This window comes from Rhineura floridana, chromosome 3 (genome assembly GCF_030035675.1).
Source record: "Rhineura floridana isolate rRhiFlo1 chromosome 3, rRhiFlo1.hap2, whole genome shotgun sequence".
NCBI lineage: Eukaryota > Metazoa > Chordata > Lepidosauria > Squamata > Rhineuridae > Rhineura > Rhineura floridana.
The window spans coordinates 111,837,516-111,981,694 of NC_084482.1; the positions used below are offsets into that span (position 1 = coordinate 111,837,516).

Here is a 144,179-nt window from a genome sequence, read left to right on the forward strand (position 1 = left end):
GATGGGGTGCAGCTGGGCCACCAACTGAAGTTGGTAGAAGGCACTCGGTGCCACCGAGGCTACCTGAGCCTCAAGTGACAGAGATGGTTCTAGGAGAACCCCCAAGCTACGAACCTGCTCCTTCAGGGGGAGTGCAACCCCATCCAGGACAGGTTGGACATCCACCATCTGGTCAGAAGAACCACCCACTAGCAGCATCTCAGTCTTGTCTGGATTGAGCCTCAGTTTATTAGCCCTCATCCAGTCCATTGTCGCAGTCAGGCACCGGTTCAGCACATTGACAGCCTCACCTGAAGAAGATGAAAAGGAGAAATAGAGCTGCGTGTTATCAGCATGCTGATGGCAATGCACTCCAAAGCTATTATTATATTATATTATATTCAGGTTTTATCCTGCCCTTCCAAAGGAGCCCAGGGCGGCAAACAACAAGAGACATTATAGCTGTGTCCCACTCCAAGGATGATAGCACTCCTGCTATCATGGAGTATGAGGGCCTCGGGGAAGGAAAGAGCCCATCTGAGGAAGAGGGAAACAATCCCTTAGAAGGAACCCATTTCTTGAGGGATGAGCAGATATCCTCTCATGCCAAGGATATTTCTCTGGGGGGTGGAGGGATCCTTGTAGTGGGTGATTTGATCATTAGGAACAAAGATAGTGGGGTATATGATGCGTTTGCAGACCACAGAGTGATTTGCCTGCTTCGTGCGAAGGTTGCGGTTGTCGCCCGTCATTTCAATAGCTTGGTACATAGTGCTGGGGAGGAGTCTGGCCGTGGTGCACATTGGCACCAATGACATGGGGAAATGCAGCCGCAAGGTCCTGGAAGCAAAATTTAGGTTGCTAGGTAGGATGCTGGAAGCCAGGACCTCCAAGGTAGCTTTCTCTGAAATGCTACCAGTTCCAAGGGCAGGGCCAGCCAGCCAGGAACAGCTTTGTAGTCTCAAAGTATGGATGACATCCTGGTGTTGGGAGGAGAGGTTTGGATTTATTAGGCACTGGAGAACATTTTGGGACAAGCCCAGCCTGTACAATCAGGAAAGGTACCACCAGAGCCATGAGGATACCAGAGTGGTTAATGAGCAGAGTCAAAGAAGCTATTAGAGGCAAGAAGTCTTTCTTCAAAAAATTGAAGTCTTTTCCAAATTAGGACAATTAAAAGGAACACAAACTCTGACAAAAGAAATGAAGGAAAACAAGAAGGGATGCTACCCACAGAAAACATACAGTGCAGGTAGCTCAGAATACTTCCAAGGCAGTCTTTTGCTTTTTCTATACAAAGGGGCCCAATATATTCCTGCGGCCATTCAGGTATTTAAGGCTAAAATTCTGCCCCAGTTATTGTACGGTGTTCTCATTTGGATCCAGGGATTTAATCCAGCTGTGGAAAGTGTTCTCTCAAAATTCCTGAGATCTTTATTCGGAATGCCAAGGTGTGTTGTAGTTGCAGGTTTACGACTTGAGGCAAGCCTTGTTTCCACTGAATGTGCCGCATGGTCCCTTGTTTTTAGATATTTTAAAGTTTTTAGATGTTTTAAAGCTTGTTTTTATGATGTTTTAATGTTTTTTGTGTTTTTGTTTGCCGCCCTGGGCTCCTACTGGGAGGAGGGGTGGGACATAAATATAATAATAATAATAATAATAATAATAATAATAATAATAATAATAATGGCTCAATGTTGTTTTTAGAGATCCTTCTTTAGGATATTTAAATCTTCTTTTGAAATATATTTATACCAGTTCTTGGTTTAAATTCTTTATTGTTAAATTGCATTTATTAGGTTTTTCTTTTGATTTCATTCACGCACACAAGACTTTAGGACTGTTAAATTCATTTTTGATCAAAGAATTAAGGATATTGATTTTCAATTTTCTGTATCAAATACATGTAAAAGATGTTCTCCTATTCATCTTGGTTTGAGTTTCCAGTTTCCCAAACACACTAATTATTTGAACAATTTAACTAACCCTAAGTATCACCATGTATTTTCCAGAGCCAGATTTAATGGTCCCTCTTCTGCTCTCCTGGAAGGGCAGTACCAAGGTGCTCCTTATGCAGATCGGCTGTGTCCCTGTGGAGATGAAGTTGAATCATTGGATCCCGTGTTTTTTGTATGTAACTTTTATAGGGAGGATTATAATAGATTACTTGGCCCTGTTATGAAGAACTTTCTTGGTAGGTCACTGGACTGGTTTCTGAAATATTTCTTGGATGATCCTAATGATTCTACAACAGAGACAGTGGCCAAGTTCCTCCTTTCTGCCCAAAGGAGTCGTAAGAGGATTCTTTTTTCCTAACTGTTAACTGATAGTTCTTTTATGCTGTACTTTTATATTTCTGTATTTTAACTATTTTGATGCTATATTGAACATTTTACTTGAACGGGTCTGTGACCGTATACTAATAAACAAACAATTAAAACAAAAACAAACAAAAAAGAATTTGAGTACATTACTAAGAATATAAAAAGCAACAACATAAAATAATTTAAATACATCCAAAGCAGGAGACCGTCTAGGGGGGCGATTGGATCCTTGGATGATAAGGGAGTCAAAGGTGTACTAAAGAACGATAAGGAGATTGGAGAGAAGCTAAATGAATTGTTTGCATCTGTCTTCACATTGGAGGATATAGGACAGATCCCTGAACTTGAACTAACATTTTCAGGAAGGGAGTCTGAGGAACTGAAGTAAATAGAGGTGACAAGAGATGAAGTTCTAGGCTTGTTAGACAAAATAAAAACTGACAAATCACTGGGTCTGGATTGTATTCACCTGAGAGTTCTCAAAGAACTCAAATGTGAAATTGCTGATCTTCTAACAAAAATATGAAACTTGTCCCTCAGATCTGCCTCAATTTGTGAGGGCTGGAAAGTGGCCAATGTAATATCAACCTTTAAAAAGGGACCCAGGGGGGATACTGGAAATTACAAGCAAGTTAGCCTTAACATCCTTATGGGGAAAACTGGTAGAAAATATTATTAAAGATAAATTAACCAAGCAAGAAGAACAAGCCTTGGTGAAGCAGAGCCAGCATGGCTTCTGCAAGGGAAGTCCTGTCTCACTAACCTATTAGAATTATTTGAAAGTGACAACAAGCATATAGATAGAGATGATTCAGTGGACATAGTGTACATAGACTTTCAAAAAGCTTTTGACGAGGTATAACCAAAGACTCCTGAGTAAGCTTAGCAGTCATGGAATAAGAGGAGAGGTCCTTGTGTGGTTAAGTAGCAGGAAGCAGACAGTAGGAATAAATTGACAGCTCTCCCAAGGGAAGGGTGTAGAAAGTAGAGTCCCCCAAAGATCAGTACAGTATTGAAACCTCTGCTTTTTAACTTGTTCATAAACAACCTGGAATTAAGGGTGAGCAGTGAGATGGCCAAGTTTGCAGATGATACTAAATTGTTCAGTGTTGTGAACACAAAAAGGGATTGCTAAGAGCTCCAAAAGGACCTTTCCAAACTGAGTGAATGGGTGGTAAAATGGCAAATGCAATTCAATGTAAACAAGTGTAAAGTTATGCATACTGGAGCAAAAAATCTTAATTTCACAAATATGTTCATGGGGTCTGAACTGGTGGTGGATGACCAGGAACAAGACCTTGGAATCGTAGCGGATAGCTCAATGAAGATGTTGGCCCAGTGTGCAGCAGCTGTGGAAAAGACAAATTCCATACTAGGGATCATTAGGAAAGTTTTATTTTCAATAACTTTCCATAACTGCTCATATAATGCCATTGTATAAATCTATGGTGTGGCCGCATTTGGAATACTGTGGCATTCTTCTGGTCTCCTCGCCTCAAAAAAGATATTGTAGAGTTGGAAAAGGTTCAGAAAAGGGCAACCAGAATGATTAAGGGGATGGAGAGAGTCCTCTGTTGTTGTTGTTATGTGCCTCCAAGTCAACTACAACTTATGGCAACCCTATCAATCAGCGACCTCCAAGAGCATCTGTCATGAACCACCCTGTTCAGATCTTGTAAGTTCAGGTCTGTGGCTTCCTTTATGGAATCAATCCATCTCAAAATATTGCAGCATTTGGAGCTTTTTAGTTTAGAGAAAAAGTGAGTCAGAGGGAACATGGGGGTTACACTCCCCTTGAAGGAACAGGTTCGTAGCTTGGGGGTTCTTTTCGATCCATTCCTGTCTCTTGAGGCTCAGGTAGCCTCGGTGGCACAGAATGCGTTCTACCACCTTTGGTTGGTAACCCAGCTACGTCCCTATCTGGACAGCGACGACCTCGCCTCAGTTGTGCATGCTCTGGTAACCTCTAGATTGGACTACTGCAATGCGCTCTACGTGGGGCTGCCTTTGAAAACAGTCCGGAAACTACAGCTAGTGCAAAACGCAGCAGCCAGACTGTTGACGAGGACCAGACGGTCCGCACATATAACACCTGTTCTGGCGCGTTTGCACTGGCTACCTATTTGTTTCTGGGCTAAATTCAAAGTGCTAGTTTTGACTTATAAAGCCTTACACGGTGCGGGACCACAATACCTGGCGGAACACCTCTCTCGATATGAACCTACCCGATCACTACGTTCAACATCAAAGGCCCTCCTCTGAGCTCCGACTCACCAAGAGGCTCGGAGGGTTGTAATGAGATCTAGGGCCTTTTCAGTGGTGGCCCCCGAACTATGGAATAGTTTCCCCGACGAGGTGCGCCTGGCGCCTACACTTCTATCCTTTTGGCGCCAGGTTAAAACCTTTTTATTTTCCCAGGCATTTTAACATATTTTATTGTTGTTAATATATACCAGGCTGTTAAATACTTAAATGTATGTTTTTAGTGTTTTATTGTCATTTTATTGTATTTGTTGCCTTGTATTCACTTTATGCTGTACACCGCCCTGAGAGCCTCAGGCTTTGGGCGGTATAAAAATCGAATAAAATAAATAAATAAATAAATAAAAGAAGTGTATAAAATTATGCATGGCATGGGCAAAGTGGATAGAGAAAAGCTTTTATCTCTCTCACATAACACTAGAATTCTTGGACATTCAATGAAGCTGAATACTGGAAGATTCAGGACAGACAAAATAAAGTACTGCTTCACGCAGCACATAGTTAACCTATGGAATTCACTCCCATGAGGCAGTGATGGCCAACAACATGTATGGCTTTAAAAGATTAGACAAATTCATGGAGAAAAAGGCTATCAATGACTACTAGTCATGATGGCTGTGCTCTACCAACTGTATGATGAAGAACCAGAAATTGTAGAATGTGAGGTGAAAGCTGCTCTTAAAATACTTGGAAGATACAAATCACCAGGACAGATGGCATACCAGAAGAGTTGCTACAAGTTACTGAGACTGAATCTGTCAAAATTGTGACAAAAATTTGTCAGCAAATATGGAAAACTAAACAATGGCCCACAGACTGGAAGCATTCAATATACATCCCAATTCCAAAGAAATGGGATCCCAGGGAATGCAGTAATTACAGAACTATCGCCTTAATATCCCATGCAAGTAAACTAATGCTCAAGATTCTACAACAAAGGCTTGTACCATATATGGAGCGAGAAATGCCAGACGTCCAAGCTGGATTTAGAAAGGGAAGAGACACCAGAAATCATATTGCAAACATACGTTGGATAATGGAATGGAGCAAGGAATTTCAGAAGAAAATCACCCTGTGCTTTATAGTCTACAGCAAAGCCTTTGACTGTGTAGATCATGAAAAACTATGGAATGCTTTAAAAAAAATGGGGGTGCCACAGCATCTGATTGTCCTGATGCGCAACCTATACTCTGGACAAGAGGCTACTGTAAGGACAGAATATGGAGAAACCAATTGGTTCCCAATCAGAAAGGATGTGAGACAGGGGTGTATGTTATCACCCTATTTGTTTAATCTATATGTTGAACATATCATACGGAAAGCAGGGTTGGACCAAGATGAAGGAGATGTGAAAACTGGGAGAAACATCAATAATTAAAGATATGCAGACAAATACCATACTACTAGCAGAAACCAGTAATGATTTTGAAATGAATGCTGTTGAAAGTTAAAGAGGAAAGCACAAAAGCAGAACTACAGCTCAACATAAAGTAATGACAACAGAAGATTTATGTAACTTTGAAGTTGACAATGAGGGCATTGAACTTGTTAAGGATTATCAATACCTTGGCACAGTCATTAACCAAAATAGAGACAATAGTCAAGAAATCAGAAGAAGACTAGGACTGGGGAGGGCAGCTATGAGAGAAAAGGTTCTTAAATGCAAAGATGTATCACTGAACACTAAAGTCAGAATCATTCAGACCATGGTATTCCCGATCTCTATTTACAGAGTGAAAGTTGGACAATGAAAAAAGAAGGTAAGAGAAAAATCAACTCATTTGAAATATGGTGCTGGAGCTTTGCGCATACCATGGACTGCAAAAAATACAAATAATTGGGTGTTAGAACAAATTAAACCAGAACTATCACTAGAAGCTAAAAGGATGAAACGGAGGTTATCATACTTTGGACACATAATGGGAAGATATGATTCACTAGAAAAGGCAATAAAGCTGGGAAAAACAGAAGGGAGTAGAAAAAAAGGAAGACCAAGACCAAACAAGAGATGGATTGATTCCATAAAGGAAGCCACAGACCTGAACTTACAAGATCTGAACAGGGTGGTTCATAACAGATGCTATTGGAGGTCGCTGATTCATAGGGTCGCCATAAGTTGTAATCAATGATATAACAGCAACTACAATGCTTCTGAAAACCAGTTGCTGGAAGCCTCAGGAGGGGAGAGTGCTCTTGCACTCAGGTCCTGGTTGTGGGCTTCCCATGGGCATTGGCTTAGCTACTGTGAGAACAGGATGCTGGACTGGATGGGCCACTGGCCTGGCAGGCTCTAATTATGTTCTTATAAAACATATTTAAAAATATTCCAATATTGGTCTAGGCAGACTGATCAAGGCAAGGAAACAAAAAACATTGCTGTTGCAATCTCCTAAACTTGTATCCTGTCCTCTTGGCCGTGCCTTTAAAAATACTGTGTTGTACTGTATACAGAAATTCGATCATTTAGGCTGCAATCCAAAACACAGTTACCTGTGAGTAAGTCCCATTGAACCCAATGGAGCTTACTTCCGAGTAGACATGTACTGGATTGCAGCCTTAAGGCTTAAATGTTCGATTTCTTTCTAAATTTTAACACAGCACCGCCATCATGGAAAACACAAGCCTTGCCCTGAGGCTCCGAACACGATACTCAACGGAAGCGCAACAATCACAAGAAAGGGCACTTGCAAAGTTTTGCGATAAGACTACACTTCCCAGAAGCACTTGGAGTTGCGTCGAAGGAACAGGAAGTGAAGCGTACGTACAAATGCATGGTCAAAGGGTAAAGCAGCTGCACGAGGTTAGCTGCATGTGGCTTATCAGCCACACTCTCTAAACCCGAGGCCTGCGTTGATTGCAATGTACACGGGGTAAAGGCTGCGACGAACTATTTGAATCAGTACCATGGCGGCGGCAGCAGGAGGAAGCGAGCTGAAAGAGCTGCTGGCTCTGATACACCAGTGCTTGGTCCAGATTGGTTATGAGAGAGCAGCAAAGGAGCTGTTGGTACAGAGTGGCCAGGTAACTGCACTGCATCCCACGTGGGTGGAAATGTGGGATCCTGGGGAGCTTTGCTTCCCTTCACTTGTAATCCTTCTCGAGGCTCAAGTCATTGCCTCGATAGTAGTGACCATGTGGGAGATTAAAACTCCTACCCTATGAAGTCTTCCTCTTTGGTTTAACGAGGCAATCAATTGACTTCAAACCCCACATCCAATAATTCTGCAGAATGGAAGAACCTGTCTTGGGAAAGCATCTCTTTCTCTCTCCAGTTTTCATAATAGTAGTGTTTGTTTGCCTTGCAAGGCTATTGCAAGGACTTATTCCATTCTCTATGCAGCTCGTCTTACCTTTTGAGCCCTCCCACGGTTCCTATCAAAACAACTACTGCAATACATATCTCGGGATTATTTATTTCAACAATTTATAGCCCATGGAACACAATAATCTCTAAGTGGTTTTCAGTAAGGTTTAAAAGATAAAATAAAGACAAGATCAGTTAACGCTAACCAAAAATCAGAAAGCTTACTTAAAATTCATATAGAAATAAAAAGGTTTTCACCAGGTGCTGGAAGTTCAGCAGGGAAGGGAGGCTGTCTGATCTCAGCTAAGAGGGAGTTCTACAGAACTGGCTCACAAGACTGAAGGCACAGCTCCTGGTGGATATGACTTCTGCATCCAAGCCTTGGAGGAACATAACAATGACTCCCTTAAAGACTTCTGTGGCCAGGCAAGGATATAAGGAACTGGGCAGTCCTTGTATATAATGAGGCAGACTTTAATTTTCCCTCTTTGGGCGCATGTCTAGTAGATTTCCTGGGCAGGTGGTTTTACAAATGCACTGATTCAGTATGTTGACAACCACAAACCAAGTGGGGGCTTGTTAAATGAATAGAGGAAACTTGAGATTAGTAGGGTGGGTGTGGAATGGTGTTGCAGTCCAGAAGAGCAACTGTGGTACAGATATTTCTGTCCAGGTTGTAACACTGCTTGAGGAATCTCTTCCTCCCCCTTTTTTCAGTTTGGTTCTATAGTGAATTAAACCAGTTGTTGGATAATGTGCTGTCTCGATCTGCAGAATTAGCAAACATGAGTTTCATTGTAGACTGGGAAATATAGCCTATGAATTCAGATTAAATACCTTTCACAATGGGGGTATCTTTGAATGATAATCAATTGATTTTTCTATCCTTTCTATGCACTCCTATGGTTAGATTTGGACTGTGAATTCTAATCTGCATTTTGACAATTGAGAGTCAGAGTTATTACAGATTAACTAATCAAGAGTAAAGTGTTCTTGTGTTTTTTGTTTTATATTGATATCCTTGAACCTAACCTAACTGGGTTGTTTAGTATTGTAAGGAGGGTGGTGCTTTTAGGAGAACGTTGATTAGATAGCCCACTTGAGCTGCCATCGTCCTGATTCCAGTGTGGACTGATTCACACATGCATGCATAATATTTAGTGACTTGCAGCTGAATCTGTGAACTGCTAGGTGCAGGAAAAAATGTTTGAGGAGCCTGAAGCAATAAGAAACTGAAACCTCTGGGTGATATCTCATGTTAATCACACTGTTAGTCTATGCACTGAAAGCAATGGACTTGAGTAGAACTGATGTCTGATCTCAGGCTGTTTCACAGATGCAGGTTTATCCAGTGATACGCTTTCATGTGTGCCCTAACCCTGGTAAATGTAAGAGTTCCATTTAAAGTACAATTGTGGTTCGCTGTTTGCTTATAGACCTGAAGCCACCTCATGATAAAATATGTGAGTTTTACATTAACTGATCTACTTGATGGGTGTATACCACTGGTTAAATATTGAATGTATTAAAAATATAAGCAGTAGAGGAAATGGGGGTTAGTGTGATGTTTGAGTATAGCTCAAGAAATGAGGATTTTTAAAAAAACAAAACCTTGATGTTTACACTCACTTGAGCAAGCTACTTGTGACCTATCCTAAAATTTATTTACAATTGAGGTATTTGAGGCCACAACCCAGAAACCACTGACTTTGTAAAAACTAATAAATTCAAGTTGGTCTTGGAGATGTGCTTGCAGCTGCTAATGGTATCTTCCATCTGATTTTAAAATAATTTATATAGGTTAAAATACCTTGCAATACAGCAGCACACTTGACAGAGCTTGGAAAAGTTACTTTTTTGAACTACAACTCCCATCAGCCCCAGCCAGCATGGCCACTGGATTGGGCTGATGGGAGTTGTAGTTCAAAAAAGTAACTTTTCCAAGCTCTGCCTTGAACAGTCTGTATATTTTCACCATGGTCATCCCTGTGGGTTCTGTGCCCAGGGATGGGGAACCTGTGGCCCTCTTGATGTTGATGGTCTACACCTCACACCACCCCTGACTATTGGCAGATTGGAGCTGGAGAGCCACAGGGTCTTCCAACCCTGTGTAACCTCCTAAGCTGATGATCTCCGATATGTTGTTGTTGATGATGATGATGATATTTATTTATACCCCGCCCTTTTTCCGAACTGGAACTCAAGGCGGCTTCCAGATAAAAATAAGTACATACCATTAAGAACATATAAACATATAAAACATATAAACATATAAAAATCAGCATTAAAACAGAATTAAACTATTAAGATGTTAAAACCAATTAGCCATACGCTTAAAATACTGCAACCCAGTTTAAGAACATACAAGTAAAACAATAACGTACAGCACCCTCTTAATAATAATAATAATAATAATAATAATAATAATAATAATTTATTTATTGGTCCCCTATCTGTCCAGGTTAGTGGACACTCTAGGCGACTTACAATAACAAAAAGCTATACATAATATACATATACAAAAACAAACCACAGTCCTAAACAATTTAAAACCAATTTCCAATTAAAACATCATAAAATGAATCCTCCTTAATCCCACAAAAAAAAAAGCAAACACACACCCAGGCCACCCCAGCCAGCCGGCTTATGTATCCCTCCAAAGAGGGACAGGTGGTAGCAATCAGTCCCAGCTGGCTGGGTACCTGGGGCCTGGTCCTGCAGGATGAAGGTCTGCCAGGCAGAAGTCCCACAGGGAAGGGTGGTGGAGGTGGTGATCCCACAGCAGCAGCAGCAGCAGCAGCAGACTCTCCTTCCCTGGGCGGCGATGTTCTCTTCCTGCAGGCCCTGGGTCTTCAATCACTAACTACCCTTAAAGCCTTCAGTTCCAAAGACCTGCCGGAAGAAAAAAGTCTTTACCTGTCGGCGGAAGGGCTGCACAGAGGAGTCCATTTGTTCGGGAGCCTAGGGGCAGCTACCGAAAAGACCCTGTCTCGTGACCCCACCAGTCGCACTTGTGAAGGTGTTGGGATTGCGAGAAGGGTCTCTCCTGAAGATCTCAGGGTCCGGGCAGGTTTATATAGGGAGATACGGTCTGACAGATAGCCTGGACCTAAGCTGTATAGGGCTTTATAGGTCATAACCAGCACTTTGAATTTTGTCCAGAAACAGATTGGCAGCCAGTGGAGCTGTTGCAGCAGGGGAGTTGTATGATCCCTGTAACCAGCCCCAATTAACATTCTGGCTGCAGCTCATTGCACCAACTGAAGTTCCAAACAGTCTTCAAAGGCAGCCCCATGTAGAGTGTGTTACAGTAGTCTAAGCGGGATGTAACTAAGGCATGTGTCACCATGGCCAGATCAGACGACTCCAGGAATGGGCGCAGTTGGCGCACTAGTCATAACTCTGCAAAAGCATTCCTGGCCACCGCAGAAACCTGGGCCTCCAGGTTTAAGGCTGAGTCCAGGAGCACACCCAAACTGCGAACCTGTGTCTTCAGGGGGAGTGTAACCCCGTCCAGCACAGGCTGAATCCCTATTCCCTGATCCACCTTTCGACTAACTAGGAGCACCTCTGTCTTGTCTGGATTAAGCTTCAGCTTGTTCACCCTCATCCAGTCCTCCACTGCTGTCAGACACTGGTTTAGAACTGAGACAGGTTCCTTGGTTTTAGGCGGAAAGGAGAAATAGAATTGGGTGTCATCAGCATACTGATGGCACCGAACCCCAAACCTCCGGACAACCTCTCCCAGCAGTTTCATGTAGATATTAAATAGCACAGGGGACAAAACTGAACCCTAAGGGACCCCACAGGCCAATGGCCAGGGGGTCGAACAGGAATCCCCCAACACCACCTTCTTGGTTCGCCCCTCCAGGAAGGAACGGAGCCATCGTAAAACAGTGCCCCCAAGTCCCATCCTGGCAAGCTGACCCAGAAGGATACCATGGTCGATGGTATCAAAAGCCTCTGAGAGGTCCAACAGAACCAACAGGGACATACTCCCCCTGTCCAGTTCTCTGCGTAGGTCATCCACCAAGGCGATCAAAGCCGTCTCCGTCCCATAACCAGGTCTGAAACCAGACTGAAATGGTTCTAGATAATCCGTTTCATCCAGGAATTCTTGGAGCTGGGAGGCCACCACACGCTCTAGTATCTTGCCCAGAAATGGGATAGTAGACACTGGCCGATAATTATCCATAATAGAGGGGTCTAGGGAGGGCTTTTTCAGCAAAGGCCTTACAACTGCCTCCTTTAGGCACATTGGAACTCTGCCTTGTTGTAGGGAGGCAGTGACCACTTCCTTCACCCACTCAGTCCGGCTCCCTCTAGCACTTTTAATAAGCCAGGAAGGGCAAGGGTCTAGCAGACATGTGGTGGCCCTCACTTCTCCAAGGATCCTGTCCACATCCTCGGGTTGTACAAGTTGAAAAGAATCCATTATTATTGGACAGACAGGAGCCAAAGTTATATTCACTGAGCCTGTATCAGCTATAGCATCCAAGTCGGAACGAATCTGAACGATTTTATCTGTGAAGTGCCGTGCAAATTCTTGACAGCGGACTGTTGAGTGGTCTGTATTGCCCTCTCAGGGGCCAGAATGTAAAAGACCCCTGACCACGCGAAACAGCTCCGCTGGTCGGCTCCCCACAGACGCAATGGTGGCTGAAAAGAATAATTTCTTTGCTGCCTGCACTGGCAGTGCAGGCAGCCAGGAAATTATTGCCACGGTGTAGGCCTTCAAATAGGCTCTAGCCCGTATTTGGTCAGACTCACTCCGAGTGTCCCGCCAACATCGCACTAGCCTCCGTCTCATTTGTTTCACCACCATCAGCTTCCTGGTAAACCAGGGGGCTGGTTTGGCTCCATTCCGTGAGAGGGGACGCTCAGGAGCGATCATGTCCACCGCCTTGGCCATTTCCCCATTCCAGAGGTCAGCCAGAGCGTCAACAGAATCGCCTGCCGAGGTGACAGGAAAAACCCCAAGAGCTCTCAGGAAACCATCTCTGCCTTGGTAAATACCCTGCCCACCCTTCTGGTCTGTGCAAGCCCCAGCCAAGGATCAGGCTTTTGGTAAACCAAGAAAATATTTATTTTTAAACACCAGGAAATAACAAGATTACTTATAGTATATTTAACAAGCGTATGGTTTCATGTGTAACTCTTTATGTTTCTAGTCATATATAATCTGCCTCAATACCAGCCTAATATAATCCAGCCCACAACCAACAGAACTCCAATCAACCCAAACTCCACAACCAACCGAACAACCCTCAACTGTCATCCTCTCATTTATACCTTCAGCCACTCAAACATTCAGCCAATCATCATACAGCATTCTCCAGCATTCTAGCCCATGTACTCCCCCCTCTAACTCAATCTACTTAATAAACCTGCACTTACCATATATACAGTAATATCTATATACAAGGACATCACAAGCACCACTCAGATATTAGACTGAGACAAAACGAGAATTTAATCAGTCAGGGTTGCAATTGGGAAGTATTTTCTAGTATGGAGGAGAATCATGCTACTTGTATATAGAATGGGGGAAGTCAGACGTAGTTGGTGTTGATGGAGATATTATGAGGACTGTTAACATAACACTGGATTAAAAACAAGTCTGGAGGGAATATTTATGGTTTTAAGGGCTAGCCGTTTGTTGAGCATTCACATTGAAGTCATGGGGCTGCAGGCTTTTACCACCTAGAAATAACATTGTAGAGTAAGTAATGTTAATATTAGGGGTGTTCAGATAAGCCCCTCTCATGCATTGTGAAGGATTGTGCCTAGTGCTGGCTGTGCCTCCCTCCGCCATGACTTGTATGAGAAAGGTATTAATGTGCATTTAAATGTACGTGCATATAGCATTCCTCCATGGGCCATTCAGAATCCCGCTGCTAGCATAGAGAACCTATATGTGTGTGTACTGGTTTACATACAGCACTTCTTCTCAAATGTGATGAAAGCTTCCCAGCAAGGGTTGCTGGTGTGGGCACTCCTCTTAGTGTACAGTATGTGGTTCTCCCCCCTGCTGAAAACATTTAGATTGTAGTCATGACAGGCAAATTAGGTTTAGAGCCAATAATGGCTATATTGACAGTTTATTAAGTAGCATGCAAGAGAATAAGACTTCAGCAGGATATAACAGCATATCCGTGGTGTCCTTTTAGTTAATGTTTGTTGGCGTAAAGGTAAAGGTGTCCCTGCACTTGTAGTGTGAGTCGTTTCCAACTCTTAGGGTGACGTCTTGTGACGTTTACTAGGCAGACTGTATATATGGGGTGGGATTGCCAGTTCCTTCCCCGGCCTTTCTTTACCCCCCAGCAGAGCTTGGAAAAGTTACTTTTTTGAACTACAACTCCCATCAGCCCCAGCCAGCATGGCCACTGGATTGGGCTGATGGGAGCTGTAGTTCAAAAAAGTAACTTTTCCAAGCTCTGCCCCCCAGCATATGCCAGGTACTCATTTTACTGACCACGGATGGATGGAAGGCTGAGTGGACCTCAACCCCTTTTACCGGAGATTCGACTTCCTCCTTCCGTTGGAATTGAACTCCGGCCGTGAGCAGAGCTTCGGCTGCGTTACCGCCGCTTACCACTCTGGCCACGGAGGATCTTGTTTGTTGGCAGCCACTGGTAATTTTGTATGTGCTTGTTTCCTCAACATGCTAGTCCACAGTCATCAGCTATTTGGATATATTTTTCAGTGCTGATAATAATGTTTCCTGTCATAGTTGGTGCTTATTAGTCACTTGGTTGTTGCAACTGCCCATGCTCCTCTTAAAAAAATTGAGAGTACTTGATATGTACGTATACCAGGTATATTTTAATCTGGTGCCAGGGACTCTATTTACTATTTTGTATTTATCTTTTTGCTGTATATAAATATAAAATTAGTGGGGTTTGTGTATATATTCTACAATGAGAAGACATTAGTTGTGTGCTGGGAGCATTATGTGACCAATACCATTGCAACTGTTTCCCTTTATTATGCAGTTCTTGATTCTGAACAGTTGCTTTTTCATTAAAAAAAGGGGGGGGTATGTTAGCTGAAGATCGGGTTTTTTGTTCTTCATATAAGTAAAACAAAGAATTAACTTTTCTTTTTCTTGTACAGAAGACCTTCCCTTCATCCCCAGTCCCTCTCAGGGACATCTTCATTCAGTGGAAAAAGTAAGTTAACAATAATAAAACCAAACATCCTATTTATTGCATTAAGTTGTGGTGCATTTTGTCCAATATTGCCTAACAGCCACATTTAATTAGCCACTGGGCCAGCATAATCCATCCTAACTAAAATGTTGCTGTCTAAAAATAGCCCAGTTTCAGTCTTTAATGTAAGGGGAAAGTATATCTACCTGGCTCATTTAATATTTTCTACTTGGCTTTTCTGCTTTTTAATTGTAAAAAAAAAATCCCTTTTGATTGCAATTAGATCACCGAGATAAGTACACGAATCAGTTTGAAAATGAGTGTCATTGTTTCCCCCCCCCTCAAAGTAACCTGGTATTTTGTACCACAATTCAACCTCCAGAGGTTTTTTGTACTACAATTCCCATAATACCTGACCATGGGGCCATAATGAGTGGGGATTATGGGAGTTATAGCCCAAAACATCTGGAGGGCACCAGGTTTGGGAAGGCTTTTCCTGTGACTTTCATGTAAAAAGAAAAGCCTTCCCAAACCTGGTGCCCTCCAGATGTTTTGGGCTATAACTCCCATCATCCCCACTCATTATGGCCCAATGGTCAGGTATTATGGGAATTGTAGTTCAAAACATCTGGAGGGCAAAAGGTTTGAGAAAAGCTACATTCAAGGAAAGCAGTGACTTTCAGATTCCTGCTGCTCACAGCAAGGGAATTATGTAAGTCTCCTGCTACTAGATGGGAAGTGTCAGTCTCTGCTTCCTTCAGACTAGAATTTCAGTCTTGTCAAATTCATACATACCTGTATCTCCATATATACAGCAGGAATAACAAAAAGTTGTTTGGTAGTTCTGTTCTAAAGAGATCAGAATTCTTTTATGGTAGGTTGGCCAGTCTCTCTGAACAACTTAGTACACAAAACATACTGATTGGACACTGAACAAGGCCTCTGAAACCTGTCATGAGCAGGGCACCAAACTAGAAGCGAGCCCTTCCTAGGTTGAGAGGCTATGAACCCCCACGTTATTCAAAAAATCTTGTAGGTATTGTTTCTGTTTAAGTAATCCCTTTTCCTTAAAGTTTGGTATCATAGAATTGTAGAGGTGTAGGGGGCCTATAAGGCCACTGAGTCCAACTCCCTGCTCAATGCAGGAATCCAAATTAGAGCATACCTGACAGGTGGATGTCCAGCTGCCTCTTGAAGGCCTCCAGTGTTGGAGAGCCCACCACCTCCCTAGGAAATTGGTTCCATTGTCATACTGCTCTAACAGTTAGGAAGTTTTTCCTGATGTTCAGTTGAAATCTGGCTTCCTCTAACTTCAGCCCATTGTTCAGTGACCTGCACTCTGGGACGATTGAGAAGAGATCCTGGTCCTCCTCTGTGTGACAACCTTTCAAGTACTTGAATTGCGCTATCATATCTCCCCCAGTCTTCTCTTCTCGAGGCTAAACATGCCCAGTTCTTTCAATCTCTCCTCATAGGGCTTTGTTTCTAGTCCCCTGATCATGCTTATTGCCCTCCTCTGAACTCGTTCCAGTTTATGTGCATCCTTCTTAAAGTGCTGGATGCAGTACTTTAGATGAGGCCTAACCAGTGTTGAATAGAGGGGAACCAATAATTCATGCAATTTGGAAACTATACTTCTGTTAATGCGGCCTAAAATAGCATTTGCCTTTTTTGCAGCGACATCATGCTGTTTGCTTATATTCAGCTTGTGATCAACAACAATCCCAAGTATCCCCCATCTTATAACTGTGCATTTGGTTTCTTTTTTCTAGGTGTAGAACTTTGCACTTATCCCTGTTAAATTTCATTCTGTTGTTTTCAGCCCAATGCCCCAGCCTATCATGAGCCCTTTGAATTTTGTTTCTGTCTTCCAAAGTATTAGCTATCCCTCCCAATTTTGTATCATCTGCAAATTTGATAAGCGTTCCCCGAACCTCCTTATCCAACACATTAATAAAAATGTTGAGGAGCACTGGACCCAGGACCGAGCCCTGCGGAACCATTGATAAGCACTCTTTGAATACAATTCTGTAGCCAACTATGGATCCACTTGATAGTTGTTCCATCCAGCCCACATTTAGCTAGCTTGCTAATCAGAATATCATGGGGCACTTTGTCAAAAGGTTTGCTGAAGCTGAGATATATTATGTCCACAGCATTCCCACAGTCTACCAGGGAGGTTACCCTATCAAAAAATGAGATTAGTCTGGCAGGATTTGTTAATGACAAATCCATGTTGGCTTCTAGTAAACACAACATTATTTTCAAGGTGCTTACAGATTGACCACTTTATAATCTGCAGAATTTTCCCAGGGATCAATGTCAGGGTGACTGGTCTGTAGTTCCCCATTTCCTCCTTTTTGCCCTTTTTGAAGATTGGGACAACATTAACCCGCCTCCAGTCATCTGACACTTCACCCATCTTCCACGATTTCGCAAAGATAATAGACAGTGGTTCCGAGAGTTCTTCAGCCAATTCCTTCAGTACCCTAGGATGCAGTTCATCAGGCCTTGCAAAGTGACCTCATTCAAAGTGATTAGGTATTCCTTGACCCTTTGTTTATCATTTTCAAGTGGCAATCCTGCCCCTTCCGCTTCACGTTTCTCAAGAGGGTCATAGACCCTCTTTTTGGAGAAGACTGAGCCAAAGTAGGAATTGAGCACTTCTGCCTTTTCTTTGTCATCTGTTATCATTTGGCCATCCTCATTGAGTAGCTGTATCACCATTTCTTTTCTCTATCTTTTACTATGGATATAGCTGAAGAAAGTTTTTTGTTGCTTTTGGCATCTCTTGCTAACCTCAGCTCATTCTAAGCTTTAGCCTTCATAGTGCCATCCCTGGAATTCCGTGCTACCTGTCTGTACTCTTCCTTTGTGGTCTGGCCGTCCTTCCACTTCCTATATGTGTCCTTTTTTGTTTTCAGGTCCTCTCTAAATAATTAGTGCTGCTTGTACAAGTAGGAGAGCCAGTGTGGTGTAGTGGTTAAGGTGTTGGACTATGATCTGAGAGACCAGGGTTCGAATCCCCCACACAGCCATGAAGCGCACTGGGTGACCTTGGGCCAGTCACTGCCTCTCAGCCTCATGAAAACCCTATTCATAGGATTGGCATAAGTTGGAATCAACTTGAAGGCAGTACAAGCCCAAGCTTTTACAAGTAAGCATAATTGTTCAAGCATAATTAGTGCTGCTTGTAACAGCAAGTTTACTTGTGTGGCTATTTGAAATATTTGGATGTGCATTTCTTCTTAAAATGGATAAAAATGCATTCTGACCATTTTATATTAAGCACAAATGACATTTCATTTTTAATGGAATTTGGCAGGTCTAATTGGAGGCATTTGTTTGTTTGGACATATTGTATAATTCACAGAAAGGTCACCAGAGTGGGTTGAGAAAACAGAGCAGTGAACTTGATACAGTGGAAAGCTCTGTTCATTTAGACTGCAGTTTATCCTGTGTCTCTGTGCCCCTTTTTCAGTTTGTAAGAGAAGAAATGGGGCAGCAGGCCCTTTCTCCAATCTCTCTGAAATTTAGCAGGCCTAATGCTGTGGGTGGGAAACTGAATGCCTGCAAGTTTCATGCCATTTGGATGGATATGCTGAAGTTGTAGACAGCAAAAGATTGGCTGGATCATCCATTAAAATCGGTGGAAAACAAAAGCAACACAGTTCCCTCCTCTGCTTGCATGCCCCTGTTAGGCACATCCCACTGGGTTTCAGATGAACCCCACCTCACATTCTTTGAACATGTCAGGTTGCACAAGCCACACATTTGGTTTGTTTAATAAAGGGCTATATGCATATACCATTGTACACAGAGATCTCTTTCACCACCCAAGGAGTGATCCTGGACTCGTTCTAGACTCTCGAGGCAAGGAAGGATCCTTCTTGGTCCAGGATTCTTCCTTGGGTGGAGAAGATTTGCATACATATGTCACCACATGCATAGAGCCACTTCTCAAATGTGAGATGGCATAGCCTGTGTGAGCCTGTGGCCTCTTTGTACATTCCAAGAACCCATGGGGGGGAAGCTGAACCTCAGCCCCCCCCCTTGTACTCCTGAAGGCTTCCAGCTTCCTGAGTCAGCATCTCTGGAGCAAGCAAAAAACAAAACCCCTTTTGCCCGGCACATGAAAAGTGGTCTATTATGCCCATATTCTTTTTGCTCAAATTAAAACTTTGAAGGAAGCAGCTAGATAAACACATGACTTTCTGAAGCTCCTTTTCTTGCACGCCATCAACCTGTGACTTCTTATTGACCTTTGTTATGTCTGATAGTATGAATTGTCTGGGGTGGGGTGGGGTGAAAGGATCAAGTGTTTTGTCAATAAATTGCTGTGCTCATATAAGAAACTATGCATAACCTGCTTAATTTTAACTAACGTGATGGTCGCTGTGATGCCCCTGTATTTTTATGACTGTAAATATGGTAAGTGCAGGTTTATTAAGGTATATATGGTAAGTGGATTGAGTTAGAGGGGGGAGTACATGGGTTAGAATGCTGGAGAATGCTGTATGATGATTGGCTGAGCGTTTGAGTGGGTGAAGGTATAAATGAGAGGATGACAGTTGGTTCAGGGTTCTGTTTTGTGGGGGAGTTGGTGGTTGGTTGTGGAGTGTGGATTGGAGTTGGTTGTGGGTTGGATTGTATTTGGCTGGTATTTAGGCAGAATATGTATGACTGGAAACATAAAGAGTGACACTACATGAAACCATACGCTTGTTGAGCATTCCTAAAGTAATCTTGTTATTTTCTGGTGTTATCAAATAAATACTTTTATTGGTTTACCAAAAGCCTGATCCTTGGCTGGGGATATACAGACCAGAAGGGAGGGCAGGGTAATTACCAAGGCTGGAGGAAAACAGTATCAAATAAATGGTGGTAGCGGTGAAGGGAGATATTGTAACATTGTCAAGTATCCAGAGCAACCCAGGATTGTATGCTTTATAGACAAAGATACAGGGGGGTTGTGAACAGCAAGGGCACCCAGACACAAAGTAACAATAAGCCATAGGGAGACTAAGGCAAAGTCTCTAGCAGTATTGTTTACAGGGAGTGACTGGTGGTGCTGCCTAGCAGTGGGATCTTGTGAGATCTGTGCTAGGGTGAGCTAAAGAAAAATAAAAACTACGTTTCTCCCTGCTGGTAGCCACGGGTCGGAGTATCACAGGTGGTGCCGGTGGGAGGAACATTATAGTCACAACTTTGAATGGTTCAGTCTTCTATTTGTTTTTCATTTCTAATGTTTATTTCCAGCTGTTCCTTCCAAAAAGAAGCCCAAAGCAGCTCTGTCTCTCTCTCCCTTGCTGTCTGTCCCATCAAGCTAAAGGGATAGACAAAGGGCTCTCGTGTGCTGTATAGTGTAGTGTACATCTTCCTGCAAGGAAATGTTAGGAAAGGCCAACTTTCCTGTTGAAACTGACCATTGAATTAAGTTTTGTCTTCGTGTGTGTGTGTGCCACTCCCGCTGGAGGCTGGCCCTCAAACTATCAATATGATAGTTACCCTTGTATGTAGGGCTAATTCTCCTCCCTCACTCCTTGTTTTTTTTATTTAAACTATAATCTGTCCATTTTTGTGTGAGGGTGAGTGGTCCATTTGCCAAGCCCTTTTATTTTGTTGTTCTCTTACAATATGTTGAGACTCAATTTTTTTTGACATGGCTGGTAGAGGATCAGTGTGACAGACTTGGAAAATTCCAGCTTCAAATTAGCCATGCAAATAGGATGAAACTATTACTAGGTTTTAATTAAGTTGCTCACTCTAATTTCACGCTCTTGGGTATGATCAGTGTATAGCTTTATTCTTGCCTCTAATACATTAATTTTAAAAGTTAGCTTTGAATGAGAGTTTGTCTAAAGTACAACTTTAATCCCAGTTGTTTTGTAAGTCAAAAAGTACCAAATCTTGTTTTTATTTCTATTGTGCAAAAAAAAAAAATCCCCTCTGAAGGTCCGTGATGGCTCTTGTTTTACAGACAAGCTGTTGAGTATCCCTTTTTAAGCTAACTACTCTTGTTTAACACCTGTTCAATATACTTGTAAAATCTGTCCAACAGAATTTCCTCGCAAACCCAGAAAGAAAAGGCAGATGAAATCAAGAGAGGCAGCCCAGCAAAGATCAGAGTTGCTGATCCCGAGAGCAGCTCTGAGAGCTCAGAGGAGGAAGCAGCAAAACCCATAAAAAGTAAGAGGCCAGGCTGCCTGAGCATTTGGAATGGGGCATTTAAGACATTTTGGGATTTAAGCTTTGAAACTTGGGGCTGTATCCAGCTAAGAGTAGACCATTGGAATTAATGGACTTAAGTTGATCATGTCCATTTGCTTCAGTGGGTTTCCTTGGAGCAGAATTTAGTTGGGTATGCCCATAAATCCCCTAGATTGAGGTGGGTGAACTTTTTTCTGCATTGTCTCAGGGGTGATCTGGGGGTTGCTAGTTGGCTGTGGGTGGGAACCAAGCCATTGGTGAGTCAAAAATTGGTGGGACTGCCTCTTCCCTCTTTTCCTCCTTTCTCTGTTCCCCCCCCGCCACCCTGCCAGGTGAGGGACAAATGCTCTTTCCAGAGGTCTGAACTGATTGCTTGCAAAGTGCTGCAAGTTGCCCATCCCTGCTCTAGATCTTTCACGCCACTGTTCTTCAACCTTGAGCCCCGTGAACCCCAGCCAGCTTATCCTTGAGGGAAGAGAAAGTTTCATACAGCTTTAGTTTCCCTCTCTCTGAAGACACTGGAATCCTGCAGACTTGTATACACTGACATGTCTTTTCACATGGGTTATAGGTAATCTGCCTGTGAATAACAGTTCTGTGGCTACAGCGGAGAGTAGTAGTGAGGATGAGGATTCATCTTCTGAAGAGGAAGCAGTTGCTGGCAAAGTGGTGAGAAAGTATTTCTTATTGCTGCTACTTGTCCAGTATCTTAGACCCTTTCCATATTCCACACAGTCTAAGTTCAGTGAGAAAAATAAAACATACGTTGCTTGCATTACTTAGTCTGCAGCCAGAAGGCCCAAGCTGACCTATTGTAAACATGTTCTTGTTTCTTCTTTTTTGGTCTATTTGTTTAGCGTCTAATTCATAAAGGTCTCAGCCATGGCCCGATATATCACTGTTCCATCCCTTACCATATACATTGTTGGGCCAGGGAGGAAAAGGAACTGTCCTCCCCCCACCCACCCCCAGACTGTGCTCTGGGGTTGCAGTATGGCAGGACAAGAACTGTTTATGGGTTCTCTCCCCTTTTTTTTTTCCCTGCAAAGAGACCTGTAGATTTGTGGAGAAAATCAGGGTGGTAGGTGGCTTCAGATTGCAAAATGGGAGGCATAGGTCCATCTCTTCTAGTTTCATTGGTCTTACAGTAGGGATTCTTGAGAGATATTACAATATAAACCATTTTCCACTTTAAATGCAACCAAATCTACCTTGCTTGAGTGACCATAATAAGTTGCATTCTTTACGTGGTAAATTCTTCCCAAAGCCTGGACTTTCTTTTGTAGGGTTTGTTTTGACGATTTCTGCTTTTGTTTAAGTGAGTTTTGATCTGTGTTTAGATCAAACTCAGTCTTGGGGACATTATACAGAGGGGAGCCTATAATAACAAATGCATAGCTTATAGGGTGAACAACTCCACAATTCAGTCCAGTGCAGGGTTTTTAGAATGGCTATGAGAGAAACGAGAGAACGAAGGTGTCTAATTATTTTCAGGTATGTCTGGAGGTACCAAAATACAGGTTTATTGGAGCTGTTTGTGAACACAGTCTCTGGAGAAGAGCTTGAGACAGGATGGTGGCCTATGCACAGGCCATGTGTAAGATTCAGGCAGTGGTGGTATCTTACAAATGCCCTGGCAAGCATAATGAAATTTCTTCTCTTAGGTGAAAATTCCTGTGACAGGAAATAAAGCTGGTGATTTTCTGCAACTCGCTGCACAAAAGACTAACTCCTTCCCAGGTAAAGGGGTGGCGGTCGCTGCTGTCCAGGCAAAAGGGAGACAGAATAAAGTAACTTCAGATAAGCTGCCAACTCCAGCAGCGGCAAAAGCAGGACAGAGCAAAGTCCTTTCCAGTAAACCAGGACCTGCTTTGCAGTCTCCTGTTGTAACAGGACAAAATGCGGCACAGGTGGCTCCTGCAAAGAAGGCAGCAAACGCTGAAAGCAGCAGCAGCAGCTCATCTGAGAGTGAGGAAGAAAAGGCGCCGGCAATAGTAAAACCCCCAGCACCCAAGCCAGGTAAGGAGCTACTTGGCTTGAAATGTGTGTTACGAGGCATTCCACAAGTGTTGCTCTAGCTCACATTTTTCCTTTGGACTTGCACTGAGGTTGGCTTGTAATGTCTTCGGAATAATGTTGCAGGCTTGATTGTTTCAACTCTGTGTTTTGGTGAAATATCCAAACTGTTCTTGGCTGTAGGAAAAAAATAAACTCCACACACCTGACCATTGCAGATAGATGAAACACCTTAAAGGATCTGAAGGACAGAAATTTATTTAAGTGTGTGTGTGTGTACGTGTGCACGCACGTGTGAATGCATGCATGTGTGTAGCACAGTAACTTTTTGGGTTAAAGTATAATTGAGCTGTCTGAAATCATTTCAGGCTATCAATTTCCATTCTGACGCAGTTCTCATATTTTTCTCGGTTTTGTTTATTCATTTATAAAGACAGTAGCTGATATCCAACTTACTCTGAGTAGACTGCTGAAATTAATGGACAAGTAACTTAAGCCCATTTCAAAGGGTCTACTATGAATACAACTAATGCTGGATATTGGCCAATGCTTTAAAGAAAATACGTCTTTTATCACTTCCATCAACTTGAGGGACATAAATCGACCAGGTTATGACCTAATTTTGCCATAAATTCTTAACATTCCTCCATACTTGGATCTTAAAACATAACTGGCTTTTACTGCAAAGAATATCCTGCTGCTGTGTCATTATTTGTCATAATCTCAAGCATGCGAATGGTGTGTTCAAAACATGCTAACTGGGGTCTAAAGAGGCTTTCTGATAGCATAACACATGTAAATGAAAACACAGCTCTTGTGTCTTGAGAGCTTCTCTTTCATTTCTAGAGAAGAGTAGCAAGCAGCTAGGGCATACCTTTCAAAATGGGAAGATTTTTAGATAATTTAAATGATCTCTTATTATTGGAGGGGCCCTTTAAAACTGGTCTGTGCAAGTATAGAAAAATCTGACAATTGGAATCATAGTAGCCCTAATAAAAATGATGTAGAAGCTTCCTTCTTTTCATTCTTGGACCTTTATAAAATTGCATGTAATGTTCTCTTATGTTAAATGGATTCATCATAAATGCCTTTATCTTTTCCATGTTTTAGCTCTAAAAAAGGCAGAGAGCAGCAGTGAAGATTCAAGTGATAATTCTGACTCCGAAGAAGAAGAAACAAATGCAGTAACACTCCAGGTAACTCCATCCACAGCAGGAGTGGGGGCACAGGCTAGATGCAGCCCATGGTGCTTTTGAATCCATCCTACTCTCCTCATCCCACTCCCCTGTGCCACAGTTGCGGAAAAGAAGGGGAGTAACGGTAGGTGGCATTAAGAAAACAGATGGTCCCACCCACTACCAGCTGACCCTACTACCACTGTCTCCAGCCCTGCCCACCCTGGTGTGTGGTCCACAATGGGATGCGGCACTTGACGAAAAAAATTCCTCACTTCTGATTTAAAAATTCCTATAAGGACACTGAGAATTGCACACATCTTTCTCTGTGAGGTCTGTACTTGGAAGACTCTGCATGCTCTCAAACTCAGGCTGAGGGAGATGGAATTCTCCATTGAGGAAGATGAATTTTTTTTCTCTGTGGACATCAGTGTTTCCTATCGTTGCCTCCCAAAGACAAGTGAATAGCGGAGAGCTGACTGAAATATTAATACACATGACCCACTTCTACATTGAACTGTTCCTCCCACTGCTTTGTTTGAACTTGTCCCTGTGTCACAGTCTCGCTGCATGAGAAAAGCTTAAACATTGGGGAGAAGTCTTCTAGCCTAATTACTCTAAAGAAGCCTTCTGCCACCCAAAGACTTCCAAGGGGAACACAAGCAGTGGATGCATATGGCTTCCATTTCTGTGTCTCCTCTTCTCCCCCCACACACTCCCAGCTCCAGGAGCACTAGAGGGTAGCACTATGTAATGAGACTGAGGTCAAGGAATTTTTGGATCAAGGAAACTATAGGCCTGTCTATTCCTAGGACCCACTCAAAGATTTGGAGCTGTTTTGAAACATCCCTTTCCTGCCTCTTCTCCTTCCACTGAACAAAAGAGGAAAAAATGGAATTTCTTCTGTTCATTTGGTAGGAGAGCAGGTAGAGAGGTGTGTGTGGGGGGGTGTGGGTGTGGGGGCGGTGGCTGTGAGGTCACATTCACTATGACTATCTAAGTTCTCCTTGGGATATTGCTGTCTTATTTTCCTTCTGTTATTTGAGTTCTGTGGGTGTCCTTTGGGTCCTTCATTTGCTGTCTGCATTCTTTAACTGAAACTATTATATCTTTTCTGGAATGGGATTGGTTGGCCCTGCTTTCTAGCTCAGAAGAGGGCTCAGCCCTCTTTTTCCTGTCACCCTAAGAGAAATCCAGTGTCAAACTCCAAACCTGCTCAGGAGTTGGGGCTATCTTGCAGTTAAGTCCTTGGAGGAACTTGCCCTGCCTTGCATCTGCCATGAGAATGTTCCAGTTCTCTCAGCTACCGTGTGCTGATGGCCACCTATTTTTTACCCTTTGTTGTAGGTAAAACCAGCTTTGGAAGGTGGACAGGTCAATACAACACTGGCAAAAAGTTTGCCAGCTACTGCTGTGCCTTCTAAAGGAAATGCGGCAATGGCATCTCCAGCAATGAAAATAGCAAACCAAACCAGAGTAGGGTCTGGAAACGTGGCCAGAAGCTCAAAGCCAACAGACAGTTCAGAGTCTAGTGACTCATCTGACACTGAGGACGAGGAACCCTCCTTGATAGCACAGGTAAGACACATTCAGGACGGTTGCCCTATGTATCTCTCCCTAAGGCAGCGAAGGGGAACCTGTGGCCCTCCAGATGTTGTTGGATTGCAACTCCAGTCATCATGATGGTTGCCTATACCAGCTGGGATTGATGTGAGTTATAGTCCAGCAACATCTGGAGGACCACAGGTTCCCCATCCCTGTTCTAAAGTCTGGAGCACAAGATGCAAGTAGGGATCCTAGCTTAAAAATGAACTGCGGTTTAGACATCACATTATTGAGTCTCCAAACCATGGATTTGGAGGCTCAGCAGTGTGATGTCTGAATGTAGCAAAAATGTAAATTTCTCCCAAAACATCAATATTTAACATGAACGTTTCATAGTACAAGGCCAGAGTGTGTTGTACACCGCCCAGAGAGCTTTCGGGCTTAGGGCGGTATATAAATTAAATTAAATAAATAAATAAATAAATATTACTGTTCTTAAAGCAGCCAGTTCAAAATTAAACACTTGAATTCTGTAGTTCTGTTTGATGGTAGTTCTAGCTGTGTCTATATGATTCTGTTCTTAATGTCATGAACTGTTTTGAAGTATTTGGGAAAGTGGTATAAAAATGTTTCAAAGGAATTAATTTTATTTAAAAGCACCTGACACTAAAAATGCTGAAACTGCCATAATCAGGGAATAGATAAATCAGTATGTGTATCCTATGGCCCCCAAAACAAGTTACCCAGTCTTGAAAGTTGCTTCCCAAAAGTACATGTTGATCTGTTTTCTCTTTAGATTTATTTTTTATTTTATCTGTTCTATACCATTCTTCTAATATTCTTAACAATAGACAAAATCATCTGGAAAAACCCCTCAGACCTTCTCATCACCAGTGAAAAATGCATCAAGTCTTCCATCAAGCAAGGCAGTCTTTACTCCAAACCCTTTGAAGCAAATGCCAAAGACATCTGTGACCGGCCTGGTGAAACAGCCGCCTCCTGCCAAGGCTGCTGGGTGTGCGAAGAAAGCAGAGAGCTCAGAGGGCAGCGAGTCATCATCTGAGAGTGAGGATGAGGCTCTCCCAGTTCCAGTAAGCCAGAAGGTTAGAAATGTGTTGTATTTGAAAAACTGGGATTGACTGTTTTGCTTCCCATATGGGCTAATGCTTTCAAGATGATGCATATTTCTTGTGCATAAAATCTCAGCTGTGCAGAATGTGGTTGCTTTGTTCCATCCCTTGTCCTTGACCAATCTTGTTGAGTACCTTTCAGGCTGTCTCCAGTTCAGTTTGTTCTTCAGCATGTTGCTAATCTACCTTGATATAAAATTGCTTTTCTAATGCTTGCATTTTAACAAGAAAGAGAAGCTGTGGTTGATGAAGCAAAAATGTTTTACTTAAACACACACACCCCAGACATTCACTATTGGAACTGATTTCCAGATGTCGGACATGTGGTAGCTCCCCTGCCCTTAATTTAAGTTTCTAACCCTTGTTAACTCAAGGCTCAGAAATGCAGTTGGTACATCTGTGCCCTTCACAGTGTCCTGTCTTTTTTTGTTATTATCCCATATTCCTGTATGGCCTCTTGCCTTAGTTCCCTGGCCTGTCTTGGGATACATCTGTCACCCTGTGTTGCTCTTTGAGGGAGCTGTTTTGGCAGAGTTGAGTTTACTGAAGACAGCTGATCCGTGAGGCACTTTGCAGTCCTTGCAAAGCTGCAATCTTGAGAACCTACCTGAATTTCAAAGGGAGTGCATCTCTCAAACTACCATCTTGAATTATTGTACCCTACCTGTTTTGTGTGTTGGTTGGTTGGTTGTGTGTTATTTTTTGCCTTGCAATAATCTGTGAGACCAGCATGGTGAAAGCAAGCTGAAAGGAGAGCAATCCATCATTTGCTATCATTTTTGCTGCTGGTTGATAGGTAGCCCCAATTGTTGTTTTACACATCTTTCCTGTTGTGTGTCTTTGATCTGAACTGTCACTTTATCCTCCTGAATACCTTTCCAAATACGTTGTCTTCTCCTAAAGATAGTGTCTGCTAATGGAATTCCAGAAGGTAGCATGTGGAGATGAAAGGAAAGGGGCTTCTAGTAGAAATCTGAAAACAAGTGAGGACCTGCAAAAAGATAAGGAGGGGATAGTTTATTCACCTTCTGGTATGGCTAAATTGATAAGTGGAGCTGGACTAATGCTTCTCTTTAGGAGATCATAGAACTTAAGAAAAGTGGAGATGTCTATCAAGGCCTTATTCCAAGACATCGTGGGCATTGGAGGGAGGAGGGCTTTAAGTTTCTTTTTGCAGAGCAGCTGCCCCTTTCTCCCAGATTTTGAGGTATAAAGGGTTGCAACTAGAAGTTCAAAATTGGTCATAATCTCCAAGATCTCTAGTTAAATGCTAAGAAGCATAAGTGCTAGGAAACTGCCTTATACAAGACAGACCATTGGGCCATCTAGCTCAGTATTGTCAACACTGACTGATAGCGACGTGACAAGAGTATTTTCTCAATCCTGCCTGGAGGTGCTGGGGATTAAATATGGGCCCTTTTGCATGTAGAACATGCACTCAGCCACAGAGCTATGGCCTTGGGTGGAAATCCAGAGGATTTCTGGAATAGCCTTTAAACAGTTGTTGGGATAGAAAATCATTTAAGACTGAATTGGACACACTCTGTTTAAAGACAGCCCCACTAGCTGACAGAAGTAACAGTTTCTGTTCTGGGCAATCAGTTTGCCAAATCATCCTGTCATATGTGGAAGGGCTGGTTAATTTTTTATTATAACTAATCTGCTCAGTATCTCAGTAATGTGCTTTTTGGAGTCAGAAATATTGGTCACACTGGAATATATGGCAGGGTGGAGTTGTGCCACTAATTCTACCAGAGGCTGATAAAAAAATTTCAACGCTATAAATAAAAATCAAGACCTTGAAGAATACATGTATTAATCAATATACTACATCAGATTAAAAGCAAAACAAAAATCTAACAAATTATTCATTGGCCATAAAACCAGTGCAGGTATATACTTGGACAAAATTAATGAAAAACCTGATGGAGGTCTTCAAATGAGTTATTAAATGATGTCTCACTATTAAAAAAGGTCTTCATATTAGACTGTCTAGGCAACTTAATTTTAAATGTCATTTTCTAAGAACATTCTGTACTGCTACCATTTACTAAAAAGAAGTCTCAGCTTCCTTGTGGACTCCTTAGGAATTTTTCTGTAGCTGAGCTATGGTGATAGTGGCAACAACAAACTAAGTCAGGAGTGCTTTGATTTGGATTCCTGCATTGAGTAGGGGGTTGGACTCGATGGCCTTATAGGCCCCTTCCAACTCTACTATTCTATGATTCTGTACGTAGCCAGAAGCTTTCTATCCTTTATAGATCCAAGTTACATTACTTGGAAAATCAAACAATGAGAGAGCAGGATTGAGATCAATGTGACTGATGCAAAACAAATATTTTCCGATGCAAATTACTCTAAATCAATTCAAAATATTCAAAAACCCACAGACTACACATTCTAACAACTTTTCTCTGAAACACTGAATTATATTGTGCATCCACTCTTAAGTGGTAGCAAGTCTCAGTTTCCCCACAACACTTCAAACACACTGGGCAGAGAGAACATTTTTAATGCATTTGGTTAAGACTGGTTAGCATAATATGCAACCAACTTGGCACCTGCTATAGCATGTTTTTGCTTGAAAGCCAAACCATCACTCTGTTCTTGGTCTTTAAACTGCTCAAATACCTTTTCTGTGCGTCAACTAACGGCTCAGACAGTAACCTTTAAGAATCAAATGAGTTTGTTATATTGGCCTGTTCCTAGAAACTGGAAATGAAGGCTATTGCTTATGTTTGTTTTCATTTTTTTTTAATGGCATACATAGTCCATCAACAGAAATACAAAAGAAATAATGCCTCCACATTATTGCCTCCTCTACATCATGATGTCTATGTAAATCCATAGTCCACTGTTCCCCCTTGGAATTCGGACTAGGGATAGCAAACATGAGGAAGAACTTCTGGGTTGTATGGCTAGCTCTCCGTCACATATAAGCAAGACCCAAGCAAACACAGAAGATTAGAAATTGCTTCATTCCTTGCTGGGATGGGCTGCAAGGGGAATGGATTGGCTCAATTTTTTAAATGAGCATCATGTCTAAATTGAACTTTAAGATTTCAGATATTTATTCAGCTGACAAGGTGTCTGTACATTTCCTCCTGAGACAGGGAAGCGAACAAACTTGACTCTGAAGAAGCTGTAGGCTTGTGCTACCGTGGACTGCATCTTTGCATGCAGCTGCTCTTAGAAGTGCAGAGAAAAGGGAAACTCAGCAAGCACTAAATATGAGAAGTAGCAGACGCTTGTGCTTTATGCAAGAAGAATTGCAACGCCCACGGCCTGCAAAAACAGCTTAAAATAATTGTCTTGCATAACTGTGAAACTCGTTAATCCCGTGGTCTTGGATGGGAATAGTTGTGGTGGGGGCAAGGTATGAGAGCTGCATCACACTCTGACTTTGGGGAAATGGAGGTCTTCTCATTCATACTGCTCAAACGAAAGAGTGTTGTAGCACTATAATGCTAATGTTGACTGAAAACGTGCCTTTTTAAACAACAACTTTAGCAGGTTCCTCCTCCCCCCCCCATCCCAGTTAAACACTTCCAGTCTACAGTTCCAATTAAACATTAAGCACTCGGGTTAGTAATGGACAATGATGTTTAAATGAATAAGCATTTCGTGCTATAGAAATAATTATTTCCCCCCTTAATTTAGAGGATGAGCTTGGAACTCTTTCCCCCTCAAATGGCCCTCAGGTGAATTGAGCCTTTGCCTTCCCCATGCCCGCAGATGTGGATGGAACCTAGTACGATGAACACAGAGAGAAAGTGCAATATCCCCGATTAATGAAGAAAGTCAGTTCCAATTCTGCTTGTAGCTTATAGCAGAAAAGCAGTGATTTATTAGCGCTGGGAGCCAGCCGTCTGGAAGCAGGCTGATATCTTGCTCCTAGGCCTGGGAGGGGAGAAAAAAAATGCTGGGCTTGGAAGCTTTTAGGCATCTTGGGCCTTGACTGTTAATTAAATGCCTTACTTATGTAGGATTGGGACAGCCCCTTCAACTCCCAGCCTCTGAGGGATTACCTGTCCTGAATAATCAGACATCCTCAGCTGGACATGGGGGAAACTGGACAAAGTAAGCTTGTGTTAGCAGGCTATATAACCTGTTTCTAAGATGGCTTGGCTTGTTCATCTGAGATTTCTGCAAAGTGCTCTTTTTAAGAATGGAAAAACAGACTTTGCAGTAGGACTGATTTTGAATGATGACACAAAGTTCTTCCCCCCCCCCCCAAAAAAAATGTGGCTTGTGCTTGAGCAAACCATCTGGATTAGTTTTCCAAGCAAAGCAGATCTGGAAATATGGCATGCTTTATGAGCTGGTGCCACAGACAAAGAGCAGACTCTAATCTTACTGATGGGGTCTATCCCAAAATGTTTCCACGAAGGATAGGATGCTGCATCCACAGCACAAAGGAGTGGACTCGATGTCCTTTTCTACGGGTTTCTTGAAGGGCTTTCTGCACTCTTAGAACATAAGAAGCTGCCTTATAGTGTGCGCTGTTGTGCTCAGGTCTTTCTTTTGGTTTTCCCATAGGCATCTGGTTAGCCACCGTGAGAACAGGATGCTGGACTACGTGGCCATTGGCCTGATCCAGCAGGACTCTTCTTGCATTCCTATGAATCAGACCATTGGTCCATCTAGCTCAGTATTGTCTACACTGACAGGCAGTGGCTCTGCAGGATATCAGGCAGGGTCTTTCCCAACCCTATCTGGAGATACAGGAAATTAAACCTAGGGCCTTCTGCATGCAAAGTGGATTCATTGATCTTAGGAGAATGCCTTCATATTTTCAACCTTTTCCCAAAGCTTAAATGAGAGGAGCATCTGGATAGCACTTCATGGGGTCATGGCAGAATAACTGACATGTTTTGGCATGGCACACTGCTGTGTTTTTGTAGACTCCAGTTCCAATATGGTTACCTCCAGTGTCCCGTATTTCTCCTTCTGGCTCTACCAAAGGTGTGGTCCCCCCCTTTTTTTTATTTGAATAATTCTAGTCACAGAACATGTCCTTTCTGGCAGCCAGCTATTAGAGGTGTGTTGTACAGATTTCTATGCCAGTTTATTGCATTCAGTCCTGCAACATGATGAGGTCTTCAGCAAGAATTGCAGTTGTTTCAGGCCCACCAACCCTGGCATCAGCCTCTTTTAATAGATAAAAGCTGCTCAGGAAACCTCTCTCTCTCTCTCTCTCTCTCTCTCTCTCTCTCTCTCTCTCTCTCTCTCTCTCTCTCTCTCTCTCTCACTCTCTCACTCACACACACACACACACACACACACACACACACACACGTTTTGCCCAAAGCCGCCACCTACTCCCCAGAGCCTTTAAAAATGCAGCAGACCAGATGCTCTTTAAAAAAAAAAAGGCTGCTTTGATTTTGCTTCCTTTGGGGGGCTTTGAACTTTGGTGTAATTCAGCCAGCTATAGTGCATATTGCTTGCTGCGTGGCTTCCTTCTAGGGCAATTGAATGGCAAAACTGAATTTTGCAAAAAAAAAAAAATTCTGCTGCTTGCTCTCTCTTCTCTCCCCCCTTTTTCCCCTGCAAAATGAATTATGTTCTGTGTACCTCTACATATGCTTGGATTTTGTATGCTATGTGTGCGGGCTGTCCTTTACAGCACTTAATAAGTCAGTACGGTTTTGACTTGGCAGACACTTTTTTTCTCATGTCATTGGAGAAGCAGTTGAGCTAATTGGAGATATTAAATGTAAACACTATGAAAGAGCTGCATTTGAATTGTAAGGCAAGGAGCCTAGTCCTTTCTCAGTTCATATTAAGCCTTTGCATCTGCTTCAAATCATACTTCAATTTGCCAAAGGACTGTTGTTCTCTTGTGAATCTTTTTAAAAACAAATTAAAAGCCAATTCAGTTTGTTCTTGCTTTTCCATGAGGGTTTATCAGAGGTCTGGCTAGAGCTCTGGTCAAAATTAAATAACTTCATTTTGCCAGTATGGTTGTGTGGTTAGTTTCAGGCTATGACCTGGGAGTCCAGGGTTCAAATCCCCTCAGCCATGAAGCTTGCTGGGTGACTAAGACGCCAGCCACAGCTTCTCTCAGTCTAACTTCACAGGGTTGTAAAGATAAAATGGGGAAGGGAGATAACCACGTAGGCCACCTTGAGCTCCTTTCACTGCTCTGAAAAGTTCTCTCTCCCCCCCCCCCCCGGTCATCACAACTATTGGCTCTGCTGGGTGGGACTGATGCAGTGATGTTGGTTTCCCAGAAAAATGTTCCTGTGCAAATTGGGCTAACTTGTATCAGAAAACCTTCTGATGCCCCAGGGCCTAGAGTGATCTAATTCAGCATGTTTTGTTTTACTTACATGTAGTAAACAAAGCTGAAAACTCTGAAACTGCCAAGCTTGCCTAATATTATATTTTCAGTTGGCATCTGTTCATTGTTACCAATGAATTTATGAAACGGAAAATGTGCAGCCCCACATCACTTGGCTAGTGGGAGTTGTAGTCCAGAATATCTGGATGGCACCAGGTTGAGGAAGGCTGCTTTAAAATAAGAAATGCCATAGGTTTAGGGTGAGGTGGGGATTTAAGAACAGTAGAATTGTCCCAGGAGGTTCTACAGAGCATATACACAATGGATTGGGAAGTTTGGTAAAAAAGAATATACCTTTACTTCCAAGTCCTAAACTCACAGGTTCAGGTCATGCAGAATAGCCACCTCCATGTCAATCTCAATCTCTCAAACTCTAATTATCAGTCTTGAAACCCTTTCTTGTCTGGGAATATCCCTTTTTTATCCTGTTAGAAAAGAGAGAGGGGGGAAAATGTGTAAGACACCAGTGAGGTTCAAATGGACTCTTCAGCCATGAAAATAAATCATTTACTGATGTGCTTTTTTTGTGGGTTTTGTTTTTTTCCCCTGTGGTGCAGAGACCGCAAATTCCTCAGCCTTCCACTGGAGCCAGACAAGATCAGGTTGATAAACTAGGCACCCCGGTGAAAGCAGCATCGAGTGCTTTGAAAGGAAAGGCAATGGAGAGCGAAAGCAGCAGCTCATCTGACAGCGAGGATGAAATGGCTCCAGCAGCAGGTAACCTGCCACCGCCTCCATCTGGTAAGAAGCCTGAAGTTTTCATTGGTACTTGGGGCCTTTTGTTTTCAGCTTCTCTGTACACTTCTGTGCTTGAGCAGCAGGCATTGAGGGCACAAATGTAACAAAACAGCCTCCCTAAGGGCGTGTGCACACACACACGATACGCTGAAGTGCCAAAACATGGGAGTGGATGCTAGTTATTCTGAAGCTGAAGTGAGAAACTTGCCAATGTTGCAATTCTGTATTTGCTTTGTTTCAGAACACACTTCCAAATTGGCTAAATAACTGTTCTTTTGAGGGGGAGGAAGGGGTGATCACTGATTCTGGTTCCTTATAGTATTGCCAAGCCAGATCCATTTCTGTGGGATGAGCTCCCCTCGGAGAAAATAACTAGTAAAAATGGCTTTATACTTTTTGGGCTATCCATAAAGGAACATTGTTAGCAGCTGTAAAAATCTCTCCAGAATATTCTCTGCTTTGCTGCTTCTGTGAAGTTGAAACTTGAGATGAAACCCTGTTAATTCATGGAAGGAAACCAGTGTGACAGGACTCTGCAGAACCTTGTGTTCAGATCTTGTGACTCTGGGCCTTTGTCTGGGTCAAGGCTGTCAGTTTATTACTCCAGACAATTGGGGGGGGGCAGGCAGGTAGGCAGAGAGCTTGTTAGCTGAGCAACACAACAAATGCAGATTTGCTGAAGACCTATGAAAGCAATGAAGTATTTTCTCCAAAATAAAATCAACTGATTGAAAAATTTGAGTTCCTTATTGGGAATATTTGTAAATGGTGGCTGTTCCATGTGTGGCAGCTTCATTGCCAATCTGAAAAGAGGAATGGCTAACCTCAATTGCTGAAGAACAATGCACTATAATTGGGAATTATTAAGTGTAAGAAATTTCTGATGTTTCACCATCTGTTGACATGGGTGAGGTGGGTAAAGGGAGGGCTCTTAGAGAATCTTATGGGAATTAAGAACATAAGAAGAGCCCTGCTGGACCAGGCCAAAGGCCCATCAATTTGGCATCCTGTTCTCGCAGTGGCTCACCTGATGCCTTTGGGAAGTCTGCAATGTTTATTTCCCCCCCCCACTCCCATGATGATGGACTTATAACTTTATTTATTTATTTATAGAATTTATTTATTTATAGAATTTATTAGTCGCCCATCTGGCTGGCTGTCCAGCCACTCTGGGCGACGTACAACTTGGTGACTGAGCACATGCTTTGCATGACTAGTTACTATTTTACTGCAAACCACTGTATCATCTTCAAGGACTTCTATTTTTGCTGCTTTCTAGGTTAGGGTCAATTTCTAATTGGAATATGCCGTGTTTCTGTGGCAATTTTGCCATGATTACCCTGACTGAGGTGTGTAAAGTCTTCCCAAGCTCCAGAATCTGGTACAGATTGAACACTAGTTAGGCTGACTTGATTTGCACCTGTCATGGCTTCCCCTCTGCTCGTTTCCTCCAGGGCAGCTGCCCTAAATTTTGGGTTAAGGCTGAATGACCTTAGTTTTCTCCTCTTCCCATTTAATCCCAGGTATCTGGTTAAGCCAGAACCTTTGGGCATCCAGATGTTACTGACCTACAGTACCCCTCAGACCCAGGAAGGATGGCCAGTGGCCAGGGATGATGGGAGATGCAATTCAGTAACATCTGGAGGGCCAAGGGTTCGCCACACCTGCATTATGGAGCTTGACTTCTGCTAATTTAGTAAATGTAGAGTTATTGCACCAGCTATTCTATTGAATAATTTTGTTCTGCTGTTTTTTTGTTACATGTAGTAATGCTGCTATCAGCATTTTTATAATTATGTTGTTCCAAACATACATTCTTGCATAAGTTCTTTTTGTACAAGTAATTTTACATCTTTTTTGTATTGAGGTTTACAATGAAAAGCTTTATTGGCATAGTCTTTGTAATGTCACTGTTGCCTGGTATTTAAGCTTAATGGGTTGCCTCCAGTTGCATCCTACTGCTCATGGAAGGCTCTTCACTTCAGCAGAAGCTTCCATGAATGGAGTGAGGGAGTGAGATGATTTTTGCAAATTGCCCCTTACTCCTGCAGCCCCTTGCACTACCTTCCATGCTGTTCCAGAGAGTTCTCCAGTCCTTGGAAGCAGTTTGGGGGCAGGGGCTAAGGAGGCAACGGGGGATGGGGAAATCAGATAATTACTTTCTCCCATTCATGGAAGTCTCCACTGGATCAAAGAAACTTCCGTGAGCGGAGGAACACAATTGGATACCACCCAATAAACTAACTAGGTTTATAGCTCAATGGCATGCAGAAGGTCCCAGGTTCAGTCCTGGCATCTACAGGACAATACTGTGTAGACAATACTGACCTAGATGATCTGAGCTTCCTGTGTTGTGCTAGATGCTGAGCCGTGATAGGTGGCCTTAATTAGAGCTGGCTTACCAACAGACTGATCCTAAAAATTGATTCATTTTACTTGAAATAAGTTCCATTTAAAAGATAATAATGCTGGGGAAAACAGAAGGGAGTAGAAAAAGAGGAAGGCCAAACAAGAGATGGATTGATTCCATAAAGGAAGCCACAGGCCTGAACTTACAAGATCTGAACAGGGTGGTTCATGACAGATGCTCTTGGAGGTCACTGATTCATAGGGTCACCATAAGTCGTAGTCGACTTGGAGGCACATAACAACAAGTTCCATTGATTTCACTAGGTCCAGTTCAGTAAATAATTACCCTTTCTCTGAGTTGTCTTTCTCTGCAATATGTCTGTCCTCTCTCCCCGTCTCTGGTGATACTGGTCCCTCACAAAAAACTGAACAATTCCACTGGCAGTATTTGGTTCATATTATACAGGCTTCCTTGTGAGGAAGTGTTTGGTAGCCAGTGTTCCCTTTTCAAAGAAAGTTGGCTGCTTTGTGCCACTGTCTGGGCTGTTCTGACATCCATGTGGTCTTGCATGGCAGGAGGGTGGAGTAGAAACCAAAAGCAGGTGGAATCTTATGCAGTTGCTAATTGGATATTAGTTCCAGAGGATTTTAATTGGCTTAAGCCAGAGGTCACCAACCCAGTGCTCACTGACACCCATAAAGGCAGGGGGCAGACTTTGAGCTTTGATTTTTTTAAAAAAGGTAAGCCTCTAGCCCTCTTGGAAAGAAAGTTATGGAGCAAAATGTGCAGGTACCCTTCTAAGTGATTTCTGTGAGTTGAGTCAGCCTGGGTGCTCCTACCTGTCAGTGTTGTTAGCCAATGAGTGAAGTCAGAGCTGTTATTGATAAGTTAGTTGTTTGGACACCAGGCTATAGAAACCCCTGGGATCCTAAAGAGCTGCTGCTTTCCTCTCCCCTCTAGTGTACCTTTCTTGCTTCTGTCTTATTTTCTAGCAGTCCTTGGAATCTCCATAGTTTGCAACTAGAATGCCCCTTACCTGTGGTGGGCTTGTCTGAGATCAGGTACTTCCTAGAAGTTATTTTCTGCAATACTACTACACAATAAGAGCAGATGGATGCTGCAGAATCCCCTCCCTAAACGGCAAATGCAAAATGTGAAAACTTTGCAAAAGAGGCTTCAGCCTGTCTGCTACTTTACTGGAGCTGATGTTTCACTGTATAGTTAATTTACAGTACAACAGTATGCATGTCTACTTGAGAAGTAAGACTCTTTGTGTTTAATAGAGTGTCATCCCAGGTAACTGGGTACAGGATGGCAGCCTAAACTTTGGTTTAGGATTGGCATTGGGCGAACAGGGTTCTTGTGCCTTTGACAGTTGTAACTGATGTCCTCAGCACTGTCTCAAAACTCAAAATGTGCACGCTGATCCAAAAAGGTTGGTGATCCCTGGCTTAAGCACATCTACCCTGTATAGATCTGGGTTGCAAGTACAACAGTGGCTTTAGCTCTTATGTGAAGGGATGGGAAACCTGTGACATCCCCCTCCCCCATGTTATTGAACTCTAGCTCCCATCAGTGCCAGCCATCATAGCCAATGGTCAGGGATGATGGGAGTTGAAGTCCAACAACATCTGGAGGGCCACTGTTTCCCCATCCATGTTGTACAGCATGAGCCTGCGCTGTATATCTTGGTGCTCTTCAGCAAATTGTGTGTCCCAAGTCACCTAGCAAGTTTCATAACATAAGCAGTCAGAAAATACTCCTGGAATCTGAGTCATAATGATGAAGGGACTAGCTGTTCCTAAGAATTTCTGCTCCTCTGGGAAATTCCTAGAGAAGCTGTCTCTTCCTGTGGAATACTAGAGCCAAATAAGACACTTTGTTAAGGTGCTTTAAGAAAATGCATAGCAACAAAGGTTACGTGCGTGTGTGAACCTGCCTCTCTTTGGGGCATACCATAGTCTTGTTTGCAGGCTTTTGGCAAAACTTTAAAAGTAAGCGCCTACATGATACACTCTCTGGGCAGGGTGGGAGATCTGGCATAGGGCAGCTTGAGTTCAAACCTTCTCTCAGCCATTAAAACTGCCTATGTTGCAGTTTCTTGACCTAAGTTTCCCTCCCAGTGTCTCTTAAAGATAAAATGGCTTAACTTCAATAGCTACCACCCTGAGCTCCATGGGGGAAGGTTGGGGACACAAATGTAATGATGTAGTAACATTCTAGGATGCTGACATACATAAAACACAGTGCATGTTATTTCTGCGTGTGCTGCATGCTAAGCAGGTGCTTGTGGCCCTTTCCCCTGAGTTATATGCGTTTGCGATTTCTTTCTTTCTCTCTGCCACTGTGGTCATGGAAAAGACAAACGCTGCAATCTGAACCATGGAAGAAAAAGTGTGAGATTTTAATGGAAATCTAGGAAAACCATCTCTTTCCTGTCCTCTCCACGTCGTCTTTATCTTTTTACGTCTATCTAAATTAATAGGGTTAACGCCACAAAGATGAGGCATTACTGAACTCTGAGGCTTGGGTATTTTGTTTTTCTGGGGAAGTTAGACTTGTTAAGGGTTAGAAGCTAAGCCAAGAGGAAGCATCTGCATAGGTTTTCTTTAACAGTAGTGCAATGGATTTGCTCATTAAAAGGCTTGCAACTAACAAGCTTTCTCACCTGCTTGTAGGTTTGGCAGACTTTGTAGTGGGGAAAATACCAGGCAGCAGATTGTCTGTCACCAGCAGGTAGCTGCTAATAAGACCTAGAATTCACTGCTGCAAGCTGGTTCCCAACTGACTTCCTCACTTATTTGTTCAGAAGTTGGAAGGGAAGATGTTTCTCCGTTTAGGGTCCAGTTTTTCTAATATAATTGTAGGACCACAAGCTGTGGCAATTTTCCGTTCCTTGCTGTTTTTCTTTAGCCAGTACTAGGAAATCCCTGATCAACATGACTTTGAAGAGAGCAGTGGCTGTTTCTAAGGTCTGTGTCCCCCACCCCATTCCTTTTTACAAATGATAAAGAAATGGCTTGAGCCACAGGTGTTGAATGTATGAACTCTTATCTATGTGGGAAGCTGCCTTATCATGGGAAGCTGCCTTAATACCAAATCAGCCCACTTGTCCAACTAGCTCAATATTGTCGACACCAGGAATGGGGAACCTGAAGCTCTCCCAGATGTTGTTGCACTCTGACTCCCATAAGCCCCAACAAGCATGGCCAATAGTCGAGGATGATGTGAGTTGTAGCCCAACGGTATCTCGACACCCTGACTATGGCTGTCCGGGGTTTCAGGCAAAAGTCTTTCCTGGTCCTATCTGGAGTCACCAGGGATTGAACCAAGGGCCTTCTGCATGCAAAACATTTGCTCTACCACTGAGCTGTGCCCCCCCTTAAGTTTTAGCCTGTTGAGCAGTTGTCTTATCTCCTGATTACTTTTCAGCAACCAAAGCGAATGCTGCAGCTCAGTCAGTGTGTGTTACGAAATTCCAGACTCTACCAGGACCACTTCAGAAGGCCCAAGAGAGTGAAGACAGTAGTCAAGATTCTAGCGATGAGTCTGACTCTGAAGAAGACACGGTGTTCACTCAGGTACCTCATAAGAGATCAGTGAGGAGGGAGACTCCTTCTGTACAACTTCAGCTGTGCTTAGCAGACTGGTCCTAAGTCTATAGTTGCTTCCTTTACAAAGCTTGACATATGGGCTTGGGTCTGTTTGTGCTGAACCTTAAAAAAAAAAAGGCAAAAAGTTGCCAACCTTACTCTTAATAAAATGGAATGGGAGAGTGAGGGGACTGGAATTGGCTGCCTGGTCCTGAAAATCTGATGAGTAGGGTGTTAGCTTGAAAAGGGCTCTGATTTTGTAGACCCAGCTTCTAGATTGTGAAGGGGAGCTGTGTGCGCAGGATCAGCTAATGAACCGTATGCCATGATAGCCCCTAACTAGATTTATGTATTTGTGTTTACTTGATGGCTGTACTGATCAGCCCAGGCTGTAGGATGCAGATATGTTTTTTTGTGGGGGGGAATACTAGTTTGGGCACAAGGAGCTCTACATTGTGGTTGCAGATAGCTGGACTGCTTCTTTGGGAGCCAGGGAGAGAAGAAATGATGCTACTCAAAGTCTCTGGTCTGCATTTTGAACTCCAGATCTGCTTCTGAACATAGTTCTTGGGCAGTATCTATGCTCGAAAGCTGTTCTCCATTGGAAGTCTAAAAAAGAGAGACAGCAGCACAGTAAAACCAATGCAGGAGTTGCTGAGACAGTTCCTAGAGGTGGATAAATAAGTAATTGTTATTTTGTACAGCTGACAGAGATGGTGTTCTTTTAAAGATTGTTTTTGTTAATACAAGCATAGCTTCCAAAGCACAGCTGATTTTTAATATATTTGTATGTATATGCTGGATGCATAAAAATATTTTTTTTATTAATGTTCCAAATGTATATGAAAAACTCATGAGAATCCAGGAAAAAAAACGGCAGCTGGTGGTGTAGGCTGAGAGAAGCACTTTGAATTGCATTTTCTCTGAAAATTGAAAAATGAAAGGCTTGCCTTACATGCAGGGTTTCCAAAAAACTCTTTCCCTTCCAAAGTGTGTCTTCAAGATACTAAGCTCTACTTTGGATACATCTCAATGGGTCTACTCCAAGTTAGTCATGTCTGTTAATGTTCAGTAGGTCTACTCTGAGTTGGACTAATGTTGAATGCAGTTCATTATATTTTGAGTACATTTGCCTTGCTATTGGGGGGAAGCAATTGGTCTTGTCAGTGGAGGCTATCATTGAATGTTTTTGATTTGGAACTCCCTTAAAAATGTGAGGTGAGTGATGGTGGAAGGGCAAGCAGAAAGGTTGAGCACACATTTATTAAATAAAATAAGCATACATGCCTATTTTTTATTATTATATTTGTTGATTTCCCAATAACGTAGGTTCAGGCTTACTCAGAAGTAAGTCTTCATGAGTAAGTCCTGGATAATTGCAGCCTAACAGACTCTTCTCTCTTTGTCTCAGCACAATGGGAGGGCCAAACATGGGAAATTCTGTGTCTGGAATGTATTCCAAACTTGTGTTGCTTTCTCTGCATAATTTTGCTTCCATTACTGAGGAGAATTTGAATATTTGCAAAGTTGGGATGTCTCAGCAAGGAAGGGGGGAGATGTGGGCACCTGGAAGCATTTGTGCAGGACTAAATGTACTATCCACACCAAGGAAAAGCTGGATCTGGTATGTATATAGATTCAGGGACATCTGTACACACATGCTCAATATTCAAAGTTTGTTCTGCGCTTTAGTAATGGTGAAGAGAGACAAAAGAGCTTTGCAAAACACTTGGGTCCTACCTTCTGGCTGCTAGAAATTTGGAACAAGCCAGGATCTTAAACCAACTTCAAACCACAGTTTAAGATAACTGGCTTATTCTGAACCTGATAACTGTCGTTTCCTGGTTTGGATGTAATGGGAAATCATAATTATTTAAGACTTATGGTGGTGTGCTGAGGTGGAGAAGGGGCAGCACAAGAAGGAGAGCCCGTGGGCGAAAGCTTGTGTGTCTCTTGTATGAGGTATGATGGTCCAAATGCAGCAGTTGCCTCCAAACTTCAGTGTCTGTCATGTTCTGTATTCCATTACGCAGGTGTGGCAGCCCTTTGTGTAGAATGCTACCATAATCCTATTTCCCTGAAACCAAGGTTCTTTCTAGGGCCTAGAAAACTATTGGAATAACTGGTGGTGGTGGGCAATTGTTGTAAAGCTTCCTTTGATTTGCAGAACTGATTTCATTCCCCTGAAGACTGAGTGCTTGGTGCTTTTTTGGCATTCCCATGCATTTAGAGCTTTGTTCTTGTCACAATCTAATTGTAATAATACTCCCTTTCCTAGAAACCGGCTCAGGTGACACAGAAACTTGCCCCCAGTCCCGCAAAAGCCCCAGCTGCAAAGGCAGCAGGTGCCAAGTCAAGCAAGACGGGCGTTGCTCAGCCAGCAGGAAAAGGGACAACAAGCCCAGCAAAGTCAGCAGCTGCCTCTGTCCAGAAAGCCTCTGAGAGCTCAGAGACCGACAGCTCTGATTCTTCAACGGGCGAGGAGGCAGCTGGAGAGCCTGTGCAGCAGGTAAAAAGAGAAGTGGTTCTGTCACACAGAAGGAAAAGGTGCAGTTGCAAGAGTGGCTCAAGTGTCAGATGTGAATCTGCCTGGCCCAGTTCTGTAATGAAACATGTCTCCTCTTATTAGCTTCTTGGGGCAGAGATGACATTATTACCAAAAGTGTCCACAGTGTGCTCAGCAGTTTGTTTGTCTTTGCCAGTACGGTTGTTGTCCAACTACACTTCAGCAGGCCTGTGTTTCTTTTCCCTGGCATTGATTTCCCTTGCCTTCTGCCCACAACCTCCTACCTTCCTTATTACCCTAGGGCCAATGATGTAAAGATCTTTCTTTCTTTGTTTCATTCATTCATTTATTTATGTATTTGTTTGAATATTTGTATCCTGTCCTTCTAGTGCAAGCAGAAGACTTTTATTAGATTTGTGGATATGCTGTTCTGAATCTGTCTTCCTAAGCAGTAAGAGTGTTTGTTACTTCTAAGAATGGATGGCTGTGAGGTTTCCACCCCCTTCTTTTAATGTATGACTTTGGTTTTTTATTTCTCCACCCAGACCCGTATTCACCCTTTTTTTCAGCAGAAGACAAATAAAGCAGCCATTTCTTCAGGGAAGGGTGTACAGGCCAAGTCTAGTACCCCTGATAATATTTCCAACAAGTCCCAAGGCCTTGCTGCAATAACAGGGAAGGTGGAGCAAAGCCCCTCCAAAAAGGCTCTGCCTGCTAAACCTGGGGGGATCCTAAAACGCCAGGAGAGCTCAGGAAGCAGCAGTTCCTCAGACAGTGAGGAGGAGGCAGTGCTGTCAACAGCCCAGCAGGTCCTACAGCCTGGTAAGAGACAAGAGGGGGAATTTCTAGTCATATTTGAACCTGGCAAGCACAGTGAGAAGTGTGTGTGTGGGGGGGATTTTTTGACCCTCAGCTTGATATGCCACAAGAGGGTGGTGCCCACTAGAGACAGAGAAAAGCTAGAAGACTCGTACCTCATGTTTGCATGATGATTGCAGCTTTGTGTAGAAGGTATTTACCCAAGCTGAAGTCTTCAGAAAGCCACATCCTCTTACCTGGAAATGCTTCTGCATCCCACCCTCTTCACTCTGTCTCAGATGTTTATGTGTAAGCATAAGCATTTGTACGTACTTAGGTGTACACCTCATGTATCCCAAGGCTGAGCCCTGGCGTTGGAAGCAGGTGACAGGACTGAGCCTTGACTCAAATTAATCCTCCCCACCTCCTGGTAACTAACTGGCTGGCTGTTAGAAATTCATTCTTGATGTATACAGCTATAGGCAAAGTCTCAGTTATATCTGCATTTTGCCTTGTTAAAAAGGCACCAGAAAATAATTTTGCTTGCTGGCCCTTTTCCCCCTTTCAACTCGCAAGGAGATTTTCTAACTTTAAAACAAAATGTAAAAGTTGCCCTCAAAGAAACCTATCATGTGCTAAACCTTATTTGGGAGGCAAGATCTAGACATGAGATTTGGAACACTGTAGAATTTGGCACAATTCATTCAGGAAATGTGGGAACTAAGGATCTAGCAATAACTACCTGTGGGACAGTTCTATGACAAAGTTGGTTACCTGTGGTTATTCAGGCAGTCATTCTTTAAAATTTTTTATTCTGTTTCGTTGTAGACATAGACATTTATATCCAGACAGGGTAAATAAATAAATAAATATGTAGATAAAAAGAAGAAATGGAGAAACATACTACCATAGCTAATTCAGGCAGTCTTGATGATGGTCTGCCTCTTTACAGGACCATATAGCTGTTGTCCCAATGACTCCCTCACTGCCTACCTTGTAAGAAAAGGAGGGGGTGGGGAATTCTATAGCACAGCAAAAGCAACTGTCTCAGTTGCCCTTGCGTAGACTTCTATGAGTCCTTCTTGACTATTGACAGTGTTTGAATGGGAGGTGGAGATGAGCAAACTCTTTATGAACTTTCCACACACAGCTGTGGGTTGACACGATCTTCCCAGTTAAGAGACTCTTCATGCCATAACAGCTTTGCAGGCGTAAGAGGATCTGAGGGAAGTTCTTCCCTTCTTTTTCTTATTTATTTTTTTAGCAGGCATGCTACAGAAACAAGAAGTGGTAAAAAAGCCAGAGAGCTTCTCTGAAGAGTCCAGTGATGAAGACCAGGAGGCTTCACAGGTACTGCTTCTTTATTGATGGGCTGCAAGATGAGCTCTAAACATTGGCACAAATTCCCTTAGGCTGTGTTGGACGTTTTGCCTTTCCTTAACGGTGTATGTTTGCACCAAGGATTTTTAAGACTGATGGTAGTACTATAAGGCTTGGCCTTCCAGATACAATGCTAGTTGCTTAAGGCAGTCTTAGCCATCTAGCTGCAACCTATCTGCTGTTAGCACCATAGAACCTGGATTTTCACTTACTATGGTAAACTGGGGATCTTATCATGAATCCCATCTTGAGACACAATAACTCTGTCTTAGTTTCCTAAGGGAAGACTGCAATGATTATGAATGGAATTTTCAGTTGTAAACTACTGGGCTTGTAAACCAACAGAGGGTAAGTATGATTGTTGTTAGTAGTGTTTACAGTTTCCCACTGAGGCTTGGTGAAGGAAGATCTCATCCAATCCATCAGCAAGCTGTTGGACTAATGCAGAGGGGATTGCTTTGGAAAGTGAACACTTCAGCTCATTTACCTAGCTCAGCGTTTGCCAACTTGGTGCCCTCCAAGTTTACATGTTTTGGACTGCAGGTTCCTGCTGATGGGAGTTATAATTGAAAACATCTGCAGGGCACCAGTTTGATGAAGGCTGACCTAGCACAATTCAAGAAAAGCATGCTTGTGTCCAGACTAAATTTTAAAAAGGTGGTGATGTTGGAGTGCTAGGTTTGGAGATAGGATGCCCAGGTTCACATCCTTGTCCAGTTGCAAAGTTCCCTGTGTCACCTTAGGTGAGTCATACATGCTTCATTAAAAACACTTCGTGACTACAGAATCGGATCAATTAAGGGACAATTTTTTAAAAATGTATTTGACAGTTATTCTAATTTAATGTAAAAAAAGAAATGGCATTAAGGATTAGTTGTTGTTCAAGGGCATAGTTATGCAGTAATTGCATTTGGGGTCTGTAGTGATTCCCAGTCTTAACTTCTATGGGATATCAAAAACCCCTGATAATCATACACTGCTTTCTTGAACTTAAATTCAGACCTCCCCCTTTTTTTTAAAGAACAACCATGCTTAAGCCTCCTTATGACTGTAGTATAAAGTTAATTTTAATGAGAATTATCTCTATCAACAACCTTTTGGAGTTACAGTGTTGTGTTTCTTTTCCCATTCTATCTGACCCATTTAAAAAAAAAAAAATGACAGAACTGGCTGCTTCATTGTAGGAGAATGCATAGTGTATGAAAGGGAAACGGTTAATTGAGGTGGCGGGATGAAGTTTTACATGGAAGGTTAAATGAGTTGAATAGGTCAGACATTTGTTATCTACAGTTTATTAGGGTTTCCTCATTATTACAATAAAACAGTACAATGCCTTATTCCCTCCCCAACCCTCCAGCTCCCTCTGCCCTTGTGCCCCCCTTTTGGTTACAGCATTTTCATTTCTGATGCTCAGTTGTTAGGTATGTTATGCAGTGTTCAGATTCACATGCTCAGATAAGGGTTAAGGTAAATGAGTGCCAGTGTTCTGCTGGGGTCGCAGACTACTAACTATTGAGTTGGAGAAGTTTCCATCCATGCATTGCATTGTGCCTCCTACTTTTTATTTATTATTTGATTTATATGCCACCCTTCCTCCCAGTAGGAGCCCAGGTTTACTCAGTGAAGAGTTCCAAAAATGCCCTCCAAATCTCTTGGAACTTTGATTCTTTTTTTATGTAGTTTATAGAGCAGGATTTTCTCATGGGCTGCTGGAAGGTCTTGTATCCAGCTTTCTGTATTTGGTTTGGTCCACGCTTTCCAGTGTTGAAGGACTATTCATTTTGCTGCCAGCGTGGCTTGATGGAACTATCCTTCCTGCTCTTTTGATTTTGCACATTTTATTTTTTAAATGGGCATTGATATTACTCAAAATAAAACAGAATACAGATTTGTTTATCAGGGATACAGTCAGTTTAAATGCACCTGCTGGATGCAAGAGTCATGGAATGAGAGGAGCTTTTTGTAGCTAGAATGCTGATTGCCTGACTTTATGTTAACCTTTTCTGCCCTAATAAAGGACAGGTTCAGAGTGCCATGTCAGGGCAATGAAATGGTTAAACACGGGAAAACTATGTTATGCATGCATCAGCAATTTATTTGTAATTTAAGCTAAGTAAGCTATAAAACTTCCTTTTATGAGCAATATGTAGTATGTGCTGTACATCTGTGGCACATTTGACTTGCATGCAAGCCTGGGAGTGTGCTAATGGTCAGGAGCCTCCCCTATGTGTGCTTAACAGGACGAGAACAGAGAAACAAATTTACTGTATATGTCATAAACCCATAAAATACTAGCATAAATGTGTTCTCTCTCGTGCACTCTCTCTCTCCCCCTCTTCCAAATAGGGAGAATGAAAGTATTTCACAGGGTATTTTTTCTCTCATCATCCCTCTCTCTAGCTATGCTTCCTCCAGCCTGTGGGCTGCTTCCATGCTGCTACCCACACAATGGGGAACTGTGGGGTTTGCCATCACAAACTCATAAGAGACAGAAAACTAAGCCATGGAGGAGTTTACAGAGGCTTATTTGTGGAGTTTGCAGCTTAGTCATAAAACTCTGTCAGCTTTTCAGGACCTCCAAATCTACAACATGCTTTTCTCAAGTCTGCAACCAGAGTTCAGCCAGTAAGATCATGGATCTGTGAAGCTTGAGAGAGGAAAAAATACTGGACCTTTTAGGAGGCACATTTAGCAATGATAGTTAAGAAGAACCTGAGTCACAGTGGACTCTGAAGGCTGGTTGCAACTCTACCTAAAAGCTTTTTTCACTATTATCTCCTTGTACGTAGCACCCACACACACACACACACACAACTGTTCCCTCATCCTTCAGAAATTAGCAACCTCACTGTGGGAAGGGACAAAGCACAGGGGTAGAGCCATGTGCCTTGCATGCACAAGTTCCCACATACAGTCTCTGGCATCTCCAGGCAGAGCTGGCAGAATCTCCTGCCTGAAACCCTGGACAGCACCTGCCAGTCAGTGTAGACAATACTCAGTTAGATGGACCAGTGGTCTGACTCAGCATAAGACAGATGAGTATTGCTGTAGGACTATGAAAAAGCATCTAGTTAACTAGCCACTTGATAATTCTTAGAGACCATTTTTAGCTCCTTCTGCTTGAAGACAAATGACGGTGTCACTCAGTAACTACCCATTCCTGACTCTTGTGTACATGTACAAACTCTCTCCCCCCTCCCCCTCTCTAGTCCCTCTTAACAGGTTTTTCAGGCCCTTCAAAGACCTCTGCATCCACTTTATGGAAGTGTGCTGCTCCTGTGCTATCCAAACAGAGTTCTGGAAAAGCCTCCTCTATTATAAGTAGTCCTGCCATCAGTGCCTTTGCAAAGTCTCCTGGGAAAGCCGCTCCTGCTGATAGTTCATCCAGTGACAGCAGCAACTCTGACACAGATGAAGGAACTGTTGGACTGAAGGCAGGTTAGTATTGGAGGATGAATCCTTATATAAGGCTGGAGGAGAAAGGAACCACTCAAGTTATTCAGTAATGATTTTATATGGGCACAAGAAGTCTCCACAAATTTGCTCGCCAGAGACAAATGCCCCAGGTCTTTGAGGGCTTATATTCAACAGAACGTGAGGAAAGTCCTCTGCTCAATTTGGGGGTAGGTGAGGACAGTGTCAGACACCAAGTAGCACTTGCTGCTTTTGTCATCTCTAGAGCTCAGCGTGGCATGAATCTTACAAAATCTTCCCCATGCAGGGGACTTGAGCAGGGTAGGGGGTATGGCAGCCTTGGATTTGTGTATGCGCATGTCCTGTAATGGGCTCAGTGACTCAAATGATCATATGAGTGGGGGCAGTATTTTCCACCAAAGGGTTGACTCTGTGGAGGGTGCTGCCTTCTTGCCTTGCATGCCACAGAATCACGTTTAAGGTGGCAGCTGTGTTCTGAAGTGTAGCATAGCAGTCATTTTTTTTCTTTAGGGACAGATTGTTATATTCCCCACCCCTTGTGGGCCATGTTTGGCAAGTGGGTGGGACCACGTGTCAGGTGGCAGAGTAATATTGGGCGACCTTTTTTGCCTACATGTGTTTTGCAGAGCACGTTGCAAGGGGCTAAGCAATATCCAACAAGTGCTATCTTGCCTTTTTGGCTGATCCGGAGTCTTACCTGCCCTGCGCTTGACGTCAGGTGTAGATGAATGTGGCTTTGCCAAAATGGCGATGCAGGCCATAAAGTGAGGTGTGACAGGCCTTACTAAGCCCTGCAGGATGGAAGTTCCCCAGCCCTGCTCTAGGGAAGCAGTTAGTACACTTTCCGCTCAGTGTCTGGGATTATGAAATGTGTGTTAAAACGGATCTGTGCTACATGAACCATGTAGCACTTTCATTTTTGACATTCCTAAGCTTAGATGATTTAGTGGGATCTTCTGTTTTTGCCCAACAAGGTAGCTTTCAAAAGCAAATAGCTTCATTGTACTGCATTTCTGTGCTTTGGGTTGACAGAACAAATCCTTAAAAAAAAACATGTTTAGCACTTTGGAGCCATAGTGTCTGAAGTGCAAAACTTCTATTCCTGCCCTAGAAGACCGTAAGGTTCTGTGATAAAGAAGAATGCTTAAAATTAGGGCCAACAGGCATTGATAAGTCTTCTGCTGCCACCTGTTGGACCTCCCCAGAAACACATCAAGCTTGGCTTTTTTACCTTGTGTACTCTTAAGAATCCCTTCGGCAGGATGCCTGAAGGAAATAACTGATTGGTGTTGGATTTGCAGATCATTCCCTGTCTAGCAGAGTGAGTAATTGGCAATAGTTTTGTGTCAGATTCCCCTCCCCTTTCTGGCTGCCTGCTTAAATTGTTCTAAAGCTAGCTAGATAAATAAACTATGAAGCCTTAGTCGATAAAATAACAAAAAGGCACTTCATTTCCTGCTGAAGGTTGGTAGAAAATGGGCTGTAGAGAACTGTTGTTGACTGGGTTTGGATGTTACAATAAACCACGGTATTATTCAGATGGTAAACAGCCTTGGACTCATGTGCTCCCGCCTCCCCTCCTGGCACCACCCACAAGGAGGAGCTGCAAAGGTTTCACTTCTGTTTTGATTAGCTGCAGCTTGTCATGCCATCCAGACCTATCAAGCTGAGGCTTATCTTCATTGGGGTTTGTTTGAAATAGCAAACTTCATAACCTATGGCTTGAAGCCATAGAGTTTTGGTGGTGATGATATTATTATTATTATTATTATTATTATTATTATTATTGCAGACTGTATTTTTTTCTTAATACAACATTCCCTCAAACCATAGCTGAGATTAACATCAGTTTTTGGGATTCAGATGAAATGGAAAGCTATGGTTAATTAAAATTGAAATGAAATCTTCTCATGGTCATGCCAGAAATGAAGAAAAGTGGGGGAGGAGAGGAGTGTGCCAAGCCTGAGACTCAGCTGGGCTTGTTCCTGAGGTGGGGAACATTTTTTGGCCCAGAGGACCAGACCTTTATAACCTTCCACCTCAGGGGGCCAACTTTTCAGGGAATACATTGGTGAAACAGTACCCAGTATGATTGAACTCCGCCCATCAGCTGATGTTGCCTAGTGAGGTCAATTAATTGATAGGTGGGTGTGGTTTGGGGGGAAATGGCCTCACAGGCCAACTTGGGGGGCCCTGGCGGATCTCAATTGGCCAATGGGCTGGAGGTACTCCACCCCTGCAATAAACACTGGGCTGCATTGGGAGGGTGTTAAGATTTCAAGGATTCATCTTAATTCTGATATAATCCATTTTATTATCAAACTTGATAATGAAAAGAAAATGAATCCTATAGCTTTGAAAGTGTAATATTTACTATACTCCTATATGCCGTAGATCATGTGGGGGAAATTGGTTGTGTTAGGATGAGAAATTCAGTATTTCCATGTTCAATTATTAAGGGGGGGGGAATCCAGACCTATAAATACATATCACAATAATTGAATAACTTAGGAAAGCTTTGGGATCCCTTAATTTAAAGCAGCCTTAACCTGGTGCCCTCCAGATGCTGTTGGACTGCAACTCCCGTCATCCCTGATGATTGCCCATTCTGATGAGTGCTGATGGGAGCTGTAGTCTAATGCCATCTGGAGGGCACCAGGTTGGGGAAGGCTGCTTTCAAGGAAAGGCTGTTAATGTACTTATTAAAGATGGTTCTTGCATTTATTACATTCATATTAAAAGGTTTGGATGGACAACCTGGGCCCCTCCAGATGCTGGGACTTGAGTTCCCATCAGAGTCTTAGCCAAAATGGCCAATGGGAGCTGTAATCCAACAATATCTGGAGAGCCACAGGCTGCCGAAATATTATGTCATCAATAAGCAGCCCTATAGGCGATGACTTCCTCACAAGTGATCATGCACTTGTACAAGTGCTGGAGAGCAGCATCCCTTTCAAAAGCTGTGGCCGTTGATATGCCACATGTGCACCCAGAGCTGCCCTCTTCAGTGCAGAGAAGAAGCTTGTGTTGCAGGTTGCAGACACACAAGTCTGGCCTTTTTCCTTTTAACATATGATTAAAAACTTGATTACTGATTTAGTTCATGACATGGTTTACCTCCTGTAAGCCGCAGTGTTTAGGAGTAGGAGGCATTAGAGAGGCATAAGCTTTTCAGTAGCTTGTAAGGCTGTAAAGAATGCTTGAATCACTCTTTATTTCAATTTGTTTCTGCAGAGATGGGCTCATTGTCCTCTTCTGGAAGGGAAGCAGTTGAGGCCAAGGTGGGTAAGGGGGCCGTGGCAGGAAAAAGGGGACCAGGAAGCATTGGCTCCAAAGCTGCCTCAGCAAAGAAAGCTGCAGCCAAGGCTCAGAGCAATGGCAAAGCCAAAGGAACTCCTGCAGGACAGTTACCACTCGCTCTGCTGTCCAAGGTTCATCCCATGGGAGTCAGCTCCGAGGAGGCTGTTGCCAGAGATCCTGTTGCAGCTGCCCAGGAAGACACCCAAGCCACCCCTGTTGTGGCAGTCAAGACTCCAAAGCCATCAAAGTCATCCAAGGCTGGGGTGAAAGAGAAGCCATCCAAGAAACGGAAGCTGGCTGCTGTGGAAGCTGGCCTCGGGGAACCCAAAGGGAAGAAACGTAAAGCACAGAGTGGCCTAGAGGTGCCGAAAAAGAAAAAGAAGAAAGCCAAGTCTTCGAGCAGCATCAAAACACCAAAGAAGAAAGATGGCAAAGAAAAGAAATCTGATAAGAGTAAGAGCATTGCCACCCTGCCGTGCAAAGCGAAAATCCATGCTGTTAGATGTTCCCTGCCCTGTCTTTGTTCGGCACCCTCTGCTGCCCCCAGATGAGCTTACACAGTATTACTAGCCAGCAAAAAAGCTTAACATGAATTTCTGTTAGTAACCAAAGTGAAAAAGATGCAAGATTTGTAGACCAGGATGTTAACCCTTATGGAGGGGGGTCTGTTCAGCAGGTCCAGCCCTAGTACAGTCACCCAAGCCCTAATATGGATTTGGTCACGCTTTCTTAACCTGGTGCTCTTCACATGTTTTAGACTAAAACTCTCATTAACCTTGACCATTGGCCATGCTGGCAAGAGCTGATGGGAGTTGAGAGTCCAACAACATCTGGGGGAAACCAGGCTGCTTTGCATTTGCCAGGAATTAAGTGTTGCTGTTGGGGGTAGTGTTTGGGCGCTTGCCACTTAGAAATGGGTGGTAGCAAGAGGAGAGTGGAGCAATGAATGAACCAACTCTGGTGGGCAAATACCCTGCTGCTTCTGCTTTTGAGGACTTGACACCCCATGGGACAGAGCTCCCTCCCATGGTACCCCTTGATTTCAACCCTGCTTCCAGCTTAAAACACCAAAAAGATTGCTGGAGGGAGAAGGGCCAGGAGGGGGTTTCACTCGTGCTTAGGAAGAATCTGCTCCCCTCTGTTTTGCAGTCAGTTTCCCAGGTGGCTCCATTCTCAACCATCCATGGACCTCCTGTTTTTTTCAGTCCCCTCTTTTCTTGTTCCAACTCACTTCTCTGTCTTATTTTGCCTGCCCTTCTCTACCTGCCTGCCCTTCTCTACCCTTCTTGACTACATGGAAAGGCTGAACTTGAATCCTATATTCAGAGGGCCTCCAATGACGTCATTCAAATCTAGGCCTCGGGTTCTCCCCTTCTCTTTCCCACAATCCCAAGTACATCCACTGTTTTGGATGCACCCAGTTAATATGTAACTCATGGTGCAAGCTCTATCCAGGCATTCTGCTTCTGGGATAAACCACCACGCAGGGGCTGGGATGGAATAGGGCTGCACCAAGTAGCCCTTCCCCATGTTACAGGTTCCCTCTGGTGTCCACACAGGCATCTGTAGGAAAGGGGCCTTCACATGTACAGCTGTACACACATTGGCTAAGCAACATAGAATTCTGAGCACGCATGATTCAAGTGGAGCTTTTTGCTCATAGAGCTGTATATTCCCTCCTCACAGATGTTTGCATTGCATGCGTGAATGCCAGGACGCAGACCTATCACATGTTTTGATTTCATGCAGAAGTCGAATGCCTGAATAGGGCTACTGTCCAAGTTGTACTGTTACTGTTTTATTATATTTGTACTATAAGCTGCTTTGGTGGTTGTTTTTTAACATAAAAAGCAGGCTATAAAGAATAAATGCTCTCAAACTTAATATAAAACAAGCTTAGTGTACTCTAGTGCCTTATCCCCATACCAAGTGTCTCATCAGTGCCCTTTCTTACATGTTGCCCTCCCAAACAAGCAATCACATGGCTTTGGTTTTGATTTGCTCCTAGTGAATACGCTGGCTGCTTCACTCAGCAAGCTCTTCCTTCTTAAAGCTGTGGCAGCGCTTGTAAAAGAATTCTGCGGTGCAGTTCTGAGCAGCAGGCCTTTTTCCTGCAAGTGCATGCAGGGACAAATACAGTGTACAGGAATGTCCCATAAAAAGCGTAGCCCTCACAGCTATGGTGTGTTTGCACATCCAGGTTTTGTCCATACACTCTCGCCACAGACTTCCTTTTCTGGGCATGGCAAGGCAGAGAGAAGAGGAGAAGTCGTCTCGGCTAATAAGTAGCAGTGCATTTGTGTAGCCTCAAGGAGCTAGGGAATAGTCTTCTTCCCTGTACGGGAAAAGGTCTGTCTTAAAAACTGAATTTTTAAGAGTACTTTGCCAGCTACAGGCGTATGCTCGCAGGCAAAGCAAAATGCCTGCTTCAGCTACAGGGGCTGCTCGGTTTTGTTAACATTAAGCAGTAATTGGGCAAATCAAGCATATCTCTGCAGATGACGCCACAGTATTAACACTGTATTTAAATGCTGAGAGCTGCTGTTAACACAAAGAAAGAGTGTTTGCTGGGTGGCTGTTAACCAGTATCTCTTAAAAGAGCAGCTCCAGTTGGTGTGGATCTCCTGCTAAGGTTTTGTACATTCCTGTTCCTAGTATACTTCCAGGGTGATTTCTCTCTCACTGTGCTGCTGCCTCAGACAGGGAGAGACAGCCACCGCCCCCTCTAGCAAAGGATGAGAAAGGGATTTCTCTGCATTTGCAGCACTCCATCCCCAAGTTGGCAAGGGAAAGAACTGCCTGAGATCCAGTGGCCTCTTTTGAGAAGTTCTCACAAATTCTCATGTAAATACCATTTTAGTGGTTTTGTAGCAAGAAGCTACCTGTGTCCATGATCCTTCCCTTCACCATTTTTCTTAGGGCCTCTTCGCATCGGTATAGGAAGCAACCTGTATCTCATGACCATCTCATTTCTGTTGGTGTATACTGTTTTATATACCCCCCCCCAGTGCTGGCTCACTGTGGCCTAAACTTCATCTGTCATATCACCAGTGACTGGGGGCACCCTGAGCCACACGTTCTGAGGACCCTACATTTCTACTGTAGTTCCACCATCCCAGGTAACTGGGGCTTGTGTGCTATATGCCATGCCTGTGTGATCCCAAGCACTTGAAGCACTTGCTGAATTACTGCCCATTACTGTGAATGAGAGCAGCCCCTGTATATTGACTCTTCATACCAAAAGATGATCCATCTGTAACTGAGTGGTCTTTCTGTGTTGAAACCATGGAAATGTCTTTGTTCCCCTAGACCAGCCTTCCCCAACCTTGGGTCTTCAGAGGTTGTTGGACTACAGCTTCCATCAGCCCCAACCAGCATGGCCAACGGTCAGGGATGGTGAGAGTTGTAATCCAGCAACACGTGGAGGGCCGCACATACCCCTCCAAGTGTACCTCTAGGAACCTGTCCCTTTTTGCCATTTTGATTTTAAGGTTTGCCTTCATCACTAAGATATTCGGTAAAATCTCTCTATATTGGGTGTGTATATCAGGGCATCTTTTCAGCTGCCCAGCCAAGGTATACCTGATCTCACAGCTGCCTGAAAGGGGGTGAACAGATTATGGTTGTTATTGTACCTTCTGCTCTAGAAAGCAAAACTCCAGCATGTATCTGTCACTGCTTGGGGACACCTGACAAAAAATTTTTAATATCAAATATAAAACAAGCATAAATGAGAATATATAGTAATCATGTATAAATGAAAATAAACACAAGATCAGATGTTACAGGCTGCAAATACTGTTCTGAATACTCAGCGGAGCATCCATCTTGCCTTTATTACATTGTGTTATCTATTATTTAATTTATTATTTATTTAAAATATTTATACCCCGCCCTTTTTCCGAGGAACTCAGGGCGGCTTACATTAAAACATTAAAACAGCAATAATTAATAAACATGATATTCAGTTTAAGCAATTTAAAATGGAATTAAATAAACATAGGTTAAAACTAACTACATTGGTTAAAAGCCCATCTAAATAGAACAGTCTTCACCTGTGCACGAAAATTTGATAATGAGGAAGCCAACCGGACCTCAATAGGGAGAGAGTTCCACAGTCTAGGGGCGGCCACCGAAAAAGCCCTATTCTGTGTCTCTGCAAGATGAACTTGCAGGAAGGAAGGGGTAATAAGTAGAATCTCGCTGGAGGATCTTAAAGTCCGAGCAGGTTCATAGAGGGAGAGGCGCTCTGACAGATAGCCTGGACCTAAGCCGTATAAGGCTTTATAGGTCAAAACCAGCACCTTGAATTGTGCCCGGAAACAAATGGGCAACCAGTGGAGCTGATACAACAGCGAGGTTGTATGTTCTCTATATCCCGCCCCAGTTAACATCCTGGCTGCAGCTCTTTGTACCAATTTCAGTTTCCGAGCAGTCTTCAGGGGCAGCCCCACGTAGAGCGCGTTACAGTAGTCTAATCGGGATGTAATTAAGGCATGTGTCACCGTGATCAAGTCTGACTGGTCAAGGAACGGGCGCAGTTGGCGCACCAATCTTAATTGAGCGAAAGCACTCCTAGCCACAGCCGAGACCTGTGCCTCCAGAGTCAGAGCCGAGTCCAGGAGCACTCCCAAACTGCGAACCTGTGATTTCAGGGGGAGTGTAACCCCATCCAGCACAAGTTGAATCCCTAGTCACTGCTTCACCTTCCGACTGATGAGGAGCACCTCTGTCTTGTCAGGATTTAATTTCAGCTTGTTCGCTCCCATCCAGTCCATCACTGATATCAGGCATCGGTTGAGAACCTGGACGGCTTCCGTGGTTTCATCAGGTGGAAAGGAGAGATAGAGTTGGGTGTCATCTGCATATTGGTGGCACCGAACCCCAAAACTCCGGATAACCTCTCCCAGCGGTTTCATGTAGATATTAAATAAGATGGGGGACAAAACTGAACCCTGTGGGACCCCATAGGTCAATGGCCAGGTGGTCGAACAGGAGTCCCCCATAACCACCTTCTGGGTTCGTTCCTCCAGGAAGGACCGGAGCCACCATATTACCGTGCCTCCAAGTCCCATCCCAGCGAGGCGGCCCAGAAGGATACCATGGTTGATGGTATTGAAAGCAGCTGAGAGATCCAGTAAAACCAACAGGGACACACTCTCCCTGTCCAGCTCTCTGCGAAGGTCATCCACCAAGGCGACCAAGGCCGTCTCAGTTCCACAACCTGGCCTGAAACGAGACTGAGCTGGATCTAGATAGTCCGTCTCATCCAAAAATCCCTGGAGCTGAGCAGTCACCACCCGCTCTATTATCTTGCCAAGAAAAGGAATATTAGATACTGGGCGGTAATTACCTAATAATAGGGGGTCCAAGGAAGGTTTTTTCAGTAAAGGTCTTATTACTGCCTCCTTTAGACAGGATGGTATGCTGCCCTGTCCCAAAGAGGCATTAATCACTTCCATGACCCACTTAACCAGTCCCTCTCTGGCAGTTTTTATAAGCCAGGAAGGGCAAGGATCTAACATGCACGTGGTGGGACGTACTTCTCCAAGGATTCTGTCCACATCCTCGGGTTGAACAAGCTGAAAAGAATCCATTCTAATTAAGCAATCAGGAGCCGAAGTTACATCCATAGAGACTGTATTAATCTTGGCGTCTAAGTCAGAATGAATCTGAGCGACTTTGTTTGCAAAATAACATGCAAACTCATGACAACGGGTTATAGAGTGATCAACATATTCATGAGGGTCAGAATTTAAAAGACCCTTGACAACTCGAAACAATTCCGCCGGGCGAGATTCAGCGGATGCAATAGAGGTGGAGAAGAAAAGTTTCTTCTGGGTCCTTACTGCTATGGAATAGGTTTTTAAGTAGATTCTAGCTCGTGTTCGATCAGATTCATTCAGAGTTTTCCGCCAACGTCGCTCTAGTCTCCGTCTTTCGCGTTTCATCATCACCAGTTCTCCAGTAAACCATGGAGCCAATTTGGTTCCAATCCGCGAAAGGAGGCGCTTAGGGGCGATTGTGTCCACCACCCTGGTCATTTCTTCATTCCAAAGGTCGACCAAGGCTTCGACAGAATCACCTGCCGAGGTCACCAGAAAATCCCCAAGGGCCATCAGAAAACCATCCGGATCCATCAGTCTCCTGGGGTGGACCATTCTAATTGGTCCCCCACCACTGCGGAGGTTCTGAGTCGCAGTGAGTCGAAAACTAACCAGGTAGTGGTTAGTTCATCTAAATGAAATTCTTTTCTTAACCCAGAAAATGGCCCCATGTAGCAGGAGGTGATCTGAAGAGCTTGTTCTACCTCAGTCTCCCTTATTTATAGACAACCAAACAGACTTGGATTACTCTGCCTAAATATATGTCTGACCTCTGGATTTTGTCTCCCACGTTTTGACAAGTCCTTAGCCAGTTGAACATATATAATTGTGAAGGCACGGGCAACACCTGCACTGCTGGGGGTGGTGGTGGAGAGGAGAGTGAGCCAGTCAGCTAACTTGACCCCTCTGTGGTCTTTATTACTGCTGCTAAGATAATATCTTACATTTTCCTGACTGCCTTCAATAAACCATCCCTCTTATATTCTGCAACTTATTATTTTGTTATCTCCTTAGACTTCCAGCCAACTCACTATGGCCACATCCACACCATGCATTTAAAGAACTGTTAGTCCACTTTAAGAGTCATGGCTGGCCCTGCCACACCTCCCCCAAAGAATCCTGGGGACAGTTAAGGGTCTCCTAACAACTCTCAGCATCCTTAAAAAGCTACAGTTCCAAGGATTCTTTTTTTGGGGGGGGGGCTCTCAAAGCGAAATAAAAGTGCTTTAAATTATGGTACATGTTGAGTAGAGGGGGTGGCTATTAGGCATGAGGTTAAAGTCAAGGCATTGGACTTTTTTAATGTTTTACTAAAGGTTTTGAAAATCAACAGTTACTGTGATCATACTTCAGGGAGTGGAGAACAGGTTTTAAAAGTTTTAGCAGTTTACTATAAGAGCAATTAAGATACAACAGTAACATGGAAACATGCATCCCACTAAACATTGTATTGACTATATCCCTGCTTTAGCCCTAGCAGTTGCAATTTCTTTCAGCCTATCTAATCCACTGGCAGTGCAATGAATTCTTGATTCTGTTCCTGGGAAGTGGGTCCTGGCTGCTTCTCCTGGCTTTACTTCTTTTTGTCCACCACCCTGCTTGTCACTTCCATACGTTATTCCCACTCCCTTCCCTAACCTCTTGGCCAATCAGAAGGGCAGTATCATTTTTTTGGTAAGTTTGGTTCCCATAGTAACTAGGTTTCATCAGTTCCTCCCCTAATCAAGTTTGGTTTCCTGCGCAGACCTGATGAAATTTCTATGACCTTTTGAACCCTCTGGCAAGAACAGCCTAAACAAAAAGGAATTGTTATATAATTGAAAATGAATTATTATTATTATTATTACTATTACAAGTACAAAATGGCTGAACATCTTCATTCCTTCACAGCTGCAAATATGTCTCCATAGAATACCATCTTGCCTGCCACATTGTGTAATCTAAATGCAGAGTTATTTCCTTAACCTTGGAGAGGGTCCCACACAGCAGCAGGGCATCACCTAATGCTGAGGTTGCCAACCCTTCATTGTCCTTGGGACACACAACCCACCAACCCAGACACAGCAATCAAGCACACACCATAACCTGTTGTATTAGCTACAATAGAATGCCACTTTCAAGCCTAACTTCAGCAGTGGGAGGAAACCCTGCAGGCACCAAGGAATGCCTCTGAGTGATGGGCACCCATGGGTGCCACACACTGGCAAGCCCTGAACTAGTTTGTTCTCCCTTAGATTCCCTTGACTTATAGGTAGCCAAGCAGACTTGGATTAGTATGGCTAATAATCGGTGACCATAGAACTTTGGCCCCAGATTTCGATGAGGCCCTTAGCCAGATTTGGACTTGTTTGATATTTGGATTGATACCTATGGCACACATTCATTTGACATAAAAGCTGAATGTTGGTGGCAAAACAGCTGACAACGTTGGATTTTCCAGAACATATTCAGACACCCATCATCCAGCTGCAGTTTTTTCTTTATCATGAAGGTTTATAAATATTCTGAGAAATAAATGGCATGCTTAAAATAATCCCTTCAATTGCTGAATGTTTTTATCATATGAAGATATAGATACAACATTCTTGGGATTTTCATGCAGAAGTTCCTACATTTAAAATCCTTAAGTTGGAAGTATGTTTTGTAAATTACTACAGCAGTGATGTTTTTTTAAAAAACTGCAGTTCTGATTTTTTTTCCTTCCATAAATATAGAGAAAAAGAAGAGCAAAAAGCTGGAGTCGCTTACTGCAGATGGATTGCAAAAGAAAAAGAAGAAAAAGAAGGTAAAAAAAACATTAGAGTACTTTGCTTGATGGATAAACCTCTCTTTTAGTGCTTTTCAATGTTACAGTTTTTAAGTATGGTACTGTGTGGAATCATTCACATTGTATCTGTGCAGAGCCATTTACACAAACTGGATCTCTGCTCCAAGCTAAACATGAGAAGGTAAACTTAGTGACAACAGTGAGCCAAAGCAAGTTCCAATCTTAAACATTAGCAGCCACTGGAATTGGTGTGCTGAGTTCTGAGTAAACTGTTAGAGTGCAATCCTATGCATGTCTACTCAGAAACAAGCATCATTGACTTCACTGGGACTTGGTGGGTCTAGGAATGCACCTTGCAGCTGAAATCCTATACATCAGGAGTGGGCAACCTTTATCCTGCCAAAGACCATATTCCCTCGGGGATAATCTGTTCGGGGCTACCTGCGGGTAGTGGGTGGGGCCTGAAGCCAGCAGTAGGCAAGGTTAGAGCTAAAAGTGGGCAGGGTCATCCCCTTTTCTCTCTCTTTCCCTCTTCTACTTCCTCCCCACCCAGCAGACTGCCAGGAGAGGGATAGCTTGCTCTTGCCAGAGATCTGAACTGATCGCTTAAAGGGCTTTTGAAATTAGGCCAAGTCACCCACCCTTGCTATACACAGTTGAACTGAATGGGGCTTGATTCTGAGTAGACACATACACGATTGCACTGTCAGAGTTACGTCACTAGCCTTTAAGGTGGTCCAGACTCTTCTGTTTTTTTCCAAAATCGGGGGTGATTGCAACCTAGAGTGCTTTGGAAATATGCAGACTAAATTGTTTAAGTTGCTAGGAGACAGCCTTGTCAGAGACATTCCTTAGCCTGGGCTTTATATCCAGGGGATGTAGAAACAACAAACCCAAATCAAGGATGCATATATGTGCAGAATTAAAGAATGAAGCCGGTTTGTTTGTTTGATTTAAAACTGGCTCAGAGCAGTGTACATCATGTTACAGAGTCCTGTCATCTTGAATTTTATTGTAGTGGAGAGATTGTCTTTAGCATGAAAAAAATGCACCTCTTTCCTTGTATCCATGAAAGGGAAGACTTGCTGTTGATCTGATACACTGTATAACTTGACAGCTCCCAGCTTATGAGGGTGGAGGAATGGAAGAAGCTTTCAGTTCAGATTCCCCCCCCACACACACACACAACCCCCCACTAGTTATGCATGTGTAGGAAAGTATTACCATCAGGACACATTTGCAGTTGCATGCCCCCTCTCCCATGCGCCCATCCATCCACAGGAACTGTATTGCGTACCTTGTGAGTGTTGGGAGGAGCTTTTAACTTTGCCCATCTTGGAAGTTTTAGCAAACATAAAGTACAGTTGGAGATGACACCATCTGTACATTGGGTTTGTTTGACTTGGTCTGAAACCACTTGCAAAATTATTCAGCTAGTTTCAGTCAATATTCCTGTGTAATCTGAATGAAACCTACTACAGAATAAGTCAGTCTTACTATATTTTAGTAAAAAGCTTTAGCTGTTTTACTGTACTCAAATCCACAGCATGTTCTCATACTGTGGGGTTCTGTTCATGTATGCATGAATACTGTGACGGTATGTAACAAAGGTCGTAAAATACTTGTATTGAAAGGAACATCAGATCCTCCTAAACGTTGTCACCTTTAGGTTATGTGGCTTTAGGATACTTATAGCATATTCCCCTTGGAGCAATCCCCACCCACTCCAAAAAAAGTGGGGATTAGGAATTGCCCAAGACGTTTTGCTACCTGAGGCAAAGGATAAGATGATGCCCCTCCCCAGTTCTATATATAGAAGCCAATCTGATTGGCGACTGAAATGTTCTTCAGCACAGGTGACAGGATAGCATTCTTCACCACACCTGAGGACAGCGGTGTAATTTAGGGGTCACTGCCACTCCCCAGCCTTTGCCATCTCACTCTGCCTAATGGTAGGGCTGGCCCTGGGTAGTAGACTGGGTGTTCTAGAATATGGCCTGCAAACTAAACTAGGCTGAGGTGACTGTCAGTCTTTAGTTACTTGCAGCACTCTTAACTCTTCTGCCAGCTTATAGTCTTTACTAGAAGTTCTTTTGTTTTGACCATCATCCAGACTCTCCAGAATATGGGCCTTGATGCAACACTTTGCCCTAATGTAACATAATTTCTTCCATGGAGTTTGAATTTTCCTTCACCCCAAAATGATAGAACAAACCATGAGCTTGAGGCTGACCTCCCCCGTCCCCAGCTAAATTTTGTACTGGAGCACTGAAGGCTCTAGATGTCCTTTGCCAGCATGCTTTGTATTTCCTAACCAGAGAATTAAGTGATTGGGCCAGCTTGTGAGATGGAGGCAGGAGAGAGAGTTACATGAGGAGCTGAGCCTAGGAAGAAGTGGAAGAACCTGTTTCACCATCTGAAATTGGGTCTGTGTTCTTTGTGCAGTGAAATGAGCCAAGGACTTTGGAGGCAGTGCCAGTTCTTGGTGTGTATGTGTGTGAAAAAACCCCAAACAGATCTAACTTGTTCTGGATTTCTTTCAGAAAACTGGAGAGCTTGTGGGAGCAGCATGAGGAAGTAAGTATCTTTAAGTGCTTTGCCAATTGGTTCATGTTAATCTATGGCTCTTTTTCTCTGGCTGGAATCTTTTGCTTAGTAAATACACTTGTTCAAGACAGCTGGGCCTATTCCTTCCATGGTCATTTTTAGTTTAGAGGTATATGGATATGCCACCATAATCCACCACAATCCTTTCAGCACCATTCCTGTAATTAAAATAAATAAAATATCTAGGCCTACTGTGATGATGGGAAAGACTGCAGGGGGTGAAGGGTGTGTGTGGCATTTTTTTCCATGTGCTAGAATTGAACTAAGGTTTCTGTTTATCTGCTTGGAATAGGATAGGCAGTCATGTGTCTCTTCCACAACTGCAAGTTTTTTCAGGCTTGTGATAACTAGTCTTTAGGTGATAAGAGAGAAAATGGATGTACTGAGTTTTTTTTAAAGTTTACCAGTTATTATTGTAAGCTGCCTCAAAGCCTCTTGATGAGGTGGGATGTCAGTGTGTTAACTACATTCTCCCTAAATAAGATCTCTATCAAGTGGCTCTCCGTAAAGCTCCCCCAATTCCACACAGCTGAAAAAGGCCTAATAAAAGGCCTTGACTTTGTCTCTACAGCCAGCCCTGCAATGAGAAGAAAATCTGAACATTCACCTGCATTTTTAAGCTCTTTCCATAGACAAGTGTCAACCCCCCTCGTACCTGCAGACTAGCTCTGCTGTGTTAGTTTCAGCCCAAGGAAGCAAAACTGAAGAATTTTCCAGGCTCTTGATGGATTCATTTAAAAGAAAAAAGAAGATCCTCCTGTACATTCAGGCAGTCACTACTCTGAACCTAACCTCTCAAACATACTGATTTCAGTAAATTCTGGCTCTTCACCCTTTTCCATAGCTTTTTGTCAAGGTTCTATGGTACCTTCCTTTTATCTCCTTGTAGATAGGCTGGCTGCACCTTATGCAAGGATTACCAACCTTTTTGAGCCAGTGGGCACATTTGTGCTGTGAGCACCATCACAGAATGACTGCCATGGGGGTTTGGCATAATACAAAATAACTGCCACATTGAAAAGAGGAGAAAAAGGGACAGGACCACAAAATGGTGCAGGCATGGAGAAAAAGGCACCGACACTAGCAACCATGGTGCTTGCTCACAGAGAGAAGCCCTTTGCTCTTCTCCTCTGTTCAGAACAGAAGGGAGGGTGGTCCTTCAATCCTGGTCAAGAAATGTGGGCATGTTTAAGGGTGTGTGTGTAACGTAGGAGAGGTTGAGTTAGTGCAATGGGAACAGCGGGAACAGCAAGCAGTCTTGTGTGCATTGTGGATTTTTGAGAGGATATTTACTGAGATGTTTTGTGGGTGCCATAGGAGGTACTGTCTGACACGCTGGTACCTGTAGGCACCACCCATCCGGCAGTATAAAGTTATTCAATTAGAAAATGAAAGCAAGGTTCTCTGGCAGTCAGTACCTATGTTCTGCTTAACCTTCAGTATCACCAACAAAAATAGAACAGAAGAGGATACAAGTTTGAATAAAATTTGGATATGCTGATTTGTATGTATAGAAGTAAATTTAGAAATAATCACTATAATTTAAACAGAAGTACAATACATCTCATCACAGCAGGGAAGACTAACCGGGTGCCCTGTGGACCTGCTCAGTCTGCAGTCCAGGTGCTAGCTGCTGATGGGCCATTTCAAGCCTCTGGTCCCTTCTTAGGGTTCTTTATCTTAAAACTGGATTCGTACCAGGTAGCCCTTCAAATAGGGTTCAGGTAGGATACAGGGCCACCCTACTTGTAGGTCACTTCTATCCCTTGAGAGCTGAGGAGAGGGAACTTTATAACTGGACTGAAAATCCAGATGCCTTTTGAATGATTCCTTTTATCCATATGCCCATAAAATTATTTTGTTGCATTCAGCATTTTCTTGATGGGTGTGGTTGTTAACTGCTGCTGTTCTTACCTGATTTTTGGAGTGTTTTTAATTGCATTTAATTTATAGTTTTAGTTTTAAATTTTTGTAAGTCACCTTGGGCCAGTCTTCTCCTGGCAAGGTGGGGTATAAATCTATTAAAATAAATTTAAAACTAATGCTTATGTGGGCATTGGGAATTTTCAGTGGTGTTCATGAGCTACAGGGTCAGCAACATAGATGCCACAATCTGGAATGGGTAAACGGAAGGCTTTTTAGAAGTTCTACAAGAGTTGTGCTCAAAAGTCTAGGGATGCAGGTTCATGAATCTTCCAGTGTAAATTGGGGAAACCAGGAAAGCAACACTGACAAGAAAAAACAGGGAGGAATTTCAGGCGCTTGAAGATTGCTATTTTTTTCATGCTTGTTTTCAGGAAAATCCTTCTTCGGAGGCATGGTTTGAAGAGCAAGTGTGTAAAGCCACCATCCCCAACTTGGGCCCTCTAAATGTTGTTGGACTCCCAACACCATCAGACCCAGCCAACATTGACAATCATCAGGAATAATGGAAATTGTAGTAGTAACTCCTATAACTGTATTATAGCACTTTACAGTGGGTTATACTCTTTATTAGAATTGCCATTCAAAATGTATCCCCAAAGAAGGATTGCTTTAGAATGTGTCAGGCCTAAAATCTGTCTCCAAGTACTTGGGAGTTCTTTCTTTTTTCCTTCTTTGGGAAAGTCACATGGCTCTGCGGTGAAGAAGAGCTGGGTCATTGGTTTTTTGGTTGTTCACAGCAGTAAGAATAGCATGTCATTTCATGTGTGGGTGAGAAAAGATGTCAATTGCTCGTAATTCATTTGCAGATTATTTTCCAACTCATTCACTGGCAAAATTTCCTCCTTTATAATACAAAACTTTTTCCACCCTCCGGACACGGTGGAATCATCGGAGGCCCGCTGTAATCAGTTTGCCGATCACTTCCAGAATAAGATCTCATGTATCCACCGGGACCTAGACTCTCAAGTTATAGCAGTAGATCCTAGTGAGATGTCCGGAGCACAGTCTTGTCCTGTTTTGTTGGATGAGCTTCAGTTGGTTCAACTCGAGGACGTGGACAAGGTGCTTGGACAGGTACGTGCAACCACTTTGGTACTGGATCCTTGCCCCTCCTGGCTGATAAAAACTAGTAGGAATGGAACAGGTAGCTGGGCCAAGGAAGTGATAAATGCCTCTTTACGAGAGGGAGTGGTCCCGGGCTGTCTGAAAGAGGCAGTGGTGAGACCACTCCTGAAAAAGCCTTCCTTGGACCCAGACAATTTTAACAGCTACAGGCCAGTGGCGAATGTTCCATTCCTGGGCAAGGTCTTGGAACGGGTGGTTGCTGGCCAGCTCCAGGTGCTATTGGATGAAACTGATTATCTAGATCCATTTCAATCGGGTTTTAGGCCCGGTTTTGGCACTGAGACAGCCTTGGTCGCCCTGTACGATGACCTATGTTGGGAAAGAGACAGAGGGAGTGTAACTCTGTTGATTCTCCTTGATCTCCAGTGGCTTTTGATACCATCGACCATGGTATCCTTCTGGAGAGGCTCGTGGAGTTGGGAGTTGGAGGTACTGCTTGGCAGTGGTTCCGCTCCTACTTGGCGGGTCGTCTCCAGAAGGTAGTGCTTGGGGAACATTGCTCGACACCGCGGGCTCTCCAATATGGGGTCCCGCAGGGGTCAGTTTTGTCCCCCCTGCTTTTTAATATCTACATGAAGCCGTTGGGAGAGGTCATCAGGAGTTTTGGAGTGCGTTGTCATCAGTATGCTGATGACACGCAGCTCTACTTCTCCTTTTCATCTTCTTCAGGTGAGGCTGTCGATTTGCTGAACCGTTGCCTGGCCTCGACAATGGACTGGATGAGAGTTAACAAACTGAAGCTCAATCCAGACAAGACTGAGATGCTGTTGGTGGACGGGTTCTCTGATCGGATGGTGGATATATACCCTGTCCTGGACGGGGTTACACTCCCCCTAAAGGACCGGATTCGTAGTCTGGGAGTCTTTTTAGACTCTTCCCTCTCACTTGAGGCTCAAGTAGCCTCGGTGGTTAGGAATGCGTTTTACCAACTTCGGTTGGTAGCCCAGCTACGTCCCTATTTGAGTAAAGAGGACCTTACATCAGTGGTACATGCTCTGGTAACCTCACGTTTGGATTACTGTAATGCGCTTTACGTAGGGCTACCTTTGAAGACAGTTCGGAAGCTACAACTAGTGCAAAATGCGGCGGCCAGATTGCTGACAAGGACCAAGCGGTCCGAGCATATAACACCTGTTCTGGCCAGCTTGCACTGGTTGCCAATATGTTTCCGGGCTAGATTCAAAGTGTTGGTATTAACCTATAAAGCCTTATACGGTGCGGGACCACGATACCTTGCGGAACGCCTCTTCCGATATGAACCGGCCCGTGCACTACGTTCTGCTATGAAGGCCCTCCTCCGGGTTCCAACTCACAGGGAGGCCCGGAGGGTGATGACAAGATCTAGGGCCTTCTCAGTGGTGGCCCCCTAACTATGGAACAGTCTCCCTGAGGAAGTACGCCTGGCGCCGACTCTGCTTTCCTTCCGGCGCCAGGTCAAAACCTTCCTATTCTCTGAAGCATTTTAAGTTACATTGATCTAATTTTAATAATGTTTATTGTATTGGATTGTTGATTGTATTTTAGTATTATTTTGTTATTCATTGTATTTTTATGCTATTTTATGTTCACCGCCCAGAGAGCTATTGCTAGTCGGGCGGTATATAAATTTAATAAATAATAATAATAATAAATAAAACTTTTAATATGTTCCTTTGTCCCATCCCCCCCCTTTCTGCAGTGGCATGAAGTGAAGAATGGAAATATATTGGGAGCATTCAACAGAAATAAACTGTTTGTTTATATTTTTTAAACAAAAGAAAACCTGAATGTCAAAGGCGGAATTTAAATCTTTATTTATAACTATTTTTAACTGTGACTTTTAGAGCTCAGCTTTGTTAGCAACTGGTCTGGCTATGGGCTTGGGAAAGAGAGGTACACTTCCTGCATTGCCAAAGGAGAAAAGTCAGATACTGTAAATGATGGAATGTGGTGGACAGGAAGACCGCTTTGATTATTCAGTCTTGAACACCTTAATTTCTCTTATTCCTACTTCCTCCTTCACCCCTACCCCAACACTTAAAAGAGTTTTATTTTTTAAAGGAAAACGTTACTTTCTCTCCATTCATTCCATCTGCTTTCCAATTCCTCCTTTAATGTTAAATTAAAAGTTAAGTTCTACATCTCTACAATATATCCTTTCTTCCAGGATTTGTGTTCATTATGTACGAAACGTTGTTGGCTCAAGGTTGGCTTTTTGTCTTGTCCTTTTCTCTCTTTTTTATAATAGTACACAATAAAACATTTTGACTCTGGAAAAATCATGTGTATATATTTAGAAACTAAAAACTCTTGACTGCAGCTAAACATTTGAGGGGTTTGGTCAACTGCACAGCACTATGATTTTGTACTGAATTTTGTGCATGTGTGTTTCATTTTTAAAGAGAACCAAGTTTCTGGCCTTCATGGTTTCAAAGAGGTTTATGAAATTGTGGGTGTAGTGTTACTCTCTAATTGGTTAACAACCAGTTGGGTCTTTGAAGGGAGCTTGGACTAGGTGTTTTGCACTGGTCCTTCTTACCCACCGTGGCCCTTTAGTATCCCCCACATCTTTTTCTATAGTAGCAATACTTCTGGTCCTTTCCCCCTGCCAACTGAATCCGTATCACAACTACTCACAATTCCTATGAGTACTCAAGCTTAGTAAGGAGAACAATGTGTCTTCAGTGCAAACAACTTTGTGCAAAGGTATCCCAAATTCTGCAACAGGAATAGCTGGATGCTGACAAGTGTAAAATTATGCAAAATTGTGTATTTTCTCATATCCATCCTGTTGTTCATACCATTTGGAAAACTTAACTTTGACTGGCAACAACTTAAAGTACACAGACCTGGCTGGTACACTGCTTCCTCTCGAGTATTGGGAGTCGGTATGATGTAATGGTTAGCGTGTTGTGCTATGATGTAGGAGACCAGGGTTTGAAACCCCACTGAGCCGTGAAGCTCACTGGGTGGTGATTTTGGGCCAGTCATTATCTCTCAGCCTAACCTACCTCACAGGGTTATTGTGAGGATCAAATGGGGAAGGGAGAACCATGTATACCACCTTGAGCTCCTTGGAGGAAAGGTGGGATATAAATGTAAGAAATACTTTTTTGGTGAGTCTGGTTTTGGGCAGCAGTTGTGTCAGAAAGTAGGGGAAAGTCACTTAGTGCCCCATTTTTTAATGAAAAAGAGGATATCAAGATCAGGCAGCAAGCAAGCAATTGAGATTCTCGGTTCATTATAATAGCTGACAGGGAACACTGAAGTTAACATCTCTCACATGGTGTAACTCACCCTTGTTTGTTCATCTGCTGGTGTGTTGGTGTGACAGGCTGCATTATTTCGTCCATGTTCAGCTCAGGCTGTGGTGAAGCAAGGATGCAGGTTTTGGAACACAAAAAGCTCCCTTACCCTGTCAGACCATTTATACATTTAGCTCAGAATTGTTTACATCAGCTGGCAATGACTCTTCAGGATTTCGATCAGGAATCTGGCCTAGCCCTGCCAGGAAATGTTAGGGATTCTGAGACCTTCTGCATAGGAAGCAGGTATGCTATCGCTGAGCTTAAGACCTTTCCAATTTCAGGTTTGTATCATCTGCCGGACCTCACTGATGATGCTAATGGAGGAAGTGCATTGTCCCAAGTCTATCAGGAAGATCATATAAAGGGGACATTCTTGGTACAGTAATTGGGTCTCTTGTCTAGAGTTTGCCCAAGTAAGTTATCTTGAGCCAAATCTCCTTTCCCTGCTCATTCCTTAGATTTGTTTCCATAATAGAAATACTGAGATTAAAAGTGATGAGTGAAGTATCTAGTAGTGAAATCCTATACTGTACCTGCCTTCTCTGACAGTGCAATCCTATACATGTGGCCTACTCCCAGGAAAGAGGTTATAGGAATACAGTCTGAACAAGGTTTTCTTCACACTGGAGTAATTTGAATTTGAATACTACCCCTGTATTCTTGCTAAGGCTTCATAGTTGCAGTTATGCATCTGTAGCTAGGCTCTAAATAATTTTTTAAAATATAATTTGCATTTATCCCTCATTTCTGTCCAGGGGTAACTTGTCAGGAGCACATGGCAACTGTAGGTGGGGGTGAAGCCGGAAGTAAAATGGGCAGGAGTACTCCTTTTTCTTTCCCCCTTTACCCCAGTGGGGAGTCAGAAGAGGGTCAGATTGTTCTTGTTAGAGGTCTGAAGTGATCACTTGCAGAGGGAAGTGACTGAAGTGGAAGCCTAAGACCTGGAAATAGATTAGCGAGAGTTTCCCATCCTTAGTCTCAAGGGACAGGAAGCATGAGAGCTACACAAAATGATTGACTCTTTCTAGAGTTAGTGATCTTAAAGGATATGGGAGCTTGTAAGGGGCAGGGGTGCTTGTCTGGTCTGGATTGTAAGCCAGCAGCACTGTAGCAACTGCTACTATTCAGTAACAATCTCTGTAACACAGAGAACTCCTCTGCTGTTTATGCACCGTCACTGCCTTTACCTACACACCACTTTAATTCATTGTATCTGCCAGCCCCTTAAATCCTATGCAATGTTTACTGTCTTTTTTTGCCCTTGGAGTCAACAAGATATCTAAATTCTAGATTTTCCTAGTGCTGGGGACTGGCCAACAACTGATAAGGAAGCAGCTTCATGCTCTGACCTCAAGGAAGGTTTAAGTACCAAAATAAAGGAGTAGAACAAGATTAAAAGTACCCTTCTGTTTAACAAATAGATGCCATTTGATGCTATGACAGGGCCCCTAGTTTGAGACCCTCTTCCTGTAGCTTACTTAGCACAATGACTAGGGCTGCAATCTTATGCATGCTTTCCTGGGAATATGTCCTGCAAGACCATTGATTTGTGACAACTACCACCAGGTTACAAATACCTCCTTTTCAGGGAAGTTGATCAAGAGGGTTGTGCAGAAATTGCAAGTACTCTTGGATGAAACAGATTATCTTGACCCATTCCAGTCTGGCTTCAGGCCTGGTTATGGGACTGAATTGGCCTTGGTCGCCCTGATGGATGATCTATATCAGGAGAAGGACAGGGGGAGTCCGACCCTGTTACTCTTACTTGATCCCTCAGCGGCTTTTGATACTGTTGACCATGGTATCCTTCTGGGCCAACTTGGTGAGCTGGGTATTGGAGACACTCTTACAGTGGCTCTGATCCTATCTCCAGGGTCGTTCTCAGAGAATAGCATTGGGTGACTGTCTTTCTGCCCCCTGGCAGCTGTGCTGTGGTGTGCTGCAGGGTACCATTTTGTCCCCCATGCTGTTTAACATCTATATGAAGACTTGGGAGCGGTCATCAGGAGATTTGGGGTGAGTTGTCAGCAGTATGCTGATGATACCCAGCTCTGTTTCTCTGTAACATCTGAATCAGGAGAGGTCATGCAAGCCCTGGACTGCTGCCTGGACTTGGTGGTGGACTGGATGAGGGCCAATAAACTGGTTTCAGCTGATGTGGTCTGACATCATGGACAAGGTGCTTTGCAACGATACAGTCAGCAACATATCCTCTCGACCCTTGCCCTTCTTGGCTTATTAAAGCTTGCTGAGGGTGTGTGGTCAACACACCCTAAAAGAGGTGGTGATCCAACCATTCCTCAAACAGCCCACCCTGGACCCACTGGTTTGTGACAACTACCGCCTGCTCACAAATACCCCCTTTTTAGGGAAGATGATTCAGAGGGCTGTGGTGCAGCAATTGCAAATACTCTTGGATGAAACAGATTATCTTGACCCATTCCAATCTGGATTCAGGCCTGGTTATGTGTGCTGAATTGAGTAGTCTGGGGGTGCTCCTGGATCCATCTTTATCGCTATAGACCCAGGTGACCTCAGTGGCTAGGAGTGCCTTTTACAAGTTTCACCTGATAAGACAGTTGTATCTGTTTCTGGGCTGGGATTGCCTAACCACTGTTGTCCATGCACTGGTAACTTCCAGGCTGGATTACTGTAATGTGCTCTATGTGGGGCTGCCCTTGAGTTTGGTCCAGGAGCTGCAGCTGGTGAAAAATGTCGCCCTGGGCTCCTGCTGGGAAGAAGGGTGGGATATAAATCGAATAATAAATAAATAAATAAAATGTGGTGGTGCGACTGCTCACTGGGGTAGGGTATCACCAATATGTCACCTCAATGCTGAAAGAATTGCATTGACTGCCAATTAGATGACGGCTAGCGCGCAATTGGCGAAAGACGTGCTGTGAGGCTGATCGGGCACAAGTAAAACATAACCGTGCCTACTGTGTGGTGGTGAGGGTGGCGAAGAAGGCCCACTTCTCTGCCTGCATCGCATCCTCAAGTAGCCGTCCAGTGGAGCTTTTCCATATTGTCAGGAGTCTGTTGACATCAACTCCAGGAAATGGAGTTTTAGACCCTTCGGAGGCCCACTGTGAATTGTTTGCTACGCACTTTGAGGGTAAAGTTGCTCACCTCCATCAGGTCCAGCGCCAGACATGCTGGGGCCCTTGGGCGCCAGCTTGCCCTGGGCCCTGGCACACATGTGCACACGCACACATACACGCATCCAGGGCCAGCACCAGACATGCTGGAGCCCTTGGGCAAAAGCCTGCCCCGAGCCCCAGTGCTCCCCTTCAGCGATTCACGCATGGCGAGAGCTTCGGGACTCCGCCATTCCCTTGCTTAACTTACCTTGTTCTGCGGTTGCGCACGCAGTGGTGCTGTTAAGAAAGATGGCAGCTGAGGTTTCCCTAAGGAGCTGAAGCCTCTGCTGCCATCTTGGTTCATGGCAGGGATGCGGGCGTGAGGGGCTCCTGCAGATACCATCTTATCAGGAGGTCCATTCTGCCCAACATAGGAAGCAGACCTTTAGTTGTGGCACCAACCGTTTGGAATTCCCTCCCCTTAAATATTAGACAGGTGCAATCTCTGTTATCTTTTTGGTGCCTACTGAAGACCTTCCTCTTTCAAGAAGCCTTTTAAATAGAGATCTTATTCCGAAGCTCTGCTCACGGCCAGAGTTCGATTCCAACAGAAGGAGGAAGTCGAATCTCCGGTAAAAGGGGTCGAGGTCCACTCAGCCTTCCATCCATCCGTGGTCGGTAAAATGAGTACCTGGCATATGTTGGGGGGTAAAGAAAGGCTGGGGAAGGAACTGGCAATCCCACCCCATATATACGGTCTGCCTAGTAAACGTCGCAAGACGTCACCCTAAGAGTCGGAAATGACTCGCACTATAAGTGTGGGGACACCTTTACCTTTTTAGCGTGTTTTTAAAGTTTTGTTTGCCACCCTGGGCTCCTTCTGGGAGGAAGGATGGGATATAAATTTAATAAATAAACTTGATGGAACTTACTTCAGAGCAAACATGCTAAAGGTTGTTCTGCAAATTTAATCCTTTAGAGAGCGCTCTTTTCTGAAGCGTGCAGGGACAGAAAAGGAAGGCTTGATTTCATCAGTGTCATCTCCCATTTGGTCTATTTCATTTCCTCCGACTATGTAGCCAAGCAGAACTAACTGGAAACTGCTTAAGCATGCCAAGCCATAAACACACACCAAGCAATTGTTGAGTAGAATGCATTGATTTTATGGTAGCATTTTCTTTAAATAAGACGTAATTCTGCAAATTATGTTCTAGCATACTGCTAGCATGTTAAAAGGGTCAATGGACAAGAACACTTTACTAGTGGGATATTTTTATTTTTCAAAAGCTTACAATTAAAATAATATTTCTGAGTTTGTTAACAATGCGCCAAGTTTGCATTCCAAATTTATAATTAGCATGTCAGTCTCTGATGCACAGCAATCAAATCCTAGTCTATAATCTCCTAGCAGTACATATATAAAAACTCTGCTTACTTGCTAAGGTAATTGAAGAAACATCTTCCAGTGAGAGCAAAAGCCTGTTCTTTACCTTGATTAATGTGTGCAATGCTGTCTACAACACTGAAATTCTTATGTTAGAAATTCTACTAAAGCAGGTTCTAGGCTAAGCTAGCACTGTAAAGGGTGCACAACCAAAACGATAGGATACAGCACATGGGTTGCCTGGATTCACTATTATATTTAAACCTTACATCCCTGTAGCCCAAGAATGGGGACCCCAACTCCCATCAGCCCCAGGTAGCATGGCTCAGTGATTATGGGAGTTGGGAGTCCAGCAACATCTGGAGGGCCACAGGTTCCCCTTCCCTGCTCTAGACCTAGAGGGCATCCCCTATCCATGAATGCAAAGAACAATTCATGAAGGGTTCAGTAGGAACCTGGGGCCTTTTATGCCTCTTGTAGGGCTTGTCTAAAACCAATAGTAGTCCAGTGGTGAAAGAGTGAGATGAATTGAGCAAGAGTAATAAGCCTTTAAAAAATATCTTTGGAAACCAATGTTAGATCCTGTATTTTTATATCCCTTGTTTGAGGGAAGCAGATCTTGCATTACAGAAGGTGTACTCATTGTCTCTATCCTTCTGTTATTCAAATACTTGCAGTGAATGGTCGCCTATTCGTATAGCCTGATCAACCACAAAAATCACTGCAGGCTTTATCCAGCAAAAGGGATCCTGTCTCCCTCTCTGCATGAGCTGAATAACTAAGAAAAACAACAGCCTTTCTTGCTTAAAGCACTTTGCTGCTTAAGCCCTGCATGTACAAGGGTTACTTTTCTGGAAAGATAATTCAGGGCTGAGCTCAGCAGGCAATGCTATTTAATCAACTCACTTTCCCCTCTTCCATTAAGGATAATGTTTAAGCCTAGGAATTTCAGAAGTGGTTGCTGCTAACATAATTCAAGAAATCAATACCGAAGCATGGCAGAAACTAGAGCAAACTAGTGAAGATAAGCTGGGCTTCTTGAACCGATGCGGAGGCAGCTGCGGCCTTCCTTGTTTGTTTAGGATTTTCTAAGGAAAGAAAAAAAATAAAGATATATTGTAAGTGTAACCCCAGAAATGTTTCCTGTTAATACAGAGACAGAATTTGGAAGAAAGTACAAAAACAAACTATTGCCCACTTCGTCACCATTTCAGGCTAGTGGTACCTTTTTTTAAAAAAAAATGGAAATGTCTCACCATTACAAACTAATTTTCACATGATGAATATCCTAGGGATTACTCCAATAAATTTCACCTCTCACTGAGACCTTGTCTCCTGCTAACTTACTAATCATACTTGTCTCACAACACAAAACTCCAAATAATGCAGAAATTGGAACATTCAGATTCGATGAGAGAGTGCTATTATCCTCTCCTGCCTCCATGGACATCTGGCTGGCCACTATCATAGAAGCAGGATTATATAGGCCTTTTGTTTCATACAGCAAGGCTTTTCTTAGGTTACCTTGATCATTTAGCTAGTGAAGATCATCCCCGAATATGTCACATTTTCAGGATCCAAAGTGTCCACCTTTCCTGGAGGGGGTGGAGAGAGAGAGAGAGATTATTGCCTTAAGAGATCTTATTTCCACATCACATTTAGAAAGCTTCCTACTAGTTTGTGCTGCTTCATGTTTAGCATTAGCAGCACCATAATTGTTTGTTTTTGCTCTCTCAACTTTTTGTTATACAATAGCCTTTTCTTTAGTTACACACAAAATTATGCATATTGTTTTCCATTGCTAGTAGATGGAAAAGTAATCTGAAATCTCACAAACAGGTACCGAATTAATTGTGTCTTTGTTCCATTCAACACAAAGTTGTGTACTTAGTGGCAGGAAGATAGACTCATGGTATCATTTATGGGTGTGTGTATGTGTGTGTATGTTTGCATGGGCTATGACTAATTCCACAAATGTTTAGATGAGAAAGTGTTAGATTGGCATAATGATAATGACACAAATGAAGATGTATTTTCTGAGGTTTCTATGCTCTGTGAAATCATAACAAAGTTTTTTAATTATTTGCCATGACTTATTAGTCTGAACAACAAAATTGACTGAATAATTAACTTAAGAATGAAGTAAAAGTACATTATTTTAGGTGACTTTCTTGCTTTTGCGCTTGGTAGTTATGTTTGGAAAAGGTTATTCAGGGGCAGCATTTGGGTAGAAATCAAAAATATCAAGATAAGGGAGAGTTCCTTAATTGTTTATGGTGGTTTCCACACTCTCTTGATATGGGTAGTGGTGGTGGGAGAATGGCACAAGCTCAGTCATCATACAAGTCTAACTGCAACCAACAAAGCTATTGTTTCACATCATATTGCCTCAAATAGTGTTGACCAATGTATCCCAGTGATGAAACCACAAGGAACATAAGGCACACTGCATACGTGCAGAAAATTAAGTGAAGTCATCTTCCAGTAAGCAAGACAAAGTGAGTTCTCCACCCAAAAAAATTAGTTCCATAACCAGAAAACGCACATTCTGTCACCAAAGCATTTTATGCAAATTTAAATGATGGGGCAAAATTGCTTTATTTGCATAAGTCTGACTGTGTAAGAAGAACATATTATGAAGTCTGGAAGGTTGGTTGTGGAAAGCAGTAGCTGTGTTGTCAAACACTGTTGTGATTCCTCGTTCTAGGGCCAAATAGATGGCCCTTGGGCATCCCGCCTAGTCTGTGTCCCAAATAAGTCCATTGTGTGACTTCTATCTATAATATGTAGAAAGAGGAAAGAACACTGTTACAGCTGCATCAGTGGTTGCTACCCTGCACCACTTTGGCTATGTTTAAGGCTTAACCTTAGTCTGGGGGTGGGGTGGGGTGGGCAAGGGACTCATTGGCTGCTAGGATTGGGCCATTAAGACACTACTTCCTAACTATTGATAAGCCAGTTTAGTCTAGAACACAAAGGACATCTGCTTGCTTATTAACTCCTTTCCCCTTGGATAGCAAACAGAAGCTTCTTTACCAGTGCAGTCCAGTGGTCCACGGACTTTAGCAGTGCCCTCAACCATTGTGCCATTTCTGTAGACGCACCAGCAATAGCCAGTGCTGTGATTGCATTGCTTAGGCAGATAGTCGCCCTTTTCATCACATTGGGAACAGAATCTTCCTGGATGGATACCCTTACCACATTCTTCTTTCTGGCACTTGGTTTTCACTTAAACAAAACAAAAACAAAACCCAAGTAAATTTAATGTGTATGGTTGGTTGCAAACCACTACCGGTGCCCTTTAATGCAATTGCAAATAACTACAAATAAACAGCTCCCTTGCCTAAGTGCTATATAGGAAGAGAGTGCATGAAGAGCATGGAATGAAACAAATGGCTAGTTCAGAGGTAAAGCTTTTCCTGTACTGTACCACTTCAGGGCATAAGATGGGGCCAAATGCTTGAATGGTCCCTAATCTAAAATGCTCCCTGCTTATATAAAAGCAGCATGGCCAGGAGCATGGCTTTCCAATTAACCTACCCTCATACAAGCAGCTTGGAAGTGTACAGTCCAGGAAACATTACCTTTGTGGTTTGGCTGAATGTATAAACCCTCTTAATATGAAAAGGGGTTGTTCCATAGTGGCTACACCATGAGGGAAGAAAGAGGTAAGGAAAGAATCCTTTTTGTAACAATATGCCAGTTTAATTAGGACAGCTATTTTATTGGGATGGTTCCCAGTGAACCCATTTAGCCTAATGAGAGCAAATGCTCATGAGTACTGCTTAATGGAAGCAGTATTAATATAAATTCTGCTAATGGGGATGTGTCCGACCGCTGCTGAGTAGCTAATTGGTATGAAAATCTCAGCTACGGGCTTTTATTTCAGAAACCCCTGAAATCACAGAAGGAGGAATCATTCTTTTTGAACATTACATGTGTGCCCAAATTTGGGACAGAAAAGTTGTTGGTCGCGTTCTCTCTCTCTCTCTCTCTCTCTCTCTCTCTCTCTCTCTCTCTCTCTCTCTGTGTTTGTGTGTGTGTGTGTGTGTGTGTGTGTGTGTGTGTGTGTGTGTGTGTGTGTGTGTGTGTGTGTGTGTGTGTGTGTGTGTGTGTGTGTGTGTGTGTGTGTGTGTGTGTGTGTGTGTGTGTGTGTGTGTGTGTGTGTGTGTGTGTGTGTGTGTGTGTGTGTGTGTGTGTGTGTGTGTGTGTGTGTGTGTGTGTGTGTGTGTGTGTGTGTGTGTGTGTGTGTGTGTGTGTGTGTGTGTGTGTGTGTGTGTGTGTGTGTGTGTGTGTGTGTGTGTGTGTGTGTGTGTGGCTTTTGAAATTCTTAAGATGTTTCAGTGGGTTAAAAAAAAAAACTTTGAAGTGGGCTTTAATTCAAACAACCGGTCTTCCTCATAGGTGCATCATTTGGCTTAGTTGCCATTTCAAATGAATTGCTCTTTACCAATCACTTTGTGTGCACTTCCCAGGGACAGACCATGTTTTTCTTCCACTGTGATGAGTAAAAAGAGACTTTTCAAAACCAGAGGTTCTATAATATGAAGTACTCCTCAACTACCAAAGCTGAACTGCAAGTAGGCAGAGTGCCCTTTTCCAGCCATGTTCTCTTTGAAGACACAGCAAGTAGCTTTGGCCTCAACCCGTCCCTACATCAAGCACATTTCAGTAGTAAAATGGTCAATATCACAACATGGAGCAGCAGGTTTTTTACATCCTCTGCCAAGAAAGACATTTATTTTTACTCTTGTCATTAATAGGACTTTTGATGCAGAAAGACATGCAATGCAATGCACAATGTTTAAAAGGTAACTAATATATGCCAAAAACCATTATAAAATACTCCGCACTTAGACATCAGATACAGATGTTCAGGACCAGCACCAGAGGGTGACCCCACCCTCCTCCCCCCAAAATCAAGGTCTCCACAGCAGATCTTAAAGGACACAGAGGTTGGTAGAGAAGGAAGTGCCCCTGCAGATATACTAACCCCAGGCCAAATAAAGAAAATTGCCTAAACATTAAACAGGGCCCAGAAGGACACAGGGAACGAATGGAGATGAGCCAAAAGAAGTCAAACATGTTCCCATATTATGAGCACAAGACAAAATTAAGCACTTCTAATTCCCATTGATTACGGAAATAGACTTATGCTGCAGTCCTATACACACTTACCTTGCAGTAAGTTTCACTGAACATACTAGGATTTTCTTCTGATGAGACATGCACAGATTATGCTGTTAAGCACATTCCTACATCTACTAGAAGGAACTTTTAGTGCACTTCCACAGGGCACCCTACTGTGTGGAAGTCGTTTCTTGTTTTTTTTCAGCATTCACACAATGCCACCCTCATCAAAATGCCATCCCATTGTTTTCCTCCCAGAAACTGATTAAATGGGAAAGTAATACGGGACTAGGGTTGCCAGGTGCTTGGCCTGAGACTGATCCTGTATCTTTAGGATAAGAGAAAGTCAGCCAAGTGCAGGTGTTCTTGCAATGCTGTAATGAGAAAAACCACAAGGTGGAATTTTCCCTTCCCCCTGCACAACCTTTAAAGATACAGAAGACCTCTGGGAGGCTGGGCCTGGCAACCAAGAGGTCTTCTGTATCTTTAGAGGTTGTGTAGGGGGAAGAAAGAATTCCACCTTGTGGTTTTTCTCATTACAGGGTTGCAAGAACGCCTGCACTTGGCTGACTTTCTCTTCTCCTAAAGATACAGGATCAGTCTCAGGCCAAGAACCTGGCAACCCTATACAAGACAGCATTTTGAAGAGGACAATGTCATCCAAATGAGGTGCAAAATGTGCATAAGCAGCATCAAGTACATAAAGAGCCATGTGGAATTGCTCTTAAAGTGTTTATATTTGCTGAATCTTTGCCCTGAAAATAAATTGTCAGGAGCAATGATTTGCAACCATATGTGTCATGCTTTTTGGCAGTACCCTTCAGCAGCTACCTTGAGTTCCTGCTTTCAGAAATACGTTGTAGGGCTAAACTCCTTTCAAAGGGTTCAAGCATGGTACAGAAAGGCCAAGAAATAATGGATGAAATACAGCTGGAAGTTGGGTGCTCTTTGTACTATGGGTCAGCAGTCATTTTTCTCCAGGCCAGGTGAACGGAACAATAATGTTCAGGCCATGTAAATAATGTAAATTACTAGATTTACAACTGTAAATGAACTCCAGGTAGGAGAGATGAGAGAGCATTGCCTCTGCGTGACTGAAGCCTGGTTTGCTTGAGAATGGAACAGGGCATTGGGTTGGTTTGCAACCAACAGCAAACAGAGTTCTCATGGAATGTAGCTTTGTTGCTTCCCTCATTTTAGCCCCATGTGCCATTCACAAGGGTTGGAAGATCCTTGGGAGGTGTATGAGATGGGGAACTGCAAGTGAAGGAAACATCTCTAGAAATTGCAGATGCTCTCTTGCATGAGAAGAATTGTCTTCTATTCACTCCAGGTTTCCTTTATATTCAAACCAGTACATGGGACTGCTGTCAAAAAGAGCAACAATGTGTTGAGTTCTCCCCCACAAACACACCTGTAATAGGTTGGTAGAGAAGGAAACATCTCTGCAGATATACTAACCCCAGGCTCTGTGTCATTGTGTCATCACATTGTGCATTTCTCTGACTCCATCACACATAATTTACTTCTGATGTTGGTTGGGAGTGTAGAAACACATGATGATATATCACTAGTGAAGTGATGCTACATGTTCAGGTCCAGCACAAGCAATCAGCCAGGTCAGGCACTGGCCAAGGATCCAGAGGCTCAGAAGGGCCCCTCACTGGACCAATTTGGCTGTAGTGTCTACCACTCTCCTTGCCAGGCCTCCAGACAGCTGCTTTAGTGGTGGATGGGTAGCAGTGCCACTTTTGAACAGGAGTCAAGCTCAGCTCCTATCCATGATGACTGCCCACCACTTTAATTTACCCAAAACGTAATGCCCTGGCCCATAGATCTATACAATCACCCACCACTAAAATGCTGCCTGGGGGCCCAGCAAGGAGGACTGTAAGTAGAAGGGGGGAGAAGCATAGCTGCATTGGGGTCAGGGTTACGTGTTGGAGCCCACTGGCAACATCATGCAAAGGGGCCCATAAAGTCTGGTCCAGTCCTGTACATGTTACACAGGAGAGAGAGAGAGAGAGAGAGAGAGAGAGACCTCCACACAGGGCTACCCATTTCAGTGGCAACTCAATATCCTGTATAATATCTAGTTCCACCGTAAATCATCAATGTATACTTAGGCAAATAACCCTGCATAGTCTTATGGCATGTATCAAAGCACTTTTAGTGCCTCTTACTCTCTGTTTCCAGTATATTGTGAATTTGTTTCACTTTATTTCTTGCATCTTTTTAGGACAACCTTTCCCAACTAGTGGGCCACCAGATGTTGTTGGACCACAATTCCCATCTTTCCTGACCATTGGCAATGCTGGCTGAGGCTGATGGGAGTTGTGGTCCAACAACACCTGGTGGTCCACTAGTTGGGAAAGGCTGCTTTAGGATACAAAACTTCAACAAAGTGGAATATTGTGTTGTGATCTGGTCTGAATCAGCTTTAGTTCAGAGAATTTGCTTACATTACTCTTAGAATTCCTTTTAGTCCTATAGTTGTTGTAGCATACCTTTTTCTTCTGGGATCTCATTCTGGGCCATTTGGAAGAGCAGCCACTTGTGCATCCAGGTTGCAAAAGCCTGCAAGAGATCAGATGCTGTTAACAAAAGACATCCCTATCCATTATTTTAAATAAAAATAAAGGCCACAATAATGTCTTTTAAACATTGAGATGTAGAAGTTAAAACTGTCTAATTGCTAAACCACAAGCATAAAGGCCCACCATATGTTATTCTGTGGTGTGAATACTACTGTACATAGTAAGTCACTGTATGAAATGGCTTCAATATAGTTCAGCCAATTGAGGTTATCATTTGGACACATAATGAGAAGACATGATTCACTAGAAAAGACAATAATGCTGGGAAAAACAGAAGGGAGTAGAAAAAGAAGAAGACCAAACAAGAGATGGATTGACTCCATAAAGGAAGCCACAGACCTGAACTTATAAGATCTGAACAGGGTGGTTTATAACAGATGCTATTGGAGGTCGCTGATTCATAGGGTCGTCATAAGTCTTAATTGACTTGAAGGCATATTACAACAAACAATAACTGGTGGCTTTTGTGGCATAACTAACAGAAGTGCAGCACTGTGGTCTCTTGATGGGAGAATTTTCTCTTCTGATGCCAGTTCCCAAACATCATTCCTAGATTTCCAGATATTTAGCAAGTGAAACTGAGGCCTATTTAAATTCTATAGATGTACAACTCAACACACTAGACGGCACTCAGAAACAAATCAGGAGGCATTGCAAACTACAATGGTATTGTATGCCCTAAATTCTCTTGACATTTTGTTGCATATTTCCTACTAAAAAAGGAAAAGATTAAATGCTCTGAAATGTATAGAGATTTAATACTGTACATTGGCTATATACAACTCAGCTTTTTTTAATAAAAAAAAAGGTGACAAGCCTAAGACATCCTAGTCAATTGTAGGATCCTAAGCTGAAGGAAGAGATTCTGATACCAACTGAAGATGGGACTCTATTCTCTGAGGAAACATTGCCTCCTATTGCTAGGTAAGGCTATTCAGTTTGGCTTCTATTGACTTTTTTTACTCTAGCACGCCACTTAAAATCAATCTCTAGCTTTGTTAATATAAAAGCTGTCTAGTTTCTCTGCATTCCTGTTTCCCACCTACCAAGGAACCTGTCTGTTTTGCCTAAAGATGGAGAGAGAGCTGGGTAGCTACTAGACTTTGTATTTCCCAAACATAGAGGACAACCATTGATCCTTTTGTTTAAGGATGGAGACAAATATATGCAACCACTGGGTTTCATATTTCCAAAGTGCAGAGGATAAACCATTGATTCCCAGCACCCTTGGGGGCAAGCTGAAACCTGCAAAGCACCTAGCAGAGCCTCATTGGAATACCCGCTACTTCCTCCCACACTCCATCTCAAGGCTGCAACTACATGCAGACCCCATCCATGGCTCCAAGGCAATATTTTCCTCCTCCCATGCTTGTTTTGTTTACCATCTTTTAGCCTGATGAAGATGCATAGAAAACTCAAAAACTTGCACACTATTTTGTAATGGTTTGGCTGGCCTAATAAAGGCATTGCCCTAATGTGAACTCAAATATCTTGTTTGCTATAGTTTTTTCCCCCTTGACTAAAGCAGGGATTCCCAAACTGTGGTCTATGGACCACTGGTGGCCTGCAAGCTTCACTGAGGTGGTCCATAGCATGTCTGCGTAGAACAATTACACTCTGAAGTATATAGATTTTTATGGAACTCAAATTGCAATACAATAAAATACAACATAAGAAATAAAAGAAGCAATAAAGCTACATTTAAAAACCATACAGCATCTAGCACAGCACGTTACAATGGCTGTAACAAGCAGAAGAAGTCGTTTAAGTGGTCCGCCAAGACCCTCAGCAATTTTCAAGCAGTCCATGGGGAAAAGTTTGGGAACCAATGGACTACAGGGTTCTTAACCATCGCAATTTCCCCTCACCCTTGGGGTGGCATACCTCACATTTGACATGTGGCCCTTTACTGACAAGGCCCTCCTCATATCCTCCACCATAGCTATCCATCACCCCCTGAGCACAAGAGGAAAAGGGCTGTGGTCCCTTACAAAGGCTAGGGCTCCTGTGGGAGCAGGTCCCATGGGAAACAGAATTCACATGATGACTGTAAGGTGCAGAGAGCTTCTATTATATAAGTATTGCCCATCCATTGTGATACGAAGTTCTTTTTAGGACGGGACAAAACATGAGCTTCAAAATAGCCTACTAGATTGTGAGAAAGGTGGCAGCCCTTACCTTCCAGTCCTCATACTCCATGCGTGTCTTCAGATAATTTATATTTTCCATGAAGGTGTTGTTCAATTCAGGAAACTTTATGAGAGGGTTTCCCTGCTGCAGGGAGGAATATATTAACAAAGATTGCATACGGAGAGTAAAATTGTAGGAGGCTCAGAAAGATGTCACCCAGCATAGCAAGACTAAGACTATGCTCAAACGATGGAATAATCTAGAGGGCCAGCAAATGAAATGACAGCTTGATCTCAGAGATTCAACCAAACAGAGTGACAGCCAGGGTGCAACCAGACAGGGCAGAGGCAGAGCCCTTTGTAAGAACTGGGACACCAGCACAATCTTCTAAGGCAGGCTGCTGATTTAAAGTGCAAAAGGTGCTAGGGGAAGGATGACTGAACTTTCCCCACCCCACCCCCTTGCTTTTCACCCCAAAGCTGCCTCCCTCAGCTATTCCCTTCCCTTGTTTTTAGCTTACGGCAACACTTGATTGTATTATTGGGTTTAACTAATTTGGGACTTGTTTGTTTTATATTGCTTTGCTAGTCGCCTTGAGTTCCTTTGGAAAATTAGGTGGGATAGGATTTTTTAAAAAACATATAAACAAGCACATGCAGTTAGAAGCTGAGATAAAAATCCAAGCCTCTTGTCTTTCCTAAAATTTCAGGACTATTATTCGCAGCATGCACTGCAAACTCTGTTACCTAGAACGCCTTATAATCTTAATCCAACTTTGTCAGCATAGCTCAATACAGAAAGCACCCAATCTCACATTTTCCAGATGTTTGCAATTCTGCCCACTGCTTGGTTGCATGGAATAACTAAGTGGTGCGACATTGCTTCGTACAGGTGGGGGAAGGTTTCCGAAGTGTGCATATAGCTTGGTGCCTGTGCACATTTCACAGTTAATGGCACTTAGGCTATGGTCCTTGAGTCCAAAGATGTTGTACACACACATGGGGAAGAAGGGCATGCATACAGAGCCAGCACCAGCCTGCTGTGGGCCCTGCTTCCCCGCATGTGTGTGCACATGCACACACACTTAAATGCATCCAGTTGTGCCACCTCATGTGTCAGCACATCAGTGCACATGCCTGCCATCACGCAAGATGCCCCCACGGCCATCTTGGGTGATGGCAGGCATATGCATACAGCATGCTGACGCACGAGGTGGCACAACTGGGCGTATTTAAGCACTAGTTGGCTGCATGCACACGTGGGGCTGATGGCAGGTGGGAGAGTTGAGCTCCTGCTCCGCAATCCACACCACCATCTGGTCACAGCCTGCAACTCAATGCTGCTAGGGATTGCAGAGTGGGAGCTCCACCCTCCCAGCCCTAGCCACAGGGCTCCTCGGCAAGCTGCAGGGGCCCTCAGCCAGTGTCCGGCCTGGCTGCCTGCTGGTGCCGGGCCTGCATACAGAGCAAGGGCAGGTTAGTAATTTGTATGAATGTAAAGAATAACTAGTACAATGCTATGGGTTATGTCCATAGATGGACTTCAGAGAGTTCATGAACCAGGCCAAAAAAAAAAACACCCACCAATTTTCAATGCGATAAAATTAATTGCATTTATTTATTTATGGGGGTCCAGAGCTTTCATCAGATTCTCAAAGGGGCCCATGACCCCAAAAAGGTTAAGAACCACTGTGTTAGTACACAGACATCTGCCTATGTCATGGGATTTTCTCTCCCTCTCCTCTCCCCACAGATTTGGGGTATCCTGATTGCGGTGCACAGGGGGAGAGGAGTGAAAGAGGAAGGTGGAAGTCCTTGCGCTAATGGGACGACTTCATTGGATACAACCCTAGGCCTCCAGCAATTTGAATCTACAGCTTCAAACGGAGTATTCTCAGCCCAAGGCAAGTAAGGATGCACTGGAATACAGGCAAAAAGATGAGACTCTTACCATGAGCAGGCGTTTGACCTGGTCTTCAGTGCTGTTGGTCAGCTTGAGTTCATCCTCCAAAGACTGTAGAACAGACAGCAAGGAAATTAAAACCTGAAGGGTAGGAGCTAGAAGCAGCTCCAGTTTTCCTTGAGTTATTATAACAAGGAATGGAAGGAATACAACTAGTTTTGGGGAAAGTGACATATGCACTACGTACATAAATTAATTAAAGTTTCTGGGGAATTCGAGAAGGGGGTTAAATATTGTAGACGCTACAGTGCAGAGGATCGTTCTGAAATGTGTTGTTGGCCACATGCTCCCCCTTTTAACTTATCAGATTTTTCCTAGACAGAGTAAATCTGGATGAAATGGGGGGAAATGCAGACTGACATTTTGATGTTAACAACATTGTAAGGACAGTGCAAAAAAGAAACAAAAACCCTGCATGCATGAGAAGCACCCTGTGACGTCCTTCCCTGGTTCTCCCTGTCAGGTTCCCACCTGCTTGTGGCTACTGCCTTTCACTAGGCACCACCAGGGATACCACCAGTCCGGACCGTCCTTTATATGGTTTCTCACTCCGCTCTAGCACAGATCTCACTAGATCCCCCTGCTAGGCAGCACGACCAGTCACATCCTATAACCAATACTTCCAGAGACTTTGCCTGAGTCTCTCTCTAGCTGGTTACTTTTGTGACTGCGTGCTTATGCTGTTCCCAACCCCCTTGTATCTTTATAGATAACGCATACAACTCTGGGTTGCTCTGGATACTTGAATTGTTATTATTCCTCCCTTCACCGCTGCCACCATTAGATACTGTTTCTGTTCAGCCTTGGTAATTACCTTGCCCTCCCTTCTGGTATGTATATCCCCCAGCCAAGGATCAGGCCCTTGGTAATCCAAATAAGTATTTATTAAATATCAGAAATAACAAGATTAGTTTTAGAATGTTTCACAAGCGTATGGTTTCATCTATTCCTGTTTTGTACTTGACTTATTATTAATCAGAACTCCAACTCCCTCTTTCTCCACACTCCTGACCTCCACCCTCAAACACCTCTTTCTCCACACTCCCAACATCCACCCTCAAACACCTCTTTCTCCACACTCCCAACATCCACCCTCAAACACCTCTTTCTCCACACTCCCAACATCCACCCTCAAACACCTCTTTCTCCACACTCCCAACATCCACCCTCAAACACCTCTTTCTCCACACTCCCAACATCCACCCAGATTCAACTGTCATTCTTCCATTTATACTCCCAGCCATTCAAACGCTCAGCCAATCATCCAGCATTCTACTGCTCATGTACTCCCCCCTCCTCTTTCACTCCACTTACCATATGTCTTCTATATAAACAGGACTTACCATATTTACACTATAAGCAGGAACATCACACACCCATCCCACAATAAACACCCATCTGAAAGCACCCCTTGAGTTGTTCCCTCTCCCCATTTAGCCCTGGGCAATATAGTTCTGTAATGTGGAGGTTAGGGATCTCTAATTGAGTACTGTCAGCACCTTTACCAGCCTACAATTCCTATGGAGAATGCCATGATAATTGAAACTGGCATAAAATGGATCACCAGCATGTACATTTTCAGGGCAAGAGCTCTGACAAGTGAGTTTGGACCCAATACCCTGGCCAAATAATTCGCATTGAAATAAATGGCACTCTAACCCACACATCAAAGGGAGCATTTACAGTGACAGTCCTATGAAAAGTTGCCCACTTTTGCATTCCAGCTCAAGAGGGCACTTCCCCAGCCCCAAGACTGGCAAAGAAAAGTCTACTATCCCAACACCATCCCCATTCCCATTTTGCCAAAGCATCCAGGAAGGCCAGAAGAAGTGTGGGAGAATTCTCCATTTGTACACCCTGCCTCTTCCAGGCGCCTTCATGAGGGTGATTTGCTCAAGAGCTCCCCAAATCCTGGAGCTTTTTCTTCCCCTTTTCTCCTGCCCAATTCCATAGAGTCAACTCCACACAACGGGCTTCCCATGACTTGCCCAAACAGCAACAGATACAATGGGTTGGATCCAGAGTGAATTTAGTTGTACTTAGGTGCCACTGAACTCAATGTGAAAAGTTAGTCACGATGCAAGTATCATTAACGTCACCGGGAACAAACATCACATCCACTCCATACATTTAAAGCAGACTGACACCACTTTAAACAGTAATGGCTTCCTCCAAGAACCCATCCTGGGAACTGTCACTTGTTAAGGGTGCCAAGAGTTGTTAGGAGACGCCTCTCAGAGCTACAATTCCCAGCACTCTACCCTTAACAAACTACAGCTCCCAGGATTCCAGGACTGTTAAAGTGGTAAGAGAGTGCTTTAAATGTATAGTGAGGATGTGAGCTAATTTTACTGTGGATCTAAACTGCAAAACGACCAAATAAGTGCAGAGTATACGGCTGGCCTAAAAGGCTGTGTCTGCTTCCTTCATGTCTAAGGTGACCTAGCTGGACCAAATCGCGCGCTCTCTGCTCTGAAACTGTTGTTTCAAGAAGAACCTATCTGCATGGCTTAACCTGAGGCAGGACGTGTCTGTCTCAAGAGACTAACATTTCTTTCCAAAGCTGGTGCAAGACCTAGGAGCTGGGTACATCATGTACTAGCCAGAAGGGCTTGTGTTTGTATCAACAGATACAAAAAAGGAGAGCCCCAGAAGGCCCAGCAAATGTCCTCCCCTTATATATTGCTGTTCCCTACAGTCTTGAGGCCATACCAAGCATGTGTTATAGATGAAGGAGGAAGGTTTCTCTGCAGGTGAGGCAATTGCCATCTCTTCCTGACGGGTTTACCTTTGCAGATGGGTCCCTCATGAACAGAGGCATCATACTGGCCATCGACATCTTCCTCTGGCTAACTGATTTGGAGTCTGTAGGAAGAAAGAGTGGTGCAATAAAACACGTAGGGAGATTTCAAAAAATCTGGTCCCTTCACAAACATTTTCACACACACAAACAGATTAACAAATGACCTTACACAGAGAGTTCATGACAGTGATCAAGATATCTGAGGTACACTCCAAGACTTATGGGCCTCCAGTGGAACTTTTGATTTGTTTTTTCCTCTAGGAGCAGACACCCCCATCCCATATTATAAACTGCTTTCCAAATTCCCCCCACCCCCAGAAAAAAAATCCCTCAAAAAAAACCCTGTCCCAAACTTCAGATGACTTTAAAAAAAGGATTATGCAAACTAATAGAGGGTGTCATGACTGGCAGCTGTGGTAGCTAAATGGAACCTCCAAGTACAGACATAGTATAACTCATTGCCAGACACTGAGAGGGCAGAAGATCTTGGACCCTGAAGAAACATAGGAAGTTGCCTAGTCAGACCAATGGTCCAGCTAGCTCAATATTGTTGACACTGACTGTTCACCAGGTTTCAGACCGGGGATTTTTCCCTACCTGGGAATACTAGGGGTTGAATCTGGGACCTTCTGCATGAAAAGCAGATGCTCTATCACTGTGCTATGATCCTTCCCCTTTACAGAGGCCCTTGACGCACACTCATATCCAAATATATTAGCAAGCCTTTCTGCACAACTGGCAACACAAATCGACTCATTCATACTAATCATAGAGGTGTGCCATGTCAGAGTTCAGAGGAGAATGCTTATTTTGATTTATTTTCTTACTTCTAAAACATTTATATCAATTTCCAATATATATATAAAACTAACAATAATGCATAGTCATGAAAATAACTAAACAGCAAAATATGAACCACAGCAATAAAACTAACAGTAAAAATTACAAAATCTGATCACAAGAGGGCAAATGCGAAAAAAGAAAAAGAAACTGTGCAATTAGAAAACTAGCAGCACATCATCAAGAGGCCTAGTCACGACTATCTCCTCATGAAGTGCTCATTTTCTAAGGGCAGGGGATGACAGATAAATGCATAGATGGAGTGGTATAGTGAATATGTAGATCAGTTCTTAGGAAGGCCACTGGTCTTAGACTAGGCCTTTCTTCCTTTGGGAGGAAGGGCACAATATAAATTTAATAAATAAAATACATTAGCATCTTCTCTGTTTATTGAACCAGACTAGAGATGGCTATCAGGATTCAAGCACATAAATAACTGACTGATCCAGTCTCAGCCCTGGCATCTGTTTCCTTTCGATTAGCGCACGGTCTTTAGATTAGTGCATGGTTGAGGGGAAAAGGGAGAGAGAAGCTACTAACTGTCAGCGAGGTTATTGGTCAGCGATTGCAGTTTCAGTTCCTGGTTGGTCTTGCTTATCTTGGTAATCTGGTTGTGGTGCTGATACACAAAGAAGACAGTAACTGCCTGGCCAGCAAGGAGCAAAGCCACTAGAATGGAGAAAGCAGTGTAGACAGTTCCACGGCTGCAAGAACTCCTGCAAGACACAAGAGAAGCATGTCAGTTTGTTCACTCGGCTGTCCAGATGTCTCCACCTTGGCTTCCTTGCATTTTGGGTTGAGAGCTCATTTTCTTAGAACAGATTTGGAACCATCTCCATGGAAATAACTAAAGCATGGCATATCTCCTGCGTTTCACACAGCCAGAATACTTTGGCGTATCCATTAAGGGCTATATTATGCAATATAGTTCTATTAAATGTTAAAAACAGCCATAGAAAAGGGGGGGAGAGTGGAGGGGAGCCATGGTGCTGAGAGGGGAAACCTCCCCCTCCCAACAAACACTTTTCCTGAACAAAATTGACGTCCCAAAGCTTACATTTTCACCACATGGCAATACATATGGGTACTTTTATATTTTCTTCAATGGGGCAAATAGTAGCAGTGAGGGGGGATCTGAACTGGGAAAACAGCATGGAAGAAAAAGGTTTAAAAAAACCTTCCCTCTTGTTACGTCTCCACCCTTCGTATAGCTACTTTAAACTTTCTTTTAAAAATGTGAGAGATCCTATCATGGGTCTAATCAAGTTTGGTCCTAAGATCATGATTTTGAAAACTTGTGGTTCCTCAAGCGAGAAGCTTATTAAATGGTAAGGCCACTTGATCATCACTTCTGAAATGTGTAGCTGCAGATGGGTGCTAGCTGCAATTCACAATGCACTCTTAATTCAAGCAACACTGAACAGACTGGACCACTATTTTATTTATTTATTTATTTTCTTACATTCATTTTTTCATCAAGAAACCCAAGGAGGCACACATATGTGGTACCCTACTGGTCTCCCATCCAGGTACTGACCAGACCCACCCCTGTTTAGCTTCAGCAAGGTGGTGGGCTCATGTGCCTTCAGACCATACTCTGCGACCATCTATGACTACCATCTAGGAACTGTGTGTGCGCCTTCTCAGTCCTACTTGCTCTTCCCACTGAGGAATGCTTGAGAACATAGAAAGCTGCCTTGTACCAAGTCAAACCATTTGTCCCTCTAGCTCAGTATCATTCATTCTGACTAGTAGCAGCTCTGCAGGCTCTGAGGCAAAGAGAGAAATTTCCCGTCAATGGCTGCCCATGATTCTTGTAGTTGGAAATGCCAGGGATTAAATCTGGAACAAAACATGCACTCTCCCATTGAGCTAGGGTGTTTGTGCTCCTCGGAGAAGCATCTGAGTAGAACACAGGCTGCGCTGCGTACACAAACATTTAAAGCACCCTCCCCTCTCCCCCAAGAATCCTGGGAGTTTAATCTGTTAAGGGTGGTGGGAATTACAGCTCTGTGAGGAGTAAACTACAGTCCCCAAGTTTCTCTGGGGAAATCCACATGATTTAAATGTATGGTGTATATGCAGCAATAGTCTGGAAATGAGAGCCAGTGTGGTGTAGTGGTTAGAGTGTTGGACTATGACATGAGAGACCAGGGTTCAAATCCCTGCACAGCCATGAAGCTCACTGGGTGACCTTGGGCCAGTCACTGCCTCTCAGCCTCAGAGGGAGGCAATGGTAAACCACCTCTGAATACCGCTTACCATGAAGACCCTGTTCATAGGGTTGCCGTAAGTCCGAATTGACTTGAAGGCAGTCTATTTACATTTTTTAGTATGGAAATCAATTTGAGTTAACATTTTAAATAAAAAGACTGATATACAATTTAAGATTAATTCCTGAGTGCAAGATAAGAGACAAAAAGGAAGTGGTCAGCATTTGATTGTCGGGAATCTCCCCCTTGTTCCAGATCCACAATTCCCTTTACAGCTTTTGTTTCCAAGCTGCTCAGACTTAACAGCTTCACACTCTTAAAACAGCTAGGAGAAACTACCAACTTCTAGCCAGCCATTTTCTCTTTTGCTTGTGGCATCATGTGGTGCTACATAGGCAGGCAGAACATGAGGGTAAAAAAAAAAGGTTGCTGGATAGGCTTTAAGGCTTAAGCTAATGCAAGAACTGCAGGTTTTATGCAGTTAAAGCTGTATGGTTGCAACAATGATATATGTACTACCCTTGCAGTATATGTACACATACTGCATCGAATATACAAGATGGATAAAATGCTATTGGTCATATTATGTAACAATGATTAGCAATCACAATGGGGGGCTCAGATGACACTCCACAGAAGGGACTCTGCATACATACCAACATATGTATGTAGCGCTCCTCCACTTAAGGATGGGGTCCTGAGTCAATCAGAATCACCCCTTACACATGGAGGAGCTCTATGCAAGCAAGTCAGTATGCACAGTAAAGCTGCTCTTTGCCCCATTAATAAAAACATAAGAGATAGGATTTTACTAATGACTTATGTAGCAGCTGGGGGCTAGGGGAAGTTCGTTTGGGAAGAGGAAAGGAATATGTCTGTTGTAATGTGAAGTTTGACCTTCAGTTACAGCAATAATTCTCTGTGTATTTAAAGTTTTCTTAACTGGGTAAATTGGCATTAATTTGCACATGAATAAAGCAATAATTGAAGATATGCAGACGATACCATACTACTAGCAGAAACCAGTAAAGATTTGAAATGAATGCTGATGAAAGTTAAAGAGGAAAGCACAAAAGCAGGACTGCAGCTGAACGTCAAGAAGAGTAAAGTAATGACAACAGAAGATTTATGAAACTTTAAAGCTGACAATGAGGACATTGAACTTGTCAAGGATTATCAATACCTCGGCACAGTCATTAACCAAAATGGAGACAATAGTCAAGAAATCAGACGAAGACTAAGACTGGGGAGGGCAGCTGTGAGAGAACTAGAAAAGGTCCTCAGATGTAAAGATGTATCACTGAACACTAAAGTCAGGATCATTCATTCCTGATCTTTATGTATGGATGTGAAAGTTGGACAGTGAAAAAAGCTGATAAGAGAAAAACCAACTCATTTGAAATGTGGTGTTGGAGAAGAGCTTTGCAGATACCATGGACTGCAAAAAAGACAAATAATTGGGTGTTAGAACAAATTAAACCAGAACTATCACTAGAAGCTAAAATGATGAAACTGAGGTTATCCTAATTTGGACACATAATGAGAATAATGCTTGGAAAAACAGAAGGAAGTAGAAAAAGAGGAAGGCCAAACTAGAGATGAATTGATTCCATAAAGGAAGCCACAGACCTGACCTTACAAGATCTGAACAGGGTGGTTCATGACAGATGCTCTTGGAGGTTTCTGATTCATAGGCTCGCCATAAGTCGTAGTTGACTTGGAGGCATATAACAACAACAAAGCAACTTTAAGAAACAAAGTATTATTTCATTTAAATGATGCATGCATGTGTAATGCAGCAGATATAATCTTAGAATCATTCCTTTTTGTGTGTGAAAGAAAAAGGAATGCCTTTTTAAAATTTAATATGTATTTGCTTTTAAATAAAACCTACAAATAAAAAATACTTAACATAAATCCAGATAATTCCAATTAAATTCTCATATATCCATAAACAGATATACAATTAAATATAAATGTGTCATTTGAAATATTTCAAATAAATATCTCACATTTTTGAAGAATATGTTCTAATGCCAAAAATTAATAAAAGTTTAGCAGTTGTGAATACATTCATTATATTTCTGCCTGCTTTCTTTTATATACCTAGCAAGTTTGCAGTAATCTAATGCCTGTCACCCACATTGTTTTGTAAGTACTTGTGTTAAAAGCAAATTAACTTTAAGAAATGGTGCTCAAATATTAAAACACCTTTTTATTCTATCAAAAGGTTCTACTAAGCATTGAAGTCCAGCTATTTATGCACCCTGCTATGTAAATTCAACACTAGAAAGCCCAAGTTAAAGGTATTCACTTTAAATGTTCTCAGTCTGATCCATAAACACAACATCATGCTTGTTGCATTTAAAAAATCCTATTCCAGTGCAATTTTATTCCATATAAAGCAATACACGGGACGGAAAGCCTGAATGTAATGTTTAAGTATGGCTGTGAAAATTTTGAACATGTTTCTCCCTAGTAGCATCTGATGTCATCACATCCCTATTATTTGATTGGCTTTGGCTGTTTGGTTTGGCACGTACTGCTGTTACCAGCATCGCAACAGTGTGATTCCCCGAAACGGTCATTAATGCTTCGAAATTATTATTCACCATACAAAAATCAAAGTCAATGAACCTGTTAACATAAGATACATAAGAAAGACGCACACTAACAAAACAGAAATGTGGTGCAGGGGCTAGAGAGTTTGGCTTGCATGTGGAAACTGATTCAAATCCCTGCTTAACTAGTAAACGTCGCAAGACGTCACCCTAACAGTCGGAAACAACTCGCACTGTAAGTGCGAGGACACCTTTACCTTTTTACCTTGCAGGGTTGTTGTGAGATTAAAGTCCTAGTATTTTAGAGCTTCTTGAAGGAAATGTGGAATACATATATACATAAAAAAGTGTCCTAACTGAGTTATTACAAAAGTAAAATAGCTCTTCAGGGCACGATAAAAAGTAAAAAAAAATAAAAAAATAAGCAACACATTTCCCCAAAATGCTTGGTGGTGGCTCAGAAGAACAGGATTATATATTTATTTTTAAAGAGATTTAAAAGAGTTTTTTTGGAATAGCTGTTTAATATTAGGATTTTGCAAACTAAAATGTTATACAGGTATTTTCACTGTTTCGATTTCTCCTAAGCATGGACTGATCACATGACTGAAGCCAACCGATCTGTTGGAACTGGGCTGTGGGGGCATAAAAAGATTAAAGGTCCAGAAACACGCACGCACACACAGTGGTGGAAAAAAGAGCACTAATCATTTCTGCAAGGCTATCCTATGCCTGTTTACTCAGAAGTCCCATTGGGCGTACAAAGGGACTTACTCCCAGATAAGTGTGTCTAGATTTGCAGATTTAGTTAATTCCACCCCCACCCACCCCCAGTTTAGGCTAGCAAATCTTTGGCCATCATGCCATGCCACCTCCCCTCTCATTTCGGAAGCCAAAGTATCTCAATAAATAGCCTTGTATTTCAGATGGCTTAAAAGCCAAACACCACACCCTCCAAGACTTTCTGCCCATAGTTGGGAGAGTTTGGAAGCTGCGCAGAAAGTACACGCGGTCACAATGTCTCTCATCCTGTTCAAATCTGACGAATAGACACCCCCCCAAAAAGAAAAAAAGAAAGAAAGAAAGAAAGATGCGAAATACCCAGGGCTGCTCAAGTTATTTTGGCACCTGAGGCAGACAATCCCACAAGCACCTGGACCTTGATGAATATTGAAAGACAACGGGGTCAACAACAACAACAAATCATAAATACCGTGGCAGCTGTCCCACCGAGCCAGCGTATGCAGTGGGGAGAAGGTCGCTCCTGTCATCCTCCATTGTGTTAGCTCTTTTGCTGCTCTGCTTGGTGACTGTGAAGTAGGGATGTTCCACCTGGCGCTAGCACGGGCTCTATAAAGACTGTCGTGTTCCTTAGAAACTTTTTGAAACACAGAAATGGGAAGTGAAAGTTGCTGGGCTTAAATAATTGGAAATACCCTTCAAGTCCTCTCTCCTCCCCCACCGGTACCAGGTCGTAGAGTTAGTCAAATTATTCCAGGTTTATCTTTTTTTAAAATATCCCATTGGCCGCTCAAAGGACATCACCAGTTGGCAGGCAGAATTCGAAAGTTGTTCGTTTCATCGCATAGACTGCGTTTTTTGAGAGTGGTATAACTTGCCCACAGCTTTCTCTCAGTACAGTTTACCTGTTAAAAAATAAAATATTATTGGTCAACTGTGCAAATTCATCTGAATGATCTCATGAACAGTAACTGGAAATTATCTAACATCCTGTTCTTCAACCATCCCCCTTTGGGAATGATTCTTGGGGGGGGGAACCTTATGGGGACTCAGCCCCAAGAATAGGGTCTGGACAGCAACAGACAAACTCTTTTGAGGGCCAGCTTTTCAGCAAGTTATCAGCAATGACTTCAGCACTGCTAACAGAAAAAGAAAGGCAATGATGTGACTTTCATTTTATTCTTGCATTTATACCCCACCTTTCCTCTGAGTAGTTCATGATGACATGCATGGTCCTATTTGTCCCCATTTGATATTTTGTGACTAGCCTAACATTACCCAGTCAGCTTTGGGGTCAAGTAAGTATTAGAACCCTGATCTTTGGAGGAGAGATGTAGAAAGTGCTTCTATGTACATATGATAGTGCATTTGGTAAAATTTTAAAATACTGGTACATTTTATTATTTTATTTATTTATTATTTTATTTATATCCCTCCCGTCCTCCCAGAAGGAGCCCAGGGCAGCAAACAAAAGCATTAAAAACACTTTTAAAACATCATAAAAATAGACTAAAATACATTAAAACAAAACATCTTTAAAAACGTTTTTTTTAAAAGCTTTCAAGACATCTTTTAAAATAAGGTTAAAAACATATTGTTTGGGGGGGAAAGGTTTAAAAAACATATTACAAAGCAATTCCAACACAGATGCAGACTGGGATAAGGACTCAACTTAAAAGGCTTGTTGAAAGAGGAAGGTCTTCAATAGGCGCTGAAAAGATAACAGAGATGGCACCTGTCTAATATTTAAGGGGAGGGAATTCCACAGGGTAGGTGCCGCCACACTAAAAGTCTGTTTCCTATATTGTGCAGAATGGACCTCCTGATAAGATGGTATCTGCAGGAGGCCCTCACCTGCAGAGCACAGTGATCGACTGGGTATATAAGGGATAAGATGGTCTTACAGGTATCCATATCCTCACATATTTGTGAGGCAACGCTCCAGTCCAAAATACAGTAAGTTCTGGTAAACAGTACTATTTTTCTAGGGTACTGTATAATCTAGAACAGAGCAGTAGTTTTAATCTTTTAAATTATTGCCAAAATAACAAACAAACCCCGATTAAAGCCACAATATTTTAGGAGTGAGAATCGTATACTAGCAATCTTTTAACTTATTTGCACCAAACAAAAACAACTTAAAAACTACAGCCTTGAATAGTGTGCTGCTGTTCCAGGAGAAAATAGAGTAAATGAAAACTCATAGATTTTGTACTCTCTTGGGGCAAAGAGTGAACAAGCTATAATCCCAAGGTAAATATCAAATTTAGGCTAAAATATAGAGTGCATGGAGTGGAGATTTTGGGGTTAAGCACCTTCCTAGCCTGTGGTGTCATACATAGATTCAGCATCACAAACAAGAGCATGATAAACATGCCAGAGGGGTGGCTATGTCAGTCTGTTGCAAAAGCAATAGAATCCTGTGGCATCTTACATTTTAGTATGTCAGAGCCTACTTTGTCAAATGCATTAAGTGCCGTCCTCAATTGGCACACACAAACAAAAGGCTGCAGATAGAAAAATGGGGGTATTACTTCAAAATTAGGTGAGGAGGACCTGCAATGCAAGAGAGATGCATAGTCAAATGCAAACAAGGCCTAGTGAAAACATATAAAGATCCAATCCATTTTCCTTTCCTCAACTGATTAGTGCTTGGGATAGAATCTTTTATCCTTTCATGGGATCTTTACAATGGACTCTGCATAGTACAATGGACTCTTGCATTGCTGGGCCCCAGTTTCTTAATAGCCAGGTTGATGGGACTGTATGCTGAGACTCTGTGCAAAACAATGAATTCAGTTGAAACAACAGAGTCTTGGGGGACCTTAAAGCAGGGGTAGCCAACTTGGTGCCCTCCAGACATTTTGAGCTACTATTCCCAATATCAGTCCCACCTAGGATGGAAGGTCTGAGAGCCAGTGTGGTGTAGTGGTTAAGGTGCTGGACTATGACCTGGGAGACCAGGGTTAGAATCCCCACACAGTCACAAAGCTCACTGGGTGACCTTGGGCCAGTCACTGCCTCTCAGCCTCAGAGGAAGGCAATGGTAAAACCACCATAAACTGGGATTGACTTGAAGGCAGTCCATTTCCATTTTAGGATGGAAGGTCTAATTCATATCTGGAGGGCACCACACTGGCTATCCTTGCATTAAAGGCTAACAAATTAAGCATGATACTTTTGTAGACTAGAATCCACATTATCAGCTACATCAGATAAATTCAGCTAGAGTGTCAGACTAACAGGTTTAAAAGTATGTGGGCAACACATGGTGAAATGTGAAAAGGGGATCAGAATGAAGATTATCAGGCACCCGAGGGTAAGACTTCAGTGTTTGCATATCGACTTGCACCATCACATGATTAGCAAAAGCCAAATAATGCAAAACAAGCAAAGCTTTATTTGTACAATGGATATAGCTCAGACATTTCAGCTTCTCTTTGTTGCGATAAATCAGGGTAAGGCCTCAGTTAAGCCTGTATCTAATATCACAATTATACAATAGAACCAAAGTTGCAAAGCATCACAGGCCCAACTGGCAGGAAAGCACTCTTTAAGTTTCGTTTCTTCACTGTGGGAATGTATGTGAGATAGTGCCTGCCAGGCTGCAACAATGTTCCGGACGAGATAATCATTCAGCTGTCCTTGACTGTTTTATTTTCCTGTACTCTGTGTATTCTCAAACTCCTTTCTTACCATGCTGTTTTCCTTTGTAATAAATGACCACAGTCTCCCCCAATGTGTCAATATCCCCTTAGAAGTGTGTAATAGAATATTCCTTGAAGATAGTTCTCAGGGCCATATGTATCTCTTTGTATATGTGTCTTTTGTTTATGGTGCCCCAAAGTGTTACTTCACCCCAACATACCATTCCTTATCTCAGGATGAGATGGACATGGGTTCTGATTTTCAAAGAGAAACTTCCTGACTTTGATATGTAGCAAGTGATATGTAGCTTAGGCCTGTTACTTTTCTCTTGTTTTAGTTACATTTTGTTTATTGATAGTACGTTTCAGAATACTATATATTGTCATGCTGAACAGTAAAGAGCTGCTCTCATCCTTGCCAGGCTGTTGTGCCCGTGTGAGTGTGAAAGCCCTTTTTGATCAAGAAGTTGTCTGTGTCGGACTTCCGGGAAGGGTGACTTAGCCTGTGCCTGCTTTTGAGACGGGCTCCTGCCTCAAAAGAAGCTTATTCAGATATATCAGTCAGATTTTTTTTTTTTTTGACTGATTAAACTTCTCCCGGGTAGGGAGAAACGAAGAGATTAACCTCAAAGCCTATTTTTGTTGGGACGACCAGATCTCATTAATTTATGGGACGAGGTCCAGCCGACGAAGGTGGGACGGATTTTCAACAACAAGCTCTATCTGATAAAGCGAACGTTCATCTTATCTTCTAAGAGAGAACGCACTAACAGGCAAGCACCCTTCTTTCTATATTTTTCTTTTACTTGACTTAAATTGTTGCTGTTTAAAAGAGATTTGCCAGATTGATCGGTTTTTGACATCTCACTGGGGAGCCATAACTTCTCTCTGCTACTCACTAATTAATAGCTTATCTCTGTTTTTGTTGCAAAAAGCTGTCCTGGATTTGCATTCTAAAGATATACACAGAAGAGGGATTTCTATTCCAGATTTTTATTTTGAAGAATATTATATTGTCTGAGACTACTCTCTTTTTGGTCTATTTTATTTTGACGAATCTGTTTCCTGACGACCGCCATTAATTGTTTCGATCCTGGGAACTGCATTTTGTTTACTTAAGCATGGAGAGATAAGGCTGTCTGCTCTGTTTATACTGTGATGTCACCAAGTTTGGAGTATTAACCCAATTGTTGCTGAAATAAGAAGTGGTTTTCCTATATTTTTCTTTTAAAATGGCAATTAAGAAAGTGGCTGAGAAGCTGGAAATAACTATGTTTCAGAAAATAATGGATGAGATTGAGATAACGAAACAAAACCTGCGACAGGGTTGTAAGGAGCTGAAAATTGAATTGAGTAAAATGAAGCAGGAGATTAAAGATATAGGGGTCCCTGTGAGAGAGGTGACCCTGGAAGGGGTCCCTGTGAGAGAGGAGACCCCGGAGATTGGAACAAACGTGGAACAGGAAAAAGATTTGGAGTCTATGGACTTTAGAAACAAAATCTATTGTTTGGAGACACAGGAGATTAAAGACATAGGGGTCCTTGTGAGAGAGGAGACCCTGGAGACTGGAACAGGGGTCCCTGTGAGAGAGGAGACCCTGGAGACTGGAACAGGGGTCCCTGTGAGAGAGGAGATCCCGGAGATTGGAACAAACGTGGAACAGGAACAAGATTTGGAGTCTATGGACTTTAGAAATAAAATCTATTGTTTGGAACTCAATGTTATCTCTGAAGAAATTAATGAAGATTCTAGAGATAAAGTTAACAATGGCATGGATAATCTTCTGGACTGGAATGATGTGATGGAGCCCAATATAGAGAAAATCTATGGAATTAACTGCAGCCATGTGACAATGGAAAAACTTTCAAGAGATGACCCAGTGTATTTTGAAAAAAAGAACAGAGATATGATTTTACAGCAGTATTTCAGCAACCTATTCAGAATGGATGGCAAGAAAATATTTGGGATAGAGGTAATTCCCATCAGACTCTTACTATATGACTATGGCTTTGACAGCAAGATTATTATGGAATACTGATAATGGAAGATTGGATACTGAAATTACTGGACTTAACAAGACTACTGAAGATGGAAGATGGAAAATGGAACTAATAGGGATAATAGAACAATGGCTACTGAAATTACTGAACCTAACAGATTCTGATGTGATGGATTAATTGAAATGTTTATTTTGACTATGGTTATGACAATAAGATTATCATAATTAGTAATGAGATGGATTAATCGATATGCTTATCTGGAAAAAAAAATTGATAGATATATTTCTTAAAGAATTGAAACCTCTCTTTGACTTTTTGTGGAAAGAATAAAGTAATGTTTATGAGATTTGATGATTAAGTAAGATAACTACTGGAGGAAAGTGATTTTATAATATGACTTAAGAGACAGGATTGTTATATATTATAGACTTATAACTGATTTGATCTTTGACAAATGGGAAGTCAATATTTTACTCTTTACTTTTTATTTTTGTTTTTTTTTTCTTTTTTTCTTTTTGTTTAACTATTTTTGATTTTGTTTTTTGTCTTTGAATGTTTTATGATTTTGTCTTGTATGTTTTATGAAAATCTGAATAAAAATTATTGAAAAAAAAAAAAAAAAAAGAAGTTGTCTGTGTCTTACTTGATATCTGGGTGGCTCTTAGTGAACAAATAATTAAGATTCTATCTCAGCTCGCACTCCTGCCCGGGTGGTTTGAGGTGACCAGTGGGCATTCTTTGCCACTTCAAATTTCTCAACATCTTGGTACCTAATGATTTTTTAAAAAACAATGGATTGGATACACAAACCTGCATATCAGTCCTACGGCACAAAACACAGAGCAAGGGAGAAATCATCTTTATTGAATCAGCTAAAATGAAATGATTGCAGCTCAGTCAACTGGTTAGTCCAATGTTGCATTGTAAAGGCTCTGTCATAATTTCACAAAGGATTAAAAAAAAAACCTGGCATTCCAGGGCATCTTCCAAAGGGTTTCACATGTGTTTAATGTCTTCACCATTAGGCCATTTACAAGATAACTATTTGAGTGCATTCTTCCCAGACTGAATTGGGCTTTTAATTGCATGGAAGAAAGAACAAATTGCCAAATATTTTCAGCTCTAAAATTTCACACTACTAGTTGCGCCACTTCTTTCCATCACCTGTGCTGTACAATTCCCTTGTCTATAACAGTGATATTAGTCACAACCATCCCTGACAAGAATATCTGTGGAACAGTATTACATGTACTTTTAACGAAATTGGTTGAGTAGGAAGCGATAGAGGGAGAGAGTGAGTCAACCTTCCACCTACAATGCCTTTGCTATTCATCTCCTTCTCCCCATACCCACAGCCATCCTGCCTGCAAAACCTGAATGTGTAAATATTGTGATATGAACACATGCCACAGTAGCACATGTATACCAGAACTCTGAAATAAAGCTGCATCACAACTGTTGTGGTGGCTGGAATAATAACTTGCCACCCATGATACATTGGTATGAATTTGTACACCAGTTCAGATACATCACAACTGATGAAACTGTTGTACTGAGACATATACCATTGGCCCATTGCCTATTCCGACTATTGGCTCCTGAAGACTGCAGACAAAGGCATGCATTTCTCAGGCTTGCAAACGGAGACCCCTTCACTGGGATCTATTTTGCATTCAAAAGGTTCCCGCTTCAATCCCTGGGTAGGGAGAGGTTATTGTCTGAAACCTTGGAGAGCCACTGCCAGTCAGCGTGGACAATACTGAGCTAGATTGGCAATGGTCTGCATCAATACAAGGCAGCTTCCTATGTTCTTATGTGAAGGGAAGGACTGAATCTGCAACATTATCCTTGCAAATATATACCTTTCCAGTGAACTATCTTCCAGGCAGCCAAGTAAGTGATAAACACCTCTAATTCAAGAAGAGGTGAATACTCAAACAGTAGATCCCCACATAGTGGGTATTGTTTTACATATCAAAATGAAATACAAGAACTGTCCTATAACAATCCCCTATAGAAAGCTATCTCAATATGCATTATTTTTATTTCTCTTCTGAAATGCTCTTAAATCAGCTACTTCTGATGGAAATGTTAGTAGAATACCTCCTTTCTTTTTTTTTAAGGACCCACATAACTGTTAAACAAGCTGTTACGTTCTCATAGTGCTGGTGGAAGTACAGCTTTGGTCTACTGTGAAGGATTTTCTACTTAGTAATTCCAAACGTCAGGAAGTAGCCAATTTCTCATTGGCTGAAACGTTGGTCACCGTTTCCCTTTTTCCTACATTTTGGCTTGTTACCAGCAGAGCAAATAAGGTACCAAGTTTTAAGAGCATCCACATAAAGCCAGCCACAAAAAAAAATGAGGAAGAAACCTTTTATTTCAAAATGTCTTTTCTATTAAATGATGCACAAGAGCTAAGATGCATTATGAAAATGGAAGATATTTAAAGAATGAGCAAGCTAGCATTAAATCAAGTTATCAGAAGAATTAGGGCCTGCCCTAACATTAGGCAGAATGAGACATCTACTGCTGGCAACTGATTTTGGGTGTCATGAAAAGGCAGCAGTTTATTATTTTTAACTTGACTGCCCCGATGTACTGCAGACCTCGATCTGGGGGAAGAAGTGATTTGCTGCACTGCTTCAGGCAGTAAGAAGTCTTGGTCTGGCCCTGATAATACACTTTATTAGCAGCATTTGTCCCTTCCATATTCTCATCAGCCCAGACACAAAAGTAGACAGGTATGCTCAAGCTCCTGTGACATACATATATCTTTTCCAAAAGGCAGGAAGATCATATTTATAACGGTAGGCACAAACTACCCTGCTACCAAAACTGCACAGCAAAACCAAAGCTGTTTTGAAGAAAACATTTCTAGCATTCAGATCTGGAGAGCCTATAGTAAAAAATAATGAAATATGAAAAATTATTCACTAATAGGCAAAAAAACCCTTGCAGTTTAAGAACATACCCATAGCCAACAGATATTCTTATCAAACTTTAAAAAGCAGAGAAACTGGGCAGCTATAGTGAATGCACCAGGGGAACAGGAGACCTCACATCCTGAGATATTGTACAGCCCTACAAATTGGTTAAAATGTAAACACAATTTGGGTTGGTCTTTCACAGGCCAATCCACTTGCTGTGTAGCTTGGAAGAATTTGGTAACATGTGCCTCTGAGCATATGGTGAGTGGTGGCAACACCTGCCATCTCCAAAGATGGAGAATTACATTTTTGTGTTTGTTGATGTTCTTACTTTGCTTCTTCCCTGTATCACTAATGTTTCTACAGAGGATCTAAACTAGAAAATTATATTTCTCTCATTATTCATCCTAGAAATCTGTGTCAAATTTATTTTTATTAATTTCAAAGCCTTTTTATTGGTCAATGTCATATGATTGTGAAGACAGCTTTTTGTGTTTCAAATTGGAGGTTATATTCTATTTCTATCTTGGGTGCCTTAACAGTTGAATCTGAACCTGCAGTTTGATGTAAAATCAGACTGGTTGTTGGACCACAACTCCAATCTTCCTGACCATTGGCAATGCTGGCTGAGGCTGATGGGAGTTGTGGTCCAACAACATCTGGAGGCACACTGATTGGGAAAGGCTGGATTACAATATGTTGCTACTTAAGCAATGACTCTAGCTGTTGGAAAAAACAAACAGCCTGCCCATGATGATGATGATGATTAAATTTATTTCTACCCTGCCTTTTGGTCAAAGGCCCTCAAGGCATCTTACAAAAAAATAGGCACAAGCATAAAAATACATCAATGAAGGCAATACAATTTACAAAAATTAAATAACAAATATTATTTAAAAAACCCAGCAATTACAACATTATTAAAAAACAATTACAACTTATACCCCTGCAGATGTTGCTGGACTGGATTGAATGTATGCATTGTCACCTATTCCCACAAATGGAACCTGAGAAACAGTGAACAGTCACCTGTGCCATGAATAACATCAGAAATAGATAGGACAGAGTTATTGAAGTTGTTAGGAGTTGCTGGCACATTTAGTTGGAATCAGCATAAATTACCAGGAATCTTCTGAGAGTGCTGTTGAAATCTTAGTGTTGCTTGCAGCAGCTGCATGGCATAGGTGGAGGAAGGGTCCAGGCTGTCCTTCATGTTCTGCATGTTTTCATCCTGCTATGCGTAAACCACTCCACTTAAAGAAAGGTGGGCATGGTCAATTAAAAACATAGAGCACACCTAGAATTTTGCTAGAATGTATTTCACCTCCCACTGTTTTATCTTGTGCAAACTGAGACACTCCTCATGTCCATGGATAGTATTCTGCAGAATAGTAAGTGGGTGCCATGGGTGTGGCCCCAATTAGGCAAGCCCAGCAGCTGTGAGTCTGGCTTTTAGAACACTGACGGGTCTTACTGAGCATGCCTGCGCTTGTCATTGACTCCAACGCTAAATTTCTTTAATTAAAAATCGGCCAGGCATTCTTTTAACTTTTAAACTGCAGAAAATGAAGGTCAGAGTATGAGACAAGGTGAATAATAGGATTCCAGGTACTCTGTGAACGTGGCTAATTTTTAATTAATTTCAACAGATTATGAGAACACTGACAGAAAAAAAGCCCAACAGGGGTCTGCATTTCCCCCCTCTCTTTTTACACTTTGAACTCTCAATTCTCTGTTTTGTGTATCACCATGAAAATTTAGAGGGTTGTTAAGCAAGCGTTTCTGAGTTCAGGACTATATGTTTGTAAGGTTTTGTTCTGAAGTGAGCTTATGGGAAGCATCAGAATGGCATGGGGGTATTTTCAATTTAACATTCTAGAATGTGAAAAATCCATGCTGGCTATAGTATACAGCCACTCTTGTGGCTGTATAATGAAATAAAAATAAGCCGAGTGAAGTACAGTCCAAAATGCCAATAGGTTCTTTCAGTTTTCACAGACGGACCAGCTTTCAATACTGCTGAGCAATATTTGGAACGATTTGGAATCACAGCAGGTTTCAAGATAAAATCCAGAGTTCACTTGGCATGTTGGAGCTAGGATGAGATTGATTCAAAACCACGAACCATGCATGTCCTGGTTGAAATATGCTACTGCAAAAAAACCACGTTGTGTGGATGTTCCATGCAGCCAGTGCTATTTAAAGGGGCTTATATGCACCAGCCCATTTGTCACTAAATCCAGGTAAAACAGAGATACTGTTGATGGGTGGTTTGACCAGGGAAGTATTAATTGATGGGGTTGAATTTCCACTGAAGGAGAAAGTTCACTGCTGGGAGTTGCTGTTAGACCAACTTTTATATGTCTAAGTGGAATCTGTGGGACAAAGCACCTAGCACTATCATAGCTTGGTGCACAAGCAGCAGCCCCTCCTGGACAAGTATCAGGGCACAGAGACCTACAGTCAGGCTAACAGTCAGGTTACGGCCATGTTGTACATGGGGCTGAAGACTACTCAGAAATTCAAACGGCCTAGAGCACAGCAAAGAAAATACTGATGAATGAAACATACCTTGACAGAATTAAAATATCTCCATTAGCCTCCTTTTTCTGGATACAATCCAAAGTATTTTTTCTTTTCTTTTTATGACTTGGGACCAGCGTATTTTAAGAAGTACCTGATCCAGCATAAACCTACTGTTAAAATAATTGGCAAAATCCCTGCTCTGGAAGCCCCCGCCTGCAGAAATTAAGAGGATGCTAACCCAAAATACAACCTACTCCTCGGTGCTATCCAGCCTGTGGAACTCTCTCCTATAGATGTTCAGAGCATCAACCCTAATTTTTAGGCATCGAGTTAAAACTCCTATTTGTTTAATCAGCAGGGTTTAAAAAATTTTTTGTTTAGATTTATATCCCACCCTTCCTCTCAGACCAGGGCAGCCAACCAAACACTAAAAACATTTTTTTGAAAGCATTAAAAACATCGTAAAAAGCAATTCCAACACAGATGCAGACTGAAATAAAGTCTCTGCTTAAAAGGCTTGTTAAAAGAGGAAGGTCTTCAGTAGGTGCCGAAAAGATAACAGATGGTGTCTGTCTAGTATTTAAGGGGAGGCAATTCCAAAGGGCAGGTGCCACTACGCTAAAGGTCTGCTTCCTATGCTGTGCGGAACAGTCCTCTGGATAAGATGGCATCTGCAGGAGGCCCTCACCTGCAGAGCATAATGATTGACTGGGTATATAAGGGGTAAGATGATCTTTCAGGTATCCTGATCCCAAGCTCCATAGGGCTTTGTAAACCAAACCCAGAACCTTGAACTTGGCCCGGTAGCTAATGGACAGCCAGTGCAATTATTTTAGCAGCACGGTGACATGTTGGCGATACCCTTCCCCAGTGAGGAGTCACGCCTCCGCATTTTGCACGAGCTGCAGCTTCTGGACCAACCACAAGGGCTGCCCCAAATAGAGCACATTATAGTAATCAAGCCTGAAGGTTACCAGTGCATTGGCAACAGAGGCCAGGCAATCCCAGTCCAGAAATGGTGGATCCAGGAGCACCCCCAGACTACAAACCTACTCTTTCATAGGGAGTACGACTCCATCCAAAGCAGGCAACCGATCAATTATCCAAACTCTGGAACCACCAACCCACAGTGCCTGCTGTGAGGATTCAGTTTATTGGCCCTCATCCAGCCTACCACTGAGTCCAGGGCTTGCATGGCCTTTCCCAGTCCAGATGTTACAGAGAATAACTGGGTATCATCAGCATATTGCTGACACTCACCCCAAATCTCATGACCACTCCCAAGGGCTTTATATAGAAGTTAAACAGCACTGGGGACAAGATGGCATCCCACAGCCCAACTGCCAGAGGGCCAAAAGACAATCACCCAATGCTATTCTCTGAAAACGACCCTCAAGGTAGGATCTGAACCACTGTAAAATAGTGCCTCTGATACCCATCTCACCAAGTCAGCTGAGAAGTATACCATAGCCAACAGTACCAAGTGCCACCAAGAGATCAACAGCACTCCCCATCCTCCCGATAAAGGTAATCCATTAGGATGATTCAGTCCCATAACCAGGCCTGAACCCACATTGGAATGGGTCACGATTATCTGTTTCATCCAAGAGTACTTGCCATTGCTGCGCCACAACCTTCTCAATCACCTTCTCTGGTTCATTTCAGTACCACAATTTTAATTTTTTAACTTCTGCTTTCACCTCTCCATTTCATTATGCCTATTTATGTTAACAGATTCATTTTGGGGCAGTTTTAATGACTGTTTTAGTAGTGGAAATCACCTTGTGAAATTTTGGCAAAAATATAAATAAGCACAGCATTAATAAACAAATGAACTATAGCTATGACCTTATATAGGCTAGTGCACGTTCCAGCACCTTTTCAACTAGCCATGCTGAGCGCTTAGATGAATGAAGTGTACAGCACTTCCATGTCTACATTTTATTTCCCTGGTTTTAACCCAGGACAAAAGCCACAATACTATGTACACAAACACGGGAATAAATGTCATTGAACCCAGTGAGTTACTTCTGAGAAAACAGGCGTATGATTTTTGTGTGGAGATAATTCAAATAAAGCACCTTTCTCATCCATATCCAGTTTTACCCCAGTAAATCCAAATTAACTATCCACAAGAGTTAGCAAACTGTGGTCAATGCAAAATAACCTGAGAAAATAAAAAGGTGTGTCTAGGAAGGCAGATTAGAAGGGGGGAAATCAGCTTATTGTTTTGCATTAGGATCTCTTTCACACAGGATGTAAACATTTTTTAAACTGGATTTCTGAAAGGTGCGTGCAGCAAGTTAATATGAATCCAGGACTTTGTTAGACAACACTAAAAGAACATAGGGCTTGCCTATCACATCTATTTGAACAACTCTTTGAGGGAGGCAGTTGTCCAGAGAAACAAGAGTTTGAACTGCATATGGAATGGAGAAGTTTTGTGTTTCTAATTTTAGCCACCACCATTATCCTCCACCTTCAAGACTGCACTATTAAAAGAGGCTGCTATCAGACCGTAACAAGAACAGTCCTAATTATATATATCTTGTCCTAAGTAATATGGAGTAGCTTCACAGAAAAATAACTCCAAGTGGAAAAGTGACAGAGCAGAAATGCCTGTGGGAACTATTAATGCACAGATAAACTCCCCACAGACAGAATGCTTTTCATGTAAGTAATTATTGGGTAAAGCCTCAACAGCAACTCAAGGATATACTTCTTAGGACACGAGTGGAGACTAAACTTATATTAGAGACAAACAAATGAGAACAGAGGTTTATTGGAAAGCTTTAATGATGAAAGATAACAGCTACTGTTTACAGACGACGACCACGGCGACCACCCTTTCTGCGAGTGCTGTCTGAAGGGATGGGGGTAACATCCTCTGTGGAGAGAAGTATTTCACAGTCAGAAAAGTTGCTTGCATACCCAAGCCCCCAAACTAAACCACAATACCTTCTAAGTCACTTTTACTATATGAAAAACAATTGTTCAATGCAGCAGATTGGTGGTCAGAATCTTAACACTAACAAACCAATTTACTACAAGGCAGCTTGTGATGATATACAGTAGGAGCCCGTTTTTCAACACCCCTTTTTCGCCATTTCGCTAACACGGCGGCACCAACGGGGCTATCAGCTGGAGCATGGCGGCTGGAGCTCCCTGTGCTACAGCTGACCAACTGTAGCGCGTGATCAGCTGTAGGGTGGGAAGCTTGCGTGCTACAGCTGATCACTGTCAGCTGGAGAGTGGCGGCTAGAATACAGTAGGGCCCCACTTTCCAGCGTTTTTCACTTTTCGGCAGGGGCCTGGAACATAATCTGCCATATGAGTGGGGCCCTACTGTACTTCCCATTTACAGCATCCATAATTCAGGATATGACATTAAGACTCAGAATTCTCAAAGAACTCAAATGTGAAATTGCTGGTCTTCTAACAAAAATATGTAACTTATCCCTAAGATCAGCTTCATTATCTGAGGATTGGAAAGTGGCAAATGTAACACCAATTTTTAAAAAGGGATCTGGGGGGGGGGATCCTGGAAATTACAGGTCAGTTAGCTTAATCCCTGTCCCGGGACAACTGGTGAAACATACTGCTAAAGATAAAATAACCAACAGTTTAGAAGAACAAGCCTTGCTGAAATAGAATCAGCATGGCTTCTTCAAGGGTAACTCCCACCTCACTAACTGATTAGAGCTCTTTAAGTGTATCAACAAGCATATAGAGGCTGAGTTGAGTTTATTTACAGTCAAATTGACCCTTCATACAGAATAATATTACAAAGTAAAACAGGTACAAAAGGGTTCCATTTGATTTAGCAACAGAGATATATAATCAGATAAAAACAATATACAGAGCACACACATTATATCTAATTATTGGACTTTAGTTTTCCTACATTTAATAGCAGCAGCGCTAAATTTGGCAACAGCAAATGTCACCTCAGGTATATAATCACCTAGTAGATAATCTATGTAAAAAGATTCAGTTCTAAATGGAAGAGACGACAAAATAGGCATAATTAATTCAGATCTTAAATCATGATAAAATATACATCGAAGAAGTACATGTTCATTCGATTCAATTTCTCCATCAGCACAGGGGCAAAATCTCTCAGAATATGGGATTTTGTTGTATCTGCCAGACAATACAGCAGACGGCAATATATTTAATCTAATTAGGGTAAAAGCCCTTCTATAGTTGGGGAGTTCCAAATTCAAGAGGTATGACATTAAGGTGAAAAACTTGGGGTTGTGTCTTTGTTTCCTTACAAGGAGTAGGTGATGCTGGAAATCAATATCTCTTAGTCGTTGTTTAATTATCGCACAAGCAGAGTCATGACCCAGATGGAGAATATAAGGTAGAGAGAAGCCTATGCTTAGTAGTTTATCATGTATCATTTTTTCCCAAGGGGAAGAAAATTTATCTGTAAGTACATGGGGAGCCAGTCCTATGGGTCTAAAAGTTAATTTCAACCATAATAATAATCTCAGTTTCCACACGCAAGACTCTATAGATTGGAGACCGCATTCTAGTCTCAATATAAAGTTTGGGACACAAGTTGGAACTCCTAATATTGATCTTAGAAAGGAATTTTGTATGGCTTCTAGTTTAGTAAAATTGGTATATGTACTAGTTTGAGCCCCATATAAGAGTTGCGGGAGAATTTTAGCAACGAATACTTTTATGGCTGGAGAGATAGATTGGCCGCCTTTGGTATAGAAGAAAGATAATAGGGCCTTTGTTGTACGTCTAGCAGTTAACAGGGTGGAGGAAATATGCATCTGATGGGAACCTGATGCTTGTAGGACAATACCTAGATATCTAATAGTTTTCACTTGCTCAATCGGCAAGTTATCAATCCTCCAGATGTGTTTTATCTTTTTTTTGGTAAAGACAAGAACCTTAGTTTTCTGCCAATTTACTATTAGCTCTTCTTCTGAACAGAAAGATGACAGAGCTGCCAACAATCTTTTGAGGCCAATAGGTGTCTGTGAAAGGAGCAGTATATCATCTGCATATAGCAGGCAGGGTCTCGGAATAGAGAATAGCATTGGTGGATGGGATGATATAGATGTAAGTTTGGCCATTAGGGGATTTATATAAATGTTGAATAATAGGGGTGCTAAAATGCACCCCCGTTTAACACCCTTATAGGTAAAGATACGTTTGGTTAAATGGCCTTCATTATTACACCGAATCTGCAGGGAAGTATTATGATAAAGGCCCTGTATCAGGGTTAAAAGACGCCTATCGATTCCCAAGATTTGCATTTTCATCCAGAGTCGTGATCTGGATATAGAATCGAAAGCCGCCTTTAAGTCTACAAAGGCCGTATATAGAGCCTGACCATTAGATTTAGTGTATTTGGTAATAAGATGCTGAAGAACCAGAACATGGTCAGATGGCGATCGTCCTAGACGAAAACCTGCTTGTTCAGGTGCTAGCAGATCAGTTTGGTTGACCCAGTCTAGTAATTTCCTATAGAGGTAAGTGGTGTATAGCTTACTTATTAAGCAAACTTATCGGTCTATAATTTGCTGGGTCCAACCGAGAACCTTTTTTATGTATTGGGATTATTATTGCAGCACCCCACCCTTGTGGTATGACCATGGAGGAGTTGATGTTGGTAAATAAAGCAGCCAAAGTGGGGGCCCACCACTTAGCATTTGCTTTAAAGACCTCGGGAGGTATATTATCTGGCCCTGGTGCCTTGTTGGGCTTAAGAGTAGCTATAAGATCTAGGACTTCAGCCAAAGTAATGGGTGGCCATACAGGAGGTTCTATAGAGGGGTCTGCTTTAGAATCGTCCATGATATAATTTCCCTGATAAAGAGTGGTGTAATAATTTTCCCAAATAGCTGGAGCAATGGCACATTCTAGTTGAAGATTAGATTTAGGCCAGTGTTGGGCTATTATACACCAAAACATAGTTGAATCTTTTAATTTAGAAGCCTGAAGGAGATTTTGCCACGTTTGCATATAGAGGCAATCCAGTTCACATAGTGTACCTGGACTTTCAAAAAGGAAGCAGAGAGTAGGTATAAATGGGCATTTCTGTTAATGGAAGGATAAGAACATGAGAAGAGCCTGCTAGATCACAGTAATGACCAATCTAGTCCAGCATCTTGTTCTCATAGTGGCCAACCAGATGCTTATGGGAAGCCCGCTAGCAAGCACAACAGCACTATCTCTTCCTGCAGTTTCCAGCTACTGGTATCGGAAGCGTACTGCCTCTGGTAATGGAGGCACAGCATAGCCATCATGCATGTAGAAAGTGGAGTCCCCCCAGGATCAGTTTTGAGAACTGTGCTTTTTAACTTGTTCATAAACAACCTAAAGTTCAGGATCAGGTGGCAAAGCTTGCTGACAATACTAAGTTGTTCAGAGTTTTTAAAACAAAAAGGGATTGCAAAGAGCTCCAAAAGGACCTCTTCAAACTGACTGAATGGGCAGCAAAAAGGCAAATGTAAATCAATGTAAACTAGTGTAAAGTTAGGCATATTGGAACAAAAAAAATCTTAATTTCACATATATGCTCATGAGGTTTGAACTGGTAGCGACTGACCAGGAACAAGTCCTTGGGGTTGTAACAGATAGCTTGCTGAAGTATGCAGCAGCTGTGAAAAAGGCAAATTCCATGCTAGGAATCATTAGGAAATAAATTGAAAATAAAATGGCCAATAAAATGCCATTATACAAATCTATGGTGCGGCCACATTTGGAATACTATTACAGTTCTGGTTACCTCACCTCAAAAAGGATATTGTAGAATTGGAAAAGGGTCAGAAAATGGCAACCAAGATGCTCAAGGGGGTGCAGCAACTTTCCTGTGAGGAAAGGTTGCAGCATTTGGGACTTTTCAGTTTTGAGAAAAGGTAAGAGGTGACATGACAGAAATGTATACAATTATGCATGGCATTGAGAAAATGTACAGAGAAAAGTTTTTCTTCCTTTTGTCTTAACACTAAAACTCATGGATATCCAATTAAGCTGAATGCTGGAAGATTCAGGACAGCCAAAAGAAAAGAGGCAATGATGGCCACCAACTTGAGACAGCTTTAAAAGATGATTAAACAAATTAATGGAGGATAAGATTATCAATGGCTACTAGCCACAATGGCTATGCTCTGCCTCCACAGAAGCATACTGCCTCTGAATACCAGGTGCTAGAAACTGCAGGAGGGGAAAGCACTCTTGAGCCCAGGTCCTGATTATTGGCTTCCCACAGGCATCTAGTTGGCCACTGTGAGAACAGGATGCTGGACTAGTTGGGTCATTGGCCTGATCCAGGAGGCGCTTATGTTCTTACTTAAATGCCAGAGCTACCTGATGTTGGGTCATCTCCTTGTCTAATTTGTGACATTCCTATATTTCATGTATTAAATTTAGCACCCTTACATATATCCTATAATCTTGCAAAGCATTCTCATGGGAAACGAAGAGGGTTTGTTTAATAAAGTAGAAAAAATAATGGGACAGTGAGATACATCAATTTCTATGAGAGAGACAGCTTCCAAGAAGATATGTTCTTCAAATGTATCTTCAACTGATAACTCACCAATGCGTCCTATCTTCATACCGGATCGAGCCAGAGCCCTGAGGGCTGACTGGGCTCCAGGTCCAGGAGTCTTTGTTCTGCAAAGGAAAAGAGAAACACATGAGGGAGATAAGCATTTACCACTTACCTGTGACATGCAGCCTGTCCTTGTTGCACATACCCATATACATGAGACAGCTCTAGAGTAATTCACATGAAGCGAGTAGTGAAAAGGCCCATTATGCAGTGGAATGCATGTATGTGGAAGAGGTGAGAGGACAATTCAACTTCAAATTTGCTGGCTAAATATTTCATATTTTTATGAAAGTTGTGTCATTCCTAGCTAGCTTCATATGCTTGTTCTTATTGGATTGGAAGGGGAAGGAGATAGCAAGGAAAGCATTTTATATTAACCACTTGCAGATTTTTAATTCAATTCAGGCATTTTATTGTGCTTGACAATCAGCTGCTATGATTCATGAAGCTAGTTTTTATTTAACCCATCATATACTGGGCTCCTGCCAGAAGGAAGGGCGGGATATAAATCAAATAATAAATAAATAAATAGTAGTCCTAATCCATGCAGATTCTTGAGATATCCTTTTTCTTGTCTTCTATTGTCTCTGCCTTATGCTGGATTCAGGCTTCCCTCTTTATTGTCTCTGACTGTAAGTTCTCTGTGTACTGACCATGCAATTTCTGTGTTCATTGAGTAAAATACTTGCAACTGTTGCTAATCAAGCATTCAAAGAAGCCGCTATGTTGGCTTCTACTCAATTTCACTAGTATATAGTATAGACAATAGCTTTCATCAGACCATGCTAGTCTAAACTACATCCTGGCCTATCTAAACGCGCAACTCCTTTAGGTATGAGAGAAAAGCAACCAAATCAACATATTTTAGGCCCCTACATAGGTATCTCCGACCTTGTGGTTGAGAACAGTGCTATGAAATATATACACTTCCAAGTTCTCTACAGTATGATATGCCTACATAATGTAGACAGTTAGGTAACTGCTGAATGTCTTAAATACTATTTAGTGCTGTTCAGCTCCTTGCCAAGTACTCTGTGTAAGAGTAACATATGCTACACATACCTGTTTCCACCTGTAGCCCGCAACTTGATGTGAAGGGCAGTGATTCCCAGTTCCTTGCATCTCTGGGCTACATCCTGGGCAGCCAACATAGCAGCATAAGGAGAAGACTCGTCCCTGTCAGCCTTCACTTTCATGCCACCAGTCACTCGGCAGATTGTCTCCCTGAGAAAATAAAAGGAACCAAAAGGAACTCATGACCAGTCTTACTTTCAGAGGAGATACAAATGTACAGTTACTGAATGAACAGAGAAGCCACAAACTTAGCTTCTTTCCCAAATTGTTTTTAAAATATGGAAGCCGTAACTATTAAACCTTACTGGCTGCTCAACTGGAGCTACAGCTACAACTCCTAATTCCTAGCAGAAAGGACAGAGTCAATTTAGCTGCCCCGTATGTTCCCAGTTACTTCAGTACGTTTGAACAGCATATAGAAGGGACAGCTCAAGCTGTGGCTCTCCAGGTGCTGTTAGACCAATTCCAGCATAGCCAGTTGTCAGGGATGCGGTAAGTTGCCGTCTAGAAACATGTGAAGTGCCACAGGTTCTCCAATCCTAGCTTACAGAATAATATACAAAGAAGGATTTCCTAAAGCACTGGAGGGTGGGGAGCTTTTGACTCCTATACTTGATCCAGGGTCTGCCTGTGATGCCAATGCAATGGCACACACTGTGGCAGCAACACAACACTAGGCACCATATGTCCAAGTAGATGTGTTTTTGGGAGGATCGAGGTGTAAAGGTTTACCAAGTTTCATGTAGCAGGACAGCACAGCCTATGATCCAAGCCAAACGCAGAGCACCAGCCATGTATTGCGCTCTGCCAAATACTTGACAACTATCATTTTTGCAGTCCCAAACATGCAGCAAGAACTGGGAGTTTCTTAAGCCCCTGTTGGATGGTGGACTATTGACAGCTTAGCAGGGCACAAGTTATATATGCCTGCTATAGAGGGATGATGTCATACTATAGAGGGATGATGCACAATCTCCAATGCCCCATCCATTCAATTTATGAACAAATTTATTTCTATTAGCCTGGAAGGGCTGACTAGAAACTACACACTGGGTAAGCATAGAGATATGTTCATAGTTAGATATTTGATTTCAGTACACCAACATTTTCTACATGTGTCTTCCATTTTAAAAAATCATGTAAGAAAAGCAGTTGCAAACATATGCTACTCACTTGCCAGACAGGTCAGTTACATGGACAAAAGTGTCATTGAAGGAAGCAAAGATGTGGCAGACTCCAAACACATTTTCTCCTTCAGCCACCTGTGGTCCCAGACTGATAACCTGTTCTTCCTTCTTTTCCTTGCCCTTACGAGGTGCCATTTCTGTTGTAAGAGAAAACAACAACAAATTATGGAGGAGACAGAAGGAAATAAAGTACTTTCTCTTGGAACAGGTCTACTTGTAATCCTTTATTAAATTAAGATGTTAGGCTAAGAAAAGTAAATAATTTAGACCCAACTCACACAAGCAAGCTATTTTAAAAAGCAGCCACATGGGATTGGTTCACAGCATTTTATGAGGTGCTCTATGCAGAGAATCCTTTCTGCACAGGTGTCAACTTCCAGTAGAGCAGCCTCCATCAACCTAAGGGCTCCAGAAGTTTGATACAACTCCCATTAACCCAGCCAGCATAGGCATATTGGCTGGGGTTGATGTGAATTATAGTCCAAAACATGAGGAGGACACCAGGCTGGTGAAGGTTGCAGTAGAAGCTCCTATGCCTGAAGTTCTAGTTTCTGCATCGTGCCCAACACTCCCTGCAACCCGAGACCCAGCATCCACTAAGTCTTGCAGCAACCCAATTTTTCCTTGCCACAGAAAACAAGGAAATAATCACATGAGCAAGCCTTTCCCGACACATAGATTTTGATCTGTTTTAATATTTTTAGTTAGAAGCTTTTTTAATTGCCCTAAGAATGTTTTAATTACTTATTTTAACTGTTTTATTTATGATTTTAATGTTTGTAAACCGCTTAGAGGTCTTCACATTCAAGCGGTATATACATTTTCTTACAAACAATTTTAAACATTGTCTGAACATGGAAGGGGTAGAGCAAGGAACACAGCTGCCATGAGAGGAAAAATTAAAACAGTCTGTGCAGTGACATCCTTGCTCCTCTGGGAAACAAAAGCTGTGGCTGGTTTAAGGGTGAGCTGGGTAATGGAGGCTCTCAATTTGCCAAGAGCATGAGGCAAGGCATATTCTGCAGACTCCTGTAATGGGTGTCAGAACCACCAGAAAGGTTTCTGTTCATGTGGTGGGTGGATTCTCTCTAGCCACAAGCACACAATTAAGGAATCTGAGTACCAGAATGCTGTGTTCTCTGCAAATGGCTCACTTCTTCATTGTATGGCAACTTAAAAAAAGAAAGGATTAAGAAAAGCTTATGGATGATACATTAAACAGCAGTAGTCATGAGATGGCAAACCATTCTCAGGCTGCCACTAAGGTTGCCTAGAAGCTAACAACTAAGGGCACAATCAAACTCACATTTACGCCAGGCTGAGGGGAGTTGGATGCAGTGGATCTCCAGCTGAGCCACCTGAATCCTGGCTCAGCTGGGCTACACCAGTGTAAGTCCCTCAGCCCAGCTCAGCCAGCGTTAAGTCCCAAAATAGGACATGTCAAAGGAAGGGCCGATGTGAGGGAACAAGCCACATCCAACTCATGTTTGGAGTGCTCCTGCAGGTCCCAATTCAGGCAAAAGTTACGTCTAAGAAAATAAATATAATAGAAGTCAATGAATAGGGCTTACTCCCTGGTAGGGGTATTTGGGAGAACAGGCTTTTTCTTTCTGGTCTCTGTTCACAGCTTGTGGCTGAGCTGGTGTTCAGCCAGCCCAGAGGCTGAATGGCAATTGTTTGCAGTGGAACTTTACTCTGACTTCTCTTGCTCCAGCACAACTTACACCAGCTTGCCCGGAGTTGGACTGCTCTGTAAGTTGCTTAAGTCGCTCCCACTTCCTTCTCCTAAAGCATTTGCTACTGGAGTCAGATCATAAGTTAGTATGATCATTCTTGTATTTCTGAGAGAAGATAAATGACATTTATTCAAATAAGGTCCCAATCTTGGTTAAAATATATGCAATATATTAACTACTATAAACAGAGACAGTATTGTAATACCAGCCATCAATCAGTATTTGGAATTCTTGAACACAAAAATTGTTCCAATTTCCATTGACTTTCATCCACTGATTAGAATACTTCTCTTTGCGTATTAGCCAAATGTGTTAATATAATGGTCTCCATTTCTTTTCTTCTTTCATTTTCTTAAAAGCTATCTCAAAATTATTGACTGGTCTATTGTATACTGTCTATACAACTGTGTTATATCCAGAATATCAGTGAAATCCGCTGCTTCCACACTAATTATAGCTTCAGAAATTAAAGACCTCTCTGCAGGACTTGCATAGGAAGACAGGCACCTGGTTGGCCACTGTGAGAACAGGATGCTGGACTAGATGGGCCACTGACCTGATCCAGCAGGCTCTTCTTATGTTCTTAAATCAAGTAACACACATTTCTACGTTCACATTCCTATGGAAAAATCCTGACTTTCTCAAACAAGCTAGCCTAGGCCTATAACATGTTACATTTCCCATGAGGATGCCACCTAAAAGCATCCTGTTTGCAATAAGTTCTCCATTATTTCTGTCTGTCACATTGAGAAGTACTTATCACTTGGGGTATGCCATCAATTACCAACTTCTGCTGACAGTCATCAAGAACATAGAGTAGGGGCGTAGAGACTCTTGGGATAATGACAGCACCCCACGTAGATACGTCTAAACAAAAGAGATGCATGTATGTGATATATAGCAAGGGTAGCCAACGTAATGTTCTCCGGATGATTTTGTAATCCAACTACCATCAGCCCCAGCCTGCATGCACACTGATCAGGGATGATGGGAGTTGTGTTCAACAACCTCTGGATGACACCATGTTGGCTAACCCTGGAATATGGTATCTCCTGTGGAATGCACACAACTTCAGCATTATGCTTTTTTATTGTTAAACCAAGTTGCTAGCCCATTTGGTTACAGAAATAAACTTGAAAACATTTTGTTTTAGAATATACCATTCTACTCGGCCACGAGTGATCGCCAATGAATGAATGAACAAACAGGGCTATAACTTGTGTTAATATTTCCCATTATTACCAGTCCTTCCTTTATAGCCTCTCTCACACATACACAAAACTCAACCCTCTCTGAATACAAAACTTCATTTTACAATTTAGAAATACACTGTGGTTACTGTTGCTTTAAGCAAAAATCCATGAATGCTGAATAACTGAAAAAACAAAACTTCATTTCCAAATGCAGAATATCAAGGATTTACAGGAATGTCCTAGTAAATTCAGGGGGACTATTCACAGTAAAGTGGGGTTAGGATTGCAGCCTTAGAGTTGTAAACTTAAGTATAGCTATAACGGATGCAATTCTGTTGAGCTAGGCCACTTAAATCCCACTGCCTTCTAAATGATTTGAACTGAAAAAGACTGCAGCCTTGTAGATGTAACAGACTTTGCGACACGTGATTTTTACGTGCAACACGATGGCCTGAAATACAGATATAATACAGACCACCACCAAAACCACAAAGCCGTTTCCAACCAAGAAAGCACCTCAGTGTGAAATCCACTTTCTAGGGATCAGGGAATCTGAGACTAATAACAACCTGATGGTAGTCAATAAAACGTTTCCCATACCAGCTAGTCCACTGGACAGCAGTCTCAGCCACAAGGTCTAACAGGAGGCCTTAGAGAAACCTTTCCGCTTCAGCTCTCCAGTATTTAATGAGACCACAAAGAACTGCATCACTGAAAGCGGCTCAAACTATTGTTTTGCCTCTAAGCTAAGGCAAGAGATGTGCGGCTTTACAAAGCGAAAATCAGCAGGAAAACATCCCAGACAATGAGGCTATCCCAAACATTCATTCTTGTTTCGCCGTGGCAGGCCTCGCTCAGTCACACGGGGGCGGGAGGAATAACCTCTTCCTCTCCCACCCCTGGGCAGAGACCGGGCTGCCAGAACGTTCCCTCCTTCACCCTCTCCGTACAGTTGGGGCAGGAGAGCCCACCGAAAAGGAAGACAGAACTGGGGAGAGCCGGGTCCCTGAGGATGGGGGTGGATAGAAAGCGCCCCCCCAAGACACTTACTCGCGCGTCTCTGCAGACAGCAAACAGCACCGGAAAGGAAGAGGCCTGCGTCACGGGGGCAGAGGTCACCCTCTGTCTCCCGGAAACGATACCTCCGAGAAGGGATGATCACTTCCTCGAAAGAAGAAAAGGCTTTGCTTGTGCCATTCGCCCGTTTTTAAATAACATTAAATTTGACCCGGGATCGATGAGCAGAGGTGGAGGGGAAAGCGATCGAAGAGCACGAGCCAAAGAAAGAAAAAAGAAAGTAGGACTTGGAATGACCTGTGCAAAGATGGCGGAGGGCGGTTACGGAAACCCTCACTAAATATGGTGACGATTACCAAAGTAAAGGGGGGGGGGTGGAATCTGCTATGCTCTCCTTACGGCAAGATCTTTTCAACAAGATGTTGGACGTCAACTGAGACGTCAACGCGTTTCAATCTTCGGCGCCCTCAGAGCTTTCGGAGTGCCCGCCACAAAAATGGAGACTAGGGTTACAAAGACAATTCCATCGCCCTGTACAAAAGGTTGCTGCTTTGCAAAAACCTGTCTCGCTTCTGGCAGGGCAGTCAGAGCAATTGACTTATGTGTTCATCTAAGACTGGCTGGACGGCAGAACTCTCTTCGAAGCTCGGTGGCGCTCATGACATAAAACTTAAATTCTGAACGTCAATACATTTGAAAACGACACGTTTTCAGCCAGCGTGGTAGAATTAAATCATGAATTGATTTATCGTTCTGCAAATACACACCTAATGGGCGTGTTGGGGTTCTGCCAGGGAACCTCTCCTGTACTGGCATTTCTCCATGCTGAGAGGACCATGATTGCTCTTTCTTGTTGGAAAGGAAGCGTGCCTTGCTTTTTATACTTAAATCTGCCTAGCCCTATTTTCTGAGTCATGAAAATGTGCTGGCTAAGCAAATGTTTTGTCTATACCAAAAGCCAGTTTCTCTGTCAGTGAATGAACATCCACTAAAAGGCATTTGGGCCATGTATGTATGATCAATTGCATACGTTATTTTTTAAAAATAGTAGCATTTATAATGGAAATAACTACATTCAGGGATCATGCGCATGGATTTCTACAATGACCGGAGAACAGCTTTTCCAAAAGATGGGAAATCTGGCTCTGTTATATAATCAATGGTCTCCTGCTCCCATCATCATTGCTTATTTGTTTGCAAAAGTGCCTAAAATGGTTTAGGCCAGAGGGTCTCAAACTATGGTTCATGAGCTCCTTTCGTCATCTGTGGTTGCAGAACTGTTGAGAATATTAGTACTTGGCCCTGCACTTAATTTTTCTTCTTCTGATATCTGAGATTCAGGCCATTTTGACCAGTGGTGGATTATTGAATAGGCTGACAGTGCAACCCAAACCCCTTTTGCGTTGACGTGGAGGGGGGAGTTGGTCTGGGTAGAGGTGTCCTTCTGCCCAGTCCTGGAGGCCTGCAGGGCAAGGCTGCCCCTTCTGCCCACCAAAAGTACAAAAGGGGGCTTTCCAGGGTGGGGCTGATCCATCTTGGGATCTGCTGGTTTCCGAGCTGGCTCTGCGGCTATCATGTAGCTGCATCAGGAAATCTGGGCCCAGTCGCTGCACCAGGCTGGCCCAGTGTTCTGTCTGTTCCCTCCACCTGTCCCAGCCTACTTGCGCAGCAGGATGATAATAATAATAATAATAAATTTAATTTTTGTGTCGCCTATCTGGCCGAAGCCACTCTAGGCGACGTACACATTAAAATTCGATAAAATACAATATAAATACAAAATAAAATACAATGCAGTCAACACTAATGCAGCAGTAAAAACAATGTAGGGCAATCAATAGACAATTATAAACAATCACAGAAAAATTAGCCCACCCCGGAGATCCCAAAGGCCTGTCCAAAGAGCCAGGTTTTTAAGGCTCGGTGAAATGTATCCAGGGAAGGGACATGGTGAAGATCGAACGGGAGGGAGTTCCAGAGAGTGGGGGCCGCCACTGAAAATGCCCTCTCTCTAGTCCCCACCAACCTAGCTGTTTTCATTGGTGGGACTGAGAGAAGGCCCTGCGTGGCTGATCTAGTCGGGCGGCTTAATTGGTGGTACTGGAGGTGCTCCTTCAGGTAAACTGGGCCGAGACCGTATAGGGATTTAAAGGTTAACACCAACACCTTGAATTGGGCCTGGAAAACAACTGGAAGCCAATGTAGATGAAATAACACTGGCGTGATGTGATCGTGGCGGCGGCTGTTTGTAAGCAACCGAGCCGCCGCATTCTGCACCAGTTGTAGTTTCCGGACCGTTTTCAAGGGTAACCCCATGTAGAGCGCATTGCAGTAGTCTAATCGAGAGGTGACCAGGGTATGTACTACCAGTGGGAGCTGATGAATAGGGAGGTAGGGTTGCAGCCTCCGTATGAGGTGTAGTTGATACCAAGCTGCCCGGCTCACTGCCGAAATCTGAGCCTCCATGGACAGCTTCGAATCAAGAACAACCCCGAGGCTGCGGACCTGATCCTTCAGGGGTAAACTCACCCCATTAAGCTTCAGGTCAACAACACCCAACCTGTGTTGGATGTGTTGGTGGCCCTACCACTCTGTAAAGCCCCACCATGCTGGGAGGTTGAGGGTTGGGAGTGCTCTCTAAAAAGGCCCTGTGATTTTCATAATATGATTCTGGAGCAGTCTACTAATTTTCTCCTAAAAATAATTACCAGTTGAACGGATTCTTCTCAGCTCCCTAGCCTAAGACCTCTGGGTCGTATCTAATTAAGTTATCCTCAGTGTAGATCCATTGAATTAATGGATGAGAATAACTTAGATCCATTGATTTTTAACTGATTTTTAAATGCAAATTTATTAAAAAGAAATTAAAAAAATAACTGTCAGCTCACATTAACAATGCAATAAGTAGTACATCCATCTTCTTTTACACATACAAATCAGTATATGCCATCCAAATGTCTGAATAGGTATCCAAGTGAAGTTGGTGTTTATAAAAAATAACATTTAAATGTCTTGGAGGTCACTGATTCATAGGGTCGCCATAAGTCGTAGTTGACTTGGAGGCACAAAACAACAAGAAGTAGCAAGGACGTTAAGGTTTTCAGACCATTGTATAATAAATGGTGGGTATTTATCCTTCCAGACTTGAAGAATGTCTCTTAATGACCATAAGGACTCGCAAAATCCATTTTTGTTGTCCTGCCGTTAATTCCTAAATAGGAATGTAATTGAACATTTGCAGATATCAAGGATTTTGCCAATCCAAAAAAGAAAATATCACAAGTCCAGCGAGGCATTTCCAGCATTACACTTCCAGCATCTATCTAAATTAGACAGTGCCTTCCTATAGAGACATTGTGGAGTCTAGTATACCCGAAATATCAAATTTTGCTGAATCGATTTTAATTTTAAATCTAAGGAAATGTTTCATAAAGATTCTAAAGCAACTGTCCATTGTTGAGGTTTTATAGTACATTCTCACTCCCTATTCCCTTCTTTCCCAAGTTCCTGAATACTTTACAGGATTCCAATAAATATTTGTAAATGATAGTTATGGGTTTAGCTACCTGTGAAGATCCAGTTATTCTTTCCAGTAATTTAGGAGACACTGAAGCATTCAAAGCAGATGCTCCATAAATAGACACCATCAGGTGCTGTAATTGAAAATATTGCCAATCAGCTATCACTTGTAGATGGTATCTAAACTGCAATATAGGAAACTGCAAAAATTCTCTATCCGTTCCTATCAGCAGATCTAATGTATAATTCCCACCATCAGCCTATTTCTTCAACAAAAAGGGTCACCTCTCTTTTCTTCAAATTCATGTTTCCCTATAAAATTAATTTAGCATGTGGATCAAATTGTTGATGATACAACATGTCTCTCTAGTCACTGAAATTAAAGGTGGGGCAGGTACTTTCCTTTTTACATACCTAGACCCCAACATTGGCTATCCAAAAAGGGGTGTTGGGTCCATTAAATTTAACTTAGTTAGATTAGACCCTGTGGTGATGATTATGATTGCAGATTTTACAACTCTAAAGCACAATTACAAACAATATACATATAATACAAATTGAACAAACAACCCTGTGATTTTCCTAAGACAACCCTCCCCCTCTGGTTGCATCCTTGTTCATAGCGCAACATGGTTTGTTTCCATCATTGTTATGTGGAAAGTGCTGACTACATCAGAAGGAAATACAATACTGTGATTATTAAAATATGAGTTATGTATGTGCTTTTATTTATTTATTTATTTATTAACTTTATACCCTGCCCTTCCTCCTAGAAGAAGCCCAGGGCAGCTTTGTGCTTATGTGCTTTGATCTGTGGGGTGGAGAGAATGTCTTTTGAGACCCACAGCAATTTTCCAAGGGGTCTGCTGAGTAAAACAGTTGATAACTGCTGGTCTAGGTGCTGCACAGGTCCCTACGTGCAAGCTGACAGCAAAAGGGATCAAAATTAGAGAAGGAAACAAATTGCTCTTGCTGGGCAGGGCTAAAAGGAATCTTTTTTTAAAAAAGCCTCAGACATATGTAATAATTAGCCTAAAACTAGAAAAGAATCAAAGTACAACACTATGAAGAGATAAACACAAGAGAAAAGAGGTGGTTTTTAATAATTTCTTAAACAGAGACAAAGAGGAGGGCATCCTCTTCATCTCCCCCTACAGACAGTTGCAAAAAGGGGGTGCACATAACTGCAGAGCATGGGTTTCTATTCTACGTGCATGCACACTTGCATTTACACCTTCTGCTGATCTTGCAAGGTACCTCATCATGTCTCATGTATATTTTAATGCCAGCAGCTGAATTGGCAGTTATAGGTTAATCTTCTCTGAGGCCTCACCATCAGCAAAGAAATATACTAGATTTCAGGGTTTTAAATTAGAACTTTCTGCCTATACACTGTAAGTCACTGATAATACTTCCTAAAAAGGAGCTTCAGAATTTTTTCATTTATTCACGGATGTTCCATAGAGGTTCAGGGAAAATGTAGGAATAGATGGATGTAAAAAATGCAGTTAACATTTAAATGAAAACCTAATTCTCATCCCCTTCAAAACCTCTAGCAACTGAATCCAACCAAGTCAAAATAAAGCTCTTGAGATACTTCTAAAAGGTCAGATTTGTGAGTATCTTGAAGAAAGGAGATCCATAGTTGTGGGACAGGAAATGAGGATGTTGCTAGATGGGTCCTGGTTAGCTTTTTGATCTTAGTATGTAACTTAACACTCCAGAGAAGTGTATTTAGTCTTTCTGGAGTAATATAGAATCTTTCAGAGGGCCAGCTAAGTCAGTTCTTTGTTGTGATATATATTTAAAATTATATTTTCTAAGAAGCAGGATTTGCTTGAATTACATTGAATTCTGGCTCTACCAACATCCTACAGGCTACAACATGGATGGGGAACCTGTGTCCAGATGTTGTTGGTTTGCAAGGCTGTCCAATGATCAGGGATGATGGGAGCTGTAGTCCAACATAATGTGGAGTGCCACAGGTTCCCCACCCTTGGGCTACAATACTCTTTGTTGCCTTAACTCCACCACTCTTATGAATAAGATATCACCACCAAGCAGCCTAAGCTCATATCCATGCCATACATTTAAAGTATGTGGCTTCCCCAAAAGAATCCTAGGAACTGTAGTTTACCCTTCACAGAGCTATAATCCCCAGCACCCTTAACAAACTACAGTTCCCAGGATTCTTTGAGGAAAGCCACACACTTTAAATGTATGGTGTGGATATGAGACCAAAAGTATAGGCCTGAAATCGTGGCTGCTCTGAAGTCAGTGGAAGATTCATTAAGAACTTTAGTAACACCATGATGGCAAGCAGGGCAATCTATTCATCACTACCACCGTTCAAATTCATATACCTCATAGATGAGGCAGCTCAGGGAATCTGAAGATATTTTGAAATCCCTCAAGTGGAAGAAACAACCAGAACTCTTATTTATTTATTTATTTTATTTTATTTATATAGCGCCCTAAGCCCGGAGGCTCTCTGGGCGGTGTACAAAAAGATAAAAACCAGCACAATATATAAATACAATAAATCAAGAAACAAAACAAAAGAACCAAACAACGTCCAAAATACAGAAATGCTGTTAAAATACACTTTAAAATGCCTGGGAGTATAAAAAGGTTTTCACCTGGCGCCGAAAAGATAGTAGCGTCGGCGCCAGGCGCACCTCATCGGAAAAACTGTTCCACAGTTCGGGGGCCACCACTGAAAAGGCCTTAGCTCTAGTCACCACCCTCCGAGCTTCTCGATGGGATGGTACTCGGAGGAGGGCCTTAGATGTTGAGCGCAGTGTATGGGTAGGTTCATATTGGGAGAGGCGTTCCACCAGGTATTGCGGTGGCTAAAGAGTAAATGTGCTGCAGGAGAAATCTGCAATCATTTTCAATATCTATTACACTTTTCCTCTAAAGTAACTCAGACAACATTTTACATCTCATTTATCTTTCAAGGCAGTTTGCCGGATGATTTTACAACAGGATGGCTCTGCCTCTGCCACCTCTCATTCATCTGGAATGAATGTCCATCCGTTTTACATTGATTGTAAGAGAGAGTTTTGCCAAATATTTCAAAAGGACCTTTTTATTATCACTGCATAGTCTGATGTTTCCTTTGCTTTCAGGTTGTCACAGCTTAATGGTTCTGGCTGGATTTACACAGGTGAGTGGGAAGCCATATTGCTATAAGAAATCATTGATTGGTAATCATGAATGGGCACTCGTCCATCTCCTACTTCTCTGATGATGATGAAGTAGCTATACTTTCAGCAGCCTGCCTGTCATTGTATTTGAGAACTGGCTGAATAGAAACCCAATGATTTTTTATTTTAATGCTTAGAAGGAAATGTATAGATAGAGCACCCTTTCAGGGCCAAAATTCTGTAAAATAAAACCAGTCACAGTTTTGTTCCAGGCTGAAATTGATTCATTATTTTAAAAAATAAACTTTCTTCTTTGTACTGTATAGGTTTAATTCTAGATCTTGTGTTTATGTTGCTAAATATTGCTACAGATCTTTCACCCTTTCATATTTTGGGGCTGCAGTGGGAATTTCAAGGCTAGTTCTAATATTGGGGGTGATGGTCTATCAAATGGGTGCTGTAAATAGCCTTTGTGCAGACAATCCTATTCATATTTAGGAATATGAAGGGGAAGTACCATAGTTCAGTGGGAGACCATCTGTTTTGCATGCAGACAGTCCCAGGTTCAATTCTCAGCATATCTATGTAGGGCTAAGAGGACTCCTATCTGAAATCCTGGAGAGCCACTGCCAGTCAGTGTAGATAGATAGTACAGAGCTAAATACACCAAGGGTCTGACTCAGTGGCCTGCAGACACACTAGTTGCTTCAAACACAAGCCAGACTGTTTCCTCTGGCTGCATTTTGAGATGACTCTGCTCATGGCTGGGCACATCTCGCTTCCCCACTGCTGATTAGGACTGCCCACAGCAAAGCATTGGGCCAATCACTGTGCCTGCCTGAGCCTACAACAAAGCATTTTTATTGGACGCACCTGGAATGGCAACAGGGTTGATGATGACCAATCATTTTTGAACTCTGGGTGAAGCTGACTTCAAGGTAAAATGCCTGAGCTGCAAATTCCTAGGTTTTGGAGGGAAAGGGTATGGAGTTTTATTAGTGTTATGTGTCTCCATGTTCAGAAAATTCAGATGGAGACGCACTGCAGCCAACACAAGTGAAAGATCCTCTTACCCCTTATATACCCAGTCAATCACTGTGCTTTGCAGGCGAGGGTCTCCTGCAGATACGATCTTAACAGGAGGTCCATTCTGCACAACATAGGAAGCGGACCTTTAGTGTTGTGGCACCTACCCTTTGGAATTCCCTTCCCTTAAACAGGCCCCATCCCTGTCATCAGGGCCAGTTTTAAAGGGCGGCCAGGTGGGGCACTGGCCCGAGGGCCCCTGGAGCTAAGGGGCCCCTCTGCTCACCTTCCGCGATCGCAGGGCAGGAGCTTCCATCTGCTCGCCATTCCCTTGCCCCACCTACCTGTCTCCTGCCTTTTAGCATTGCCCTTAATGAAGATGGTGGCCGAGGTTTCCCTAAGGGGATGAAGCCCCTGCCACCATCTTGGTTGATGGCAGAGATGCGCACACATAGCATGCACCTATGTCATCAACCAAGATGGCGACAGAGGCTTCATCCCCTTAGGGAAACCGTGGCCGCCATCTTGGTTAATGGCAATGCTAAAAGACAGGTGACAGGTAGGTGGGGGTCGTGGGGGGCCCATGCTTGTGCACACGCACAGACACCAGGGCCTGGGGAAAGCTGATGCCCGAGGGCCCCGGCATGCCTGGGGCCAGCCCTGCCTGTCATCTTTTCGGCGCCTACTGAAGACCTTCCACTTCAACAAGCCTTTTAAGAAGAGACCTTATCCCAGTCTGCGTCTGTATTGGAATTGCTTTTCAAGATGTTTTTAAAGCTGTTTTTTTAAAAAAGATGTTTTTTAAAGAAGTTTTGTTTTAATGTTTTTTAAAAGATGTTTTGTTTTAATATGCCTTAACGTCTTCTGTTTCCAAGATGTTTTAGAGGGTTTTTAGTGTTTTTGTTTGCCGCTCCAGGCTCCTTCTGGGAGGAAGGGCGGGATATAAATTTAATAAATAAACAAATAAATGTGTCTCTACCCCCAGTATAAGGCAGCTTCCTATGTTACCCTACAGCAGGGATGGCTCAGCTGCCCCCATCCCCCAAGTAAATGTTTCTGGCCCCACAAGACTACTGATTTTTGCAGCAAAAAACAACAACATTAAAACCGACACAGTGCTAGCGTGGGCGGAGCCCAGTGCCCTGATAGGGATGCAATCTGGTCTCCTGTTCTGGCCTCCGCACTTCAAGAAGGATGCAGACAAACTGGAACCGGTTCAGAGGAGGGCAACAAGGATGATCAGGGGACTGGAAACAAAGCCCTATGAGGAGAGCCTGAAAGAACTGGGCATGTTTAGCCTGGAGAAGAGAAGATTGAGGGGAGATATGATAGCACCCTTCAAGTACATGAAAGGTTGTCACATAGAGGAGGGCCGGGATCTTTTCTCGATCATCCCAGAGTGCAGGACATGGAATAATGGGCTCAAGTTGCAGGAAGCCAGATTGACTGCACATCAGGAAAAACTTCCTAACTGTTAGAACCATACGACAATGGGACCAATTACCTAGAGAGGTAGTGGGCTCTCTGACACTGGAGGCATTCAAGAGGCAGCTGGACAGCCATCTGTCGGGAATGCTTTGATTTGGATTCCTGCATTGAGCAGGGGGTTGGACTTGATGGCCTTATAGGCCCCTTCCAACTCTACTCTATGATTCAATCAGCCCTTCTTATGTTACCACATCATTTGATTAGTGGAGAGGTGCTGATAACTCCCATCTTCAACTGATCTGTCTGGATAAGTTGAGGAAGAAGGCTCTGTGCTTATTCTGTGTGCGTCAGAATGGGGTGCGCACACTGCCATGGAACCCTCAAAGGACTGGCCAAAGAAAAGCTTAGCCATTCTTGCCCTACAAAAATTCTAGCTGTGTTCAGTGATATTTACTCCCAGGTACTTTTGCATCCTTAGTTGTTTTCTTGCATAGGCTATACAAAAAGCAGAGGAAGCCGTGCTGGTCCATTAAGGGGGAAAAAACCCAAAACCTATAGTCAGGCAATGCCTTCATTAAGACCAACCCAATGGTCTGGGGCAGGGGGGGAGAGCAATGTGACTGTTTCGTTTAAAATGAGGTCAGAGCCTCTGGTCCACTCACTATCTTTTTAACCGGACTGTTTCCATCATCTAGCCTTGCCCAGGTCAGTGCTGTCTGTGAGCTGGGAGAGGCATCAGACAGGCAGTACAGATGCAGATAGGTACCTGGAGCAAGAGCTTCATTGTCCTACAAGGCCTAATCCATGCATGGGCTCTGCTGGGTGTGGCCTTCAGTTCCTGGAGGAAGGTGCCATTGCAAGTGTCATCCTCTGTCAGCTCCCTGACACCTCATGGGAGGCCAAAGTGCTCAGCACACCAGTAACATTACCTCTAGGATCACAGGCAGCATGCCTATGAATACCAATTGCACAAGAACAACAGCAAAAGAAGGCAATTATGCTCATGTCCTTGCTTGTGGGCTTCGCATTAGTATCTGGCTGACTACTGTGGAAAAAAGGATGCAGGACTAGATGGGCCTTTGGATTGATCCACTTAAGAACATAAGAAGAGCCTGCTGGATCACACCAATGGCCCATCTAGTCCTGCATCCTGTTCTCACAGTGGCCAACCAGTTGCCATTGGAAATCCTGTGGAATCCTGCTCTGTGTAGCATCCTGAGATGGATTTACATCCAATGAAAACCAGTGGGATAGTTTTGAGTACACTTTAAAAGAAGCGGAAATGCATCCTACCACATTCTGCCCCACTTCAAGCTGGACTAACCAAAACTGAACACTTGACAAAATTGGCATGCTAAAAACTGAGTTGACCTGGTCTGGTGAGCATGTGATGGCTTCACTACATGCCTTGACACTGGAAGTTCTGTCATGCGCTTGACATGAGTTGTGTGCTGAAAAAGTTGCATATTTAAATAACATCCTAGGAAAAGACACACTGGTCTTTTCACACTTAAAAGTCTTCTGAGCAATAGTTTTTGCTGCTAACCTTTCCCAGTGGTGCATGTCTCTGTGTGTTAAAAAGGAATTTCTATTAAAGGCAGAATAGGAATGTAATGCAATTAATATCAAATGAAGTCTCTGCAAGACAACTCCACAACACAGCAATGGCCTTCTTGTGAAAATTTACAGTGCTTTGCAAAAGTAAACAGACACCTGACCAATGTTCTCATATTACTGAATTACAAATGGTACATTGTAATTTTGTTCTGTATGATATTTCATTTTGAAACACTGAAATTCAAAATAAATTATTGTAAGGTGACATTGGTTTTATGTTGGGAAACGTTTGTAAGAAACATAAAAAACTGAAACATGTTGCTTGCATAAATATTCAACCCCCACACATTAATATTTGGTAGAGCCACCTTTAGCTGCAATAAGAGCTTTAAGTCTTTTGGGGTAGGTATGTGCCAGCTTTGCACAGAGTCAGAGGGACTTTGGCCCAGTCTTCTTGGCAGATTTGCTCCAGGTCGTTCAGGTTGGTTGGATGTTGCTTGTGTACCACGATTTTCAAAAAGTGCCACAGATTTTCAATGGGATTGAGATCAGGACTTTGACTGGGCCACTGTAGGACATTCACCTTTTTATTCCTGAGCCACTCCAATGTTGATTTGGCCTTGTGCTCGGTATCATTGTCCTGCTGAAAAGTGAATTTCCTCCCAAGCTTCAGTTTTTTAGTGGACTGAAGCAGGTTCTCTTGCAGTATTTCCCTGTATTTTGCTCTATCTATTCTTCCTTCAATTTTAACAAGATGCCCAGTCCCTGCTGATGAGAAGCGTCCCCACAGCATGATGCTGCCACCACCATACTTCACTGTAGGGATGGTGTGTCTTGAGGCATGGGCAATGTTAGGTTTGCGCCACACATAACTCTTTCAGTTTTGGCTAAAAAGCTCTGTCTTGGTCTCATCTGACCACAAAATCTTTTCCAACATTGCAGCTGGGGCAAACTCCAGATGTGCTTTGAGATGGTACTTTCTGAGTAATGGCTTCTTTCTTGCCACCCTCCCATACAGGCCAGTGTTATGCAGAGCTCTTCATATGGTTGACTGGTGCACCATTACTCCACTCCCAGCCACTGAACTCTGTAGCTCCTTCAAAATGATTGTTGGCCTCTCTGTGACTTCTCTCACAAGCCTCCTTCTTGTTTGAGCGCTGAGTGTTGAGGGACAGTCTTTTCTTGGCAGTGCCTGGGTGATGTGATGCAGCTTCCACGTCCTGATTATTGATCCAACTGTGCTCACTGGGATATCCAAACACTTGGATATTATTTTGTACCCTTTTCCTAATGTATGCATTTTTATTACATTATCTCTCACTTCTGTAGAATGCTCTTTGGTCTTCATTTTCCTTCAGATCCACAGCCTGACCAATCATCCTTCAACAGCGGGGTTTTTATCCTGACAATGTGACAGCAACTTTAATGGTTCACAGGTGGAGGCCAATGGTAAGGTGACTGTGTCCACGATAGGGCAGTTTCTTTCATCTGTGTAAACTGGGAGCTTCCACAGCACAGGAGGTGAATACTTATGCAAGGAACATGTTTTAGTTTTTTATGTTTCTTACAAACATTTCCCAGCATAAAACCAATGTCACCTTACAATAATTGATTTTGAGTTTCAGTGTTTCAATATAAAATATCATACAGAATGAAACTACAATGTACCATTTGTAATTCAGTAATAGAGCATTGGTCAGGGGTCTGATTACTTTTGCAAGGCACTGTATCTACATTTGAGAATAAAGGAGACTTAAAGAATAATCAAAGTTATGTGGGGATTTTTATATATGTAATAATTCCCTGAAACACTTTCTCTTAAAGATCTAACTGGTGGCAATTTTAATCCACATCACTCTCTGTAAAGGCATAAGGCTATTTCGGTGAATGGCATAAACTCTGTGGAGAGAATGACAGTACTGGGATTGCCATTTTATTTCTTCCTTAAGCAGTCACCACAGGGAAATTTCTTTGCATCTAACTCAACAGAGCTTGCATTTGTCAAAGGCGATACTAAGAACCCAAGGACTGTTTCCTGGCTGAGAGAACTTTGGTTAAAGGAAATATGGACATACTCAGATTCAGTGTTTGGAAAGGCTTTGGATTTTAAATGAATCCTGTGGCTCATTTTAAAGGTTGATGAAAGCCCAATATGTCAAGGTGCTGAAGAAGACTGACTTTACTGGGATCTTGACAGTTTAAGAGTAGAACAAATCGTGTATGTTTCATTTTTACATAGAACCCCAATGACCGATAGGACAATTATAAAGATGGCTAAGACCTGTTGACTTTCTTGGATTTATGCAATTAATTAAAAACCTGAAACCATTAGGTGGATGATGCTATTTTCTTCACATCCACTAGAGGGTGCATGAGATATCATTAGATGAAAGCAAGATGCCCACACAATTGCAATGAGAAGCTACAGAACTGGAATTTGTTAGCAACCGTGCCCATGTATCTCATGGCTTAAGTATGGGGTATCGGTGGTTCTCTCAGCTATAAACAGGAATTGTATTATATTTAGTGTTATGGCAATGGATTCTTTTGCATGTGTTGAACTACAGTCATGTTTCACACCCCAGTTATTAGAATATAGTCTTTAGTTCTCACTGTGCTAGCTTGGTTTATCCTTAACTGTACCTTTTCCCTTGCTGGTAAACTACATTGAGATGAATGAAAGAAAGAAAAAAAGAGAAAACCCCTGTCATATGAGCTTATCAAATATTTTGAAGTCCAAGAATAAATTTAGGAATTTTTAACTGGCAATGTCAGGAATTTAATATGGGACTTCATACATGCAGTATGTTCTCTACCACTGAGCTATGAACAATCTCCCCACAGAGTCTAGTTTTTGCCCATTTAGAAATCACTGGAATAAAATGAAAATAAATGGTTCCCCTATTTACTGTCAAACATATGGTATGGTTCAACTGGGGAAGGAGCACACAGCCAGCCCAAGACACAGATACAAAAATGAAGCAGGTGTAGAGGCAAGGGAACTCATACTGTGAAATCCATTGTGAATGTGAGATCCACAATGTGAGATTCTTTACACCACAGCCAGTGTGAGAGCCATAATGTGGATACAGATGGATATAAATTGATCCACAGCCAATGTGAGATCCACAATGTGAGATTAATTGATCCACAGCCAATGTGAGATCAACAGCCAAAAAATGGAGCAGTTGTAAGGGGCAAGGGAGGAATGTGCCTCATACTGTGAGATCCAAATCCAATGTTAAATAAGCTTTTGAAAGACTGTCTGGTCTAGTAGTCCGTAAGCTGTTAGGCTGAAGTGTGACCTAATATATGTGGATTCAAACCCCAGATCAACATTAGGATCTTATATAAGATGTCCTTCGGCAAGTTGCTGCCTTTCCATTTCATGTCTCCACCAGCTGCATAGGGATCAGAGCTTGGAAAAGTTACTTTTTTGAACTATAACTCTCATCAGCCCAATCCAGTGGCCATGCTGGCTGGGGCTGATGGGAGTTGTAGTTTTAAAAAGTAACTTTTCCAAGCTCTGATAGGTATATAATAATTTTAGCACATTTAATGTTTGTGATGATAAGGATCATAAAGAAAATAAGGATAGTAAAACAATGAAGTAATCGAAAGTTGCTATAGAAATGAGAGATTAAAAATATTGACAAATTTTAGGGCTGTTACAATATACTAGCTGACTTTTCCTCATGTGGCAAGGAATCTTCTTATTGCTTAGTTTGTTAAGTGTGATGACCTCTCTGGTATGTATGTGCATCTACATACGTTCATTCATTCCCGTGTGTGCAATTAGAAGAGTACACTTCCTAACGCCTACAACATGCAAAGAAAAAGGAGCCAGGTAGTGTCCTGGGTGCCAAGAAGAACCTTTGGCAAGATTGGGAGGATGAAGAGTGGATTACAGATGTCACAGAGAGGTTGGAGAAAATATGGAAGAAATATTTCCAGAAATCTCTGGCAGCCCAGAGTCTGGTGAGTCTAACGGTGCCCATAAACCCCCTGCATCTATGATAGACGGAAAGAAATTTCCATTGGCACCCATCCCAGACCTAGCTGTTGAACAGATAAAACTTCATGAACAGCCTGGAGTCTTCCAGAGAAAGCAAAGTGAAAGTAGTGTGTCAGAGTCAGAGATTTTGCTTTCGCCAAGGTCACGTAGATTAGAAAAGAGACAGTGTCAGCTAAAGAAAATGCTCCCTGCTATTAGAAGCTTTCACCTTGCAGCAAAAGCTGGAAAGTACTAGAGAATACTTGGACAAGTGATGTGCCCAGCCACCTATCTAGCATGGCTGGGCATGATTAAGTCATTGCAACAACAGTCTGCTGTTGCCTCCACCTGCCTAGTTTGTGTCCTGAGATATGCCTATTCTGTTCGTGTTCTGTATCCTTAATCATGCCTAGATTGCCTGATGCTGCATTCCTATAATGACTTCTGAAATGAAGCTTTGTGAAAACCCATTCTCAGTTACTGTCTCTGAGTCTTTTTGGTTGGGAGCCAGGACAGGTAGCAAAAATAGAACATCCCAGTCAGATTGCTTTAAAAAAATCGGTTCAAAGCTAAGTTCAAGGTGCTGGTTTTGGTGTACAAAGCCCTATACAGCTTGGGACCAGGATACCTGAAAGATTGTCTTATCCCTTATATAGCCAGTCAATCACTGCACTCAGCAGGTGAGGGCCTCCTGCAGATACCATTTTATCAGGAGGTCCATTCCACACAACATAGGAAGTGGACCTTAAGTGTAATGGCACTTACCCTTTGGAATTCCCTCCCCTTAAATATTAGACAGGTGCCATCTCTGTCATCTTTTTGGCACCTACTGAGGACCTTTCTCTTTCAACAAGTCTTTTAAGTGGAGACCTTATTCCACTCTGTGTCTGTGTTGGAATTACATTTTAATATGTTTTTAAAATGTTTTTTAAAAAGAAAGATGTTTTGAAATATGTTTTGTTTTAATATGTTTTTAAGGATGTTTTATTTTAATATATTTTAACGTCTATTTTTATGATGTTTTAGAGTGTTTTTAGTGCTTTTGTTTGCCGCCCTGGGCTCCTACTGGGAGGACGGGTGGAATATAAATCTAATAAATAATAATAATAATAATCTAATTAAAACAATTTAGCTATTTTGAGCCTGCTCTGGTATTCAGATGTGATAGCAAGTCCCCAAGCAGCAAGTATTCATTAAATCACAGAATACGCTCTTAGGTTCCTAGAGTTCAAGGGAAAACTGGAATAACAGGAACTTGCTCTTTATCATTTTGAGACCCTTGGGTTCATTTACAGATATGAATGACCTATTGTGACTCTAACCAGGTGGTTATCTGTCCTCTGACACCACCTGTTGTTGGAGGACCCACCATCACATCTTTAGTTAGTGGGAGAGAAGCACTGTGCCAAATGCTAACACACAAATAGTTTTATGTAAGAGTAATTTTCATGGGGTATGAAAAAACTCTTGACTGTATATCTATTCCCCAGGACCAGTTTGAGAAATTTGAAGAGAAAGACAAGATGGATGCCCCAGATTCCGCATACGGAATCCAACTGGATTGGCAGCTGAATCTTACTTCAGCACTGGTGGCAGGATAAAATATCCTTCACCAGGTGGAGACTCAGGGGGACCCAGGGGGGGGACTGTTCCCCCCCAAGTGTCTAAAGCAGCTGCCTCACTTTCCCTAATTGGTATCACCAGTCTTGCCCCCCCTCTCTCTCTCACACACAAATTGGCTAACCCCCCCCCTTTTTTTTTGCTGCTTTCCACAGCAATTCTGTCCACTCTGCCCCTGCTTTGGTGCCATTTTTTCCCTCCGGCTTTCCTCTTCTATGAGTGATCTCAGCTAATCGGGGATCATGGCAGTGACTTTAATTCTATTGTGGCACTACAGTCAATTAGATTTGGCATGGCAGTTGTATTACCTCTCTCTAAAGTAATGTGGTTATTGTGCTTAGTTTATGAGATGACTGCCATCTTGGAAATGTTTGAATTGAAGGATGGTATAGAAATGTTATCACATCTTCACTGTCAAAACAATCAGGCTTATGCTTCCAGTCTTGCCACACTGTAGCACTTTCACTGGCCAGATTTATTGCTGCTGTATTGCAACAAGAGACAGGACTCCAGCCTGAGTGCCCTAGCAATGGGGACGCAGTCCTTCTGTAATTTTGAGTAAAGGCTGTCCTGCAGGCATATTCACCCACTTTCTAGCCCCTCTTAAATTGTCAAAGGCTGGCACTTTCTGCAGTGTTCATGAAAAGCACCTCCCCCCATCTTGGTTCAGCCTAATCAACAGGACTAATCCTACTATTAGGCAGAGTGAGGCAGCAGATGCTGAGGGGCATGGAGTGGACAGAGCAGTGTGTACCACATGACCCGTCATATATCCCCTAAGCTAACATGCTACCCTCATGTGCAGTAATGGATACTGTCCCATTGCTGGTGTTGAGTAGACTTCAAATGCCAGTCTGGTTGGCTTTTGTCCATGGAGTGGGGAGAGCTGCCACCTTGTCCTTCACTTCAGATAGCAAAGTATCCAAGGCCGATTCTGCTAATCAGCAAGCGGGCCTTTGGTATGGTAGACCCTGCTCAGTGTGGAGCTCTCTCCAAATTCCTATCTGTGCCTCTATGTTGCAAAAGAACCTATAGAATTCTATTAGCCAGGTGTTATTACAGGATACATGGTTGCTTTCCCTATGGCTTTCCTTGTGGTGGCAGTCAGGGACCAATATAATTAATGGGACTAACATGTTTACAGCTATGAGCCCTTCAGTGTGAAATCTTGTGCTAAAGTTATACAAACTCGTTTGTTTAACTTTAGCACAAGATTCGGTAAAGTTCTGTCCTGTAACACACGGAAGCTAGGTATTGCAGAATGCAGCGGCATGTACAGAGAATTCTAGCATTTCTGTTTCTTAAAGAAGAAATAGGCTTCTCATCTTTATGGATGCAGGAAAAAAGTAATTGCTTTGATAGAGTTTGTTTGTTTGTTTATTGTTTGTTTATTAAATTGATAGCCCGCCCTTCCTCCCAGAAGGAGCCCAGGGGGGCAAACAAAAACACTGAAAGCTCTCTAAAACATCTTAAAAGCAAAAGACTTTAAAACATATAAAAGCAAAACATCTTAAAAAAAAAACTTTAAGGACATCTTGACAAGAGAGGTTTCTCCCTTGGCTCCTGCCAAGCAAAGTTTCTAAATATTCTAAATGACTATTCCCTAGACCAGTTGGTCATGGAACCGACCAGAGGGACGGCAACCCTGGACTTAATCCTCAGTGGGGACCGGGACCTGGTGCGAGATGTAAGTGTTGTTGAACCGATTGGGAGCAGTGACCACAGCGCTATTAAATTAAACATACATGTAAATGGCAATTGCCAAGAAAATCCAACACGGTCACATTTGACTTCAAAAGAGGAAACTTCACAAAAATGAGGGGATTGGTAAAAAGAAAGCTGAAAAACAAAGTCCAGAGGGTCACATCACTCGAAAATGCTTGGAAGTTGTTTAAAAACACTATATTAGAAGCTCAACTGGAGTGCATACCGCAGATCAGAAAAGGTACCGCCAGGGCCAAGAAGATGCCAGCATGGTTAACGAGCAAAGTCAAGGAAGCTCTTAGAGGCAAAAAGTCTTCCTTCAGAAAATGGAAGTCTTGTCCAAATGAAGAAAATAAAAAAGAACACAAACTCTGGCAAAAGAAATGCAAGAAGACAATAAGGGATGCTAAAAAAGAATTTGAGGAGCACATTGCTAAGAACATAAAAACCAACAACAAAAAAATCTATAAATACATTCAAAGCAGGAGACCATCTAGGGAGGCGATTGGACCTTTGGATGATAAGGGAGTCAAAGGTGTACTAAAGAACGATAAGGAGATTGCAGAGAAGCTAAATGAATTCTTTGCATCTGTCTTCACAGTGGAAGATATAGGGCAGATCCCTGAACCTGAACTAACATTTGCAGGAAGGGGTTCTGAGGAACTGAGACAAATAGTGGTAATGAGAGAGGAAGTTCTACGCTTAATGGACAATATAAAAACTGACAAATCACCGGGCCCGGATGGCATCCACCCGAGAGTTCTCAAAGAACTCAAATGTGAAATTGCTGATCTGCTAACTAAAATATGTAACTTGTCCCTCGGGTCCTCCTCCGTGCCTAAGGACTGGAAAGTGGCAAATGTAACGCCAATATTCAAAAAGGGATGCAGAGGGGATCCCGGAAATCACAGGCCAGTTAGCTTAACTTCTGTCCCTGGAAAACTGGTAAAAAGTATTATTAAAGCTAGATTAACTAAGCACATAGAAAAACAAGCCTTGCTGAAGCAGAGCCAGCATGGCTTCTGCAAGGGAAAGTCCTGTCTCAGTAACCTATTAGAATTCTTTGAGAGTGTCAACAAGCATATAGATAGAGGTGATCCAGTGGACATAGTGTACTCAGACTTTCAAAAAGCGTTTGACAAGGTACCTCACCAAAGACTTCTGAGGAAGCTTAGCAGTCATGGAATAAGAGGAGAGGTCCTCTTGCGGATAAGGAATTGGTTAAGAAGCAGAAAGCAGAGAGTAGGAATAAACGGACAGTTCTCCCAATGGAGGGCTGTAGAAAGTGGAGTCCCTCAAGGATCGATATTGGGACCTGTACTTTTCAACTTGTTCATTAATGACCTAGAATTAGGAGTGAGCAGTGAAGTGGCCAAGTTTGCTGACGACACTAAATTGTTCAGGGTTGTTAAAACAAAAAGGGATTGTGAAGAGCTCCAAAAAGATCTCTCCAAACTGAGTGAATGGGCGGAAAAATGGCAAATGCAATTCAATATAAACAAGTGTAAAATTATGCATATTGGAGCAAACAATCTGAATTTCACATATACGCTCATGGGGTCTGAACTGGCGGTGACCAACCAGGAGAGAGACCTCGGGGTTGTAGTGGACAGCACGATGAAAATGTCGACCCAGTGTGCGGCAGCTGTGAAAAAGGCAAATTCCATGCTAGCGATAATTAGGAAAGGTATTGAAAATCAAACAGCCGATATCATAATGCCGTTGTATAAATCTATGGTGCGGCCGCATTTGGAATACTGTGTACAGTTCTGGTCGCCTCATCTCAAAAAGGATATTATAGAGTTGGAAAAGGTTCAGAAGAGGGCAACCAGAATGATCAAGGGGATGGAGCGACTCCCTTACGAGGAAAGGTTGCAGCATTTGGGGCTTTTTAGTTTAGAGAAAAGGCGGGTCAGAGGAGACATGATAGAAGTGTATAAAATTATGCATGGCATTGAGAAAGTGGATAGAGAAAAGTTCTTCTCCCTCTCTCATAATACTAGAACTCGTGGACATTCAAAGAAGCTGAATGTTGGAAGATTCAGGACAGACAAAAGGAAGTACTTCTTTACTCAGCGCATAGTTAAAGTATGGAATTTGCTCCCACAAGATGCAGTAATGGCCACCAGCTTGGATGGCTTTAAAAGAAGATTAGACAAATTCATGGAGGACAGGGCTATCAATGGCTACTAGCCGTGATGGCTGTGCTGTGCCACCCTAGTCAGAGGCAGCATGCTTCTGAAAACCAGTTGCCGGAAGCCTCAGGAGGGGAGAGTGTTCTTGCACTCGGGTCCTGCTTGTGGGCTTCCCCCAGGCACCTGGTTGGCCACTGTGAGAACAGGATGCTGGACTAGATGGGCTGCTGGCCTGATCCAGCAGGCTCTTCTTATGTTCTTATGTTCTTATGAGTTCATTTATATGCTGCCTTTCCACAGTGAGCTGCACCCAAAGCGGTTACAAAAATATCAAAATGCAAAGCACTGAAATATCATAGTCAAGGTTCAGGAACTAACAGAGCCAGGATTTGGGGGGGGGGAGGTCTGGTGAAAGACTGTGGAAGGGGCACAGTGTTGCGTACAGAAGGACCTAGGTTATATCCCTGGCATCTCCAGGCAGGGCTGAGACTCCTGCTTGAAACCTTGGAGAGCCACTGACAGTTAGTGTAGACAATACTGAGCTAAATAGACCAATGGTCTAACTTTGGATAAGGCTGCTTCCTACGTTCCTTGTATCTAAAAAAAAGGCTAACGCTTGGAACCAACACAGATACCAGATGATCAGAGAAAGGTTGAATGTGGTTGGTGGAGGACATTACTTGGAGCATGGGTGACAGAAACAGAGAATGAAGACTTTGTTGCAGAATTCATTTCAGAGAGAAGCAATCTTCAAACTAGAAGGCTGTTTTGAATGGGTGCACTACCACATTTTTCTAGAGAATTTGTTTGGGGGGAAAACTTCACCGAGGCAAGCCTCCATGTCTGGTTCCAGATTCTGTAGCTCCTTGAGAACAAATTAGTGGTTCAGCATTTACCTAGGTCAGTAGGCCAGGCATACTTAGGCCTTTAGCCCCAGAGTATTGGTATCATCGTTATCAGCATCACTGTTGACAGTGACGCTTTGTAACAGTTTCCCTATTACCATACAAATCCCTCAAGGCATGAACATGCCAGACTTCGCTATCCCTAATCTTCCCCAAGCAGTGATTCACAAAATGCTTTTATTGGACTTGGGCCCTCCTATTTTCTTCAACCCATTAACACCAATGTGAGTGATTTAGAAATCCCTGTGTGCAGTGTGTGTTTCCTTCTCACATGAACATGATTAAATAGCTCATTTGGGATCTTCCAGATCCAAGCAGAGTTTCCACAGCAGTATGCATCTTTAGAGGGTTGGCAGAGTTTGGATGTCACTCCTTTGGTGTGACTCCCCATGGTTAGGCCTGGATCTCCATGTGGGTGGCCCATCTCAGCCAGACTACACTGGGAAGGTGAAAGGAATGGGATATGAATTCATCCCAGAAGTGCTACATTAAAAAAGACACCATATGTTCATGGAAGACTGGGCTGGGCAGATTACAAACAGAATTAACATCCAAGAGGATATAGCCAGTCTAAAAGCATTTTTGAAAACAGATGTGAGAGGCAAGGAAATGGCACATTTTTATTTCACTTAATCAAACTAAAATTGTCCAGGCTGCCAGATGAGCTTCTAGAAGCACAACTCTGATAGCCAGTGCCAGCTCCAGGCAAGATCCCCATCTAATGCATCATGATTAAACCCCTTCCTCCTGGCTTCTGTTTCTCCTCCTGCTAGAGGAAAGGGTTCATGGTGTGCTAACTGGGAACAAGGAGAAGAAGCAACCCTCACTAACTCCTCCCTCTCCTTCTATGGTTTTGTTTTCATGGATGGCTTCATGCACAAACAAAAACACAAGGGACCAATGTGGTGTAGTGGTTAGAGCATTGGAGTGGCACTGGGGAAACCCATATTTGAATCCCCACTTGGCCATGAAGTTCACTGAGGGACCTTAGGCCAGTCACTCTCTTTCAGTCTATCCTACCTTACAGTATTGTTCTGAGTATGAAATGCAGAGTTGGGGTGGGGATTATGTACATGGCTTTGAGTTCCTTGGAGGCAAAAAATGAGATTTAAATTAAACAAATAAAGGGGAGTTGGAGAGTGGAAGACTTAGAGGCTCATGCTCCTCCTCCTTCAGCTTTTCCTCAATTAAGAGTTGCTTTCCTTAGTATTGATCTGTTGCTTAATTACCTGACATGGCCATTGCTGTTTGTTTGTAAATGGCCCTGCCTGGATCTCATTCTGGGTAGGAAATAGGAGAGTACAGAGGAGTTAGCAGCAGCACAACCTTCTCTAGCCATTTCTTTCTGACCTCCTTTCTCTCTGAACCACTGAGGAGGAAAAGGCTCTTGATGTTCCTGGAGCAAGGACTGCCTACCTTGAGCTACTCCACAGGGTCCAAACAGCAATGAAGCATCCACAGCAGAGTATGCCATCCATGAATAGAAAAACATCAGGATGCCTTAGGGTGGCCATATCCTTTGTTTGAAGAAATCCTTGGTTCGAAGGGCTATCTGGTCTGGATTTAGTTTAAAGATGAAGAACCATCAGAAACCTTGAAGTTGCCCATCAGCAGTTAGCACCTGGACAGCAGACGCATCAGGTACACAGAACACCTGGTTATAGTCTTCCCCACTATGTATTTCTATTTAAACTATAGGAATTATTTATAAATTTGCCTCTATATGCATAAATTAGTACAGGCAATTTTGTGCAGTTTTGTGCCCCCTTTGCACCTCTTTATTTGCGATGTAAGTAGGATGCGTGAAGCTTGCTGCTGTTGTGTTAGTTCTAGCTGGCCAGGTAAACTAGAGGGCAGGCCCAGCTATAGACAGAAAGAATCAGAGAATGGCTAGCCAGCCAAAGGTGGCTGCTGTTGCTACTTCTCGTCTTCATGGCTACCACCACAGCAGTTTTGGAAGCTGCATCCAGTCAGTGGTAAGCGCCACTGGAAGCCCAGCCATGCCATCCTAATGATCACCCTGAAGCTCCCAATCCAACAGGAAGGCACCAGAATATCTTTTAGGTACTGTTTTCTCCTTGCATCTGATAAGAGGAATATTTTCTCTCCCCTTCTCCAGAATTATAAACAGCACATTGATGCGTACACCAACAGTACTAATAACTGCAACATATCAGCACCAGAAGGGCATTCTCAGACCACTTCCAGAGAGCTTGTCAAGGCAATTAACAATTGGCAGAACCTTTAGTGATTGTCATGAAAAGCCCTGATGCTAATTAAGAAGAATATTTTTTTCTCAGTATGTCGCTCCAGGAAGTAGCCATGAACTCAAAAGCCACACCTACTTTTTAACTAGTGACAGTGGGGAATCTTTCAACTTAGCTAGTGATTCAAACCTCAAATATTCTGTGGCTATAGCTTCCCATTTCCAGCTTATCCATGCTGCATATAGGATTGCTGCTGCATCCTATGGTAACCGCAACTATAATTGCACATTGGATAATTCCAGAATATCTTGTCAAAACCCTTCCACCGCATTTTGTCTTTCTTTCCTGCATTGTGATCATCAATCTGGTTTTAAATTGCTAGCTGACCTTTTAAAAAAATCAAGAAATTATTTGGTTCATTGTTGATCCTTTCTTCTTGTGTGGTCTACCAGTTCCCACCAAGAGAAGTTCATGAAGCTGCATAATTTGTTTTGAGAGATCTGATCTGTTTATCTCTATTCTCCTATCCCACCAAGCTGCAAACCATTAACTGAAAGATGCAAATTGACAAATGTGCTTCTTCAGAACCCCTTTAACAGTTACCGGTTGTTGTTGTGTGGGCAGATGGGTGTTTGCAAATGTCAGGCTGAATACTTAGCAAATTCCTTTCCCCACAAGCATAATTAATCAGTGGGAACATTTTTGCCACTGGACATTGTGAACTTTAGCTCTGAGACTAGTTATCACTCATATTATCCCTCCCTCCTTTTTTTATGGCATGCTAATTTCTGTATGAATTTCCCTTTAAAGGGTCTCACAAGGGCTCAAGTGTATTAAATACACAGCTTTTTCTTGGAACCATTGTAGCTGACGGTGCAAACCCCTTGTGTTCTCGACAAAATTATTCTGCTTTTTTCTAGACAATGTAGGTATCTGGAGGCGTAATGGAGGCAAGGAAACAGAGATGTTTAGACACAGTATGGACTAAAACTGCCTTAAATTTGTTAAGAATAAGAGGAATTTGTGCCTTTAAGTCTGGTTAATTCTGTAGCTCCCTGTGTGTTTTTGCTTTCCTCTGTTCTCTCTCTCTCTCTTTTGCAGGGGGAGGGCAGATGGTTGTTTTGATATAAATTGTTTCTTCTCCCATTTGTTAATAGGGAATTATTCCAGAAAACTGTGCCAGAGGCCAAATTCCAGAAATCAGACAGTCTAATATTTCATCCTTATCAGATGTGGTACACCAAATATCACAGTCTCTCTTTTTTTTTTATCCAGTATTGGATATTCCCACTTGAATGTGTAATGATATAACCACAAATGTTAGCTAATGAAACACAGATTGTGGGATGGGGGTGGAGCTGGGGCAAATCCTGGAAGAGGAGAACGTGTATCCTGACAAAGTTTCTCAAATGGGACTGCATTGGCATTTCCCAGTCCCCGGAGCCCTTCTGTGTGTTTCTCGCACCAAGTGCCATGGGAATGTGAACGCGCTGGGAATTGTCCCACCCCCACAGACTCTGATCGCCTTACACCACTGAAAGAAATGAAGAGCGGGCGTTTTCAGATTAAACATCAATAAGGAAAATGGAAGCTCCAAAGACATAAATGTGTGCAATAAAAAACAGCCATTATGTCCTACAAAACTGAAAGTAGAATTGAACCTTTCAAAAACAATACAGTCCTTTCCCTGTGTCTTTAATGGCAGCGGCTATCATGAAAATCAAACAGGTGAAGCTTTTGC

General features: G+C 42.6%; 3 protein-coding genes across 8 annotated transcripts; 1 reads left to right on the forward strand and 2 right to left on the reverse strand.

The window, feature by feature from the left end:
• The first annotated feature begins 7,304 nt into the window (after window positions 1-7,304).
• On the forward strand, window positions 7,305-67,831 carry TCOF1 (treacle ribosome biogenesis factor 1). Of its 5 annotated transcripts, none has more exons than XM_061617369.1 (18): window positions 7,305-7,586; window positions 14,986-15,041; window positions 21,082-21,209; window positions 21,802-21,899; window positions 22,895-23,249; window positions 24,357-24,442; window positions 25,769-25,999; window positions 26,818-27,069; window positions 34,000-34,183; window positions 39,963-40,111; window positions 42,402-42,632; window positions 43,199-43,451; window positions 44,692-44,777; window positions 48,017-48,245; window positions 51,477-51,995; window positions 59,863-59,933; window positions 62,459-62,492; window positions 67,252-67,831. In XM_061617369.1, exons 1-17 carry the CDS (start codon window positions 7,470-7,472, stop codon window positions 62,486-62,488), a joined length of 3,075 nt encoding a protein of 1,024 aa, XP_061473353.1. In that variant the 5' UTR covers window positions 7,305-7,469; the 3' UTR covers window positions 62,489-62,492; window positions 67,252-67,831. The 5 variants fall into 5 exon arrangements, with proteins under 5 accessions (XP_061473353.1, XP_061473354.1, XP_061473355.1 ...); XM_061617370.1 differs by having other exon boundaries at window positions 43,202-43,451; XM_061617368.1 differs by having other exon boundaries at window positions 7,306-7,586; window positions 43,175-43,451; window positions 64,820-67,831.
• Window positions 67,832-74,848: 7,017 nt separating this feature from the next.
• CD74 (CD74 molecule) lies at window positions 74,849-95,019 on the reverse strand. Its single transcript, XM_061617372.1, has 8 exons — window positions 94,774-95,019; window positions 89,327-89,502; window positions 87,932-88,008; window positions 85,132-85,194; window positions 83,230-83,325; window positions 80,962-81,031; window positions 76,361-76,552; window positions 74,849-74,919 (listed from the first exon to the last, which is right to left on the reverse strand). The coding sequence occupies exons 1-8, from the start codon at window positions 94,836-94,838 to the stop codon at window positions 74,858-74,860; spliced, it is 801 nt and encodes a 266-aa protein (XP_061473356.1). The 5' UTR covers window positions 94,839-95,019; the 3' UTR covers window positions 74,849-74,857.
• A 13,164-nt stretch (window positions 95,020-108,183) lies between these two features.
• RPS14 (ribosomal protein S14) lies at window positions 108,184-119,337 on the reverse strand. Of its 2 annotated transcripts, none has more exons than XM_061617373.1 (5): window positions 119,228-119,337; window positions 115,235-115,385; window positions 114,050-114,211; window positions 112,973-113,049; window positions 108,184-108,292 (listed from the first exon to the last, which is right to left on the reverse strand). In XM_061617373.1, the coding sequence occupies exons 2-5, from the start codon at window positions 115,381-115,383 to the stop codon at window positions 108,225-108,227; spliced, it is 456 nt and encodes a 151-aa protein (XP_061473357.1). In that variant the 5' UTR covers window positions 115,384-115,385; window positions 119,228-119,337; the 3' UTR covers window positions 108,184-108,224. The 2 variants fall into 2 exon arrangements, with proteins under 2 accessions (XP_061473357.1, XP_061473358.1); XM_061617374.1 differs by lacking the exon at window positions 119,228-119,337 and adding an exon at window positions 117,769-117,851.
• Window positions 119,338-144,179: the final 24,842 nt, after the last annotated feature.

Coding starts and splice junctions, on each gene's coding strand:
- RPS14 (XM_061617373.1), bottom strand. CDS start 115,383: ATGGCACCTCGTAAGGGCAAGGAAAAGAAGGAAGAACAGGTTATCAGT. Junction 114,212..115,234: donor GTAACTGACCTGTCTGGCAA/GTGAGTAGCATA, acceptor TTATTTTCTCAG/GGAGACAATCTGCCGAGTGA. Junction 108,293..112,972: donor TATGAAGATAGGACGCATTG/GTGAGTTATCAG, acceptor TTCTCTCCACAG/AGGATGTTACCCCCATCCCT.
- TCOF1 (XM_061617368.1), top strand. CDS start 7,470: ATGGCGGCGGCAGCAGGAGGAAGCGAGCTGAAAGAGCTGCTGGCTCTG. Junction 40,112..42,401: donor AAGACACGGTGTTCACTCAG/GTACCTCATAAG, acceptor TCCCTTTCCTAG/AAACCGGCTCAGGTGACACA. Junction 42,633..43,174: donor CTGGAGAGCCTGTGCAGCAG/GTAAAAAGAGAA, acceptor TTCTCCACCCAG/ACCCGTATTCACCCTTTTTT.
- CD74 (XM_061617372.1), bottom strand. CDS start 94,838: ATGGAGGATGACAGGAGCGACCTTCTCCCCACTGCATACGCTGGCTCG. Junction 85,195..87,931: donor TGAGGGACCCATCTGCAAAG/GTAAACCCGTCA, acceptor TCTGTTCTACAG/TCTTTGGAGGATGAACTCAA. Junction 81,032..83,229: donor TGGAGTATGAGGACTGGAAG/GTAAGGGCTGCC, acceptor GATCTCTTGCAG/GCTTTTGCAACCTGGATGCA.